The sequence below is a fragment of the Ptychodera flava genome, chromosome 1 (genome assembly GCF_041260155.1).
Source record: "Ptychodera flava strain L36383 chromosome 1, AS_Pfla_20210202, whole genome shotgun sequence".
Lineage (NCBI taxonomy): Eukaryota > Metazoa > Hemichordata > Enteropneusta > Ptychoderidae > Ptychodera > Ptychodera flava.
This window is the reverse complement of record NC_091928.1, coordinates 50,307,149-50,442,558: the sequence shown is the minus strand read 5'-3', so window position 1 is coordinate 50,442,558 and position 135,410 is coordinate 50,307,149. Positions and strand designations below refer to the sequence as shown.

The window sequence follows — 135,410 nt, the reverse complement described above, 5'->3', positions numbered from 1 at the left end:
AGTCTAATGCTGACATTACATGTTCAGTTGAAAGTCCTGTTTCTTCAATATAACTACTGATTGCCTTTCAGTGTCCACTACACAGACCACAGCAATGCTATGATGAATACAGTGTATTCTCAGATGCTGAACACAATAGGTGCCAGTTTTAAAGTATAAACTATATTATATTGCCATGCCCTGCCCGTCGCATTTTGATTGGTCGAGCTGAACCACGTGACTGACCACAAATACACAGTAATGGTTTGTTTACAGGCCCGTGAATATGAATAATAAGATTAGCAACTCAAAGTATCGTAACTTTACAGCTCAAACGTAAATCATGATCAATCACAAAATAAAATGGAGCACTTGTAGGTCAAGTTGAGATACTTTTTTCTGAAAACATCTCCGGATTTGCCAATTTTTTACAGTGCGTGACAGTGCTTCACGTATTGCTCAGTTTCTGGGGCCCAGTTGTCGTTTGCTCCTGAAATTTTAGGAACTTTTGACGGTTTAATTTTCTTTGGTTCGCTGATAATATAATGGAAATAACAGACTCCGCTCTGACCATTAACATTTATTTGTGGGCGCGGGCTCGAGGAAAGCCAAATTAACGGGCTCGGCAAGCCTCGCCCATTAATTTTTGGCTTTCCTCTCGCCCTTGCCCACAAATAAACATTAATGGTCAGCGCGTCGCCCGTTATTTCTATAATAATTTACCATGATCACTCTGGGTTGAGTTTACCATGGTCCTGAACCCAGCTACATTTTTTTCTAACTTTTCTGACAATAACTTGTTACTTTTCAAACTACAACTGTGGTATTTTTCATACACTGATCTAACCATCACCTCTTGACAACATTAGGGTGGGTCTCCTTAATGGATTAAGAAATCATCAAAACTGAAGCACAGCTAGATATGATGTGAAGTGCGCCCTCAGTGGTTTTGTCTGAAATATATAATCTCCTTGTATTGAGAAGGAATTAACTATTGGTGCCATTGATTATTTGCTTCACGTTGTCTGAAACATTGCAAAATGTTGAATAAGGATAATTTGCTCAGGAAGCCATAAAACAAGTTAATCAAGTGCATCACTTGACTTTACCTACCCCAGATATTAATGGTTTGTTCCTGATAATATGAATGCCATTGCCATTGGCTGAAATCATTGAATGCTGATCACTATGGATCAAAATTTCTGTAATTACTTCTCCTTTTGTGCAGACATTCAGCCAATTTATTTTAGCTGACTCCCTGGTGCTGTACAATATTGTCATAATCAGTTCTTCATGAAATAATGCAAATTTTAATGACTGCACTCGAAATCCTTTGTTTATATTTCAATTACAGCACTTTTTATCATTTCCAGATCTATAATTGGTAAGTGCATGAGGCTTTATGAAACCTGGACTTCAATGAAGGAATAATACCTTATGCAGACTGTTGTATGGTATGTAGAACACAATGAGAAACAAACAACATTGCAAAGATGCCAGGATGATGGGTTGGCAGGTGGTAGGGGGTGTGGTATACAACTCTCAGCCATATCGCTTGTTATAGATTGAATTGCATTTTATGAATAAAACTTAATCAATAATTAATAATCTTGTGGTTTTACATTTGCCTGAAATGGGAACTGTTTCACTAGAAACTTAGCTACATTCAATTTCCACTGAGTGCATGCAGTGATTGTAATTCAGTGTTTGAGAAATACCGTACATCATTGTTATCACGTCATCAAGGTGTAGCTTGCAGATTTCACCATCAATAATCTCAAATTTCTGAAACATTATGCTGGGCAGATAAAAGTCAGATTTACTTTAAGCCTACCTGGTCATTTCAGCAAAATTAGTATTATATTGTTCTGTAAGAATAATGTACTGAGGAAAGGTTTCTTTACCTTTGTCAGCATGTTGTACCTTCTGACTCTGAAAGCCACAATCATCAATGGAATCTAATTAGTTCCTCTTGCTACTGTCTATTTACATAGAGAGAATATTACGCTCTAAAGATGTTATCAAGATATTTAGTGTGTTTTTAGGTTATAAACAATGGGCTACTTTTATGAAATTGATAAACCACATATACTAACCTTTCTTTTATCAATAATATATTTTAAAATTCACTCTATCTATGAAAGAAAAATTACATTCAGGTCATGATAAAAAGATTAAGTTAGTGAATAAAATATTGTGGCACAATGTAACAATTGTGATAAAATGGATACACTTCTGTGATATATTGTAGTCTAACTGCCTTCAAAATATGATTTTTATGCAGACCTGCTGCCATATGGTTCATTTTCAAAATGACTTTCTCCTTTTTGATATTCACTTTTTTGTTTTCAGGTGACTTGATGCAGTCTTTCATAGGCATATCCTGTCAGTCAATGATGCAAACACATTTCTTTTCCAGTTATCATCCACGTATTTAGCATATCCTCTGACACCCAATGAACTCCAATCTTCCATGAAACACCATAAACTCATTAGCATATCCTCTGACAACCAATGAACTCCACACTTCTACAGGAGCATCATCAACTCATTAGCATATTCTATGACACAGAGTGGACTCACGTCTTCCATGAAGCACCTCTCAATTGACTCCGATTTGTTGCCAAGCAACAATTTATGTACTTATTATTACATTATAATCCCTGAAAATCTCGTCTCATATGACAGGTGAGATTTCTTCAAGATGTCTTGAGTTTGGAGTGTTTGAGTTTGTTACAACTTGTACCTGTCTCTCCCTGCGCTGCATTGTCAACTGATGTTGAAGTCTCTGAATTCGTATCAGTCTCCTCTGCTGCATGAAAACCAGGAAGGCAAAGAGAGCTCCACACAAGATCAGTATGACCACTGTCAGTATTATGATGGTGGTAGCCATTGGTGGAGCCTCGGTTGGTGGGTCTGAAGAAACAAAGGTCATAGGGTGACATGTCAAAGGTTAGAATGGCCAATGAGATTTTTGCTGACTTTATTTCATAACTCTTTCATAGGGAAATCAATATGTATTTTTTTAGTTTACTTCTGAACCAGCTGAATTTTCAGAATAACAAAAGATAACTTTGAGCATTCTGTGTCATTAAGAATCCTTTATGAGTACATGGATCATTGTTACTTAATCCTGAGCATAGTGTGTGTGCACGCATTGTGGATGATACAGTGCTACAGCACGAAAAGATTTGCATAATGAACAGGCATGAATGCATGAACCTGAAATGCACATGTTGTGAAGTTCCAAGTAATGAAGTGAAATCTCTCTCTCTCTCTCTCTCTCTCTCTCTCTCTCTCTCTCTCTCTCTCTATGACAGCACAGAGATAGTCTCTCTCTCTCTCTCCCTCTCTCTCTCTCTCTCTCTCTCTCTCTCTCTCTCTCTCTCTCTCTCTCTCTCTGACAGCACAGAGATAGTGAAGTGGTTTCCCTCTATCTATCTATGATCACAAACAACATCATTTTTTCACTTGCTTTGTGAAACCGTCAATGTCATGTTACAGTACATTGACAATAGTTTGTTAGAATCATAGATTACTGACGAAAAACAAATTTCTCAGTGTGTGTGTACAATTGTGTCATTGAAATTTAGAATTGACCTAAAAAGACTGAAAGGTCTTTCCACTTATGTAAAATGTCAAAGGTCAACTACATTTATCCCATTATTCAAATGTAATGTACCTACCATGACAACCAGCTCATGTATCTGACCTGTCCCTACTAAATCAGACTTTACCACTCAAGTATGTGACAATAAATTCACTTAATCGCTGACACGAACAGCTGTCTAATGCCAGTGAAATATTAATGCAATGGAAACATTTTAATGTCCTCTTTTTGTTAAGAGAATTGTCCAGTTTGAATGGAATATATTTTATCCAGGAGATTACATGGACATGGAATTTAGATGAACATGACACAACCAAAGCTATTAATTCAAAAAATGTGCCAAAGTGCAGCCATATAAATGTAAATAACATTAACACTGATGACCTACTAAAAATACCTATTTCTACCAGTAAACAACATACGTAAGGTTTTGACCCAATTTGTGGACCCTCCACCTCAGCCCCATATAACACTGCATCTACTAGCAACCTGTACATGACAAGACTTAAAGTAACTCTAGCAAAGAGCAGTCAGTACATTTGAATAAAAATTGCTGTGATTTTGTGAGGAATGCATGAAGTCTGACAACTACCGGTACATGAAGGTCATTTATACACTCCACATTATGTCGCCTTGGCAAAAATAATCAGATCACAGCAGCCCTTGATAAAGAATACTCCAATGTAAAACTTAAACATAATAATTATAATCTACATACATCAGTGTTACCAGATTTCTGATTGAGTGTAAGGTACTGTACTGGTAGAATGTGCCTTGTGGACAGATATTCAATCTCTCAAACTTTTACATTATTATTTTGTTCTACCACTTTTTGGCTCATTTTGAAGTTTGTGGAGTAAATAAACAATTCACAAGTTAGCTTAGTTTCATAAATTCAGGAATTGTATTTGCCCCAAAGAGATAACATAGCAATTTTGAATTTGAAATACAAGTAAATATTGAGTAATTTGTTTCTCTAGTACCCAAATTTGCATGGTTACCCACTGTTTTTATTCTTGAATTTGTGAGAGAATGGTTGAAAGTTTGCTTGAAGAAAGTTTGGGCAAAAGTTTCAGTCTTTACGTTTTTGAGGTGCATAACACCTTAAGCCTGCGGAATTTTTCTGCTACAGTGCTAGCATTCATTTTAAAAAAACCTAGAATAACTTTGTATACGTACATGAGTTGCAGTCTTCATCAATGCCATCCTCACAGTCCTTGACACCATCACAAAGTTTGTCTGTGGGAATACAACGTTGATCACTGCAGTGGAAGGGAGCATCACGGCTACATTGAGGATACTCTGGATTCACAGTTGTACCTGAAAAATGTTAAACACATGTAACGCAGCTTATCAAAATCATTGCTGAATTTAATGTTGAATTTTCTTGATCACCAACAGAAGTTTACTGTCTCAAATACAGATTTCTCTGCTCCTTGAGTTACTTTCAGAATTTCACAAAATTTCACAAAGTCTGGGTCCTGCATTTACATGTACAATATATATTTGAACTTGTACAGAGTACAAAATACTCTTGAGTGTGTGCCACATGAATTCCAAGTACACGGTTTTAGAGGCCCCCTAACTGACTGTGGTTTAATTCCTTGCTAAGTAAGAGCCATGACAGCAGAATTGATTTCTAATAATGTCCATCCATCATTAATCCACAAGGTATCTTGAAAATTATCAGAAAAGAAATGATCAAAATGGTACTCTGTTCAAATATGTCTTCTGGTCATTAATCATAACTTCATTATTCAGAACAATGGTGGCAATGGTTGGGAGATGGGTCACAGGACTAGCATAAAATCTTGCATATGAGTTAAAACTTCATTTGCTTTTGAAAAAATTGCACTCTCTAGCTCATCCATTCTTCGATGTATTAATTTGTGTTCAAGTTATCAAAAACATGCACATCCATAGGAACTAGGCATTTTTTTATCAACAAAACACTTCCAATTGTCTAAAATATTTTCATTTATTTATATTTTTTTTTGGGGGGGGGGACATGCTGGTTTTTGATGGCTATTTAGACTTTAACATAATAGCAACAGCAGCAAAAGACATTCAAAGATGATTACAAACACTAGCTGAGATCATGATTGAAACTTTGTTAAAAGTGACATGTGCAAGATTTGCTGCTGCTGATGGGAACCGGTAAATCCTGGTTGCAGTCTACACGAAACATAGGCTGAATAATTATAGTTAGTTCATACAACACAGCAGTGATAGATGTCAACGCGTTTCATGACTTTCTAACTGTATCTTTGGCTACAATGTTGCAGCTCATGATGCTGGGTCACTGTCAATGATGACAGATATACTCATTCAAATTTTGAAAGAGTATAGACAGTTTGAAATAGTAGCTACTCTAACATCTGTGATATGAATCAGTTTGAGCCCTGCAACTCATCCTCATCATTGACAATATCAAAGTCAAAATTGTATTGTACTGAAAAGTTTGCGTTTCTTTCAAATTAAAACAAAATTGATGTATACTAAACTATATATGTCATCCCTGCATTCCACTAATGTGATATTCTAAGGCTGGTGGGCCCTCCATCCAACAACATATCACTCCTTGCTTCGCTGCTTCCCTGCTTGGAGGGATACTATGGATTAAACTCAGAATGAGGATATTTGATATATGTACTTATTATCAAATTTAAACAGAAATGTCGACTTACTGCACAGCTTCTCATCAGTTTGGTCTATGCAATCTTCACGTCCATCACATATCCACTGTGGTAGTACACAAACGCCATCATCACAAAATATTTCACTTTCACACACTGGCTTTGGAATTCCTTAAGAAAGAAGAACCCCTTTGTCTTAGAAAATAATTGCCATTGTTTATGCACACTGTTCACTTCTTCAGATGCAGACAATGCTGCAACTACACTAATATTTTTACTGCAGTGCTATAAAACATGTGTAGCCTTTCTGTACGGAAACCCAAACATCTCGCTGATAAATATTCAACTCTTTTTCCTTTTAGTTGAAATATTCCCTTGTCCATGCTTTTCTGTACAACAATTGTTTTTAACCTTGACAAAATAGTGAACTCCAAAAAGAAGCTGTGTGGGCATCCAGAGAAGTCGGCCAATTGTGAGCTCGGCCAGGGCCATCTGTGATCTCAGCCACTGGGAAGTTGGTTGGTCAGGATATGATTGCATTCACCTTTGGTAAAATATAAAACTCTTTATCAGCATATGCTTTTAATTGAAGTTCGGGGTTTTTTATGGTTTACAGAAAATAGCGTGCAACGGTGCACTTTGCCATATAGACCGGTATGGAGTTGTCATCGTGTATTAAGGATTGTTAGTATGTTTCAAGGAATGTGGCAAACATTAAGCCAATGCATGATATTGAGATCGCTTTCGCATTCACGGGAACTAAAAAATCATATATTCTGATTCGTATCTCCAGCTCCTGCTACTGGCCGATCCCATAACTGGCCGGCAACTCCAACTGGCCGAGCCTGTAACTGGACTTTTCTTGTATTCGCTGTCCTCAGTCGACCCATACACACTTGCTCATCATACGAGTCACTGACCGTGACGCAAGGGCAATTCATTAGTGCTCATGCACTCACTAGCAAACGCCGATATTTTCAAGTTAAAGATCTTAGAACTGTAGATTGGAAGGGCTGGCTACATATTTCGAAGACAAAAAATACAGGTTGTAGACTAAATGCACCCATAGGTACGCCGAGAAAGAGAAAGTAAACAAACACAAACAATATGGCGCCCATTATACAACAGTACAGAGTTCGCTTTCATCAATGGCTAGCTGTCACAGCTGCTCATGGCAAGGCACGGCAGGCTTCGGTAAACTCTTTCCTTGGCACTGCTTTCTCGAAATAGAATCCTGAAAGTATGTCTTACCTGATATCAGTGGCAAAACTTGAAAAAGGATGCAATACGAGACGTATACTTCGATTTTCTCCATGGCTCATGATCAGTCATGTTCGCGTTCAGTGAAAACGCCATGTTTTGATAACATGACCTTGTGTATTGACCCATCGATACCCCCTAAGTGAATGTTTAATTGTATTTAGACTCTCTGTGCCATCCAAATTAGGCCTAATCTCAAGACGATTCGTGTGCTCATTCGCCTTTCAATGGCGAATTAACGTGAAACTGGGCTTGTAGCTGACGACTCAATAGCAGTCCGACCAAACCCGAGCGTTAGACAGCAAATTTCAGTGATTTCAAGTTCTTTTTTTTAATTTCAGTGATTTCAAGTTTGCTTTTAGTTTTTGTCGGTGCGGAGAAGCACTTCTACACTGATGACTTACAAAAATGATTTTAAATTGACATCATACATAGTCATTTATGCCTAATGAACCTGAAAAAAACTGACAAGCTTTAAGCTTTATGCGATAAAGAGAAATTATTTTACAAACTTTGGCTTTTATTGTGAATGTCGAAGAAATGGAACTTAAATGGAGTACAAACATGGGAACAGAAGAAACGTCCACCTCTACATCCATAGAGACTATGGAACAACTGCCGTTTTCATGAATGATCCAACAACGGATGTGGGGATCAATAAATGCACATTGTAATGCGACAAATATTACAAACTCGTCACTGTTTCCAAGAAAAAATGACGCACCAGAAGCAGAGCGTTAGCCTCCAAACATTTTGGAGTATCTCGAAACGTCATTTTTTGTCGCTCTGCTTTTAATCTTGAATACCAAGTACGTCCTGGTTTGCTGCTTCATCTCGTACACAGGCCATAGTCCTTTTTACGATGTCGTTTCTCTATAAAGAGGCTTTTGTAAATGTAAAATTACCACCATAAACTTTCTGGTCAGTACAAAATATGTATGTGTAGTTTGGAATGTAGATTCACTTTCAAAGCGACCCTGACGTCTTTCCTATGGCGCGCCCTCAACGGCTCAGCGACCGGTGGACCTATAATGAAACGTAATATCCGGGACTAGTATATAGGTATATTCGTCCCAGGTAATATATATAGGTGGAATGATGTCGCCTTACAATGCATATGACCCGCGCGAGCTCCCTCGATTTGTCCTGTTTGCCAAGGAAAAGAAACTGTGAAGAATTTCAATGTGGATACAATTTTGAACTGTCTTTGTGAAATGCCATTTCACTCTGCGCCAATGCATGTGCAATAGTATTGTACAGCATAACATGATAAAGATTTTAGTTTCACAGTTTTCAGCTATTTGAATCAAAACAAAGTAGTTATAACTGGTTCATTTCTTACTTGTTTGTTTGTTTATTTGCCAACTAATTATAGAAAATAATATTCGATAATAATGTCAAATTCAATTCGCTCTAGCTGCCTTAACATTATTAACATTATTACAAAAACGATTTCTTTTCGGTGTGGTAGAATGGCGACGCATTGTTTTCCTGCATGTCAATCGCAAGCAATACAGAAAAAAAGTTTGATCAGGCCCATTGCAGCACGGCACGGGAACATTCAGCCATTTGCAGGCATTACCCGGTTACAGCTAACATCTTTCGATGAAATTTAAGGCATGCAGTACGGCATCCGAGAGAGTCAGCTTCATTAGCAGTGGCTACTAGTTTTTCTTAAAACATTAAACTAAACTTATTCGATCTGCTTGACAACAGTATCCCCTGAGCATAAATGTCATAAAATGACAATAACCATAGAAAGTATGTGATTTACAAAACACACCGAACTTAACATCAATCAGAATTAGGGAGCCGTAATTATTTACGGCCTGAGAGTCAGGTCAGAGGAATTACACTAGAAACTCCTAAATATAGAGAACCGCCTGCCAACCATGATGAATTTAAGTAAGCCCCCTCTCTCGGAAATTTTGACTCACCCCCCACCACGAAAGTTTAATATTGATACATGTACTTGTAAAGTTTACAAAAATACAGCAATAGTAAAGACCTTTCAAATCCTGGTTTACCCTGCTAGATTATCATCAGTTGTCTCATGACGGTTGAAAACGGTGAAACCAATAAATGAAATTCAATCTTAAGTAAACAAAATATAGATATCAAAGCTCACGCTAAAACAGTATCAAATTGACCACACAGTATTGTTTAATTTGCATGGGTACTATGACAGGATTTTCACTAGGATATCTGACAGGGGACGGAGACTTGGAAAGTGCAGGGGAGGACAGGCGGAAGGCTTAGGGGAGCCTGCCAGAGGAGGTGTCCTCTCTCGCATGGAAATTTTTAAGGGAATTGATGTGTCCAATGGTACAATTTGATGCGATTTCGGAGGTAGTTCAATTTATGTTTCACTGGGTAAAACTGTTTGAAAATGACATAGAACACTGATATTTCTATTACACTTTTTGCTTCGTCTGTGTTTGGGTCACATACATGCAGTTTTCAACGATCAAAGAATGGCAATACATTTTGTAAAAACAGTTCTGAGTTTGCCGGACAATGAATATGAAGGAATGACAAAACCTGCAATCTTCTTGAGTCATTTGCAAAACTTATATTTCTGTAAACGATATTGGTGGACCAACAGTCAGAGTCATTTTTTTTTAATCCATGCATTATTTGTTTGCAACTCTAAGATTTTACAGCCAGGGAAATACTTTTTATTGCTTCAGCTGTTCATCGATTAATTTACTTATTTTTTTCTCATGGTAGCATGGAAATACTTTTTCCTTATCTTTTTTACGTGTAACATATTTTGTAAATTATCTTATTTTTTCATTTCTCCTGGTGACATTGTGGACTCTCTTAATGCCTCGGCCTCGATTACATTTGCTGTGACCCAACCTGAGTCCATATTTTCGCTATAGTAAAATTTTGTTGGGTTTGTTATTACATGGATTATGCTCTCGCCAATTAAGATTATCAGCCCTTCGGTAATCTGTTCAAATCGGATTGTAAAATCTGCAGGAATGAAGTCATACCAACTACTGGTGAAAAGTAGAAGACACGTTACGGGCGTTTGAACTATCAAGAAGTAGGGCCATCCTATCAATCGTGCCCTCCGCAATACATTTTGGTAATAGGTAACATATGGCTTGTGGAAGCATGCTATTCTTCCTGAGTACATCGCATAAGTCTGGGTGGTAGCATGGTGCGAGTGTTTCTGGATTCTTTTACCCTGTATAGTGCATCAAATGTGTGAAATGATACATCTCAATTTCAATATCAGTTGTAAAACGGAATTTGATATGTTACCTGCGTAAAAGGCGAACATTGGCATCAGAACACGCCATATTATTGTTATATAGAGGCATAACCCTACGGTCAATAACGAATTGTCGGAAACGTGTAATAAGTTCGAGTAGAATTCTGTGACCATTTTGCAAGAATAGCAAAACTGTTGTTCAGATCCATGATGATCACTTCCTAAGTCGTTGTTCTCGTGTGTTGCTAAATCTTAAAGTGAGTCATAGATGTCGTATCTAGATGCATAGAGCTTTGCATTGATATCACAGTGACTGCTAGGCGACCGTGAGTGAGTACAGGCACATGGATTGATAGACATGTACATGGGAATGAACGGAATCTGAGCTCTTGATTCAAACAACAGAGTAGCTTTCCATATGTTTGACCATGCATGGTAAATATTTTTATGGTAGCTTTTTTGTCTTGTTAAAAATGAGTTGTAAGGATAACATTATTTTCATACTTCTGCATTGGAAATAATTTAGTACCGCCGCTGGCGGCGCCCTACATTTCGTCGGGTTTTCGCGGACACATGGGTTTCTGAATGAGACTTCCAACATGCCAATACTTTAAGAGCCTCCTTTTGCCAAGACAAAGAATTGAGACCCAAAACATAAATTGTTGCACACAATTTTTTACGTATTTTTTGAGTAGCTTAATATCCATCTTTATCTTAGAGAACCTTTCACATTACGTCCATGGTTCTGTTTCATAGATTTTTCTTGAATAAATTTTTGAGGTGTACCAATATTGGTCTCAATACTTTGCTTTCATTTATAGTAGTTTTCAAACTGAATCCCCACAAGTTTGATATAGCAAAGAGTTGATATTTTGGTTTAACATTATGTTGAACTATCTCGGTATCTGTGGAGTGTGAACTGAGCTGATATGATTTCTCTGCAATTTTGCTATCCGTATTCATGGCGCTTGTGCTAAATTTCCCTCGAAACTTTCTAATGTCATGTAAGACACCATTAAATTGTACATTGCCCGTTCATTATTTTAGAAAGAGTAGTATTACATGAGCAATAAACAAAGTCTAATCAGCCTGACTGTATTTTTCCATAGCCCACTGTAATTCTGTTGGTCCTGTGATAAAGGTAGTCAACTATCGCTCTTTTTTTCTAAACCCACAATTTGACAGTCGGCTAGTGCTAACAAGCACAAGCTGTAGTCGATTAGAACATTGACTCATGCAAATATAAAGAGACATTCCATCATTGAATAATTGTGCTCGCAAGTCATTGAAATGAATTCATTCCACTGAATAACCATAGAAAACGGGTTTCTGAAAAACTCTTTTCTGTCCAATTCATATCAATATGATTTGCACACAGTTTTAAAAAGTTGAGAGCCCCCGGCCCTCACTGTTCCCTAAATTTTCAAGGCCCCCTTGAACACCCACATTTTTTTCGTGCCCATCCACAATTTCTCTTACGCCCCTGCCAATAATTGTGCTCCTTCCCATACTTTTGCGTAATAATTACAATACCTTTGAACTAAAGGCCAGAAAAATATAGAATACTATTTTGTGTTTCGTGCACACAAATGAACCAAGTTGTGGAACAAGGACAATTATCAAGTATAACATTGATTGACGTGTCAATAGCTGCCAATGGCAGCGCGGTGCGTATTTCTTGCACCAGAAGTGCCTTTGTGACGTTCAGGCTCCAGGAATTATCATACAGGCATCAGCGAATTCTCATTTTTTGAAACAAAGGACGGTTTTCCAGATAACAAAGTGTTTATCATTCACTCCTGAATTTCATCTCATTAAAGAAGTTCCATGACGTGTTCTTTGTATGTTTGTCTGAAACTTGTCAAAAACTTGAACATTTATAAGTCGCCATGGTGCATGGGTAAAATTCACAAAGCAGCTTTTATCAAGTTTATCCGTTGGGGCATTAATACCTTTTAATTGTTAGTCACATATTTATCTAATATTTGCATTTATGACGTAATCGTAAAATAAGTGTTTAGGGATGTTCTATATATCTTTTATCGGAAATATCTTATTTTAAAAAGGAAGCATACATTAACATTTATAGTTATACAATCTTAAAAAATAAATGAGCAAGGCAAAAGCGTGAAAACAAAAATACATAACTTTATTTCATAGTTTTACTGCATTAGCAAAATCGTTGTGTTTGTTGTGTATGTGTATATGCAGTGTGGTTGATGTCTATTATCTTGATTAAAAGTTTTCGTTTTGACGTGAGAACAATAGCATTCACTTTAGCGCTTTTGATTTAAGTAACGCCAATCACCTGGCATTATGACTTGCACATCATAGCAATTCTTAAAGTAACAGTAGGATTTTAGAATAATTTTCATACTGATTTCACATCATAATGCACTTTTTTCTTTATAAACTTTTGTCGCATTTCACAAATACGATATTTCCATTCAATATCAAGGAGTTTACTGCACTATTGTAAGGTATTAAGGGTTATTACACGTTATTACACGCGTCGTATTCGAATGATGTGTCAGTATTTTGAGGAGTTGAGCAGCAACACATAACGGGTCAAAATGTTGTCACATCACGAGAATAAGACACGGTATCGACCAAACTTCGTGTAATAAACCTTTATCAGATCATACATGCCATACTGGGGACATGATTGTTTTCCTAATGACGCTCTGACATTAACGACGAAATCGACTGAAATTTTATTTAATAACAAAGAAAACGAAAGTTTGACTTTGTTTGGAGTGTCTTACAACACTTTGTATGGAATACAATCATGAACTCGGCTGCAATAATTGTAGGCCGCGGGCTTTGCGTCGGTGTTTGGTTTTTTTTCTGTCATGACAGTGGAGCGCCTACGGGCAGGCGCTATATAGCCAACGCAACATAAAAAAACTGGTGCACGGCCCTTGGGCTACAATTATTGCAGCTATATGACCTCAGAATCGCAGTGTACAAATCGGAAACGTAACTTTTCTGTCGCGAATATTTTCAGTGTAGTCGGATTTTTGTTGTCCATTTATGGCTATACTTGATATAATTCACAATCTACATATTTAAACTTGTCAACAGAAACTTGTCACACAGCTGTTCTGTCATGATGCACTGTCGACCGGGACCTTACTCTTCAGCAGCGTAGTTGACTTGAAAACATTGGATTTGGATGACCTTGAACCAAGAAAGTTATCGGTCGCAATACGTACACATTTCCGAAGCGTTCGTTTGTTTGTTTGTTTTTTTGGTAAACTGTACTTTATGCTTGGACGGACTTGTTTTAAATTTGGTACAAGCACATGACTATTAAGTGCAATGCGTAAGAAATGAATGCAAACAACAAAATCTTGACCATAATTACAAATAACGTTTCGGAGAGTCATGTTAAACTGCGGGTTCATATCAGCACTGTCTACACAATAGAAGAATGGGGATACAGGCATCGCGTGGATGATAATATATGATATTGATAATAAATCAATTTTCCTAATTTTGCAAGCTAATTATAGAAAATTACACTCGCTTCTAGATACTTAATCTAACTAAAGTCGGCAAAAGCAACTCAAATAAATGATGGGTTTTCAGATGCTTCACTCGTCTCTTGTGGATCACTAAAGAGAGACACAAAAATGCTGCACTATGCTCTGTTGTCCTTATATTTAATAGTAACCAGGTAATTGAAGAAAGTAGACGGTGGACTAGGATGGAGCGAAGCGACCGAGCGGTGAGTGAGCGTAGCGAAAGAGGGGAAGAGTATGAGAGGGAACTGTCCCCTCTCGAAATGCGAAAAAGAAATTTTTGAGTGGAAATGGAGTTCTCTGGTGGCATCTTTTCATTGAACATTTAGCTGAAATTAAACAGTACTTTTGTTATGTGTCTTAGATGTGGCTCACACACAACAAAACAAACAAACAAACAAACATGATTTTGTTTTGTCTGGGTTATTTATGACACACTTATGGTTTATTTGCAGTAAAGATTTAAAATTTAATCTGAAGTCATCTACAGTCTGCTCATTTCATTGCTCATTTCCCATTCTTCATTGCTGATAAGTATAACCCCGTACTCACTAAAAAAATGCTAAAATTACAATAAGAAAGATATATGGGTAAGTACAATCTACGTTAAATTAATACTAGAAAGTATCACCATCTGGCAAACCTATATAACTGTTTATATTGTTTTTTTAATGACATTTTAAAAAAATGATATTCAATTCAATCAAAAAAGAGTTAATTAACTTAGGGACCAGGTAGAAAGATGGCTGTGGGATGTTTTGCCGAAATCGTTGAAACTTAATTGATGAATATTTTGAATTTCTGAATATTTGTCATGATGAATATTCATCAGATATTCCCATTATTTCTTTACTGTGATAATTCAAATCATAATTAAAATACACAATCAGGATGGAAAATGGAAAATAACGACAATATTCTTATGAAAAAAACATTTACTTTTGTTAAAAAACTTATCGCTAAGATAATTCAGTGATGTAAAGACATGCACCAATATCAAAAAATATCTATTACAGACTACTAGCAGGAAAAGAAGTTTTCCAGTTGCAATTACGGTAATGTAGGGAGCAAAATATGTGATTTCATCATCATGTTTTAAAATGCTCCACCAAGGCAAACTAGAATATCGTTTTTGTCAAATGGAAAACTTTTTAAAGAGTTTAGATTTTTGTCCGACAACGGTTGTCCTTTAGTAACATACTCTATCGACGTACCGTATTATCTAAAAATGACACCAAATAAAATAAAATATCCTGACATATACCCATAATTTTAACAGAAAGTATACACGCAGATACGTATAGCTTATCAGTAGGTAGACGAGGCTATCAAAAAGAACAGCGTAAAACTACTGCCTGTGACTGTGTATGGCTGTAACCGTTGGTCTAGTTCGTAAAAATAATCTATTAAATAAAATACCAATTCAAATAAACAGTTGGTTCTAAAAAATGTCAGTTCTGGCTCATTTCTTTAAATCTAGAAATGCGTCGGTATTGCTCTGAGAATAACTTGATTTCTTGAGAAGTTTATCACACTCTTTTGACGTTGGCAACCAGCGCGGCAGCGGAAAATTAGCTTGCCACTCTCGTGAACTCGAATCGTCGATCAAAATCACATCTTTTCGATGCTTTTCTCTCACAAATTCAGCGAAATTTAAGTTTTTCATACATAAACTAAATGTATTCAACTATACCTTTTAAACGGGCTTTATTTGGGAAAAATATTCCATCGACAAGGTGCCAGTGGCAGACACTACATTCTTTTTTGACACCATCGTTCAAGATGACCTAAGATGACCTTCATACTTGTCAAACCGATCACACTGCTCGTAACAAAGGCAACACCATAGGCACGCCCATCAGCCAATCACACCATTTAACAAGGAAAAGATCGGGCTCAAAAAGCCACAAATGGGTATTTAGAAACTGTTTTATGTTGGGGAAAGGAGTCGCGAAACTGTTAATCGTACGTGTGCCGTCTAATAGCTGGCAGTGCGATCCCATAATTAGAAAGGTCTTTAAAAATAATAATCTAATGACGTTAAAAGTAGCCGGGAAAAATGCAAAACAGCGGGTTATTTACCCGGCAGCCGGCTTCTAAGACCAACACTGCTATGAAAGTATTAAATCATTTTATGTAAACGTAAACAAACAAATGACAAAATGCAAGGGTTTGATGATTTAGGAAAGACTTTACATGATTTCCTTCTCTGATCTTAAAGAAATCAATTTCTAATGTCGGGTAAAAAGACGATAAGTGAAGCTTCATTCTCAATATTCTTGATTTGTGAATTCATCATTTTCTATGTTTGAAGGAGAAAAAACGAAACTTTCATCCCTTAAATCGTAATGATCAATGACATTTTTAAACATAAGCTGGACCAGGTGTTTATTTCTGTTATTACTTAAACGTGTTGATAGAAAGATACAGTGAAAAGAGCGTGTCGTATATTTTTTCTGAATTTTATGGAAAGATCGAAGCAATATTAAACCTTTTGTGACAGAAATTCTAACCTGTTTGCATAAGTAAAGAGGCACTTCCACTTGGTAACATTTTTAAAACACATTTTTTAATACCAACGGTCGATATTTGACGTGGCGACTGCGCGCGGATCGCGAGATATGGATAAAAATATGTCATTTTCCGAGCGTATTTTTTACATCCCGAAGTTTTACGATCGTTTCTGATTTTGACCCGAAATCCCCCAAAGGTTTGTTGTTGTACTGATCGACGATATTCTGGGGAGTTTACAATAAGTACGAACGATACAATTAATTTACTTCCACTGCAAAGACTTTATATACAGCATTATGCCTTTACCTCAGGTAAGTTTTTTAAAACTTCTCCTTAGTTTTTTGTCGTTTTCATTAATCTAAATCAGTTGTATTATATACCACATAAACATCAGTTTTTACGTGTTAAATATTAGCCGCCACTGATGACTACATTTTGTCGTCTGCCACACAGTACGTGTGGTTCGCCACGCGCGTGGTATGCGTCTATGCATACTACGCCGCGGTCGCTATGTATCAACCGCACGTAACTGTGCTAGTCACCTATGCGAATTCTGGTGGAATCCGCAAAAATGTCTTTCGTTTTTTTGCAAAGTCAGTAAGACTCAGCTTTCTCCCACAGGGCATGACCGATCACCGACACGATTGGCACTGTGGCGTTACAGCAGCGCAAGCCTAGAATCGCACTCCATAGCTTAGTTGACAATGGCCCCAGTGCCGAACGTTCGATTTTCGGAAGCTGAATTTAGGTGGGTCACCGAATTCAAACTTTTACTTTTTGAAGACATGTTTTTATAGATATCTCGCGATCCGCGCGCAGTCGCGACGTCAAATATAGACCGTTGGCATTAAAAAATGTGCTTTAAAATGTTACCAAGTGGGAGTGCCACTTTAAAATCTATGAGGATACGCATAAAAAAGTTTATGCCAACAGAATTTTAGATGTTAAGTCTTCGTTTAAAAATATTACTTTCACGGGGATTTACAACTGCGCGCATCAATTCCTGTTGCCCATCTTTGTTGTCACGTGATACTTGTGACAAATGACATACTCGGCTGGAACGACAACAACTTAAATTAAACTTGAGTTTGTCCTGTGCTTGAATCTCTCTTGCTTGCCCTATATTTGAATCTCCTGTTGCTTGTACGGCGGGTAATTCGAATATTTCATCTCATACTTTTGAATCTCCTATTGCTTTCTCGGCGCTTGGATCGTCTGTTCTGCATCCGGTATTTGCATCGCCTGTAGGACGCATGTCCTGTGGTTGGGTCGCCATTTCATTGCACTTTGGTTGCGCATTTTGTTCGCGGCCAAATAGAGAATTTAATTCATCCTCCAGCGGCTTTGATTCGCCAATGATCGTATATTGAAGAAGTGATTTCCATTTTTCCAAGGCCTGGTAGCTCATACAAAAAGCACGATTGGCATGGAACAGCTATAGAATATATAGACGGGAGGTTCTAATTTCGAGATATATGTATATTGGTAAAAGAACACGTGGACTCTTTTGCACAACGCATTCCATAGTAGATATCTGAACCTATTATGACAATTATAGAAATAATCCGTACACTGCAATAAGAGTAAAACACAGCTCTGTACAGGGCATCTAGTGGGTAGATACAATCCACATCTATACTTCCGTTTTCAGGTAAGTCATATAAACACTTATTATGTCGTATATCAGGTAGCTTTGAATATAGTATTAAAATAATGTCACCTGCTAGAACAAGTGCCCAACAAAGATAATATATTGCATGAATAATTAAGTACGTACATTTGTATTTTTCGCCCTTCGACCTAATTAAGACAGTTATATAATCATCTAGTGATTTCTTTGTTGATTGTTGTTGTTTAAATGTTTTCTTTTTGTCAAGATACTCAGTATCATTCATCGATTCTATAACCTTTCTTAATATCTCATATACTTCTGTTGTTTTCTCTGCCGACTCGGCTTCTTCTTTCAAATGTTTAGTAAAACATTTTATTCTCATCGTCAGGCTTTCAGCAATATTGTCCATCTCCATAGATAACGTTTCCAAGTCATATTTTAAATCAGCTGAATTAAGGTTTGCCCACACTATAAATGGCAAGTACATGACAAGTGCTTGAAGACATAAGAAATATGGTAAAATAACTAACGATATGCTGCCGAATGGACTGTCACTTGTACTGTTATGGTACTATTACTTGTACTGTTACTGGTATTATTACTTGTACTGTTACTTGTACCAGTACTTGTACTATTCCATTGGTCATATTTTAACCATCCTTCTTTCTCACAATATCTACTGATGTAGTCCATCTGATGACTTGTAAAGTTGTACGGTTCTGCAGAGCACACGGGATATTTGTCTTTACCTAAGGCGAGAAGAGTGAGAAAAAGAACCCCATATTTTTTATAAAGATACGATTATGTATTATCATTCAAGGTTATAAATGCTATTATAATGGTATAAAAATCGAAATTATGTAAGATTACAATATTATAGATAGCTAAGATAAAGATTTATCTTTCATATGGCAATATCAAGCTAGGTCAGAATCATAAGTCAATCAATCAATAAATCAATAAATCATAAATTAGCTTTCATTGTGGACTATGTAAAGAGTTTCATTCAACTTCATTGTGGCAATCTAGTGTATCTTAGCTTAAGGTGGATACTGAGATGTTGTTTGGGAAAATAAGCATTATTGTCAAGAAATCGTCCGAAAGCGGGGAAAGATGATAATTCCCCCAGGGTCATCTTTGCCATCAAATATTCAAAACATCGAACAAACTATGTTTAAAAGCTCCTGTGACACATATGATACTAGAAGCAGTTGTCAATTGCACAGCAACATCGGAGGCTTTAAGAAATCATCGCTTTAAGCAAATATATAATCACCGTTTCCTTAAAGGGGAAGTTCACCAAGGATGATTTTTACATATTTGCTAGCTTTGTGGTCACTTAGGGAGCCGTCATTATTTACGGCCTGGGGGGATCGGAGGAATTGCTTTCGAAACTCCAAAATTTCGAGTAACCCCCCTGCCAACCATGACGTGTTTGAGTAACCCCCCTCTCTGCTACAGAAAATTTGACTGACCCCCCTCCCCACAAAAAAATGGGAAAGTTAAATATATATACAGTAAAATGGATTGCTGCTGCGACAGGCCCTGTACAGACCCTGATTAAACCCTGTGGTATAGGTCTTTGTCGGAAGGAGGTTCCAATTGCTGTGGCAGGGGCTGATGACAGGTCTGTATCCAGTGCTCTGGTGACATGCAGTTATTCTGTAGGATTTTTTTTCTAGAGGGGGAAGATGTGGTGCGAAAGCACCACAAGAGACCGCATAAGCGGTCGCGGGGGGAGGTCAGGAGGGGTGTCCCCCCTGCCATTGGAGCTTTTGAAAAATAGAGATTAAAATGGTGTTATTTGATGGCACTTGGGGAGTATTTTTCGTATAAAAAACTCAAAGGAAAATAAATCTGAGACAGTATTCCAAAACTTATATTTCAGTTCACTGATTTCAACTATATTTTTTGAAACCGAAAAAATAGCGACAGACATACATTTATTCACATTTATTATTTATTATTATTTTCCTGCAATAAAAGATGGGTTTGTTGTCAGGGCATTCAACTGGTTTTGAACTTTATAGCATCAGAATAAGCTTGCTTTACACATTTTCCCCTATCGGTAACCTATACAATGTAGAATATAGAAAGCAGACGTTTCTCATTAATGATCAGGCAAGTATATCAATCTTTAATCAGGAAATACTGAAAAATGTACTCAGTACTAGCCTCTTTCATAAGTCTTGCCACGTCGAATAGGTGATTATTCCCGTCTGAAGATCACAAAAACGTGAAACACATTACTTGAAACCACCTGTATTATGATATATATATATATATATATATATATATATATATATATATATATATATATATATATATATATATATATATTATGTGTGTGTGTGTACACAAATACTGGGTATGAATATACATATCTTTACTATTATTGTTGTTGTATTAATTCGTAACTCCACTAAATGCTTCAATACATGTCAACAAAATTGAGTAGCCCCCCCCCTTCTTGTTCTCCACTTTTGAGCACCCCCCTTGTAGCTTTCGATTTTTTGAGTGACCCCCCTCAGATTCCTCCGACCCCCAGGCCATAAATAATGACGGCTCCCTTACCCCGGAAAAGCTAATATTTTCGCCATTTATAACTCGCAAGATTTTTTACAAAAACCGATAGAAATTGTACAGGAAGTTGCCCATGTAATTTGAATCATGGGAAAAAGCGTCAAGCTTGGAGCTTGCATAATCTGATATGGAAGGGACCATTTTCCCATAAGTATGGTATTGTCCACTTACCCATGGCTGTGCGTATTTACATAACTTTCGTTTATACTGAGAATCCTTGCATAAACGATAATTCACTTATAATAAACTGTCCACTGTCAGATTTCATGTTGCTGTTACTACTGTGTTACTGTGAGTTGACAATGTGGGGGCCATACCCGTCCAGAGATGGTCCCTTCCATATCACATTATGCAAGCGCCAAGCTTTGAGCCTTTTTCCCATGATTCAAATTACATGGGCAACTTCCTGTACTATTTTTATCGTTTTTGTAAAAACTCTTGCGAGTTATAAATGGTGAAAATAGTTTTTCCTGGGTAAACGACCACAGAGCTACCACATATGTTAAAATCATCGTTGGTGAACTTCCCCTTAATCTTTTTTCAAATTCCTCCGATTTTCAAGCCATGTAGGACCTTTCGCCTCATTCCCGATGTCTGGCGTACTCTGAGCACATATCACTTGCTATCTCAGACAACTAATGTTAACAGTCTGAAATTGGCATTGTGCACCCGCATATTATTATACAAGGCTTTCATTCAACCCATTCTTACATATGGTCTGGAAGTTGGTGGGGTAGCACCTACTCATCCTACCTTAAACCAATTTACATCACCCAAAAAATGTTTTGTACGAATCATCACATTCTCTGGTTTTCGAGAAAGTAGTTCACCTTTATTCAAAAATTAGGTTTGTTAGATATATATAAACTTCTCTCGTTACTTTAGAAAAGTTTATGTTTGATTTACATCATCATAATTTGCCACAAAGCTTGAGTAACTTCTTTGAATATGTAGACAAACACGTTTCAAGCAAGGTTCAACTTTGTATCTGCCAAAAATGCGTACGAGAACTGGTCAGTTTGCAATTTCGTATGCAGGCGCCAAACTCTGGAATAATTTACCACGTAATGTAAAAGAAAGTACTTCAAGAAATGCATTTACACATTCCCTAACAGAGCATCTTTTGAATATGTACAATATCACGTAGATATCTGTCTATTAATTTTTTGTATTAACATGTTGTATTTTCACCAGTAACTGTCTCATTTAAGCCCTCGTATTATATATTGCAATGTAATGAGAGATGGGGCCAGACTCGATTAGCTGTAAGCTATTACTTCTGGCTTCCAATATTGCCAGTGTTATTTATAAATGCATAATCGAATTTATTACATGTTTTGTAAACAATTTAAATTGGCAATAAAGTAAGTAAAGTAAAAAGTACGCCAGTACATTTAATGCATGCAAACATTGTGAACCGAAATTGTACACTTGTACTGAGCACCATGTACGCGTAGTTAAACCAGTATGTCAGGCTTTCACTATGTGCACTGTTTTCTCTGTTTTTTCTGTTTTCTCTCAAATTGGAATAACATGATCTTTATTGAATGATTAATAGTTGTTTGATCTATGCAAATGACTGCTTTTTGAATATGCATTAGCACTTACACTGCGAAGATTCCGCTGGAGCTGAATGGAATGACAATAAGTGCTTAATTCAAGTATTGTACACTTTATGTGCAACAACCATGCACATTGTTGATACTTATATGTCCTTACTTTTGTGGTTTACTTTGCTTCCATATACAATTTTATATTTTGCATTTTGTCCTTAAGAAGGTAGTACTAGCCACGGTCCCTTCACAAAAAGAGGGACTACTTACATCGGATTGGCTGTGCACCGGACTCACCTCCAAGGGTGAAGAACAAAGATTGATGCTCCGCAGTTTGAATACATTGTTATTCAATACATGACATTAGTTTTTGAATATAGTGGGAAATCTAAAAGGATGTTAAAACGTTTAAATTTACGTGTAACTTTCAACACTTATGACAGTGTTATACACTTTTTCAGTCTTTAATAGGTCTCATTTAAAGAAAAGTCTTGGAAAACTGAGGATATTTTGTGATCTTTTTATTACACATTCACAGCTATTGGGGGCTTTAAAGTCAGTTTATGATGTTGAATATAATTATAGAAGCACCGGATTGGAGTGATGCTCGCTTAGTCAAATCATTAGTAAAATACATGGTCATTGTTAACTCTCTATCTGTCTGTCTGTCTGTCTGTCTGTCTGTCTGTCTGTCTGTCTGTCTGTCTGTCTCTTTCTCTCTCTCTGTTAAGCATACAACTTTCAATGTTTTACTGTATTCACAAAGTTCAACAGGATTACAGTTAACGCTCTACGTAAGGATTACGAAATCGTCATCCACAATGATCGCAACTTTATTTATGTCCTTGCAAGTTTCGTATATGACACTGAACAATTAGACTTGCCCAAAGTCCATGGATTTTTAAAAGAGTAAAATCAAGCAATGAATTTGAGCGGACTGTCGAATTGATAGTTAGGTGATCGTCAAATTGACCTGATATACTTTTGAAAATGTCGTGTATGTGTTTGGGTCAACACAAAGCTGATATTGGCGAATAACCTGCGACTACAGTGTACACCCTAGAAATTAACTTCAAACAACAAATAGTGGAGTTGATTATTGGTGAACTCAAGATCACAGTAGCATGTAAGTTGCCTGAAAGAGTAATTCTGAGTGATCTATCTAGTTTCAACTTGAGCAAGACCGTTGTAGTGAAGTGTCCTACAGCAGGGATGCATGGTAAATGACACTTTGATATTTTGTAGAAGGTTTCGAGAGAGTTCCCACGAACGGTATTCTCTAATCATTGAACTATTTTGCTTCCAAATAGACATACAAGGTACTTGATGAGTGTGACTCACGGTGAAAAGGCATTTTTTATCATTCAAGTAGCCATTATCGTGGGCGTAAAAAAGAGAAGATGTCTTTGCACAGTATGTCTAATAAATATGATCCATTGATGATGTAACATGATTTTGTCATTGCTAGTGCTATAGAGGAGCGAGTCACAAAAACACCAGTATGCTATTTTAGATTGTGAATTGCCCTCGTGTCATTTTGAACATGAAAGGTTCGGACTTCGCTTCACAGGTTATACGCTATGCCACAACACAGGATGGGAAATTGTTACGCCATTGCTGAAGTTTACAACGCAATTATGTAAACCGGAGGCACTTTCAGAGAAACACACGCATAATTCCTAGTAAAGTGACTTTTTTTAGACAGGGTGAAATACTCTGATACATTACTAATCAATCATTGCCAAAAAGCAGGCTTTGGACCCAATGGTTATGGACATTTGCCAACAATGACACCCAATCGACGAGTCTGTTATAGAATTTTGAGGTAATTTTGAAACCTTTATAAAGCCATGACGAAGATCAATGGCCTAAGCTTTACGCATTTTTCTAAATTTCAACAAAAGTTAAAAGTAACTATTGTTAAAACATGTGGGGCAATTATAAGTAGTATTGGCGATTATAATATCGAATGCTCAAAGACCAAATATTCTTGTACTCTTTGTTCCTTAAGGCTGCAGTCACAACATGCGGCATCCAGTCACATAGTGGAGAGGCAAAAGGAAGAACCAGACAACCTACTTCCCACCCTCAAAAGGAGTGGTTAATAACCGGGCTAAGTTGTTGCATTTTTCTGAATGCGACCCCCACCACTCTATTCTTGCATACAAAATGCGAATAAATACAAACGCAAAACTTCCTTTCCTGGTTCTTTTGAAAATAAGGGAGCCTTCAATTATTACAGGGGTATGCCAGGGTGAATCCAGTCTTCACAGTACTGTAAAATGCAACCCTCCCCTACACTCGTGTCTAACGTATGACCCTCCCCTGTCCAACATTCTAAAACATGCCCCCTAACCCTACCACTGCAGTATTGTCAGTGGGAATTTCTGTAACAGTATTCGCAATTTACATAACTGTTATGTTATAATTCGGGGCAGAAAATACAGGACGAAGGGTGGTGATTTGTGAGGGAGGAGCGGAATTTATTATGCATTTACGGGAGGGTCACCATATTTGGTGCAACTATAACGCTGCGTTCAAATAAATTGGTCGGGGGATTGAGAATCGCGACTGAAATCTTATTTTTCAGATCCCCTCTCAATACCCTAAATGGTTTTCAAGTCCCCCTCGTCTATATGATCGAAAATTTTCAAGTCCCCCCACCGAATTATCATATAACCGCATATGCATTAGGAATTCACGCAGAGTAAAAATAAACATGTATTGCGTAGTTCTGCCAAGGATGTTCGACACTACCTCTTATCAGCAGGTTGTCGAGCCATATTCCTTAGGCAAGTTCTTAAATTGATCCATTTTAAATGCATCAGTGGACGTTTTGGATATATCATTCTAAGCTACCTTAAGTTTATCCAACTCTTGCCAGGTCAATGGCACCACCTGAAGAGCACATAAAATGATAATCATGCGAGAGTATGCAAATTGTAAATTTCTGGCTATAGTTTACCAAAGTGTAAAAAAACTGAGAGCAGTGTCCTATCAATAAAACTTTTTTTCAAAAGTACAAGAAATATACAACTTAGATGCTACTTATAAATGTTTTATAAAATTGACAATACTGGAAGGTTTAAATATCTCATCAATTAAATCTTTAATCTCACAAATTTTGGGTGAAATAATAATGGCAAGTTTGGAAAAAAAATAAATTTCTCCATTTAGTCACGCAGTTTTTTTCATTTAAATTAAAGTATTTACTGTTCAAAATCTTACGTTTGTGTTATTAACACGATTGGAACTAATTTTGGATAATTGGATTTTCATATTTTGCACATTTCCCAAAAGTGTTAAGTGCCATACAGCTGAATGTTGCAATATCTCAAATTACTTACAAAAAAAACAGTGTGTAATATAAAAGGAAAAGCATATGAGATAACATTTGTAGATTAAATCGACATTCCATCACCATCCAAATATCCCAAATTAGTTCCAATCGTGCTTATTTTACGACGAGATGAGAAAATTACATTGACTGCAAGTACTTAAAATGAATGGTTTCATAATATATTGATTTTAAGTGATGTAAGAAAACAGTAATTATTCATCGTAAATTTGAGTAAAATCAATCATGGTGAACCCATCTTTTTTCTCTGATATTTATTCTCTATTTCTCATATGCAAGAATTCAAAAATCCATGGTAACTTTTAATTCTCCTAGTCTTCTATGTGTTGCTCTCTGGCCTGATCTTGTGTATAAGGACATGTCTGCTTCACTGTCAATTGAGTGTCCTATGACCTAAACTCTTTTAAAACTACATCAGCGTCAGATGTGTCAATGTCGCCGCCGGCATGCGGTGACAGTGACACTGTCCGTAGGTAGTAGCAGGGAAAAATATATCAACTTTGTATTTTGACAATATTTTGTTCAGTTTATACAACTGCGTTCTTGTTCTACTCCCTACCGGTATTCAGCTTGCCAACAAAGCCAACGTGTACCGTGCATTTATATGTCTTAACTCTAATTCAATTATCACCAATATTTAGGCAAATGGGCTTTTTCAACAAAATGAATATTTGTTTTGCAGTATTCTGTAGAGAGACACAGGGAAACTGTATTTGATACATTGCATAGAGATATTGAAAAAATATCAACAGTTGCAGCTCCTTCCTCGTTACAAGGCCAACTTGTTGTTGTAACGAAAATGTTACGGCATTCATACCTTTTTTAGAATTTTTCGAGATTAATGGGGCGCTGCGCCAACAGCAGAAATCACCCGATTACCTGGCTTCTTTTTCCTCCCAATTTCAAATTTCATATAAAAATAAAAATTTCACTCCACTCTAGTTTGGAAAAAATTTTCTGAAAATTTTCACATTATGTTCTTAAAATGCTATATAACAAAACAACAGTAGGCTACTATTTGTTTGGCAATAAAGTTCTTATATTTTGAATAGCGGCATTTTAATTTCGCTAATCATGATTTCAATCACTTTTTGAATGTCAATCCTTAAACACAAACCATTTTAGAATGAGGATAGATAATGCAAAATAAAATAGTCGTTTTTTTCTACATATACTCTTCTTCCAAGTGAAATATTACATTTAAGAAAATAGTGTCAAGTTTTTGACTTAAATTAATTTTAATCTTTAATACCAAAATTGAGGTTTTTTACTCCAAATATACACCAACTTCATCCTTTGAGTAAATTACTGCTACCATACTGGACTTTGGAGTCTCTGCTGTTTGAAAATATATGGTATAGGGGGTTTCCTTGTCATCTTTGATGAGAAATATTGCTTTGAAAAAAAACTATTGGCAACATGCAGCTCCACGTTAAAGTCATCAAATGCAACAAAACGCTTCTAGATTTTGTTGAATTATTACATTATATTAGAACGATTGGACGACATCAAAATGTTTCGAACCAAAATATTTTCAGGTCCCCCTATAGGCATAGCATAGCATTTATAGACATTTGATAATTGATATATACTTTTGCCACCTGTCTCATATATTTTTGTGTCTTGTCTTTCATCAGTTTTAACTGTTCACGATGTGTAATATAGGATACCACTTCATCTTCTTTGTTTGTGATGCTTGTGGACAATGTGCATGTAGTTAAACGAATCCATGGTTTTCATCGGTGATTATATTACATTCAGGAAATATCACATGGATAATAAAGCGTTATGCTGTAAAATCAGCTTGTGTTAAAAGTGACCTTCGCCCTCTTCCCCCGGCCTACCCCTGTAATTACTGAAGGCTCCCGAAGCTAAAAAAAAGAAATGCAATGGCCTACACACTTCTTCGAAGCGTCCAATGTCCGTCCAGTTCACAAAGTTCAAAAGTTCACAGCATCGCCCGTCACCCAGGGAGTGAACCTAAACTGAAACCTAAACGTATTACCCCAACTGGATGTATTAGGGTGCTCCCGTAACCAGCTCGAAAGTATCATAATTTCTCACGGGTTGTAGCAACAAAGCAGCAGGGAGAATGAGCGCATCAAAGGAAATGTCAAAATAAGTTTTCTATCTTCTAACTGCCGTATATACACAAATTAAAAACAGAAACCACCAAACGCAGTATAATATCGCGTGTTAGACAGCCCTGTTAGACTTTCCTTTCTAATCCATTTACAAGCAACCGAACTAAAAATATAGCTGCAAAGCACCAATAATCGGGTTTCGAGACATCTGATTGCACTGGGGCAATAAAAGAATTAGGTTTGCACATAGCTATTGCCCTATTGGAATATTTGTGAAATGGGGTTCAGGGACGTCATCTACGTCACATGACATTTTATCAAAATGAAATTGTATTCCAAAGTTTCCCTGTGTGCCGAAAACAGACCTCTAGCTCTTTCGGCTGGATCAGAATTAGATATGTGCATTATCAATGGGGTACTGGATGTGGTGCCATAAAGTCTCCTACTATACAAAATGTGAAGGGTGTAGCGCCTGTGTCTTCTGAATTATGGAGATATGTTTGTTTGAGGTGAAAGGTAATCGAGGTAACGTGAAACTTTATCTAAAAATTGTATCCCATAGTTTTCCCTCTTTACAAAAAACCAGACCTCTAGCTCTATTGGCAGGCTCAAAATTAGATAAGTGCTTAATGAATAAGGTACAGGATATGGCCTCATATGGTTTTCCATCATACCAATATGGAGGATGGAGGATAAGTGGTCGCTGAGTTATCAACATTATGTATATTTCAGGTTAAAGGTCACCGAAGTCACGTGACATTTTATCAATTTTTTTTAATCCAATAATATACCTGTGCATCGAAAATCAGACCTCCAGCTGTGGTGGTCAGCCAAACTAAGATATGTGCACAATTAATTAGGTACAGGAAGTCGCTGGTCATGTGACATTATGTCAAAGTTTTGTTCCGGTACTTACTTACCCTTGAACACAAAAAGTCTGACCTCTAGCTCAATTTGCAAGCCGAGAATTAGACATGTGCATATTTCACAGCATGCCAGAAGATGCCAAGGTCAATGGGCATCCCGAAAATTCAGGTGTGAAATTTGGTTCCCCACTGGTCATTGTTCAGTAGACACTAGCCCTCACAGACTCTTACTTAGGCCAGAATAAGCCTTAGCCATAGCTTAGCTGCATAGGTATAGGGCAGGTCAAGGTCATTGAAAAATCAGAAAATAATACTTTAAACGTCTTCTTCTCAAAATCGGGAGGGCCTACGCCCTTGATATTTGGCATGAAGGAGATCAGCCCTATGGTCTACGAAATTAGAACAGAATTTCGATTGATTAATTTTTATTCATATGAGGTCAAGTTTATAGTTTAAATTCAAAGTGGCTGACAGGTCATGTGACAGGACCTATTGTTATGGTCATGCGATCAAAAACTGCTTGTGAGGAATTTTACTATGTGCTCAATTTGAAGTCTTCTGTGAAACGGTTTTGCGTAGCAGTTTTAGTTAGAGCACGGAAGAAAAATAATAATAATAATAATAATAATAATAATAATAATAATAATAATAATAATAAACAATCAGAACGACTATTAGAGAGTTTAGGACCCGTGGTTTCGAAACCCTAATTAACAGTTAAATTGGGTTTATAAGGCTTGATTTTCGATGCCGGCGCGGCCAACAATGTGATAATTTCGAGTTAAGCTTCATCAATGCATGGTCATAAAGAATTTTGACATCAGCTATGATGGCGGTTGCGTTTTATCTCACCAGACGAGTTCGACGTTCAAGCCTTTGTCATAGAAAATGTTTCAATCTCGTCCGACAAGTGATGCATTAGATCTGAGTTTTCTAGATAGTCTACTCGTGTTGAAACTTGACACAAATTCTGTGGGTTAGAGGGATAAATATGCAAGCTTGAGATATGGGTCAAAGATATCGTCTTAATTAGGCTTGTACACAGAGTGGTCTGCTCGGGCATATTATGATGTCATGTCGCCAGGCAAGTGCAGAATTAGAGAAATGTATCAATCAGCAACTAACAAGAAATGTTTAACCATGGCCAAATGGGCACTAACCTTGCACAGCTGTCACGATATTTTTTTCTCAAAGAAAACTCAGTAGATTTTCGATTGATTTCAAACTTACAGTTACCTGACAAAAATATCATAGTTAAAACTGCTAGGCCTGATCCCCACCCTTAAAAAAGGTCAATGGCCAAGCCAAGTTGTTGCAATATTTCTGACTGTTATATCACTAAATTCACTACATCGACGCCCGACGCCTCTCCATCCGATATCATGATATTTACAGCTTGAAAACTGTATTCAATATTCAACTAGTTCATTGCCATAACGGCGGGGATGATTGACATAGTTATACTCTTGATGCTTGTGAAAATTTTACTAGCACTGTAAGTGTTTTGCAATCGGTTCGTAATAGACATCCACATACATAGTATGGGATGTCATCATTGGGCCAAAGGAGAGTCGTTGCCAAATATACATTATGAAATGCTTCAATGCATCAATATATCACTAAAGGTAATATTGTTGACGACAAAGTGTGCAGTACAGAAAAACTAAGACATGGACTAACTTGATATATTCATGAAATTTTAATCTCTGCCGCAATTTATATGTCTTTGTCGAACATGGTATATATACCCTGAATAACTGATTACTACAACGGTTTCAGGGAAGTACATGCGATTCCGCTTTAAGGGGCATCGAACATAAGGTAGCTAATAACAGTGTCATGAAGTGAATACAAATTATGATGACACTTAACGAAATTGACCACCGTATCAGTACGCTGGAAGCAGACCGTATAGCACTACAAACACCAATAATTGTGGCCGGTTCATATGACTTGGACCTTATAAAACAGGATGACATAAGGTTTGGTCGTTAACATGTGAAGTGTGGTGATCAAATTCGGAGAAATTAGAAAAGAGTAGAATGCTTAAATGCAGGCAAATGCTGATTTAAGAACAATCTTCAAAGAAAAAAACGCTAACATATTTGTCATATTGGTTACTTATATATTATCATTTGACAGAAGGAACAGGGAGATTTTTGTCTGTACAACAAAATTGTCATGATATTTTGAAGATAATTCAATTTGTATTTTCTGAACATCAATTGCCAACATAGTGCAATTGGTTGAATATAGTGAATATAGTTTGTGAAATAAAGAAATGTATATAATGTAGGCAGAATATGATAACTTTACCTGTAATCTGCTCCAAAAACAGCAATGCTGCGGCCAGTAAAGGGATAAAGACAGACGTAAACATAAGAGTATTATCTACCGGTAACATGTGTATTTCTTGGTTAGCCGGTTTCATTAGCTCTGAAGACACAGATAACGGGTTGAATGCCATGGTTGATCTATATAAAAAATAATCAACAACACACAACATAATTACGTAATAATTTTGATAACTTTCAAGGTATGCCACCTTTCAGATGCGAAAAACCAAAACTTTACTAGCTATTTGAATAAACATTGTTTTCTGCAATATATGGAAAGGAACACATCCTTTTCTATATTTCATTAATGCAATCCAAACAATAATGCTGGTGCTGTTGATAATTTTGATTACTCTTCAGCCCAAATTTGTAAAATGGCAATATTTTATATCAAAATCATTAACAGAACAAGAATTGGCATGTATTAGAATTACACCGTAAAATGTTCAATAGATCGACATTGGACCACTGTCCTTGGTATAACATGTGACTTTGACAAAGTGGGAGACTGCAAATCGACGACAAGTACATTGTTTTCCCTCCATCTGCGCTGCCTGGTCAACTACATGAACATGGAGTATATCTTAGTGTTCTTGCCAGCAAAAGTAGCTTCTTTATCTAAAGAGAGATGACAACCCACAGAACACATGGTCAACATATTCTTGAAACAAAATAATATCACTGATCTGTCAGCACGAATATTTTTTCTTTTAAATACTAAAATCACGAATTGAATACTATATTATGAAAATATTTAAGCTAATGAAAGATAAAGGAGAGGGATTTTGGTGTTACTCACTCCAAGCAGCCAACTTGAGACAAAATACAAGTTTGTCATGATTTCTACTTACCCAAACCCTCTGTTGTGCACTATTATTGTTCAAAGGTATATTCCATAATGACTAAAAGTTAACTTAACCTTTCAAAAACACTTATGGAGATGATAACTTAATGACACTGTCAAGGTCAGTGTCAAACGTTCATGTCACCGTACACACATTTTTATTTTTTAGGACTTTGACAGAATGTAAACTATTTAGTGCATAGTGTCGTCACAAACAACTGGAAGATTTAGATTTTAAATATTAATTTGAAAGATGATAACCTATCAGCCGACATCCTCCCATGGACAATACCGTACTCGACTTAACAACGGTATTTTCATTTCAAGAGAACTCTAAACAAATGACATACTATTTAGAATACTACATCGTGTCATCAATAATAACTAGAAATTTCAACTCCAATAACCTTTAAATTACAATTTTGGAGATGATAACCTAATGTGTCCAAATCCTCATGAAATTGATCTGCGCTAGCAAAATGCATGACCACAGTCCGTCCATACATGACTGTGTTACATTCTGAGGATGTGTTACAATTGAGAGTACCGGCTGGGAGCTGACACCTCGTGGGATTGCTCGATTCGGACATGAACAGACATACCTATGGCATGGCACTAGTGGCAAACACATAAAATGGCAGCCATTGAAAAAGGAATTAGTAAATTGAATAATCTGAACCCTGACTATAGGGTCTTTGTTGATGAATTAAAGACTGCAAATATGCATAAAATTATCTTTACGATGAGAGAGATTCAATTCTGTAAGAAGCGGAACTCAGAACAGACTTGCCAAAACTATTAATCTAATTGAAGAGCAGCATGACCGAAATAGTAGAGTACGTGAAAGACTGATGCGGACTTAGTCTCTTCATGACATAATTTCCACTTCAGAATTGTCACTGAAACAGAAGCTAACAGTATGGCATAACTGTTTCTGCTCTTCTTACTGCTGATGGGATGAAAATATCAGCAATTGCCCTAGCTGTAAGTAAGGGAGGTGGCTAACAAATTAATGGCTCAGGTGATACCGGCTTATGTGGTAGCAGCTCACACGACGGCAGAATACACGAAGGAAAATAAAGTCATTAGGCACTTTCGTGGATGGTAACAAGCCATCGCTGTGAAAAGTGCTCCTGCAATCAATCAGTCACTAATGGCATTTATATTAAATATTCTAGGGCGCTGAACAGTTGAGAACACAAAGCTAAAAAAGCTCACTCAAAGAGATGCGATTTCAAGTGCTTTCTAAAGTTGTTCAAGGTAGACGACTGGCAACGTTCAAATAAAGACTGTTCCACAAAGTGTGAGCTTTTCTTCCGAGAGAGCGTTTTGCATACGACTGGAGGTTGCAATAAGGTACATGAAGAAGATTTTTACCATTTGATTGAAATAAGCGAGGTGAAAGTTTGATGTGAAGCAGATCTGATAAATACACAGGAGCAATGCCATTTAATGCCTTGTACGTATTAGAAGATGTTTGTATTGGATCCGTATTGTACGGGTGGCCAATGAAGTTCCTTAAGTATTGAGATGATATGGTCAGATACCGGGCCTTATTACTTCTCTTATCAGTTAACTACTCGAAAGAGCTAGGAAAGTGGTACGTTTTATTGGTGAATAGTTTTGAAATTTTCTAACTGGCCAAACATTTGTCATATTAAGTAAAATCATGCTTTGACTATGCAGGATTGTAATGATTGGTGATAATAAGAATATAGCAAAAACTCTTTTTCAAATTAAGGTGAAGTACTACGAATACGTCAAAATTAGGTTGTAGTGTCATTTTCTTGAAACTTTGCCGCAATATTCTTGGAAGTTGTGCAAGTGCAAAAATGAAATAAAAATACGGAGTCACCGCGCCCGTTTCCATGGAAACGGACGTTAAAATGGCGCCGTTAGAAATAAATAAAATGATATAATTCACTTAAACTAAAGAAAGCAGTTATAAAACGCCTAGCAAATGAGTTAATTTTAATAAATACAGGACTTAAGATCCATATCTATCGAATGTATAGTTTTTCTGATGTTTGTAAAGAAATTTTAACATAAGTATCGATTACAAAATGACGATATCGAAATTATATCACTTCAAAATTTTCGAACTTTCTTCCTGTCGCTTTGAATGGTGTCATTTTGACCAAACTTGGCGAATAAAATCCTGACATAATACCATTTAATTTACACTTTTAATAAAAGGGTGTCACCAAGCTACTTTTTACAATATATCCAGGTGAATAGGTAATATGCTCATTGTAAATGGGAGAGAAATGTTAATTTTTCGCTCATATTGAATAAAAACCAGCTTTCTAGGGGGTCAAAATATGACAAGGTTATAGGTCACATGTATTTCTAAGAGACTGGGTCAAAAAATTAGGTAAAAGCGCAATTTCAACAATGACAGGTGATGTTAAATACATGCGCTACAAAATAACCCATTTGCGGCAGGCTGGAGTTAAATCTGCGCAGAAACGTTCTAAAGCGCGTGCGCGTCCGAATTCGTCGCACTTTACCTTAAAGACGTCCTGGACTTCTTTGTCTAATTAGAAAAGGGTTTACAGTTTTAGATTGAAATGTCATACACCGGGAAAATACAGTTGAGAAGCTCAAAGTAATAATCTATATAATATCATATTAGCTTTCATCGACGAATATCAAACGACTAACTTCTTTGAGCATCTTGAATTCATTTGAATCTGTCAGAACGCTGAGGATGACAAAAAGGCACTATTTACAGAAATCGTGTGTTTTGTCTTTTTCCTGATACAGGTAATTAGTTTATATTTCAGGGATATTGAAATTTTAAAGTTAAGACATAAGTTCTTCTTGGTACATATTATACCAGTGGAATGCACATGTTAATGGGGTCATATACGGAAACACAAGTCGAAAAGGGGCAGGAGAAATATAAACTTCACTACGTTCAATCTTAACAATTGCTTAAAGCCGATACAGTCATTATCCCAAACATTATCTAGAATATATTCAAGCAGTCACTAAAAATACGAAACCAGGAAGAATTTTATCCTCTTCCTGAATAATATGGATGAGAAATTCTGGACACAATGGCTGTAAAGGAGCAGGCAAATTGGTCGACTTTCTGCCAGCCATTTGCATTCTGGATCATTGTGCGCCACCATTATTATACTATACGCCTTTTACTCCTAATCTCACATACTCTTTGTATAAACTGTACAAGACGTGCCTCCGACTCCTGACCAGTTTGAAATAGATACTTATAATATTTAAGGTTAAGGGATTTACCATAACAAACATTTTTATGTCCTTATTTTATTCATCATAGAAGATGGGCTGGAAAAACGTACGCTTTTGAATAGATGTCGATGAATTCGAGAAAAGGTATCCGATTGTTTTCGTCTTCAAATTAATATATCACCTTATTCTTAATCTTGGGAAATATTGGTTATTATTGCACTAGCATTATTATGTAGTCTTCTCGACCTATATCGTTGAAAATTTTGTCAGGGGGTGCAAACTGTAGTCTTTTTTCTTTCTGTTTCTTTGCCCACGTTTGAGGAATTACATCAATCTTTTTTTTGCAAATGTTGTTGCCTTTTACGATAGCCTCTCTCAATGTTCGGGGTCTGAATAGTAAAGCGTAGAGATGTGTTTAATTGGATAAGAAGCAAACGTTTCTCTATAATTCTTCTTCAAGAAGTTCACTGTCCTCCTGAACAAAAACAAAATTGGGAAGTTGAATGGGGTTTGTCTTGTATTATAAATTCGACTTCCGGTCAAAGAGGGGGAGTTGCAGTTTTGTTTAACAATGGTTTTGAATATACACTTCACAATACTTCCCTTGATTCTGAAGGTAAAGTAATTGCTGTCGACTTCTCTGTCAATGATAAAAGATTTACTCTTGTTAACATTTATGCTCCAAACGAAGATAGCCCTGGTTTTTTTAACGATTTACAGCGTTTTTTTCGATGGCTTTGAAAATGGTTCACTTATCTGCGGGGTGATTGGAACGTAGTTCGTGATTATCACCTTGACACAATGGGTTACAGGAGTAGAAACAATGCAAATGCCAATACAAGCTTGTTGTTGATGGTCTTATTGATGAATATTATTTAGTTGACATATTGCGCTCGCTCAATCCGGACAAGCATATCTCCACCTGGAGACAAAAACAACCGTTCAAACAGAGCCGTTTGGATTATTTTCTTATTACACCAGATGTAGAAGCACGGACGACAAAACTGCATGTTAAAACCAGGTTACCGTACCGATCACTCTTTGGTTATTTTGAATCTTAGCTTCTTCAGGTCACATAGAGGAGGGGGGGTTTTGGAAATGGAACACAAGTCTTGTTTCGGACCGTGAGTATGTTGCTTCTGTAATGGAAATTATTAAGGACACTTTGGTGGAGTATTTGAAAACCGGGAATATTGATGACATTTCTTCGGCAGAGTTTACTATTAGTGATTCACTGTTATGGGAAACCATCAAATTGAAAATACTCGGAGCCACAATTCAGTATACAGCGAGATTGAAAAAGAATCGTAATGACAGGCAAGAGAAACTTGAAAAAGAAATAAATTGTCTTGACCAGCAGTTTAAGTTAAATCCCACTGAAGAACTCGCTGCAGATTTGGATAAGAAACATCACTAATTGGAGTCAATGCGCCATTATTATATGCAAGGTGTACTTATCCGGTCGAAAGAAAATTGGGTTCAAAATGGCGAAAAACCAACAAAATATTTTTTTAACTTGGAGAAGCGGCGTTATATAATAGAATTATGGAAAAACTTATCAGAAGTGACGATTCGGTATTAACAAAGCATGAGGATGTCCTTGCTGAAGTCAGTTCTCTCTACAAAAAACTTTTTCTAGTCGCGGCTGCAAGGAAACTGTTAACTCTTTTATGTCTGATTACTGTCCTGGAGACGTGCCAAAGTTGTCAGACGAGCAACGAGACGACTTAGAAGGTCTGTTAACATTTCATGAATGTAGTTCTGCCTTAACTCATGAAGAATGAAAAAGTCCGGGTTGTAACGGTTTTCCTTCTGAGTTTTATAAACTTTTCATGGGGATATCAGCCACCTGATTGTTAGATGTCTAAATGAAGCTTTTGTGGCAGGCCAGGGGGTTATATCCCAAAATCTGGCAAAAATAAGCAGTACATCAAGAATTGGCGTCCAATCACTCTTTTGAATACGGATTATAAAATTGTACTAACCTCTTTTATCGCTGGGCGAATAAAGCGAGTACCGGATATTATAATTAGTCCAGATCAAAAAGGTTTTATTAAAGGTCGTTTTATTGGTGAAAATACCGCCCGATACATGACATATTACATCATAAAAATCTTCAACATATTCTTGGTTTACTTCTGTTAACAGATTTTGAGAAAGCATTTGATTCGATCGAGTGGGCATCTATAGATAATGCGCTGAATGTTTTCATTTTTAGCAATGGCAGTAGGAAATGGATTTCGACTCTGTACGCGAAGTCCAGCAGTTGTGTTCTTAATAATGGTCATTTTTCATCTTTTTATAAACTTAAGTAGGGGGTACGTCAAGGAGATCCCTTATCACCGTATTTAATTATCATACTCGCTGAAATATTGGCGATTTTACTTAAAAACGCTCCCGATATCCATGGTATTACTCTCTTTGATAATCATTACCTTTTAGGGCAATATACGGATGACATATTTAATGTCTCTCCTCAGAAATGGTCATTCTTGATAGGTTTACTGACGTTTCAGGGCTTAAAATAAATGTTAACAAAACAAAGGCAATTTTGATTGGGGCGCGACGACACTGTGAACAAATTATTTTGCCAAACAAGAAGCTGAATTGGACAATGACCCATTTACTGCCTTAGGTTGTGCTATTGATGTTGACTTAGATCAGATAAAGGATTTAAATTACACTCCTCTAATTACTGACATCCAGAATCTTTCGTTGGGATGGTCAAAACGACCATTAACTTTCCCTGGCAGAGTAACAGTCATAAAAACTTTGGTAATTTCAAAGCTTATTCATTGCATTTCATTCCTTCCAAACATCACCCTTCACAAATAAAGAAGTAAGATTCCTTATTTTATAATTTTATTTGGAATAGTGGGCGAGATAAAATAAACAGAAAAAGACTGTCCTTAAGTTTGAATGACGGAGGTCTTGATATGGTACACCTGCCAACGTTTCAAAAATCTTTAAAACACTCCTGGATCCAGAGATTATTTAACTCAAAGAACGAGAGGTTTATGGAATGTTTATTTTGCAGTGTTTTCGAACTTACATACGATGTTATGCGTCTTTCGGGGAAAAATCAAAAAAAAGTGTTTGATCAACTATAAATTAAAAATAATATATTCAGGAGTGAAATATTTGAAGCTTGGTCAGATATTGCTTATCATCCAAGTTGTGCAGTAGACTATGTACATCAACTGTTATGGTTAAATCCCAATATTTTAGTTAATGGAAAAGTAATTTTTACAGATCATTGGCACAAAAAGGAGTTTATTGTATCAAAAATTTCTCACGAAGACAGAAAATTTTCTTTTTCAAGTTTCTGTACTGAATGGAATATTAAGACCGATTTTCTAACATTTATTGGTATAATTGACACATTTACTTATGAGTGGAAATGGACATTTCTTTCTAATATGGAGACTCTTTATACTTTTTCCACACAACGCCATTATTAAGAATAATATTTGTAAAACCATATTTTCTATGTACCTTGACCTGAAGTTAAAGTTAAGACAAAGCCTTACCTCCCAGTAGCCGTATTATACATAGCCATGTCAGGTAGAGTGGACTGGCGCGCGTGTACTCGCCAGAGTAGTAACCAAGGTCCTTGTTTTATTGTGCATGTAGTCTTTGGTTCTGGCAAACTTTAAGGGAGTGTTCAGTTCAGTTATTATGGCTGGGGGTGGGCCGGTAAATTCTTCCTGGGCATCAGTCAAAATAAGTGAAACCCTCTACCCATTACACTAAAATATTTCATGACCACCCTCCCCACATTGCTTGAGTAAAGCTGTACACATCTGGGCGGCGATTGACTCCATCAAAAAGATTCTCAGATTTTTTTCAAATGACCCTCCTTCCAAACTAACAAAGTGTTAATATTCAAATTTCCCCTTCTGACTTGATTGGACAGAAATCACACTCAGGTGGATCGCAATATTTTGCGCAAAAGTGTTGTGTGCAAAATTTTTATATTTGAATTTAATTGATAATCAGATGTTGATAATATTCATTCACTGTACTTGGTAGTCCATGACAAACTATGTTATACTTTTTCAATACAAAACTATGTCTGTGCATTCATAGATATTTGATAATTGACATAAATAGGGTTGTTACAACTGGTATCTGGACAAAAAAAAATTGACCTTAGAATTTCTCCAAAAATGTTTATCCACTATACATGGGAGTTTATTATAAAATTTTGAATATTTTTTTTTCCAATGAAGCACTTGCTATACTTGTGCATATACAGACGTTTAATAAAAATTATCATAATTGTATTTGATGATAATATGATGGTTAAAGGCGCATATTATGTGTACAAGAAGTCTGATCTTGTAATTTTACTGAAAATGTCCATCCACTATACATGGGAGTCTATGAGGACACAATGAATAATTTTTTTCAAATACAAAAATAGGTAAATCTGTGTATTTATGTACTCTCGATTATTAATATAATGTACTTGATTAGACTAGGGTAGTTACAATTTGAGAAAGAAATTGATTTTAGAATTTCACCGAAATGTTGATTCACCTTACATGTTAGTCTATAAGGAAACTAATATTTTTTCCAATCGAAATCTGTGTATTTATGGACGTTCGATAATGCATTTTAAAGTACTTCGCTAGACTAGGATGGTTACAGGTTGATATGTGTGCAAGAAATTTGATTTGATTCACTATACATTGGAGCCTCTATGAGAAAACTGAATAAGTTTTTTACAATGCTAGACTAAATCAATTTGTACTTTTATAGGTGTTTGATAATTGATACAAATGTACTTGTTCAAATAGGGTATTTTAAAGTTCAGATGTTAACAACAATTATGATATTGGAATTTCATTAAATTATGATTTCACTTTTCATGGTACTAGTAGTCCACAGGTAACTGTTAGATAATTTCTCTGACAAAAAGTGATATATCTCTAATATGTAAGTGATAGGAATTGTTCATTGCCCTCAGTGAGCTCGATAAGACAAGCCTCAGAGTTGCCGAGTCAAAATGTTCATGTGACAGATAATTATACTTTTGTTCAGATTTACAGGTATATAAATTCAGAGATTTATTTTATTATTAGACTTTATTTACACTCGATAAACTGTTGAGCCTGAGGCTCTTCTCACACAGAGTCGAGTATAACAATATTTACAATATTTACATTAAAAAATAATTCAGGAAGAAAACTTAAAAAAAAAAAAAATGTAAAAACGCTTCAAGTAAAAAAAAATCTAAAAAAGATTAAAAAATTACATAAAAGTAAGATTATCCCATCTATTTAAAAAATGGCACTTGCAATTTCTTTTGAATGATAGAAGTGAAGAGCTAGATTTGATCTCTCCAGGCAAAGTATTCCATATTTTAACCCCGTTGTACATAAAACTGCTTTTGAAAAATTGGGTTCTATGCCCTGGAATTAGTATACAGATCTTCTCTGTTTGCAGACCTTGTGTTACGTCCGTGGATCTGCTTTTCACCTCTATTTACATCTGTTTTATGGAGCAGCGTTTTAGTCTAAATGAAGATAACTTGATTCTTCTGTATTCGTCAATAGTTGCTTATATGAACGTCCAAAACAGTTTGTGTGTGCGTGATGTCTCACATAATACTGTAGCTCATCTAAGATTGTAATCGTATTTATATTTATATTGTCTTTACTGAGGAAAGTTGTCGTTAACAGCCAATGTTTAGTCGATGAACTATAAGAGATCGTATAATTACTGTGATAGTTCGTCATACTGACATATTCTGAGAATGGTAGCCGTTCTTTCTTCTTTCAGATCAGGTAAATCTAATCAGATCCAGATTTAATTTCCAGGAAGACTTTTGCATCTGGAATTTGTTAACTAAGCCACTGATAGGAAAAGGTGGTACAAGCTGACACAACCGATTTTGGGTATAAATGGTAATCTGAAATTGCTGCAACATTTGTAGTCATGTCAAGATTTCCCTTGGAGAGAGCATATCTCGAGCACGCATATCAGGTAAAAGTCAAACGATATGCAAATAAGGGTGATAAGAATATCATTTTGGCGCCATTTTTACTGACCTATGCAAGTACACAAAGAGCTGCATAAGTATAGACTCTAAGGGGATAGAAACATTACTGTAATATCAAATTTCTGAATTGAATTACACTATGGGACTTACACACCTAGACGGAGGATATCGTAACACTCAGGCTGTCAGTGGCACGTGAAACACATATGATATTATATAAGCAAGGGCAAAATAAAAAACTTAAGTTGTTTCAGATAAGCCGTCTAACCCTTGGAAACCCACCGGCCCTAGACATTTTCGTCGCGTTTACAAACAATTTAGAGTTATTCTCTAAATTTGAGACTATTTTATTGATCTCGGGCAATAGAAAGAAAAGTAACAATCCTCCGACCTACCACCGCCTAATTTTCTCATCATCCAAAGCTGATAGATTATTTTGCATTAAAGTAAATCTACATGTCCTAATGTAAGTGCAAAAAATGACTTTATAACCCCTTCTGTCAGTGTACGGCATTTAAAGAAGATCGCAGGCTTATTGCTTGAAAAATAATACTAAAACGTATAATTTCACAAACATATAAAATGGAGAATGTTCAAGTTATGGTAGGTGGGCGGCTCTGTTTTAAAACAATTGGTAAAATTCCCTCCACCCGGGTGGTTTGCGGTTCCAAGTTTCGTGGTTGCACTGAAGGGGCTTTACTAGATACAGTGGTATTTGGATTGCGGTCTCTACGTTATAACCAATTGACATTCCACTGTGCTATGTTTTCGTTTTTAAATTACTTCCAAGATCTGGGTTTGTTTCGAACGTACCTGAACGTACCTGGAAAATGCTTTTGATATTAACTACCACAGATAGGGAGCCGGCAGTCAACCCTGCTCCGATTCTTTTTCATAATGTTTGGCTTCCTTTGAGAGGAAGGCAAAGTCTTATAATTTTTGGAGGCGCCTACAGAAAGCCGCTCCCGCATCGTTGATATCCTGTGCGTTATACATGAACATTCTAGAACGAGAGGTAGCAAATATGTGACCACATGGAATGCAGCAGCAACAATTCGTCGACTTCATGAATATCTCTTGCTTTGTGGTTTTCTTCGATCAGAATAACACTGCATTGACAACTGTCAGAACCTACTAAAATTTACTCCTAGGCCTATTTTGTGGCAGACTATCAATATGCAAGTTACCAGTATCGTAGTCCTAATTTGGCTGACTATTATGACGCTCAATCTCTCAGCTGGGTACTCCTGACACCCTTTACCAGTGAATGCCCATTCTGTTAAAATTTGACATTTACCAAACCTATGTTTTGTGGATACTCTGCTGTTGTACTTACATCTGTTTTATGGAGCAGCGTATTAGTCTCAATGAAGATAACTTGATTCTTCTGTATTCGTCAACAGTTGCTTAAAATGAACGTCCAAACAGCTTGTACGCGCGTGATGTCTGATACAATACTGTACCTAATCTAAGATTGGAATCGTATTTATATTTATATTGTAATCGTGTTTATATTGACTTTACTGAGGAAAGTCGTCGTTAGCAGCCCACGTTTCGTCGATGAAATATAAGAGATAGTTCATATATTACTGTGATAGTGTATCATACTGACACATTCTGAGAATGGTAGCCTTTCTGTCTTCTTTCAGGTAAAGTAAAAGATCCAGATTTAGTTTCCAGGAAGACGTTTGCATCTGGAATTTGTTAACTAAGCCACTGATAGGAAAAGGTGGTACAAGCTGACACAACAGATGTTGGGCATAAAAAGTAATCTGAAATTGCTGCAACGTTTGTAGTCATGTCAAGATTTCCTGGCAGATAGCATACCTCTAGTACGCATATCAGGTAAAAGTCAAACGATATTGCAAATAAGGGTGATAAGAATATCATTTTGGCGCCTTTTTCACTGACCTATGCAAGTACACAAGGAGCTACAAAAGTAAAGACTCTAAGGGGACAGAAATATTACTGAAATATCAAATTTCTGAATTGAACGACACTATTGAACAAACACACCTAGACGAAGGATATCGTAACACTCAGGCTGTCAGTGGCACGTGAAACACATATGATACGACTAGTTTTCAATCGGGTTCGAACCCACAACATACGGCATCAGTCGCCTAGCGGAGAGGCCACAGAGAGAACCGCTCGGCTAAATCTCCACTCCCAAAAAGAGTGGTTCAATAGCCGGCTAAGTTGTTACATTTTTCTGACTGAGACCGCTCCACACGTTGTAGAGTTCGTGAAGCACTCACGCACGCATGCTCACTATCATACATCGCACATACAAACTTTATCGAAGCGAAGAAACGAATTTCATCGCTTTAACTGGGCGAACGATAACCTCGGGGACAATTCTGTCCACCAGCAGAGTTACCAACCCAGGGTAGAAAATACGACTAGTTTTCAATCGGGTTCGAACCCACAACATACGGCATCAGTCGCCTAGCGGAGAGGCCACAGAGAGAACCGTTCGGCTAAATCTCCACTCCCAAAAAAGAGTGGTTCAATAGCCGGCTAAGTTGTTACATTTTTCTGACTGAGACCGCTCCACACGTTGTAGGGTTCGTGAAGCACTCACGCATGCATGCTCACTATCATACATCGCACATACAAACTTTATCGAAGCGGAGAAACGAATTTCATCGCTATGATATTATATGAGCAAGGGCAAAATAAAATCTTAAGTTTGTTTCAGATAAACTGACTAATCCTTGGAAAACCCACAAACCTTAGACGTTTCGTTGCGTTTACAAACAATTTAGAGTAAATTCTATAAAGTTAAGGCTATTTAACGGATCTCGGGCAGTAGAAAGAACAGTAACAATCCTCCGACCTAACACCGCCTAATAATCCCATCATCCAAAACTTATAACTTATAATTAACTTTAATTTACTTGGAAATAAATTGAATTTATATTAAAATAAATCTACATGTTCTTATGTAACTGAAGAAATTAAAGACTGCGAAAAACTGAATTTTATAACCTTTCTGCCTGTGTAAAGAATGCATGTAAAGCGCGTAAAGAAGATTGCAGGCTTATTGCTCGAAAAAATCATAAAACTTATGATTCACACACATATAGAAATGGAAAATGTTCAACTGGTTTTCCGAAAGGACAAACTTTTTTCTTGGTATTATTATGTAAAATACTTCACACAGAGTACTCGAATAAAAAACTAAAATATACAAAAAATTGCCAGGTAACTCTAGTTTTATCACCTACAGTGCAGACATTAGGAAGCATGTTTAACACAGTCCAATAGAACATATTTTACGAAAGTGATGGCACGTACACCCATAGTCTTGTGTTTTTTGGGCTGTTTAAGTCTCTCTATTCCTTTTCAGATATTTCTTCCGTATCATTAGAAAGAAGTTGGAAACTGACGACGAATGATCATGTAAAACTTGAACTTGTTTATTGAATACTGCACCATGGCTAGGCTTCACGGCCCAGCCACTAGTACACCTGTCTTTGAATATGCCTGTGAGTGTTTCCCTGCCTGAGTTAGTCCCCCTTTTTCTTCTGTTAGTGTTTTCTGTGTGTGTGTCCATGTATACAGTGTCTTGGCTGTGTCGCATACCGACGCCATAAAGAATATAACAAGATGAAATACAATACTTTGATTTCTACCGACGTTGGAAAATATACAAAAGTAAAACTGTGATCACTTGCCTGTGCCTGGCATGCTTAATTCTTTTGTTTCAAGCCCATGCCATAATAAATGATTATAACAGGTCAATATTACAAATGGTTGAAATACAATAGAACATGGAGGTAGTACGCAGAATACCTCCATGAGGGATAAGTTGCTTAGTGAATTTTAAAATTTTCAAACGAGTAAGACCATGACGTCGATATCATGCTGGTGTTTCCTGACGCCAGTATTGTTAGAGACTAAATCGAGAGGAATTGTATCTTGCTTAAAAAACTCTTCCAACTTAGAGGAGACAGGGCTTACCGGGACACTCACTCACGCAGCCACACTCACTCAGCACCACGGTCACTCCTTTGTGTCCTGACCGAGAGACAGGACAAAGTAACACCGACTCACGCAGCCACACACTCACACAGGCATATTCACAGACTGATTGTATCAGTGGCTGAGCCGTGAAGCGTAGCCATGGTTCAGTATTCAATAAACAAGTTAAAGTCCTACATGATCTCTCGTCAGCGGAAAATTTTCAACATATTCATGATTATCGCGATAATTTACAAGTCGACGTCAACGGTTTTCAACACTGTCAGTGATTTACAAGTGTGCATGGCAGTCTGTTGTGTTTGAATTTAAACATTTCATATATTGAATATTACGTTTCGATATCACCCTCGAAATGCTCTGGGCTATAAATTAAAGAATTGTGTCGCCTTCGGGCTTCACTTTCACTCAATTTCCTAGTGTATTTCAATGACTCGTAACTTCACTCGTCATCAGTTGATTTTGCAACTCAACTAACAAAGGCGGTGATATTTGGTTAACCCTTCGATTCGCTATCGACCGTAGCAAGGAATAGGGCTGAAACCAATGATAACAATTTTCTTCCATACAGAAGCTGATATACAGCCAGACATTAATAGGTCTTGCTAATATTTAAAAAACATATGCTGGCTTCATGAAGTTGACTGCCAGATTTCGGCCACTGCACTTTATGACATTTTTAAAGTTCTGTACTGTACCTATATTTTGAAAATGGACTGTTATACTAAATAATTTACACACTTTTGATAGCTTCAACCAAGTTTTTTATGTGAATTCAAAGAAGTTACCTGTAAAGTCATCGACTGAAAATTTACGAATATTGAAAGTCCTGGAATGAGGCTGTTTTCATCTAAATAATCATGAGAGCTACAGCATCTGGTACTTGTCTATGGTCGCCGGTCAGTTATCTTTTGCAACTGGTTTGTTATATCTACTGTAGACATAAGTAGATATGTATGTGAATAGGTCTAACTGCAAATGTGAGGTCGCGATTACCAGAGTTTTTTTTGTTTTGTCATAGTGCTTGGCCTTGCGGCAAAAATGTTCGGATTGGAGTGCAATCTGTGAATGTTTGAATTTGCCTACCATGTGCACGTGGGTTTTAATCAAAATACTTCGGTAAAGGCCGCATAATTAAGTTATTCAAATAGATGCATAAACGGGTAAACATTTACGGCATCTTCGGCGCCTTGATAGGGTCTTCTAAGAACAAGCTACTTTGGCCTTTGTGAACGTAAATACACGCCAAATACCTAATATATTCCCAACATAGACTGTGCAAAATCATCCACCGACAGTTTTTTGCTGAACAAAGGCCTAGATAACTATATCCTTGTTACTTTATAATTCAATACGTAAAGTAAAAAAAGCAAAACAGATGACGAAAAATGAAGTTTTGCTGTGTTTTGGTCGTTCAAAAAAGAAAAATGAAAAGTCGGGTAAATCATTTCATGACAAGGTGCATTATCTCTTGGCTCATAATGTAGGACATCGATATTTTATAGACAAAAAACTCGTTAAAGAAGCCAATATTGCTTATTATGCAAAGGAATGTTGTACGAGTAACTTGAATGGAGAGCTCAAGTGATTGCGCATTTGATTTGTTTTTAATGAAAAAAATATGACAGCAATTTGTGATGACTCTACGTTTTTCAAACCAATAAGTACTCGTTTCATTTTCAGTCTGTAATTGTGCGTGGTAAGTGAGAACGTAGACCCATGGGACGTCGATCGCGATTTAAATATCACTATAAAACTAACGTTGTGAAAAGTATGTCAAGAGTCAGCTGGATGTTTACTTTATGTCCATAAGCTTTCGTCTTATCTGATAATTATGCTAATAGTTACTACAGATAAATGAAATATATTGTTGCGTCTCAAAATGTGTGCAATACTTTATTCACAATTCATCGATACTCCAACATTTGTACCTGCCGACCTACCTACCTGCCATAAATCGGAGATATGGTAATCAGACTACATTCAAGTCGATAACACATCAGTACCCGCGTAGAAGAAAATGTATTAGGCCTCCTTCATGTATGTGATAGACATTTAACGTTATATAACATCAGAACTTCCTCGCATACTTTGAAAATCAAAATTAGCTGACCGCTAGAATAAAATTCCTAGAGCCAATAAAATTTGTGAAAAATGAATTTTAAAACCATGTTGAGGATGAATTCCACTTTTTACTTGTATGTCCTATGTATAATATATTGGGATCCAAATATATTTCCTATACTATTTTAACTTTAATCCACCTCTTATATATATAAGTTTGGAATCCTTCTGAATTCGTTTATGTTCATAGCTTTAAAAATTGAGTCGATATATATTCTATGCAACAAAGCTAATGGACGAAACTGTCAGAAACTTACCAGTTTGAATTTCTTTGTTTGTTTGTTTATTTATTGTAAATAGTTTCGTATTTACGTATTGATTCACTTATTAGTCAGTTCAGGATATCTATTTTTACTGCATACTACTGACCAGTTTTCCCACTGTGTAATAATGTTCTATATTTTGGCCGGAGGTCAAAAATACTGAAATAAGCAATCTAACATATGTATCTATTATACAATGCAAGATCCGAGGTACATGAATATTCCACATTGATTAAGGGTCATTAGCATAGAATTCCAATACCGAAACAATGCTCATTAGTGTAATCTGCATATTTGAATATCATTATACCTCGCATCTTGCACTAATAGCTATCTATCAAATGGAACACTCTATCACTGGGCAGCGATTACTACAAACGAGGCTAACACAAGAAGACAATGGAACCAATCACAGTGCCATGAGATGAACATTATATGGTAATGAAATCTAAGAGATAGCGTCCAGCCAATGAGTTCGCTGTAAGCGGACCTTATAGGACCGCAAACACCAATCATTGTGGCCGGTACATGTTGTGTCTAGGACACAAATCGCAGGTTATTTTGAAACACGACTATTGGTACATATGAAAACTCATACAAAGTTTTATACACTGCCGTTATATCTACTGTTATTTGCATTTTGATGTACGCTGCTGACTAATTGTATGTTGTCTTTGGCAAATAATTATTGAAAAGGGGTACGGTGGCATTTACTTTCGGGGTCCGTTTTAAATTACAACAAATATACAATGTCCGATAGGTGATTAAATTGTACCCGGAGAGACGGAGTTATTGCTTGGATGACATGATATAAATAGCGTTAACCTCGAAATGTGTGACAGTGTAGGTCTTCATTTGCTTCTTTTTGCGTCGGGTGAAGCTCGGGTTACCAAATTGTCGGAACTTCACTCGCTTCTACAATTTGCTCTTCCAATCTAAATTTCTGAACACCTCCATCCCGTTCTTAAACCGACACAAAAACTAACTACTCGGAAATTTTGAAAGTAATCAGAAGAAAATGAACATTTCCTTTTAGTTTATAATTATTAATTAGTCGATGCTGCAATTTCTAGGCATATGTGCTATGCGTATGGCGATTTCGACTTCACCAGTTATTGGCTATACCACAAACCCTTCGAAGTTTTTACTGTCTTTGATATCGAGAAAGTAAAATCTTCTGTGAAACATGACGTGTAAACCAGAGATATGGAACGATGTTGAATAGAAATGACAAAGAAAAGTTTTGGCTGATTAAAGTGAAAGTTAGGAAGGTTCTTTTCAATTATTCCCCTACTTTTCTTAACCATCGCTCATTATTCTTGTCCTACAACGATAATTTGTTCTTCCTTGAGAACAAACACACATATGACATCACGACTTCCTGGCTATGCCACTTGTAAAATGTTGCCTAGGTAAAGGCCGTTTCATTCGATACATTCTCTTCTGTGCAAATTGCCCTCTGAAAAAATATGAGCAGCTTGACATATTGATTAACTTGTTGTCTTCGTTAATAAATAATGCGGAAATATCCATGATATCAATAAACGTCTTTATGGTTACCTCCTGTGTACACAACAGATCAAATTGAACAAAAGAGTATTGCCACAATGGTTGTGAACTCGACAAGACGGAACATCTCCGAGCAATCGAATATCACGTCGCGTCCATAGTGCATGTCTAACTTTCCTGGCTTGCCTTTTGCATGCTTAGTCTTCCCCAAGAGTAAGCGTGTCTCGTGGAAAAAGGTTTGCTGCAAAATATGACTACAAATCGCTCCAGACAGAAGACATAAATCAAAACCCGGACTTCTTTGTGTAAAATAATGTTTCTTGAAACGAGGCCTCAGAATGCGTTTCTATGTACAGGATGATGGTAGGTTGACGGCTCTGCTTTAACACTTTTAGTCAAAGTCCCTCCACCCAGCAGGCGGTTGGCAATCCCAAAGTTCATGTTTGCAGAGAACGAGCATGTTACTAGGTACAGTGACTTTGGATTGTACTTCCTAAGTTATAACTAATTAACATTCCACAGTGCTATCTTTTATATTTAATTTATTTCCACGAACTTGGCTTGTATCGAACGTACCTGAAAGTACCTGGAATATGCTTTTGATACTCACTACAACGGATAGGGAAAGCGGACCTGACACCTCAGTCAAACCCTGCCTCGATTCATTTCATAATGTTTGACTTCCTTTTGCGAGGAAGACATATCAATGTTAGGTCTTATGGATTTTATCAAAGCGCTTGCAACTAGATCTGCAATTGAAGCACCCGCAGAAAGTCGCTCGCACATCGTTTATATCCTGAACGTTATACAAGAACGTGCTAATGTGTAAAGACATACAATGCAGCAGCAATAATTCGTCGACTCAATGGACGTCACTTATTGTTCTCTTCTATTAGAATAACACTACATTTACAACTCTCAAATATCTACTAAAATTTACTTCTATGCCTTTTGCGGCAGATTATCAATGTGCGAGTCATCAGAAAATTTGTTGTAGTATTAATTTCACGAACTGTTATGGTGTCAAATCTTTGAGCTGGATTCTTCTCATACCCTTTAACAGTGAGTACCGAGATTCAGTTATAATTTGACATTACCTTACCTAGATATGTTTTGTTGATAATCTATTATTGTAATTCTACTTACATATGTTGTATGGACCAGCGTATTAGCCTGTAAAAGATAACTTGACTTCCTGTATTCGTCAATAGTTGCTCAAAGATGAACGTCCCAACAGCTTGTACGCGCGTGATGTTTGATACAATACTGGATTTAATCTATGATTGTAATCGTATTTATGTTGAATTTCCTTACGAAAGTCGTCATTAGCAGTCCACGTGTCGTCGATAAATTATGAGAATTCATTGTATAAATATACGTACTGTGATAATGCAGAATACAGACATTCTGAGAAAGTTAGACGTTTTAAAAAATATTTTCTTTCAGATGAGGTAACGGCCAGTCAGATCAAGATTCTATTTCCGGGAAGACGTTTGCATGTGGCATTTGCTAACTATTTCAATATTAAATAGGACCATCTTAAACCACTGATAGGAAAGGGTTGTACAATCTGAGAACGAATGTTTAGTATAAATAGTATTCGAAATAAGTGCAACAGGTGTAGTCATGTACAAGATTTCCTGGTAGATAGCATATCGCGGGCACGCATATCAGGTAAAGTCAAATGAAATGCAAATATAAGGATATCATTTTGACGCCATGTTTACTGACGTATGCAAATACACAAGGAGCTGCAAAAGTAAAAATCTAAGGGGACAGAAACATAACTGAAATATCAAAGTTCTTAATTGAATGACGAACTCACACACACAGACGGAGGATATCCTTATACTCAGGCTGTTGGTGGCATGGGGAGAACATAATATCAGCATATATTATATATTATATATATATATATATATATATATATATATATATATATATATATATATATATATATATATATATATATATATATATATGGATGGCTGTAAAGACGATGGCTGTAAAGACGATATGCTAAATACTTCACAGAGTACTTATATAAAAAATAAAAATAAAAAAATAAAAAATGCCAGGTTACTTGTCTATCACCAACAGTGCAGACATTAGGCAGCATGTTTAACAGTAGAACATACTTTGTGACAGTGATGGCACGTACACCAATAGTCTTGTGTTTTTCTTGCTGTTTAAGTTCCTCCACTACTTTGAAATATCTCTGCTGTATCATTGGAAATAAGCTGGAATGAAAACAAGTGATTATGTAGAACTTGAACTTGTTTATTGAATACGGAACCATGGCTAGGCTTCACGGCCCAGCAACTGATGCACCTGTCTGTGAATATACCTATGAGTGTTTCCCTGCCTGAGTTAGTCCTCTTTTTTCTTCCGTAGTGTTGTGTGTGTCTGTTTCTGTGACTGTTTCTGTGTCTGTGATTGTGTCCATTTTATACAGTATCTTGGCTGTGTCGGATACCATCGCCACAAAGAATAGAGGAAGGGGGCATACAATACCTTGACTTCTACCGACGTTAGAAAAGATACAAACATAAAAATTATCACTTGCCTGTGAGTGGCATGAAAAATTCTTTTGTTTCAAGCCAACGCCATAAGAAGCGTCAATAACAACTCAATATTACAAATGGTTGAAATACAATAGAACATGGAGGTAGTAGGCAGAATACCTCCATGAGGGATAAGTTTCTGGGTGAATTTAAAACCTTTAACGTAACATTTAAAGTCTGAGAATGAGGCTGCATACATCTGAAAAGTCCTGTGCGTTACCACATCTGGTATTTGTCTATGGTTGCCGGCCAGTTATCGTTCGCAACTGATCTTGTATATCTACTGTAGGTATAAGTAGATACTGTATATTGATAGGTCTAGCTGCAAATGAGAGGTCGCGATTAGTAGAGTTTTTCTTTTATCATGGTGCTTTACCTTGCGGCAAAAAGTGTCGAATACACGTGCACGTTGTTTTTAATCAAAATACGTGAGTAAATGGCCCTTAATTAATTTATTGAAAGATATGTATAAACAGATAAACATTTGATGGAATCTTCGACACCTTGATAAGGTATTCTAAAAACGAGCTGTCCCGGCCCATCTGAACATTCGCACATGACAAATACCTGATATTCTCATGTTAATACAATTATTCCCAACATAGACTGGACAAAATCATCCACAGAGAGTATTTTGCTGAACAGCTTCCTAAGTGACTATATCCTTGTTAATCAAAAAACAAAGTAGATGATGAAAAATGATATTTTTCCTGTGTTTCGCTCGTTTAAACAGAAAATGAAAAGTAGGGTTATTCATTTGATGGCATAATGCATTATCTCTCGGCTCACAATATAGGACACCAATGTCCTATTGACAAAACTCGTGAAGGCGCCAATATTGCTCATTGTACAAAAGAACTTTCTACCAGTAACTTGGACGGCAAGCTCTAGGGAATGCGGCAATTGATGTGTTTTTATGAAAAAACTATGAAAATGCATTGCTTTGTGGCAGGGTATACGTTATGAATTTGTAATGACTCTATGCTTTTTTAAACTGATAAGTACTTGTTTTAATTGTATATATAATTGTGCGAGGCAATCGAGAAAGTCGACCCAGGGGACGTCGATGGTGATTTCAATATCACTATCAATCTAACCTAGAGAAAAGTACGGCAAGAGTCAGCTGGATGTCTACCTTATGTCCATGAGCGTGCGCCTTATCTGATATGCTAATGGTAACTACCGATAAATGAAACATATATCAAGATTTCTTGCGGCGGAAAATGTGTGCAATACTTTATTCACAATACATCAATACTTCAACACTTGTACCTACCTGTCACATATCGAATATAAAAAACCTAATCAGACTACATTCAAGTCGATAACACGTTAGTAACCGCGGAGAAGAAACTGTATTAGGCCTCCATTCATGCATGTGATAAAAATTGAATGTAATGATTCCATTCCACATTGGAATGGGTGCTAAATTGGAGTGAAACGCTTCCAAATTGGGATGGAATGGTTCCAAACTGACATGTTCGAAATAATGATCTCCAAATTAGAAAATCAAAGTTTGTCACAGTTGAACTAGGGGCTTTTCCAAATTTTCAGCATTTTTAAAAGTATATGTTGTTTTTTTTTTGCAATGTTGTATTGCTTGTTTAGCATATGCACTTAAATCGTGTTTACAGGCTTTCTAAGCGTTGGGGTAGGCGGTTCATTCGTTCTCTTCAAGTAATTATCATTTGCTTTGGGAAATGAAAATTTGTCGACAACTGAAGGAGCAAAGATAATATTACAATTGCTCTGAAATAGAAAGTTCCGACAAGTGAATGTAAAACATGTTATAAAGGTTGCTGAAATGAACTGCCTTTTACTTTATAGTAGGAAAACAAGCTAAATAACTCTTTCATCATTCCAACTTTTCCATGCACAGAAACTGGACTGACCGGAGCACTCACATCTCTCCTTATCGCACTTTTGTCAATGTTTATCTCGTCAATATATCTATCGCTTTTAATATTTTTTCCCAGTTTCTTGAACGTGGTTGGTATAAATTGGCTGTTCTTGCCACCTTGGTCACCCCTTTTAAATAGTAGATGAGTTGGAAAGCAACATTGTAATTACGGTACTCATTGGCAGTTTAGCGAAATACAGGAAAACATGACGCATTACACGTGAACAGTCGGTGCAAAATTGAGGCCGTTGATGTCTGTAACTGGTGGACAAAGAGTGCAGTCACAGGCGCTCGTTAGCTGGGTAGTCTGCTAAGTAGATCGAGTTTCGGCTGGATCTATCGATCCCGCAGATATGCCCGCCACTGCAACCTAAATAATCACAATGGTGGCAGTAGATCGAGCCGAAAATCTATCTACTTAGTAGACTACCCAGCTACCGAGCGCCTGTAGTGCAGTTTAGGAATAGTTGCAGCTGAGAATGACTGTGTAAATGTTCCGTTCACTACGATACCCTCCACCACAATGAAGGGAAACATAGTGGCTGAACACAAATCGCCGTACACAAACCTAGGTGGCTACAAATTTTGCCAGGACCAAAGACTACATATACAATAAAAGAAGGGCTTAGCTACTTCTCTGGCGTCTACACGTGCACTAGTGGCAGGGCTATAATACAGCTACGCATTTCTGTGCGGCGTAGTCATAGCCGAGCACTCTTGACTCACACCGGCCTAGGGATAACAGCGGACCATGATTAGACCATCGCCCATCGGTTGATACCGTGACAAAAATTACTTTAAGTAAATACTAGTAGTAAACTCCGTGGTTTTATTTTTCTGTCGCGCGTTCGTCAGTCCATGGAGGTAAAAAATTATCCTCTACCTCCATAGTTAGTCTTTCGCTACGATTATTGAGTCATGAGCTTAGCATGCTATATATACGGCACGAATAGTGGAATGTCTCGGTCAGTACATGCTCAGCGTATTGCGAGTGACGTTACAAACGGCTTTGCAAGGTCTGCATAGTTTTCCTGTTAGATGTTAATCAAAAGTATATATTAGAAATTAAAACAATTGACAGTTATGTTATTTACAGGAATTGTTCAATAAATTGAACTTTATATGATCGCGGCTACCCAATCCTTGACACCTGCACATTTAACATATCCTAGAAAATATTTCGCTACCAACATCATTCATTGAGTGGTTTCAATGCATATAATCTGACAGGTGCTTCACAAAAACAAAAAATATCTTGCTATATAAACTGCTGTATAAAGATGTCACTGTATCAATATAATGTGAAATATTAGCTGATGCTGCTTTCTCATACTGAGTTCCTATACAGACAGCAAGGGATCAGATTTTTGCTATTCTTGTATGTAAATTGAGGATTTCATGATGATTCGTACGCTTTACAGAACAGACTTTCGATTTTCAGACATCAGAATCTGAAATGCTAAAGTATAGAGCCTGAAGGGAACGCAAAAAAAACAGCATTGAGTGCTGTAATTTGTGGCTGGTATGATACTTTGCAAAACAGACTTTCAATTTATGATTGCAAACATCTCTCATAAATAACAGTTATGCATCCCAGGGCACGCCGAAAAACTGGAAGTAAATAATGTAATTCGTGGTTTATATGATGTTTTGCATAACACACTTTCAATCTACAAACATCCAGATATCTCTGATAGAGCTCTAACATATAAATGTTACGCGCCTAAAGAGCGACTCTAAATGTGTAACTAAATAATGCAATTCGTAACTGGTATCATGCATGTGTGAATTTACACACTGACTCACTATTGAACATTGCAAAAACTTTGTGACCCAACATCACGGAAAGTAAAAATTAAGATGGCCCCAATGGATCCACTGACCTCTCCCAGGCTGAAAATGCTAACAAATTCGTAAAGTCCAATGCATAAATCGTAGTGTCTATTTTTTTCCAAATTTTGAAACTGAATTTACAGTAATTTTAGTAGCTGATGCTCTAACAGCAATTTGGAGATAATGCACTCATCGGTTTGGAGAAGAAATCATTTTTAGTTTTCACAAATTTGAAGTTGCTGCCAAGTCACTTAGCCAGATGCAATTTTAAGTGTCAGGTGCACGAGTAGTCATTAGGTTTGTTTTAATTGTTTCTTTGAAGTGTCGTTTTAGTTCTGCCTTGAGAAATAGAAGAATTGGCTTTTCTGATCCCACATTTGAGTGGTGCATGTCAGACAGCTTTTCTGACGTGGCCTTAGGAAACAAATCTTACCAAACGGTCCTTTACTAGACCACTACATCTCCAGAAAAAGAGAACTACAATAAGATACAGGTTAAATACTTACCATATTGATTTCGCATTTAAAACATCAACCACATGCATACTGATTAATTTGTGTTTCGTGACAGTATATGGGCGGCAAAATACTGCGTCACTTGGGTCAGTGCGATTTAATATTGCAGTATGGCGCGTAATCAGGGACAAAATCAACATCCAACATTTTGAGCCAACGTCAGTGCAACTCTCGCGAACCCCGATGCATTGCAGATCAGTTGATCAAATTCCTAAACATTCCGGCAGCCAAATCCACTTTTTGTCCTGAACCTTGTGTTAGGGTCTTAAGTTTTTTTAAACCGGATTTTGCTAGTCAAGATAACCAAAGTGAAAAAAATAGTTACTGGATCTCTGTCAGTATTGAGCAATTTTAGATAATTAGCATAAACAAAATGGCCGCCAAATTATCACAAATTACCATTGGAAGCAGTAGAAGTAGGCTTTATATTGTTAACGTCTGCTAGTAAAAGCACATTTCTATTAGTGCTTCAACTAAAAAAAAGGTAAGTAATCATAGATGAATAAATTTAAATACTAATTTGCATAAATTAACACAAAATTATCACAAATTACCATTGGAAGCAGTAGAAATAGGCTTTATATTGTTATAGTCTGCTAGTAAAAGCACATTTCTATTGGTGCTTCAACTAAAAAGGTTAGTAATCATAGATGAATAAATTTAAATACTAATTTGCATAAATTAACACAAAATTATCACAAATTACCATTGGAAGCAGTAGATGTAGGCTTTATATTGTTAAAGTCTGCTAGTAAAAGCACATTGTGCTGTTTTGTGTCTATGTTTACAACTATTGTCTTACGAATTCTGACCTACTGTCATTGGATTATGGATTGGTATGATTGCGATTATTCTATTAGTGCTTCATTAAAAACAGGTTAGTAATCATAGATGAATAAATTTAAATACTAATTTGCATAAATTAACACAAAATTATCACAAATTACCATTGGAAGCAGTAGAAGTAGGCTTTATATTGTTAAAGTCTGCTAGTAAAAGCACATTTCTATTAGTGCTTCAACTAAAAAAAGGTAAGTAATCATAGATGAATAAATTTAAATACTAATTTGCATAAATTAACACATAAACCATATTTTATAGGAAAGCTTGAACTGTACCAAAGTAGATTATAAACAATGCTACAATGAATGCTAAATTAATTGGTGCGGCAAAGTGGAAGGCAGATCCACACACCATACTATTTTTGCGGATATTCTTTGTTTTCCTATGTAACTCGTAATATGTTTAATATTTTCGTCTTCTATAATTTTGGACACAGTGTTGGGATACTATGGCGAAACAAAAAGTCTACAACGAGGTAAAAGTAGGCTCCGTGTTTCATACAGCTCTCTCAACATTATACACGTGCCCGAACACAAATATAACCGGTCCAATAACTGGCTACCGAACATACCACAACAGTCTTACAAAGAATACAATCTCTAACAGAAAGAGACCAAATACAACAAGCAAAGAAACTCCTCGGACGTTTCGAAGAAGAAGTCAAATAACAACTTACACATAAACTCAAAATATAAGTTGTTACGTACAAAAAACTACTTCCCAAACCAAACCAAAGGGCTCTTTTTCAGGGCCACCAAATTTTTCAGCCAAAGAACTACCATTGAAATACGATGGCCAGGCCATCATATTCAAAATACACACAGAGAAAATTTAACAGATTGAGGAAATCTTCTCTGATAATGGAAGCAAAAGAAAAGAATTAATTAAAGAAACAAACAAACAAAAAATAAGACGCAAACAGGCGTACCAAATACAAATCCCTAAGAACTCTAAATGTATTAAAATATCTCTCGGAATATGAACAGCACGATTGGAACTAATTTGGGATAATTGGATTTTCATATTTTGCGAATTTCTGAAAAGTGTTCGGTGCCATATAGCTGAATGTTGCAGTATCGCAAATTACTCATAAAAACAAGTGTGTAATATAAAAGAAAAGCAGATTAGATTACATTTGAAGATTAAATCGACATTACGTCACCATCCAATTATCCCAAATTAGTTCCAATTGTGTTAAACTATGAACTCCTGAAATAACATTGAATATAGGCTTAAAATTTATCCCTGGAAAATTCCGAAATTCATTTCAATACAACCAAATCTAACATAACATAGGCAGAAAAAATGCCATTAAAAAACTATCAAATTGAACCATAACATTACCATTGAACCATTAGATAAAGACAGGGGAAATGGAATAGCAATATCATTGAAGAAAGTCACAGACTTTTAAGCCAAAAGACATTACGATACAAAAGTGCATGTAAATGACAGCGACAACACAGCCAGAAAACTACACGGACATGTACTAAAATAAACAAATAGACAAATGATACGTTCAAATATCATGATCCCTTGAATACACATAATATGCACACCAACGCAGTATCCAAATTCAAAAAGTCAACAGCATCAGCAAATTCATTTGTCGTCACGGTCCAAATTATTTATGGCTGCTCTAGCCCAACACACAAAATATCGGAATACATAATATAGACTATTTCTTAAAACTGATTGTACAAAACCAGCCAATGTACATTAAAGACACAACGGACTTTACCAACAAACTAAGCAAGATAACAATACAACATAATGCATTAATAGTCACTCTGGATGTAATCTCGATGTACACAAATACTCCACAAACTGAAGCAAGCTGTCACAAACGCACTTGATTCAGTATCAACTATCAATTCGGCTGTAAAATATAAAGAAAAGATCGAAGCGTTCCACTAAAGAATTACCAACAATAATTCTGCAACATAACACGGTTGAATTTAACAGAACGTCTACCAACAGATTTGTGGCTGTAGCCTGGGTTCACCAGTTTCGCCGGAAATCGCTGATACAACATTCTACAACCTTGAAACTGAGGTCATTAAACTACACAGAAGCAGACTTTCCTTTTGGAAACGATTCAGAGATGATGTTTTCATGATCTATACGGGAACAGAAACTGAGCTGAATGTGAATTTATGGCTAACATCAATAACTTATACTGAACTTTCAAATTTACAATAGAGTATTCTCCTCAAAGTGTCATTAATGATTTACAAAGTCAATGATACAATAAAGGGAGAATTCTCGACACATAAACTCACACCAAAATAACGGACCATTTCAATATCTAGCCAGAAACTTGTGCGACCAAAAAAAGTATTTTTACTGGTTTAATTAATGTAAATTGCTGAGATATGCCCGTGTAACAACATATAATAATAACCAAGACTTTGACAAGAAAGTTGAATTTTCAACCAAAAACAAAACAAAACAAAAACAAGGTTATAAGACCACAGAAATAGCCACAGAAATCACAATCAGAAAAAGGAAGTTGGACACACAAAGTGCGAATCGTACCTCAAACTAGGGAAAATCAAGAATAAAACTAATATACATACGCAACCAAATACAGTCACCAAATTAGAACAAACGATATAAAAGCACTAACAATGAAATGGAAAATAATTGAAAGCGATGAACGTCTTCAGTGTTCTGTTCCCTGAAAAACCATAATAGCATACAAGAGAAACAAAACTTAAAAGATGAATTACTTGTAGTAAGAGCCAAAATCAACGCAAAGGATCAACGAAAAAGAGAAAAAACAAACAAATAAACACATAAGTAAAGAACACGACAGATCAACAACGTCTAAAGGAAAACAGGCCATACACAGACAATACAAATATACAATCTCACAATGGGTTGGATTCAGATCCAAATATATCAATAATAGTTTCGTTACTAAATGAACAAATGTAATTCTAGAGGTCATACACGAACAAAATAATAGGATAACAATATTAAAGGACTGAAGAAGAACTCACATTTAAGAGTTTCGAAATGCACGTTACAATGGATCACAAATGATTTTGACACTACAGACCGAACGACGAATCGTCATAGTACATCCAAAAATAAATTAAACCCCCCAAAAATACACATATTAAGAGTAACATACGAAAAAACTGAACATCCTCAAAAATAGTATGGTGTGTTGAGCCGCCTTCCCCTTTTTACCTTTAGAGAACCCAAGTAACTTTGGAAATATCTTCTATAAGTCATTGTACTCCAAACTAATAGTCTTTTTCTGATACACAAAGTGTGACTAATCATGGATTCAATGTGACGTCAGCAAAATCCATATCAACCTCGAAAGTAGTGTAAATCACAACGTTTTTTTCTTAAATGTACATAAAATTCATTGATAGTTTAGCTAGGAAAAAGTTTCCACCTTACTTAATCATTGTTTCGATTAGAAAATCACAACTCAGGTTGGTTTTAGCCAAGGCATAAAAATCACTAACTTACTTAGAAACATAACAGAGGCTCTTGGCAGAGTGAAACACAATTACGAGAACACTGTCGGCATCAGTTTATATCTTTTTACAAGTAAACAGACAAGTACTCGACAATGGGCGAAGGCTAAACTAGTCGGCTGCTTACATGTCTGATTATCAACATTAAATTTGCAACAGAAAAAGAAGTTTATGTACGTGCAACTATTAAAACAGTGATGTAAAAGCTACTGTGTTAAAATAACTGCACAAAGTACAGTAAATGATAATAATGTAGAGTTACGCTTAACAAAGAATTGTTTACAGCTAGCTGCCATCTTGAAATTATGCAAATTAGCATGTCATTCAAATAATATATGCCAGCATTTATGTTCCAGTTTGCCGTTAGCAACTGCTTGGTGATTAAACGAGAAAAACAAAGTTACAGTATGTATAAAGCCATTTGAGTCTTCTTTCTCATACAAAGTGCAATAAGCTGGCAGCCATTTTGATTATGCTAATTTTCTCAAATTGCTCAATGCTGACAGAGGGCCAGTAGTTATATTTCTTTTTGTGGTGGTCTTGGCAAACGAAATCCACCAAGAAAAAAACTTCAGACACAAATCAAGTTACCCCACTGGAAGCTGGCTGCTGGACATGTTTACAGCTAGCCGCCATCTTGAAATTATGCAAATTAGCATGTCATTCAAATAATATATGCCAATATTTATGTTCTAGTTTGCCGTCAGCAACTGCTTGGTGATTAAACGAGAAAAACAAAGTTACAGTATGTATAAAGCCATTTGAGTCTTCTTTCTCATACAAAAAGCAATAAGCTGGCGGCCATTTTGATTATGCTAATTTTCTCAAATTGCTCAATGCTGACAGAGGGCCAGTAATTATATTTCTTTTTGTGGTGGTCTTGACAAACGAAATCCACCAAGAAAAAAACTTAAGACCACAAAGCAAGGTTTACCCCACTGGCTGCCGGACTAAAACATTGCTGACAGAAAAATGAAATCTTACAATCTTACGTTTTACGCATACGTTGTGTACTTTGTAATTTAGCCTGTGGAATGGTCGTTGGGAACTTGTGTGCTTTTTATGCATGTTAACAGTGCGCGTGTGGTAACGGGAATATCAAGATCAATCATCGCTGTGCTAATCCGACTATTGAAGCTGAAGGCAATGAAGGATGTGGCCGTCTTTGTTTGTCTTCTTTGTCATAGAAGTAAAAAGTCATTGTTACGAGTGAAAATTGGTGATTTGTACATCAACTAGTAAACAATCCAAAGCAAACCGATGCATATATGCATATCAATAAGCTGTTATCGGTGATCTTCACATATTAAAGGGATTTTTCGGCTGTGAGTTTATGGCGGCGGTACTGGGCAAGTGATACTTTAAAACCATTGGTCCAAGATTGAATAACTTCAAATACATATGAACTTTTTAACATGCGACTTCATCCCTCGTATTGTCCCAACCATTTCCAAATAAACTTAGTCGTCCTACATTTTACCGTGAATCATGAGGCTGTAAGTGATCCGCATTAAATCATGATGATTTCACGCCATCTTTTATCTGATTTTAACTACTTTGCCTAACAAAAACCACTACAGGCTGTGTTAACGATCACCCTTGGTCTCTATTCGACATTACTACCAAAATGTGGATTGTAATACCCGTCTTGTAGATATCGACACTGCTGAGAAATCGTGAACAACCTCTACTGTGGAATATAAATAAGCTACCTGTAATCTCTAACTCTATCAAGTCACTGTTTTCCATAAATTGGGCCCTACCCTGCCAATTTTGAGTTATGATACTATACTATGGAGGGTACGAAACGTGTTGATAGTCTCAAAAACATCTTAAAATGGGCTTGTTTTCTAAGATATTGTACAGTTAACTTTATGTTTAAAAATCATTATCATCTTCAGAGACGCAGCTGGTAAAATCACATAACCCTGCCATGCAGAACTACCACCATGGATATTTCTTGATGATTACCACATCAGTCAGGTTACCATATAGTCAGGTTTTTATGGGCGTCTCTCACCATAATGCCAGAGAAAAAATCTTGTTCATCGCATTTTTGGAGCAAAGTGCAGTAGCCGCGAGCGAATTTTTTAATTTTTTTAGGCCAAAACTTAACCGCGGTCTCTCGGATATTTTTACCGGGATGCGGACAAGACAAAATAATCGTTTTCTCTTTAGGCTAACGAGAAATATCTCAGACAAGATACACTGATACTGGTCTAATTCAATACCGTATTTCTCAACAATTATCCCGGTAAACAGATCGCCAAACGTTTTATCAGGACAAACACTGAACAGCGTCTTTAGAACCTACTGTCGGCCATTACGTCGAATGCTGGCGATCAAATCAATAGTCACAAATTTCAGCCAAAAATAGACCCAGTTTTTGTCGTGCTTTGCAAAACTCAGACGTCGTAACAACGTTTTTGACAGAGCTCAGAGCAGACCCGTCGGAAGTCTTATTCAGAATCCCACATGCTCGCGGAAACCCGACAAAGTGTAGGGCGCCGCCAGCGGCGGTACTAAAGTATTTGCAATGCAGAAGTATGAATTTGCAGAAATAATAAAAATTCCAAATTGGGCAAAGTAGAAGCAGCGATTCCGATGAACAATTTATTAAATGTAGAAATTATGATAAATTTCTTCCTTTTCAGGCATGTCATATTCGATGAAAACCATTCCCTAAATAATGTTATCCTTACAACTCATTTTTAACATGACAAAAAAAGCTTCCAAAAAAAAAATCTACCATGCATGGTCAAACATAATGAAAGATGCTCTGTTGTTCAAATCAAGAGCCCAGATACTGTTCATTCTCATGTACATGCCAATCAATTCGTGTGCCTATCCTCACTCATGGTCGCCTAGCAGTCATTGTGGTATCAAGCAAAGCTCTATGCATCTAGGTACGACATCAAATAAATCAGAGCGCACAAATTATGGATGAATACATCGTTTACTTGCCGACACGCCACCAACGTTCTACTCAATATCAATGTTTGTGCTCCTTATACAACAAAGTGTAGTGATAACAGCATGCAATGGCCCCTATTCAGTACATAGGTAAACTTTACATCAGTGATGTATTTTAATAATACATGGTTTAAAATGAAACTTGCAGAACACAGAAAACATTTTAATGCATTTGGGAACGAGCACAATTAACAGCGACGGGCTGAAGGAGAAAATATTTTGTCATTTTTTTCGTGCCTCCTCCCCGCCTCTTCGAAAAACGTTGACCAATACTTGAAGAGCCCCCTACTGCGCAGACACACTAAAAAATTGGAGCCCCTACAATATAAACTGTTGCACACAATTTTTTGATTTTTTAGTGGCTCAATGTGCATCTTTATCTCAGAGAAAGTTTAACATTATGTCCTTGGTTCTTTTCCCTTTTATATTTATGATATTTTTTGAATAAGTTTTTGAGGTGTACAGCATAGGTCTCAATACTTTGCTTTTATCTATAGTAGTTTTCAAACTGAATCCCCACAAGTTTGATATAGCAAAGAGTTTATATTGTTTGTTTAACAGTATGTTGAACTATCTTATTATCTGTGGGATGTGAACAGAGCTGACATGATTTTCTTTAAAATTTTGCTGTCCGTATTCATGGCGCTTCTGCTGAATTTCCCTCGAAACTGTCAAATATCATGTACGTTCATTATTTTAGAAAGAGTAATATTACGCGAACAGTAAACTAACTCTAATCAGCCTAACTGTATTTTTTCCACAGCCCATAATGCCTTTCTGGTGGTCCTGTGATAGAGGTTGTCAACTACCGCTCTTTTTTTCTGGTGCTTGCAATTTGACAGTCGGGGGTTAGTGCATACAAGCACAAGCTGCTGTCGATGAGAACGTTGACTCATGCAAATATGAAGGGACATTCCATCATTGAGTAATTGTGTTCGCAAGTCATTGCAATGCATTCATTCCACTGAATTACCTTAGACAACGGGTTTCTCCAAAAAAACCTGTTTTCTGCCTAGTGCATATCCATATGATTACCACAGTTCTGCGCATATTAACCACAAGAGAATTGTTAGCTTCAAAATGCCAATTTTTTGTCTTTAAACCTTAAGCGCATGGGATTTAAGTAAAGCCAATTACCTGGCATTATGACTCTTGCACATCATATCAATTTTTAAAGTACCAGTGGGATTTTAGAATAATTTTCATAATGATTTCACATCATAATGCATTGTTTTCTTTATAAACTTTTGTCACATTTCACAAATACGACATATCAAGGAGTTTATTCCACTATTGTACTGTATTGGGGGCTATTACGCGAAATTTCGGTCGATACGCACAATAATTTGCATGGAATGCAATTATGAACTTAGCTGCACAAAATTGTAGGCCGCGGGCTTTGTGCCGTTTTTTTTTTTTTGGTTTGTTTGTTTGTTTTTTTGTAGTGACGGTGGAGCGCTTACGGGCCGGCGCTATATAGCCAACGCAACATAAAAAACTGGTGCACGGCCCTTGGGCTACAATTATTACAGCTATATGACCTCACAATCGCAGTGTACAAATCGGAAACGTAACTTTTCTGTCGCAACTATTTTCAGTGAGGTCTGATTCGTGAGGCTCATTCACACAGTGGTTCTGTCGTAATAAATGGTCGACCGGAACCTTACACTTCAGCAGTGTAGTTGACTTGAAAAAATTGAATTTCAAACGTATCGGTCGTACTACGTACAAATTTCCGAAGCGTTCGTTTTTCTGTTTGTTTGTCTTTGGTAAAACTACTTCATGCCTGGATCGACTTGTTTTAAATTTGGTTCAAACACATGACTATTAAGTGCAATGCCCAAGAAATGAATGCAAACAACAAAATCTTAACCATAATTACAAGTAACGTTTCGGAGAATCATGTTATAATGTGGATTGAACAATAGAAGAATTGTGATACAGGCATCGCATGTATGATAATGTATGATATTTATTATAAATCATTTTTTCTAATTTTGCAAACTAAATCTAGAAAAATACACTCAGTTCTAGATACTTACCCAACTAAAGTTGGCAAATTAAAGGATTGAAAAGCAGCTGAAATAAGTGATGGGTTTAAGATGCATTACTTGACTCTTGTGGATCATTAACGAAGGACACAGGCCTAAGACCCGTTTTAAGTGGAAAATACAAAGCCACTGCACTATGTAACTATGAAATCAAGTCAACTATAGGATGTGAAAGAAAACGTACATATACAAACGCACTTCGTTAAAAAACTAAAAGAAAAAGAGGGAAAAAAACGCGGTACTTAGTAAACAAGTGACAAAATGCAAGGGTTTATATGTTTTATAAAACACTTCATATGATTTCCTTCTCAGATCTCAAAGAAATAAATTTGTCAACTTGGGTAAAAAGACGATAAGTGAAGCTTCCTTCTCATTATTCTTGATTTGTGAATTCATCATTTTCTGTTATTTGTACTAGAAAAACTTCCATCCCTTAAATCCTAATGTTGTATGACGTTTTAAAACGTAAGCTTGTGTTTATTTCTGTAGTTACTAAAATGTTTTGATACAAAGGTACCAGTAGAAAGACCTTGCCGTGTAGTTTTTCTTGGATTTTGCCGAGTATGGAAAGATTGAAGCTGCAGTATTAAACTTTTTACAACAGAAATGCTTATCTCTTTGCATAATTAAAAGCTATGAGGACATGCATAAAAAAGCTGATGTCAACAGAATTTTAGAAGTTAAGACTTCGTTGAAATATTACTTTCACAGACATTTGACTCTTATTTACAACTGCGCTCATCAATTCCTGTTTTCGTCTTTGTTGTTATAACGTGATACTTGTGACAAATGAAATGCACGGTTGGAACGGCAACAGCCAAATTAAATTTTACTTTGTTAGGTATCTTAATCTTATTTTTCTTGCCCTGTGTCTGAATCTCCTGATGCGGATATTTCATCCATTTCGATGCTCACATGTTTTTTCTTTGAATCTTCTGTTGTTTGCTCGATGCTTCGTTCTCCTGTTGTGCGTCCGTTATTTGAACCTCCTGTAAGTTGCTTGCTCGGTTTTCTTTGTGCTTGTTCATTTTGTTGGCGGATAAATAGAAATGCTACTTTACTCTCCAGCGTGTCTGATTCGCCAATGATCGTATATTGAAGAAGTGATTTCCATTTTTCCAAGGTTTGGTAGCTCAAACAAAAAGCACGATTGGCATGGAACAAGCTATAGAATATATAGACGGTAGGTTCCAATTTCGAGATATATGGTATATTGGAAAAAGAACACGTCGACTTCTGTATGCAACATTTGTCATACGTTGCAAGACATATCCCATAATGGATATCTGAACCTATTGCTACAAATATAGACAATATTCGTACAAAGAAATAACAGTAGAGCACAACTTTATACATGCCATCTAGTGGATAGATACAATCTATAATTATAGTACCGTGTTTCGGTGAATCATATAAACACTTGCTTTCTCGTACTTCAGGTAGATTTGAAAAAGCCATTAAAGCAATATCACCTACTAGTATAAGTGCCCAACAAAGGTAATACATTGCATGAACAATAATGTACTTACATTTGTATTTTTTGCCCCTAGACTTAATTAAGACAGCTATATTATCACATAGTGATTGCTTCGCTGACTCGGCGTCGGGTTCGACTCTGATTGAAAATCTACTTAATTCTGTATCACATTGTTTCTTTTTCTCAGAATATTCATCATCCTTCATCGATTCTATTGACGTTCTTAATTCTTCAATTACAGTAACTTCTGTTATTTTCTTTGTCGACTCGGCGTTTTTCGACTCGGCGTTTTTATTCAAATATTTAATAAAACATTTTATTCTTTCCATTAGACTATCAGCAATATTATCCATCTCCGTTGATAACATGTTCAAATCATATTTTAAATCAGCCGAATTAATGCTTGTCCAAAGCAAAAATGGCAGATACATGACAATCGCTTGAATACACAAGTAATATGGTAAAATAACTAATGAAATGCTGCCAATTGTACTGTTACTTGTACTATTACTTGTATAATTCCGTCGGTCATATTTTAACCATCCTTCTTTATCACAGTATCTACTGATGTAGTCCATCTGATGACTGGAAAAGTTGTACGGTTCTGCAGAGCACACGGGATATTTATCTTTAGCTAAGTGAGAAGAATAACAGAAGACATCATTTGTGAGTGGAATAATCTCATAATTCATAGAGATACGATCATGCAATATCACTCAAGGTCATAAATGCTATTACAGTGGTATAAAAAACGAAATTACGTAAGATTACAACAAGTGTGACCACCCATCCATTCATCATGAAATCCTCTGACAGAAGTGAAAGGAATCTAAGTTTGACACTTTTACTTATATGATTCGTATGATTGAGACGTACTTTTCAATTTGTAGTTGGTGCCAAAATTTGATAAATAATATTTGTTTTGGTGGCGACATTTTTAAACTAACTCAGCGCGTTTGTTTAACAGTGTAGACTGTCAGCTTTTCTGATATACAAAGATTACATCGCTTGCTTGGAGTAGCTCGATGCTTTGATAAGGATCGACCACGAAATGTCAAAGACTTGGTCCTTACTTTTTAAGTTCGATAACTTTGTGCTGTTTTAGTGTTTCTCGTTACAGAACGATTACATGTGGTAAGTGAAGCGCGTCCTGAAGTTTTTATCAGTGAGGCCGATTTAAACCTTCTCCGTGTAATACACCATTGATACCTTGGCCTTTTAAACCACGCCTTCGACATGACAGATACTCTTAAAGGGGCATGCGGACATGACCCGGCAATTGCAATCAGCTGGTTAATCCTTACGCTGATCACCAGTAATTACTCTCTTATTATGATGCAATTTGATTATATACTTGCCATATCTTTCATACAGCTATAACTCATTTAAATTGTGTTCCTTTTGTGTTCCTACATTAGCTCACGTGTGTGAATACGTGAGCTAAAAGGTAATAGTCAACTAAGGATAACCAATAGAAATACAGTCTTGAATAACAGCGATATAGCAGATACTTTAAGTGAAGCAATGTGGCCTTATGTTAATGTTAGAATGTTACAAGATGCCTTCAACATAATGTAATTACATTCTTCAATAACTTATCCTGAAAGATATTAAGACTTCTTCAATCTTAGCTCACACCTCAGGGATATAGCAGCATTTCTCAAATGGTTCACCTTTGCAGGGACTGAACAGAAATTATAGGGTGGTAGGGCCGGTGAACCTTCAAGAGTGTTTGCATGAAGAATATCGACCCTCACCGTTTTTCAAAATCAAAAACATTGACCCTCCCCTGAAATAGACTTTCGATCATTCAAAAATTCTTTAACCTTTGCAAATAATAACATTATGTAACTTTTCAATTTGAAGAAATAAAAATCACATGTATATATAGAGTGTGGGTCATCCAGAGTAGGATTCTCCAGTAGCGAGAATTATACGGAGCTGGTACCCAAGGAAAAGTCTCCTCTAGAACACGGTATGTCTTCATTCAACAAACGTAATACAGTCTTTCACGATGCTGTCTAAGCCCTGAGACATTCCCTGGTAAATCTAGTCTTTAACCATTTAAGCCACGAGACGGTCTAATCCATCTATCTGTCCCTGCAATCAGACGATCTCCCACGAACTAGTTTTGAATGTGAAGTCTCTTCACATTAGACCAATTTCTTGCAACATCTAACCAAACCATGAGCATACTCCATATTTAAATTTAGAGGGAAAACAAGCTTACGTGAAAGTAAACTAATCTACTGTTGCATACCTATTGCACATAAATAAAAATGCAAAACTTCCTTTCCGATGCGCACCAGTACAGTAAAATGTGACCTCTGTCTATTCTCGAGTCTGAAGAGTGACCCTCTCTTATCCATCACTCTAAACCTTGACCTTCCCTCAACCGATGCAGAATTCTTCGCAGGAATTTTTGAACCAGTATCAGCTAATTTACATAACAACAGGTTTAACTTTTATGTAATTTCGCTACAGAAAGTACAGGGGGTAGGCCGGCGATTTTAGAGGAAGGGGTGCAATTTATCAAGTAAGCATTTTCAGGGACATGATATTTTATGTATTTGCGATAGGGTCACTAAATTTTGTGCTAATATAAGTATCCAAGATGTGGCTGATATGGTGCTGCACTCAAAGATATCAAATAATAATGCATGGGTGTCTGTCAGGCAAACTATTAACCATTTCCTCTATAAAACATGCTATATCCGTATACATGTTTGATAATGCAGGTGAATGTACTTTGCCTGAAGAGGGAAGTAAAATGTGCATGTGTGTACAAGTAATTTGGTTTTGGAATTTCACTTAAATATTGATTCACTATACATGGTAGTCTATGAGGAAACTATGAATATTTTTTCAATACCAAACTTTTTTATAGTATTACGTTCTTATTTATTAGACATGAAAAAGACTTACACAAGGCAAAGAAGGTTACAAAGACAGGAAAAAAGCTACATAAGCAAACCAAAACAAGAAAACACTGGCGAAAGGGAAGCCAATAATGTTGTAACTTATTCGGTTAGTGTTTCAAGGTTCAAAATTCCCCATTTGGCTTGAAAAACAAAAAGTTGAATTTTGCGTTCACTTATTTTTTTTCTTAAAGTTCATGGCACATTTTAAAGTGTCAAGGTATATCGTGAAGGTCTGATATTAGAACGTACTGAACATAGGCGATGTTTGGCGATCAGGATTGCGTGATTTAAAGCAACAGATTTCTTTATGGGCTGAAAAACCAAAGATAAAACTATAATCATTCAAAGACAGCAGTTTAGTTCTTCTGACGCATTTTACCAAAATTTGCGAAAATCTTCCCGAAAAAGTTTGACAGCAGGAAATGAACATTTCATGTTCTCTAAAGTCTCAATATCACCACAATGTACACACTAGTCATCATCAACAACTCTCCATTTCTTTCAAAGACTCCGACAGGCCATGATTCTATGTTAAAATTTGAATTGAAAACATCTGAGTTTATCCTCAAAAGTTATTGCAAAGGGGAGGTTCCATATCTATCCCAAGAAAAGACGATATTTGGATGAAGTTTTTCGTGTGTTCGTTGTGGTGTTTGTATTGCAGTCTTATTTTGAATAAGAGCTTTATAAAGTAGCTTTGTGCTGATATTCTCTAGCACAACTGTCTGGTCATAAACTGAAAGAGAAATGCTTTCGTCTAAGTTAGTCGTTACTTCATAATTATAATGACGCAGTTTTCTTTTTTCCAAGATGTGGGTATAGCATTGATAAGACCACAATACGTTATAAAGTCTGATGTGATACTACACTTCATTTTGAAGTCGTGGAAAGACAGCGGCGATCCATTTGGATTAAACAGATCTCCTACAATGTTTACATTTTTTTCTAACCCAATCTGACTTAAAGACAGGAGAGCTTGCTACTAATGTATGTTAGTTGTTCTAGATTATTTGGTTTGCTACTTCTTGTTCATTTAGGCTACACCTTTTTTGAAACGTGAGATATCTGACCATGCTTGTAAGATGGTTCTATGGAAGGATTGAAGTGTACATTATAGAAATAACGGACGACGCGCTGGCCATTACCGTTTATTTATGGGCATGGGCGAGAGGAAAGCCAAAAATTAACGGGCGAGGCTTGCCGAGCCCGTTAATTTGGCTTTCCTCTCGCCCGCGCCCATAAATAAACGTTAATGGTCAGCGCGGAGTCTGTTATTTCAATTATATTATCAACGAACCCCGAAAAAACGTCAAAATTTACGAAAATTTCCCGTGCGAACGACAACGGGGCCCTAGAACCTGTCAGTGAGTAGTGTGCGCTGCAAAAATTTTGCAAATCCGGAGATTTTTTTGAAAAAAGCGTCTAAACTTGGCCCACAAATGCTCCATTTTATTTTGTGGTTGATTATGATCTTTGTACAAATCACAATTTTCGTTTTAGCTGTAAAGTTACTGTGTTTACGATATTATTCATATTAACGGGCATGAAAACAAACCATTACTGTATTTGTGGGCAGTCACGTGGTTCATCTCGACCAATTAAAACGTAATAGACAGGGCATGGTAATATAATTCAGTTTATCACCACTATAGTTGTACTTGAGTAAAAATTCAAGACCTCCAAATTTATTAAAATTAAAAGTAGGTATTTTACTGGTTTTGTGTTGTGAATAGAGTTATAATGAAAGCCATTTCAGTTTAAGGGCCTTGTTTAATGTGGGTAAATCAGGTATGCCCAGACCCCCTCTATTGTTATCAGCAATGAAAGTTTTATATTTGATTATATTTTTGGGCGCTTTTTGTCCCGAAGGGAATTTATTAAACTAGACTGTGCTTTATTAATAGTCTCGTCGGGTGTTGATTGAGCTGACATGTTATAAATAAACTGAGAAATACCATGTGATTTTATAAGCAAAGTTTTCCCTCGTACAGTAAGGTCACTTGATCTCCAAATATCTAGCTTATCGTTCATTTTTCTAACTCGTTGCTTTTAGATCAGATCGTAGTTGTTTACTTTATCATGATCTAAATAAGAACCAAGGAGTTTAATGGGAGACGTAGAAATGTTGAAATTGTGATGAGGACCTGGGCCTTCTGATAATTTACTTGTAAACAAAAACTCACTTTTTCTTTGTAAACACTGAAACCGGAAATTAATTTGAAACAGTCTAATAACAAAATACAATTCTTTAGAGATACTTTGTCTTGTACACACATTGTTGTGTCGTCTGCTAAAAGCGAAATGACATGTTCAACACCAAGGGGGAGTCGGAAAAACGAATGGAAAAAATAATGGAATGGTCAGATATTCTTTGCACATGGTACGAATCACAGCTGTGGCGTAGCTACTCTTATAAATCGCTAGTCCAATCTTAACATTTTCAACATTTACCAAGATGCCAAGGGAAGATTCCTAATTTGTAAACTGCATGTAAATGACAGTACCCGCCAAATATATTTTCTTTAAAACACGTATGCTAAAAATAAGACCCTTAAAGAAAGTGTTTACTTTAAAGATGTTTCCTCTTTAATCAACACAAAATTTAACCTCCCCCCTTGACGTCAACATGGATAAAAGGGGAGAGCACTTAGATTTTGAAAACAGCCAGAAAGGAACTCAAAAATATCATGCATGTTATGAAACCTGTCGATGTGTACCGCGAATTAAATCCAAACCTCAATCGTTTTACTTGGCGTAGAGGCACGAAATCCTCACGCCTGGATCATTTCCTAATCTCAGAAACAGTTTCTAATAATATTAGAGATTGCAGCATTCTGCCGAGGACAAAAATTGACCATAGCACTGTAGTGTTAAAATTTCCCCCCGCTCAAATTAATAGAGGGCCAGGTTTTTGGAAGCTTAATGTAGAGCACTTAAATGATGATGATCATTGCCTTTTAATTACGAATACCATACAAGAGACCAGAGATGATTATTCTGCCTCTGATTCTCAAAATTCTTTTACTACATTAAATCTAAAATTAAGGAACATCCACTTTCCTTCTGCAAGTCAAAACAAAAGCAAAACAAGCTTCAAGAATTTATTCTGACTGATAAGCTTCTGAACCTGGAGAAGGCAATTGACGAAAGCCTAAATGCTGGTATTCTTGGTGAGTATGAAACGACTAAAAGAGAGATTGAAAAAATTACAGACAAAAAAAATAAAAGTGGCTTATATTCACAGCCGTTGTAAATGGTACGAAGAGGGTGAAAAAGTATAAAGTATTTTTATAATCTAGAAAAACGTAACTAACAAGATTAATAACATCATTTGTAAGACCCTTAAAAATACTTAGTACTATAATATCTTTTTACATAGAAATTTATACTTCTCCCATAAAAATACTTCAGATGACCCTTTTTTGACGTCCTCCTTTTTCTCTAAACAATTTATTCCCCAACTGTCTCTAAAAGATCGTCTTTCCTGCGAAAGTCCCCTGAATAGAGGTGAACTTCTCAATGTTCTCAAATCAATGCCCCTCAACAAAATCCCAGTTACCTACAGTTACCTAGCAAAGACATCACAGTCAAAAGTGCTTTGCCAAATCCCCGCCCGTAGAAAGAGAATGGTTTAATAGCCGAGCTAAGTTGTTACAATATTTCTGATTGCAATATCACTACATCCACTGCATCCACGCCTCTCAATTCGATATCATGATATTTACAGCAATGCCTATTAGATTTTATTGGTGGTTTACATTTGACGCTTGAAAGCGGTATTCAATTTTCACTAGTCCATTGCCATAACGGCAGGGATGATTGACATAGTTATACTCTTGATGCGTCTGAAAACTTTGCTAGCACTTATAAGTGTTTTGCAATCGGTTCGTAATACACATCTACATATATTGTATGCGATGTCGACATTGGGCCAAAGGAGAGTCATTGCCAAATAAACGATAGGGCATTCTTCATTGAGTGAAGATATCAATTAAGGGTAATATTGCTGATTACCAAGTGGGCAGTATAGACAAACCACGAATATAAAGTAACTTGATATTTCCCAATGAAATTGTAATCTCTGTCTTAATGTCGTCGTCAAACAAGATGCAGATATAGTCGTGCGGCATAGCAAATCCATTGTGCATTTTGTGATAAAAGCACCAAACTTGGCTCAGATGTGTCTTAATGTGTGCTGAACAAATTCAGATACCGAGCCACTGAAAATCTACCAAAGCGTTGCCATGGCAACAATTTTTTCAAAATGGCTGTCAGCCAAGGTGTTCCTCACCTAGTAAATGTCAACTGCAGAGTATGTTGTGTATGAGAAGAGTTACCTGGAAATTTTTTGAAATTTTCTTCACCACCTGACTTGTTAAACGGGTAAATACAGACAAAAAACACGAGTCTTATGCATAAAATGCACGGTATTAGATACCCTGAATAACTGGCTACTACATCGGTTTCAGGGAAGTACATGCGATGCGCATTAAGAGGCATTTGACATAAGGTAGCCCATAGTATTACCATGAAGTGAATTACATTTTGACGAGACTTAACGGAAAGTGACTATTCAACCAGTCCGCTCGAAGCGGAGCATACAGGACTACACAGGCAAATCACGGTGTATGCCTTGGACTTTTATAAATAGGATGAATATGACTAAGTTAACATGTGAAATGTGGCGATCAAAATGTGGAAAAAACTAGAAGAGAATAAAATGCTTTCAATGCAGGGCAATCTTATCGTATTTGTTATATTAGTTACTCTGTTATTATCACTTGACAGATAGGAACAGAGAAATACCTGTCTGTGCAACAGAACTTTCATGATATTTTCAAGATAACTCGATTATATTTTCTAAAGACCAATTGCAAGCAATATGCGATCGGTTGAAGATAGTAAATATAGTTTGTGAAATAAAATGACTGATATCATTTAGGCAAAATATGCTTTCTTTACCTGTAATCTGCTCCAACAATAGAACTGCTGCTGCCAGTAAAGGGAAAAAGACCGACGAAAATATAAGAGTATTATCTACCGGTAACATTTTTATTTCTTGGTTGACCGGTTTCATAAGCTCTGTAGACACAGCCAATGGATTGAATGCCATGGTTGATCTATAATAAAGAAAAATCAACAACACACGACATAAATACATAATAATTTTGATAATTTTCCAGTGTGCCACCTTTCCGTAGTCAAAACCCAAACCTTATTTAACTGTTTGAATATTAAGCATTCTTTTCTACAATGTGTGATATGAGAACACATCCTTTTCTCATAGGGGTTGTAGAAATGTCCGTCTCCAGGGTTAGGGGCAGGGGTAGGGGTGTCTTGGTCTCAGCACATGTTTCTCCTTGATATAGTTTATTTTATTGTAATACGTTTGATATGTATTGCCAATAAACATTTAAACTGCCAACCTTTGGTGCCTTAGTCTTATGTTAGCACTAGTCTTGTAACGTTTTTTCTCCATCCGCGTTCGCTGTGCCACGTATTTGTCCTTTGACAATTTTACGTGAAGTTTTGTCACTGTGCTAGCGCTGCGCCTGATGCGTTTGATTGCCTATGCGCCAAAGCAAGCAAAGGTAAATTACTAATCCGTGGACGCTGTCACCTGATTATCACCGGATTAACTTTTACAAAGTCTTGTGATAATCTGGTGACAGCGTCCACAGATTAGTAATTTACCCTTGCTTGCTTTGGCGCATTAGGCAATCAAACGCATCAGGCGCAGCGCTAGCATAGTGACAAAACTTCGCGTAAGATTGTCAAAGGACAAATACGTGGCACAGCGAACGCGGACGGAGAGAAAAAAAAACGTTACAAAACCATAACAGACACCAAAGGTTGGCAGCATGAATGTTTACTGGCAATATATGTCATAGTCAAACGTATTAAAATAAAATAAAACTGTATCAAGAAGAAAACTGTGCGAAGACCAAGACACCCCTATCCCTGCCCCTACCCCTGGGGACGGACATTTCTACAACCCCCCCTATGCTTTTCTATTTTTCATCAATTCGGTCAGGTTCATCTCACATCTCAAACAATTATGCTGGCGTTGTTGATAATTTTGATTGGCTTTCAGCCAGCATTTGTAACATGGCAATACTTTAATCTAAATCATCACTAAAAGATGACTTGTCATGTAATTAAGTATCAGAATATACACTGTATAATGTTCAGGAGATCTACATTTGACCATTGCCCCCGGTATTACATATGACTTTGACCAAACCAGGATATTGTAAATCTACGAAAAGTATTATTTCCTCTCCAATCTGCGCTTCCCATCCTCGTCAACCGCATGTACTTGGAGTACACGTGTTGATGAAGATTCAGCTACTACCTTGTTGCCCTTGCCAACAAAAGAAGCTTCCTTCTCTGAACAGAGATGAGAACTTGCAGAGCAAATAGTCGACAAATTATTGAAACAGAAGAACATAACCGGTCCATCAGCTCGAATGTTTTTTTTTTCTTGTAAATGCCAAGATCAAGGATTGAAAGCTATATTATGAAAATATTTAAGCCATTAAAAGATAAACGAGAGGGACTTTTAGCGCCATTCACAATAACCAGATATGAACTGAATATGCTCACGTGTTTTACAACAGGTTCATTAATAGTAGTACCCTTCACAGAACAATAAGATATATGTTATCACTATATGTAGCAGGGTTTTTCAACTTCGGACAGTACTCTCAGAGGTTAATCACTAATTACAAAACTTTATTTAATACGCAAATGAGCTTTTAATTAACTTGACACTGCTCAATGCTTCATGGGACAACTAGATATCCATCAGATCAACATTTTTAGCACGTTTTATTTTTATTTAGTGCTGTAATTTTAGAGTAATGTCACTAATTACAAAGTTCCTTAAATATGCAAATAATCCCTATATTAACTTGACACTGTTCAATGATTCAAAGCACAATTAAATATTTATCAAATCAATATCTGTAGCACGTTTCACAAAATTTGGTGCCGTAATTTCAGAGTTATATACCTAATTACAAAGTTTATTCATATGCAAATGAACCCTTAATTAACTGTACACTACTAAATGCTTTACAATACGGTTAGATATCTGTCAGATCAGTATATGCAGTAGTTTTCATGACGTTTGATGCAGTTATTTCGGAGTTATATGACTAATTATAAAACTTCATGAAATATGAAAATGAGCTAATTATTAACTTGACACTGCTCAATGCTTCTGAGAACAATTGGATACTAATCAGATCAACATCTGTAGCAAGTTTCATCAAATTTAACGCTGTAATTTTAGAGTAATATCACTAATTACAAAGTTCATTGAATATGCAAATGAACCCTTAATTAATTTCACACTACTAAATGCTTTACACTACAGTTAGATATCAGTCAGATCAGTATCTGCAGCAGATTTCATCACATTTGATGGAGTTATATCGGAATTATATCACTAATTACAAAACTTCATAAAATATGCAAATGAGCTATTTTTTAACTTGACACTGCCAAATGCTCTAAGTATAATTAGATATATATCAGATCAATATGTGTTGCAAGTATCATCAAGTTTCGTGCAGGACTTTCAGAGTTATATCACTAATAACAAATGTTCATTAAATATGCAAATGAGAAGATAATTGACATGACACTCACAGTATCATCATAATGTTCTGAGACTGTCATCTGTGAAAAGTTTCATGAAATTTGGTGCCGTAGTTCTTGATATATGTCTACACTGTCATTACCGTCTCCATAGGGAAACCATTGTACGGAAAAAAACAATATTTCATAACTTCATTAATATGCAAGCCACACTATCCAAATCTAATCAGTTCTTGCAAGTAGCATATGGTACCTGTGTACCAAATCTGACATGAATCCGTGCAGGCGTTTTCGAGTTATCGTGTAAACAGACAGACAGAAAGACAGACAGACAGACAGACAGACAGACACACACACACACACACACACACACACACACACACACACACACACACACACACACACACACACTAACATACACACACGGACAGACAGACAGACATCGCTATGACATTAGCCCACGTGTTTACACACGTGAGCTAAAAACAAAAGGAGGCTCTGAATTCTGCAGTGGTGGAGGCAGTGGTCGCGGAACTGACTATTTTACTTCAAGTGGTGAAGGTCACGCGCAAAGCAGCATGGGAGTTTAACACAAGCAATCTCTTTCTTTGACTTCTGACTGGCGTTGCAGACATGTCGCCGATCACTTTAGGTTCATTTAAGTAATTGAGTAAATTGACATTTGTGCATTTTCGGCACGAGTAAACACTGCGCACGTTCTTATGATTCTTATGGCTCGTCAGACATTTTCTTTTAACTTTAATTTGAAATAAGTCCCTATGGTTGATATGTACGGAAACTCTACATGCGCCAACCCTACGCAAGTGCAAGATGGCTGCCAAGCCTTAGAGATTTGCCGTACGTACGTCAATGTATCGTTTCTGAGGTTCAATTCTGCCTAAGGCTACGTTCACAAACACTCCTGAAGAGGGGTGGAAATTTCTAGATTCCAATATATTATGATTTGATACTTTTCGGAGAAGCACTGTATCGGTAACATCTTGCCTCCTTATAGTTGCAATAGTTGCATAAAAAATGATGACCCTCCCCCAGAGGCTACGTGAAATTTCATGACCCTTCAAAAATACTTGCATGAAAAAAGCGGCCCGCTTTCAAAAAAGCCCTGGCCCAAACCCCTCTAATTTCTGTCCGGTCCCAAAACTGAACAAAAATATTGTCAAGATCGTCAAAACTAATACAGCTACTGCCCTCAGCCACTGCCACTGCAGGGTCACTGTCACTGCATACCTGAGCAGTGACAGAGATATCTCTGACTCAGATGTAGTTCAAGAAGAGTTTAGGTCAAATGATGCTCATGACAGTGAAATATACTTGTACACAAGATCAAGCCAGACTGCAACTCATGATACGGAAGACCAGAAGACTTGAAAGTTATCAGGGATTTTTGAATTCTGGCATATGAGAATAATCAAATGTCAAAGAGTAAACAAGGGGTGACCACGTTTGATTTTCTAAATTTTCACATTTTCTTCGTAAGATAACACAAAAGTAAAACTTTGAACAATAAAGACAGGTTCCATTGACCTGAAAAAGAGGCCCGCAACAGGGGGAGACCACGTTTGATTTTCTAAATTTTCACATTTTCTTCGTAAGATAACACAAAAGTAAAACTTTGAACGATAAAGACAGGTGCCGTTGACCTGAAGAAGCGGCCCGCAACAAGGGGAGACCACATTTGATTTTCTAAATTTTCACATTTTCTTCGTAAGATAACACAAAAGTAAAACTTTGAACAATGAAGACAGGTGCCATTGACCTGGCCAGAGTTGGATTAACTCAAGTTGGCTTAGACTGACAAATCCAAAGACCTTGTTTAGCAATAAGGCTATAAAAACTGCTAATTGCAGGTAGTGTTGAACATCTGCGAGCACAACTGCCCAATACATGTTTATTTTTTTCTTTGCCACCATCCCTAATAAATATGCGGCTATATGATAATTTGGGCGACCTGAAAAACTTTGATCATATTGACAGTGGGAATTTGAAAATTTTTAGGGTATTGTGGGGAGTCTGATAAAAATAAGATTTCAATCGCGATTCCTGCAGCCACCCCCACCCGTCCCCACCCCTACCCCGTTATTTGTGATCGCAGCTTTCAACAATGTTGTGTGCGCGTCCAAACTTTTAACCGCCATGCGACCCCAGTATAATGTCTTTGAATTTGTTTCTAACATATGCAGCTCTCAAGGATAATGAACAACGGACACAGAGCTACACGGAATTTGTAATCGCGAACTGTATTGCAAACCTTACTCCGTGTATATGCCGAATAGAGGCTGGATATGTGTAGAAAACACTGACAAGGACAATGCTATTTCACCAGGTCAGCGATATATGTCAGAGATATCTTGATGTTTGCAAATTACTTTGCTGATATTTATATTTTTTTCTTCTGTGGGTTGTCATATTTATGCTGTTCGGAGGCATGTTTACGCCTGGAGTTTATTGCTGTGTGAGTGAAATTCGTAACCAGTCTTTCCTTGACTTGTTCAGTATGAAACAGCTGAACAGAATTGTATGCACACATGGTACATGCACTTTGACCCAGTCCGAAAACTCGCAACGTTTATGTGAGCGTCCTAAAAAGACGTGGATTTGTATCTATGTAGAGCGGGGCAAAGTAGGCGTTCTTGAACTCTGTAGAGTAGCAACCGTTCTTTACCCTTGCAGATAAGCACCTTTTACTTAAAGTTTGTTACTGTCGAAGACCGCAGTTTCACTATGTCCCTGTCACTAGTATCAAACTGGTGCGTGATTCAGCAATCAAAAGCCCACGCCTACGGGCCAAAGGAAAAAAAGAAGGGTGCTCATCCTGGAAGAGTAGTAAAATAACTTGTCATGAGAGGTAAAATAAATACTAGTCCACTCACACACTTCTACATTGCAAAATCACTTGTCAGAATAATGTAAAACAATATTTCAAGAGAGGGTTTGTCAAGATGAGCGAGGAGGAAAAAAACGCGGGAAAAATTCGGGTAATCATTAACAATTATGATAAAACATCGATGGAGACGGACGTTAGAGGAAACCGGTCAGTAAATCGTTCACACGGACCGCTAACTCTCCGAGTTTTCCTATTCAAATCAATGCACTGATTTGCACTCCCATCGAGGCATGTAATAAATGTTTGTAGAAACGCGTCATTTGTATCCGAATTACGATGTGTTTGTACTTAACATGTTTGGTCACAGTCCTCCTATCTACGCGTTTGGCACTTCGATGGAGGCAATGTGGCAAATTCAAAATGAGGCAGATCATTACCATTGGATTGCACTCACCATTAAATAACCAATTAAGGCGCTGCCAAAATAATATTTATATTGGAGTACGCATGGGTGTTTACTTTTCTAGAATTACTAGAAACTGCCTTACCGACGGATTCTGCACCTTGGTCGAATCAAGCACCGAATTCAGTCACCATTGTTTAGCTATGACCTTTTATTTCCGATAAGGTCTGAAAGTATATATATCAGCCTGTGTTGCTGATATGTATTAGAATTGAAGTGCCGATATGAGACGGCTAATGAGTATAATGCATACAATGCAGCACCCACAGTCCTTGAACTTGTGAACTTTACCTTTCACTTAAAAAAACTACCAAGTTGACATTTCAAAATCCTAACAAAATTTAGCTGTACGCCAACATAATACTGTAAAGACTATCAAGGTTCTGTGTATTCATCGTGGTATTAATGTCTGTGGCTGTCATAGTAACGAATTCTTGCCATGCCAGATTCTTCGAGCGCGTGTCGGTGTTACGCTCTGCTGATACACTCTTCCATACAACAGTGAGTGCCGTGCGTATTCAAATTTACGTTAAATACGCAATTAACGCTCTACTGAAATGACGTTAGTGTCGGAGTACGCATTGGCGTTTACTTTTGTGGAAAAAAGTTTTTTAAAACTACCAAATATACAAGGGAAGTAGAACGCAGGATTCTGCACCTTGGTCCAGCACTGAAATCTGCCAGCTGTGTTGAGCTATATGCCCTTTCTGATATATTGTCTAAAACACATATCAACCTGTGTCGTCAGTATATCTGTAAAGAAGGTCCGCGTCGGAAGCGAATCTCGCATCGTGGAAAGCCAACCATGACGATTAAAATGTAACGTATTAAAATTAAATTGCTAAAATGAGGTCACAATTGAGTATTATGCATACAACGCAGCATCCGGAATACTTGCACTTTTGAACTCTACCCAACGCGTTGCTATGCATTGACATGCATATGGACACAAAAATAGCATTGTGGAAAGCCAACCATAACGATTAAAATGTAACGTATTAGAATTATATTGCTGATATGACTGATATGAGGTCACTGATGAGTATCATGCATACAACGCTGCATCCGGAATACTTGAACTTGTGAACTCTACCCAACGCTTTGCTAACTTTAAAAAACAAATTTACCAAAATTTAGTCGACTTAGACCTGCATTATTTGGTGCAGTATCAAGGTATTTTAAACTGGTAAGTTCATCGTGCTATAGATTTCGGTAGCAATCATACTTTCGAACTCTTGTCATGTCGGATTCTTAGAGTTCCCTGATAAGCTCTACTGATACTTACCGTAGTGAGTGCCGTATGTGTTTAAATTAGAAATTTTACGTGACCAATAGTGTGTGAAAAATCTACCGATCTTACTTACATGTTTTATGGACCAGTGTATGAATGAGAAGACAACTTCAAGATGATACTTCTGTATTCACCAAAAGTTGCTGAAACTTGTATGTCCCTCTGAGCTGGTGTGTGTGACGTCCAATACGAATCGGATCTTAGTTTCGTATTACAATCGTATGTTTATGAAGTAACTGACAGAAATCTTCGTTTTTAGTCCAGGTTTCAGCTATGAAATACAAACAATTGTGGTTTACATAAAAGTTTTGACTGTAATATTACAAAATACATAGTAACACACTCTTAGAATTTAAAACATTTTTAATTCAATATTCTTTCAGATAAAATGAGAAACGGATGAGATAATCATTATCATTCATGAAAAGATCTTCATCCGGCGCATTCGTTAATAATTTGCTATGTTTAAATAGGACCATCGTCAACCACCTGTAGTAAGGTATGGTCTGAGGTATGATTAAGCGTATCCTGCGAACTGACGAACGGCTAAGCATTAATCCAAAGTTGTTAGAATTGTGATTGCAATGAAATACAAATGATGTTATCAACTTACAGTTATGTATGCTGTCATTCAACATATGGGTGAGAGAAAGGTCGTATTTGTCCACAATGTGTTCATTTATACCATATAATTATTACATATGTACCACAGATTACCAATCTGTTGGCAGCGAAATAAAATTAGTATTTTCACAGACAGAGATAATATAGTCCCTCTATATTTTTGCATCTTCTCAAAAACTGTGAAACTTTTCTAATTATTTTAGATTTTGATTGAGCTAATTATTGCTGCTTTTAAATATAGTTTGCTTTCGTTCAGCAAAGCATTTTGAAAACATTTCACGTGCCATTAAATAATGTATACATACAAAAACCATCGTTAAGAAATTATTTCACGCTAAAATATGCAAATTAGTTATTATCCCGTACTACTTTCTATAGGTAAATATTGTCACCGGCTAGCGGGTCCTGAACAACGATAAATATTGAAGCGGATTGTATATCTCTGGAGGAAAATCATTACGATTGGCAGAACTGTATTTATTTCGAACATTTGGTATCAGAATTTTATTATCGAAGTGAAACTAATATCTCGGCACGGACGGAACAAAAAACTGACTACGATGGAAGCGGTACCGGCGAAAGCTACAATTTATTAAAGTCGTTGACATCTGCAAGATTTGCTGTGGTCTCGACCAAAAACGTCAAAGCTCTCGTCGGGTTGTAAAAAAACCAAAACACCGTTATCATGAAAAACGCATCGCGTAGTTGCTGTTTTCGACGACTAGCTTCGGACAATAACAACGGAAACTCGTAGACTCCAGAGTATTTCCATCAGTTGAGCTAGACCACCGATCGCGACCGCGACGTAAATCTTGCCAGATTTTACGTCAGCGTGTGGAAACATAGCGACGAAGAGTATAAGCAAGATTCTGATCCAGATACCATAAATCAGTCTCCAACAAAGATCAACAACGGCAAATGAGTAATATTGAGTGGGGTTGATAACAAATTCAACCCGTGACCGAGCACATTGACAAGCGATAGTGAAATGTCGGCGTGACAAAGACAAATGTCTTTGGCCATGGCCTGCAACGCGAGTGATAGATCGGCTCCTCAGAGAACGCGGCGATCGGTACTTCCCAATCCTTGCAATGGTGTAGCCAACAAGTTCAAAACCAGTTATCCCGGGTCATTCTCCAATACTCAAATCACTGGAGGAGACTTAAACTTCACATTCAACATCGCGGCCTCAGGAAACAACTCTTTACACAGCGTCTTTCTTCGCCAGATGTCCGTGTTTCATTCACAGTAGCTCTGACAGCAGTACTCGGACTCTGATTAGTTTAATATCGCGCACAATTTTGAAGTTTCAGTCATTCCAATTTTTACTACAGTTGATCTTGTTACTCTTAATACCAATTTTGTTCACATGTATTAAAATATTTAGGAATTCTGTCCTGAAACGTCGTTGAGATGCTAGATGGAAATACAGTGATAGAGTGAACTCGATGCGCAGCATCGAAATATTTGCATATGAATTGTAAAAAGTTTCCCTTAGCCAATTAGTAAGCTTACAGCTGATGAAAAGTTCATTGACAGTATATCGAATCATTATATAGAGTCTATATGCAATCAGGCCGTGTCGCGATTGGCTGGTTTTTCAACGGCGATCGACAAAATTGTGGAACATATGTAATAATAACAGAACCCCATGGCTTCGTGGGGCACTCTGTGGCGTTCCGAACGTAATCGCAATGGATACGGTGTATTCTGCCTGTACTTTTCCTCGCTTCGCTCGCAAAAGTACTACGGCAGAATACACCTATCCCTCGGAAAATACCTTCGGAACGCCACAGAGTGCCCTCCGAAGCCATGGGGTTCTGTCATATTATTCTGAAAGACCCTATTTTTACTTCCCAATGAGCTTATCCCTATTTCACCGAATTAATGCTAATTGAGCTATATGTCATCAGAAAACCATCATGTCACTGTCACAAACATTAGAGAATAATAATTAGGCCAAAAATACAAAACGTTTGACATAAGTCTGTATGACATAAGTCAACGTCCTTCTATTAAGTTTGAATAAAATCGGTTGATAAATGTCTGAGTTAAGGTTTCGGACATGAAAAAATCGTAACAAAATGGCCGCCACGCAGCCATATTCAACTTTGTCGTAAAACAAATCAACATGCATATGTATGACATTGGTCAATGTCCTTGTACCAACTTTGAATAAAATCGGTTTAGACTTACCTGAGTTATGGCTAAGAACATGGAAAAATTATAATAAAATTGCCGCCATGCGGCCATATTGGATCATATCGTGAAACAAATTGACATGCATATGTATGACATAGATCAACATCCTTATACCAACTTAGAATAAAATCGGTTGAGATGTGCCAGAGTTATGGCTCGGTACATAAAAAAAAATCGTAACAAATGGCCGCACAGGTTCGTAGCACAAAACAAATCGACGCGCATGTGCATGACATATGAAGTAATCCTTGTACCAAGGAAATTGCAAAATACTGTTACAGACGCAAAGTCGGCCACATAATATTAGCATGCTTAATTTTTCCATCAAACTAGAAGAGGGTATGACAGCCAGTATGAGTTTAAACATGGGTAGGGTTATAAAATCAAGTTCTTTAACTGACAGATGTAAACCACATCGAAAAACATTCCATGTGAAGTCCCTAAATCACACCAACATTTGTTACGCGATGCAATTTATTCAATAAGGCAAAGGTACACCCTCCAGTACAATGTTGATTTAAGCAAACAATCCTTGAGGGCTATCGTTTATAAGAATGGTGTTTAGTCATGGTTTCGTAATTCCTTCTAAAATATACTTTAGCCCATGATTTTGTTGGCCTATATAAACTTTTGTCCGTTTTCATGCATCTTTTGATCTAGGTCATCTATATTTGATCCGTTCAGTGCTTTAAACACAACAAACAAACAAACAAACAAACCATGGCCAAGCCATCGGAAAAATTATTTGGTTACGAGCGATCCTATGAGTGAAAACGTGACTTTAAACTTTTGCTCTATTTTTCATCATTGAATGCCTGGCGTGGGATGACACAAGAAGCAATTCAACGCCGACGTGACAATCCGCAACGGAGGCAGGAAGACAGAAACTTTCTTGACGTGCTCATTGATTTCTCTGCAACTGACAAACAATTGTAAAGTGAGGCTTCCCTGTACTTCTTTGCTGGTTAGCTTACTACTACGTACAGTATATTCCCCTGAATATTCGCGCAAATATATTAAGGCATGGGACACTTAAGGAAACATACCGGACCGCATTATTTTAAGTGATAGGGTCAGAATTAATTGAAATTTTGTTAACTACTTCGTTTTGTTATACTTAAACAGATATAATATAGTTAATGTTGAATGACACAGTCAGATGACTGAAAATTGACATTTTGGCGCCAAAATTTATACATTTAAAAAAAGGCAAATTTTCAACTTGTAGGCTTAAAATTTATGTCTCTTCTGCATTTTCTGAAAGAGCAATTATCGCTCAAATAAAATTATAAATTTGTCAGTGGTTGTTATATGAGCTTGCATGGTGTCCATTTGGGAGAGCGCTTGTAAATAGCGCCCTCACAGGGAGCAATTAATTATTCAGAGTTGTAACCTTACAACTTGAAACTTTGAGCTAGTTTACCGGCTGCTTGCAACTCGTCTGACTTTTTTGAAATGTCCACACAGACCCTCCCATTTAAAGCTTGTGCAGCTTGTCGGCGGGTATTTCACTTTTTCATCACTCTTATCAATGTATAATGATGTGTTCGTGGCACTTTTTGGCAGGTCACTTGTAATAAACAGGTGATAGTACAAAATTCTGCTACTTTTTATCTACAAACTATCTAGTTTGAATGATTTTTTTCCTGAAGTTGAAATATCTGATTATATTCCATGTGTGATTTTGGCGGGCAAATATAGGCTGTTAGTCACGTGATTGGTCAAAGTCCAAATATTTGCTTAAGTTTCGTTTGTATATACTGAGAAATATATTGTCAAAGTAATATGCACCTCGAAAGTGAAAGACTTAAACTTTTGCTCTAACTTTCCTCAAGGAATCTTTCAATCATTCTCTTTCAAAATCAAGAATAAAAATAGGGGGTCACCGTGCAAAATTTGGTACTAGAGAAACAAATAACCCAAGATTTACTGATATTAGAAATTCAAAATGGCCGCCATCCCTGTGTTAACTCTATGGCGAAAAATAAAAATTTTCGAATTTCAAAAACTAAGCCAATAAAAAGTTTTCTTTCACCAAGAGCTTTAAATGAACCCCCACATGTGGTATATCAGAAGAGAATTGTAAAAGTTTTAGAGTCCGAATGTCTGTGTCCGAGGTGCGTTCTACCTTAAAGTAATTTCGATGAGAACTTTCAAAAACTTCATCCTTACCTGCTCTAAAATGTTAAAAGTCTCAGACCCATTCCTTAACATGCATGCGCGTTCAACATTATTATCCTTTATAAGGTTCTTGTTACGTCGCCCTCACCTTTACAACACGTAGAAGGCGCTTCTCTCTTTTCGGGTGTATTATTTTGAAAACAAAATCTTTTTCAGCCTTTCAAGTTTTTCCATGACGAGACGGAAGACAGTGTGATTCGAACTGACTCACAATATTAAGTTTTCGCGATGACTTTGTCAGTTTCCTTGCCGGCTAGCTCATCGAATCAAAATATGTATACCTTACCATCCAAGTCATTTTAGTGAAAGCTTATAAAACTGACAAGACACTTATTGTCGGTTTTTAAACTAACCAGCTTTATGCTCCGATAAACTTATATGACACTATCGATTCACCTTCCTTTTTCCTAGTGCTTGTATGGGAGATCTACTTTTTGGCGCGAGACATGAAAATACAGGACAATCTTCATGAAGAAATAGTCGACATCCTCGAGAATGAACGAAATGTCGATTTTCAAAACCAAGGTCTTCTAAGGTAACCATTTTATTAGGTACGTTTGTCTGAACTTCCAGACAAATATTAATCCACCCATATCCAGGATTTAGAGTTTCTGTGACCAGAGTTACGCGCAATACTCAATCACCAAAGAGACGATTCGGAGAGATTATTTTCCTAGCTTTTAGCACTCCGAGAGTCTTTATTGTGTACTTTACTCCAATCTGAAGACGCGGGCTAGTTTGATGCATGTACACTCACGTAGCTGGATGCACAAGTAAAAAGGTTTGAGTTGGTCATTTATGTTATAAATTGTATCTTAAAGAAATCGTGTTGCTTTTTCACTCACCCATTCTCGTAAATTTTTACTAGCCTAGAATAGATGTACTGCTTGACTTTTCGCCCCGAGAGAACTACCTTGAATTACCTTGGTTACAATAAAACTTCCAAAACCAACCGTAAATAGAATAATTTTCCATTTCTAAATGTCATAACGGAAATGTTCCTAGGTATTACAGTATTGTGTTTAAAATGATCATCTTATCAGTAGATTTCCTTCTTTGGGGAGGCGTTAAGTTATGTTTGCTTAAACAGTTTTCAGCAGCAAACGTATGTCAGATTTGTTGCCTACCAACACTTTACTGCCTAGGCAGTAAGAAAGTTTAAGAAATTTTACCAAAAAGTGAGAAAGAGATGCCAAATGTTTTTTTTTTAATAGATACCTGAAAAGAGTTGTGGATGAAACCTTACGCTGTTCTGTATTTGCCCCATTTGCTGCAAGAGTGAATAACGAAGAGGACATGAAAGTTTTGGATTACATTATTCCAAAAGGAGAAAGAAGCAATACGCATCAGGAGCTGTAGATTTTTTACGTATTCATTTGAGGGCAACTGTATCAAATGCGTATCAAAAGTCCATCTAAATATTCGCCTCGGGGACATACATTCGAACTCTTATTCTTTCTGATCCACCACTTGTTAGGGATCATTGTTGAGACCTTGGAGTAAGAAAACTTTCGAATTCAAAAGATCGGTGAAAATTTGGTATTTGGTTTCTCTGGTGCTAAAATTTGCACGATGACACATGATTTTTATTGTTGATTTGAAAGAGAAGGAATGATGATTCCTTGAGGAAAGTTGGTGCAAACATTTATGTCTTCCACATTCGAGGCGTATGCTATTTTTAAATTAAAAAATGCACTTAAGGTAGAATGCGCCTCGAAAGCGAAAGACTCAGAACTTTGGCTCAAACTTTCCCCTAGAAATATTTCAACGATTCTTTCAACATCAAGAATGAAAATCGCGGGGCACCGTGCAAATTTTTGGTACTAGAAATACAAATTACCCAAGATTTGCCGATAGTTGAAATTCAAAGTGGCAGCCATCCCTGTATTATCTCTATAAAGAAAAGTAAAATTTTCGATTTTCGAAAAACTAAGACGGTGAAAAGTTTTCTTACACAAAGAGTGTTACTTAAAAAGAATCCCCACAAGTGGTAGATCAGAAAAGAACTGCAGACGTTTGAGAGTCAGAATATCTGTCCCCGAGGCACGTTCTACCTTAAAATCGGATGGCTCTGCAGTATAACACAGTATATTCTAATTTATCAATGAATCAATACGCAGACGCATGGCATTTCTTGTCTTTTCTCAATTTTACCGTTGCCGCTATAATGAGGATAGGTTTTGACCAAAGTCTTTATTAACTCTTGCACATCGAGTCAATCAAATTTGATTATTTTCCAATGTGAAGTCGAAAGATTTCACTCAGTCTTCGATAATATTAATATGAGGTTATTATGAAAATACCGCAAAGGATGCACGAGGACATTGGCACAGCGTATTCGCGTCGGGCGATGCGCGGCGACAATGTCCGAGTGCATCCTTTGCGGTATTTTTGTAATAACCTTATTATTATACATCTTACATTCGTGACTGGGGCATCAAATTGTCAGAGTAGTGGCCGTTTTCGTGCAATGTCAACAATTTTTCTTCCGATTTAGAGCGCAAGTGTGCGCTATCTCGGACGCGCTCCTGCAAGATCTGAATAGTGTGTGTGACTAAACACGTACGTACAGAGTGCGCGCAAGACATATTCTGGCACTCGGCCAATGAGTCCCTTGAAACCGTTCAATAGTGAATGCTCAGATACAGCTGCAGGGGATGAGGTGCCTTGAAACCGTAAGTGTTATGGAACGGGCGTTCCGTACGGCTTTTTTAGCGCACGCTAAATTCTAATGTTCTCGATGGTAGATGTATAATAATGTATAATATTATTAATGTACGATAAAATGTGTAAATACGTTAATCTTTCTTGTCTTTCTAGACTTGAGTAATACACGCTCTGAATGTTGTTTTGGCATACAAGACCATATGGCCCTACCCAGAATGGTGTATCTTGACTATAAAACATAGATTGCACTCGGGGACGGATTTTCCAACTCGAAAAATCACATTACTATTTCAAAGTCTTGATTTTGTGAGATTGTCTCCCAACTTTAAATTTTCCAAATTCAGTAAGCAAATGGTAAGCTGGTCATTCTCAATATCAATATTCCAAACTTAACAAGATACCGCACGATCGTGATTATGAAAGAAAATGGTCCAGGATTGTTAGATCTTTGCTGATTGGAAAATTGTGTGTCAAGGGTTCATGTCGTTTTTTTTACTTCAATTCGCATCGCTATGTTTGTTGCATTCAAACTGAGTCTCACTCTGATACGACACAGGAGCAAGCAATATCTGGTCAGTTTTTTGGCTCGGGAGATTGCATGATTTTTTTCTCAACATTAAAAAGTGTCAGACCCCTTCGTCGCTGAAACGAAAAAAGTGTAAAAATTCGCAGTATAGTAACGTTCGAAAGGTGACACCCCTCCCTTTCAGGGGTCAAAGATTTTAAAAAATTGAAAAATCATGTAAAATACTACAAAATTTTGTATCGATGGTTCCTTTAACCACCGTGATATACATACCCATCTAATTTTTAGAACATGTTGATGTTCATGTAGTACATTATCATCGACCTTAAGTCAATTCCAAATCAAGCCGAGGAAAAAGTTTGTAATGTCAACCAAACGACTTGGGCCCTGAACAGTGAATAATGAACAAAAACAATAGCTAAGCATGTAAAGTACTATGTCGTGGTGAAAATTTATTTGTGCATACATCTGTAAACTCTCGCTAATTTCGAAAAGCAGAAAATTCAATACTCGCTTGCTATCGATGACCTCTGATTAATAAAACTCACTTCACTCTCATACACAGGTTTGACCCGGACCGGTCAAAAAACTAAGAGTGTTGCAATTTTTCTAGTGGACATTGAGCTACGAAACATTTTGGGCAAGTTCCAAAATTAATCAGGGACTGAAACAGAAAAGCCTTGCAGTCTAAAACTTTTTTGCTCCAGTGAACATTTAACATCAATGACCTCTAGTGACCCCATGTCAATCCAAATTGTAGAAAAATAGTCTCTGTTCTTGCTTTGTTTATATGCCCTGTCTGAACTTTTTCCAATATCAGTGGATCATTTGTGAAGATGAGTTAGTTCACTCCCATGCGGTGTGCTTTGGTTAGCTACGAAGATAGTCCGTATGTAAAGAAAGTAGTCAATGATTATGAGAGTACTAACCTGAGAAATGCTTACCAAACTTGAGCTTCATATTTGAAAGGTTTGTAAGAAACCCTTTTTAGCTCCCAATATGTTATTCAATGTCGGTGGAAACTTTGTGGAGATTACAGTTTTTTTGTTTTTTTTTTAACATTTTTTTTTATTTCGAGTTCTTCCCTTTTTACAACAGATGACTTAGATGAAAAGAAAAGAAAGAGAATACATACACATACATTATGCTTCTACTTCTGACAAAGGAGTCATACTTCAAAATTCGACCATTTGTCTAAAAACTTTCTGTAGCTCTCATTTCTTTTTGCAATGTAAAGTTCAGTCTGCTTTGAAGTTCTAATATTTAACTTAACTAATCTTAAAGAAGGGATAATCTTCTTAATTTTACAGTCAAAAATTGTTTTCTTTACTATCAATAACAAATAATTTAGAAGATCGGAGAAAGAGGTGTCACCCAGCAAAATTTGTTTAGCGGATAGCTTTTGTGGGGCTTCAGTCGAGACACCCCATAACAAAACAAAACCATTCCAAATACACTGGATACTTTCACATTCAACAAAAAGATGCATCAAGGTCTCTTCTACTCGTTCACAAAATGTACAAAGACTACTCTTTGTAGGAGATTACAGTTAGTTCACTGTCACGCAGAGTATTTCAGCTGTCCATAGTTGGCAACGAATGTAGTAATTTCTTTTAGTTTTCCGGCATGCCGAAATTCTTCTTTAACTTGAGATTAACATGTGAAAGATACATGACATAAACCCTTTCATACTCTTACGGCATGAAAAGTGGGGTGAGGAGTTGGCGTCGGAAAATGTTGTCCCTCTTAAGAAAGCAGAGGCGAGTACTCGGCCGTGTGAGGGCGTTTTTGGGTAGCATCAAGAAAAGGAAGGTCCGTCGGAGCGGACAGAAAGTTCCCAAATGACCGAATTTTCCTGTTCATTCTCTCGAAATGCAAATAAATAAACTTGCTTTGCAGATGTAGCTTACATTCAAGCATACAATTGACCTCTTTCTGACATAGAACCCCTTAGCAGGTCAACTTTTGAATGAAAAGCCTCCACAGGTAGCTAAGATGCAGTAAAAAAAAACTAAGAGCGTTACAACTTTTCTAGAAGACATTTACCTTCGAAACAATTCGGGTATTTTCCCATAATTAATATGGACTAAAAAGCAAAGCCTTGCATGCCTAAAACTCTTTTACTCTAGTGAACTTGTAAGGTCAATGACCCTGAGTGACCCCATTTCAATCCATAGTGCGTGAAATTGTTAGTTTTCTTGCTTTGTTTTTGTACCCTGTCTGAACTTTTTCAAATATCAGTGGATCCTTTTTAGCTCACGTGTGTAAACACGTGGGCTAATGTCATAGCGATGTCTGTCTGTCTGTCCGTGTGTGTGTGTGTGTGTGTGTGTGTGTGTGTGTGTGTGTCTGTCTGTCTGTCTGTCTGTCTGTCTGTCTGTCTGTCTGTTTACACGATAACTCAAAAACGCCTGAACGGATTCAAGTCAGATTTGGTACACAGGTACCATATGCTACTTGCAAGAACTGATTAGATTTTGGATAGTGTGGCTTGCATATCAATGAAGTTATGCAATATTGTTTTTTTCCCTAAAATGGTTTCCCTATGGAGACGGTAATGACAATGTAGACATATATCAAGAAATACTGCACCAAATTTCATGAAACTTTTCACAGATGACAGTCTCAGAACATTATGATGATACTGTGAGTGTTATGTCAATTATCTTCTAATTTGCATATTTAATGAACTTTTGTTATTAGTGAGATAACTCTGAAATTCCTGCACCAAACTTGATGATACTTGCAACAAATATTGATCTGATATTATACTTAGAAGCATTTGGCAGTGCCAAGTTAAAAATAGCTCATTTGCACGATATTTTATGAAGTTTTGTAATAAGTGATATAACTCAGATATAACTTTACCAAATGTGATGAAATCTGCTGCAGATACTGATCCGACTGATATCTAACTGTGGTGTAAAGTATTTAGTAGTGTGAAATTAATTAAAGGCTGATTTGCATATTTAATGAACTTTGTAATTAGGTACATAACTTTGAAATTACGGCACCCAAGTCAGTGAAATTGGATCCAGATATTGTTTTGATAAATATCTAATTGTACTGAGAAGCATTTGGCAGTGTCAAGTTAACAAATAAGTCATTTGCATATTTTATGAAGTTTTGTAATTAGTGATAAAACTCCAAAATAACTGCACCAAATGTGATGAAATCTGCTGCAGATACTGATCCGACAGATATCTAATTGTGGTGTAGAGCATTTAGTTGTGTGAAGTTAATTAAGGGTTCATTTGCATATTTAATGAACTTTGTAATTAGTGATATCACTCCAAAATTACAGCGTTAAATTTGATGATACTTGCTACAGATGTTGATCTGATAAATATCCAATTGTACTGAGAAGCACTGAGCAGTGTCAAGTTAATAATTAGCTCATTTGCATATTTCATTAAGTCTTATAATTAGTCATATAAACTTGGTAATTAGGTATATAGCTCTGAAATTTCGGCACCAAAATTTTGTGAAACGTGCTGCAGATATTGATTTGATAAATATTTAATTGTGCTATGAATCATTGAACAGTGTCAAGTTAATTTAGGGTTCATTTGCATATTGAATAAACTTTGTAATTAGTGACATTATTCTAAAATTACTGCATTAAATTAAATAAAACGTGCTACAAATACTGCATTAAATTAAATAAAACGTGCTACAAATGTTGATCTGATGGATATCTAATTGTCCCATAAAGCATTGAGCAGTGTCAAGTTAATGAACAGCTTATTTGCATTTTAAATAAAGTTTTGTTATTAGTGATTAAACTCTGAGAGTACTGTGCGAAGTTGAAAAAAAACTGCTACATATAGTGATAACATATATCTCATTGTTCTGTGAAGCGCACTACTATTAATGAACCTGTTGTAAAACACGTGAGCAAATTCAATTCATATCTGGTTGATGATTAGTTAGTTCATTGTCACGCGGAGCTACGGAGACAGTCCGTAAAGAAAGTAATGCCTCATTTTTAGTTGTCTAACCTGAGCGATGCTTGCCTAAATTCAGCTTCAGATTTTAGAGGTTCTTGAAAGATCGGTTTTAGTTTCCAATATGTTATTCAATGTAGGTGGAAACTGCGGTGAAAACCTCAAGGTGACCGCTCTGTAAGGGTGACCACTAAAACAGGATTGACTGTACCCTATACGTCATAATTTACATATTAGCAGATATATCTATATATAGATCTGGGTTGACGAACTCATAAGGTCACATTATACAGTGCTGTGCCAACCAGGAATTTATGGATATGGCTGATGTTAAAACACTCGCTTCTTGTGATGATGAGCTGACTTTTTATGTGAATGGAAGGAAGGTAGGTTTTGCTACATTGTCATTTTCTCATGACGCCTACCTGAATCATAGACCCTCGAGAAAAACCGTTTCGATCGCTTGAATCGATCAGTTTCAAAAACATGAATAACATAACTCTTTAACGTATTGCCTCACCTTATGGAAAGGCATAAGAAAATGCCACTTTCGTACCGATTGTGAGACTCCGCTGCCATTCTCATTCTGGTGAGAATTTCTGGTTCTCCCCAACACAGCTGCTCGCCGTTTTGCCTTGGTAGTCGATCGAAGGCTGAAGATCGGGAGTGTGAGGCCGAACCTCGGTTTCAGCCGAAAGAATTGAAGGTCTGACAAGAAAAATCGGCGAGAAGTCCAAAACAAAAAATAACCACCCTCAAAAAATAACATCGGCAAAAATGCCTTCAAAAGTTCAAATCTTTGCTCATCGTAACTGCATTAGACTGATATATGCCAAATTTAGGCAACAATTCCCTGTCAGGTTATTCTCCTCAGTCACGTGGCCAATCCGCCATTTGGAAACGGGGGTTAAGGTTCAAAGTCAAGAAATTGAACTTTTTAAGCTAATGATTCTCTAGAGGTTAATAAGCTCAGGACCCCCGTAAACAATATATTTTCTGAAAGGCCAGATATGGAGGAACATTTTTGTTAACATAGTGTTACCATTGTTTACATAACTATCACATGACAGGTAATTTGCATAACCGTTCAAAAATCTGTTTTCCCTATGTTTTGTTTCAATACTTTGAGATACGTGGCTGAAAATTGTGTGAGTTCAAGCTGAATTTTTTTAAACCTTCTTAAACAATTTTTATGTCAGAAAAACTTCCAGAGCGGTGAATTTAACCCTAGCTAATTTCTTTAAAATTGTGCTAAAAAAAACTAAGCAAGATATAAAAAATCTGAGACACACTTTGTGACAGCTTGCATTCCAGCAAGTTTGAGTCAGATATTTGGAAGTTCTGAGACAAAACATAGGGAAAACAGATTTTTGAAAGGTTATGCAACAGGTATTTAGCGTTTCACAATGATCTTTACAGGTAGCAAATTGTAATTTTTATAAAATTTCCCTTCACAGTTTTTTTTGGCAAAATGTATAATGATAAAGCTGACCATGGAAGTTGCACACATAACTTAACATGCCATCTTCCACATAAACAAATAGTTCCACTGAGTGTGTATGTGCCCATCAAATTTGATCGAGTGTTCGTTTTACTTTGCCAAGCTCAACTAGTCTACATGTACACTTTGATTACCATTTAAAAAGTAAACAATGGAAGCAATGTTAGTCACCAACTCAGCATGCGTCATCTATCGCGCTGATAACCCTTCGCACTAGAGTGATTTAAGTTTCCAAGACAAGAAATTGATCTTTTTAATCTAACAATTCTCTGGTGGATAATAAGCTCAGAAACCCCATAAATTATGTTTTCTGAAAGCCTGGATATAGGGGAACATTTTGATAAACACAGTGTCACCATTGTTTACATAACTATCACATGACAGGTAACTTGCATCAGATGATAGATGACTTTGAAATTGACAAAAATGCAAAATTAGTTATCAGGCATTGAAATTGACTGCTGATGACTCGACATGTATTGACATTTATAAGAAACTACTGGACGCATGAAATAATACAGTGTGACATGAATTACTGCATACTTTTTGACTGTTATGACGTTGTGTAAAACAATTGTACCTTTGACCTGTCTCATGTTAAAGAGTACAAATCAACGAGCAAGGACATGTTACGCAACATAAGTTTGCAGACCTCAGGATAATCACTAACCAAGCAAACGACGCGGAGTGGAAGGCAGACTTCTGATAAGACTAGACGTGTATACGGTCTACTGCCAGAGTAACTATCTCTGACGAGGATTTATTGTATTATGTTTTTCAATATTCCTGTCAATAAACCAAATTTATACCAATTGATCGACATGTACACCCGTGTGAGGCGTGTAATAAGAACGATCAGATATCTGTTATATCATTATATGTAGCAGGTTTCAGGTGCCGCCAACTAAGCTGTTCGTGCAAAAAGGTGTTCGTGCGAAGTTTTTCAGCGGGCGGGCAAAATTCAAAACTAATCAGCGGGCGGGGAGAAAAAATCGATCTTTACTGTGGGCGGGGAAGAAATTTCACTATTTTCAGTGGGCTGGGAGAAAATTTTTAACAGTACGCACCGGACGATACATATAGGGAGGGGAAAGCGGCGTGGTTGATAGAACTTGAGGGGAGATTTAGCGCCTAACTTAGAGGGGAGAAACCTCAGGTGCCGCCAACTGGTAAATTTCATCAATTTCGCAAAATCGTCGCAAAACATGTTTTGTAGGCTGATATGCCGATTTTTTCTTATTTTTGACCTGAACCTAAAATTTGGAGGGGAAAGTAGAGCTGTTCGTAACTGCCCTCCCACTGGCATACACGGAAAATGTGCCCTCCCACTGAATTTTGATGCCCGCTGCCCTCCAGTATCTATTGTCTGCCCGCTCCCCACTCTCACAACATTTCAAGCTCCCCACTGCCCTCTCCCAACTACTGAAATTTCCCATTGCCAACTAGATGCCTACTTGGCAACCTAGATCAACACAAACCATGCGAGCAGCTAACAGTACGCACCGGATGATACATGTAGGGAGGGGAAAGCGGCGTGGTTGATAGTAGTGGGGAGAGGGCAGTGGGGAGCTTGAAATGTTGTGGGGAGTGGGGAGCGGGCAGACAATAGATACTGGAGGGCAGCGGGCATCAAAATTCAGTGGGAGGGCACATTTTCCGTGTATGCCAGTGGGAGGGCAGTTACATGACAAATTACAAAACTACATAAAATATGCAAATGAGCTATTTGTTATCTTGACACTGCCAAAAGCTTGTCAGTACAATTAGATATCTATCAGATCAATATCTGTACCAGATTTCACAGATTTGGGTGCCGTAATTTCAGAGTTGTATACCTAATTACTAAGTTCATTAAATATGCAAATGAACCCGTAATTAACTTGACACTACTCAGTGCTTTACACCACAGTTAGATATCAGTCATATCAGTATCTGCAGCAGAATTCATCAAATTTGGTGCAGTTATATCGGAGTTATATGACTAATTATAAAACTTTGTAAAATATGCAAATGAGCTATTTATTAACTTGACACTGCCAAATGCTTCTAAGTATAATTAGATATATATATCAGATCAATATTTGTTGCATGTATCATCAAGTTTGGTGCAGGAATTTCAGAGTTATCTCACTAATAATAAAAGTTCATTAAATATGCAAATGAGCAGATAATTGTCATGACAGTCATAGCATCATCAAAATGTTCTGAGATCGTCACCTGTGAAAAGTTTCATAAAATTTTGTGCAGTATTTCTTGATATATGTCTACTCTGTCATTACCGTCTCCATAGGGAAACTAGCTGCAATAATTGTAGCCTTGGTTGGTGGGGATTGGGCTTCTGTCGTGCGGCTCGCGCCTTGCCCCAACCAGGGCTACAATTTTTCCCAATACCTGCTCGTGTAAAAGCTGCAGTGCGGATCTACACTGCATGGTCCAGGCACACACGGGGCCGCATTATCAGAGAATCTCCCCTTACCGTGTGCAAATTTCACCATAATCCTGCTCCCAGATAATGTTAGAGCCCTTGTAACTCCTATCGATGGTCAACTTACTCCTTGCGGCTGAAAAATGACAGTTTAATGACTCAGGCGCGAAGTCAATTCGAACCTGACCGCCGTCGTTGAACTCTGTACCCAGCCGACTTGTACCATTACATTTTAGGGGTGGCCGACAGGTGTGAGGGAGCTGAATGAGCATGCTTACGGGTAGCCCTACGAGCCCTACACTGCCTCCGGAGCCAAAGCCGGACACTCTTGCCATACTCGTAGGACTAGCTTATGGGAGTGAAAGGATGGGTAATTTTCATGACAATATGTAACTCTTAGTGAATAAAGAGAGATACTTTTGCCGAAGTTCAACTACGCATTTTAATTAGTTCAATAAATCCTCTGCTGTATCTTCCCAACTTTCTCAAATATTAAAGTTACGTACTAGTTCAATAAATCCTACACGGGAACGGGTCATTTAAAGCAGTGAGAGCTTAGTGCCCATGCACATTGTTCAGAGCGTGCCTAAGTTAAACTCCATAACTAGTTCAACTTTCACAACTAAGTTCAACCATCCACCTTCATGGTAAACTACATGAACAAGATGCCGCTGTTGTTCAATGTGGAAAGAGTGGTTCCAAGCAAAATCTGTTCGACTAAAAAGGTCACAATGTGTGAAGTGGGGTGCCAAAACGCATTCTTGTCCATGACGGCGTGACTTTGCACAATTTTTTTTAATCGGATATTTACCATCTAGTATCAAAGTTTGACATATCGACGATTTCGGGATTACTGTGAAATCGCCGATCGACACTGGACGAGAATGACTTGCCTTGTGCCTCAGCACGCTGCGTCTGTGAAATCGCCAATACTTACCGAATATTTATCGGCGATTTCCGGACTCTAGATGATACTACAATGACTAGCCTTGTGCCACGGCACGCCGGGTCTGTGAAATTGCCGATATTTATTTATAGTTTAACTATACTTATACTTTGCCAAATACTTTGCTATTTGTATACTACACGTAGGTATTTTACTGTTTTTGTACGGTCGTAACATTTTTTATCTTAATAAACTCATTACACAAACGCGGATTACATTCCAGGTTAATTTTCTCACAGGACATTTATGTAGTCTCGCTTCGAACCATAGTGAACTTTACAGTGTGCATGATGAATTCAGTATGGAAATAGGGTCAATATAGGAACGACTTCCTCCAATCTGATTAAAATCAGATGTAGAGTACAGCGACGTCTTCTTAGGGACCGTCTCAGATTGTCGCAGAAGTTCAAGAAACGAAATTTCTTCGTTTAGATCAAAACCCCCTCCCCCTCCCCCTAAACGAAACTTCAAAAGTGCGAAATGTTCATGTCTGTCTGAGAGTGCAATGTTGCATTTTGCTATAGCTACTAAAGACGTATTCCCCTTGCCACATTACAATTAAAGTAAACGATCAGATTTGAGTACTAACAGGCATAAAAGTTTCATTTTATTTTACTTTCCCTTTTTGCATCTCTTGTGCTGTTCTTTGTCTTTGTGAACACGCAATTTGTACTTGGTAGGGGCGGTAAATAAGCGAAAAACTTTGACAAGGGGGACCAGGCATGTTCAATCATATTCAAACGACTATGACCAGGTGCATAACAAGTGAGAATAAAGACATCTAGTGGTTAGAGCAGACGCTTATAAATAGCACACTTTAAAAATATGATACTTTTTGTCTTTGTATAATTTGATGAATGAAATGTTTAGGATACAATAATGTTCCTATCGGTTAATTGTGTTTGGGGCACAAACGAGATGGAAACAGTTACAAATTTGTTGGCACGAGTGTGCAGTTTTTCTTTAATTTAAAATAAACACACGAAAACTTGTGATCACAAAATAAAAGTGCGAAAGTGAAGTTCACTAATTGAATGGAGGTCAAACCCCCTCCCCCCCCCCTAAACGAATAAATTTCGCTTTTTGAACTTCTGCGACAATCTGAGACGGTCCCTTATGCGTACGCGGTATTCTCTCGCTGTCGCGTAGTGAGAGGCGACAGCGAGAGAGTACCGCGTACGCATAAGAAGACGTCGCCGTACTCTACCTTTGATTTTAATCACATGGAATTCCTCCATCCGTTTGTTCATGACTACTTCAATAATGCAGTGTTTTATCAGTTTAAAATTTCGGCATTTTCTTGTCTGTCAACATACATCTTTATGACGTAGTAGGCCGGGTTGTATGAGGATTTCTTTACATCATTTTCACGTCTGTGCTTTTTCATGGATACATCTTTCTCTTTGTAACAAATTCCTTGTAATCAGCATGTTTTACATACCTGCTTTGATATTGAGCTCAACAGTTTTTGAATAAATCTAATAAGATTTGAAGCACCGCAACGAAGACTTGTCCCTTTATTATTATTATTATTATTATTAGTAGTAGTAGTAGTAGTAGTAGTAGTAGTAGTAGTAGTAGTAGTAGTAGTAGTAGTAGTAGTAGTAGTAGTAGTAGTAGTAGTAGTAGTAGTAGTCACAGTAGTAGTAGTATCTAAGCTTCCCATTTTTACACAAAGTTGAGAATGTTCCAGACTAATTACAGTCATGTCATGATGAGTGTGGGGTAAAATGACATACATAACATGATCAAAAACAGAAGTGGACCAAAAATGGACTCCTGAGATACACCACACCAATCGACAAAACATGAGCGTGTACACCTAAAACTAACATTGACTTCTTCCTGTAAGGTATGATCGAAACCACTTCAGTGACAAGTCAGAAAACCTGTACACAGAAAGTTCGCTCAGCAAAATGTTATGATCAACGATGAAAAAATCTTCACGTAAATCTTCATCCATATTCTGTAAAAGTATAGACCCTGGTCAGTTAACTTGACTAAAGCAATGTGACAAGAGTGATGTTAACGTTGTCTGATGATTGTGAGTTGTGACAAAAAGATTAAATGCATAAAACTGTAAAAACTAATATAAACATGTTTTTCTAGTATTTTAGGTAGAAGAACTGGTAGGAGGGAGATAGGCCTATAGTTGTTGACATCACTCTTAGAGCCTCCCTTATGAATCGGAACTATTTCAGCACATTTGAAACAGTCGGAAAATGTACCACTATAAGCTTCAAGATTAAAAAGAGTCGCGAATATATGTCAGACATTTCACCACTTTACAGCTCTGGCCAAGCGCTAGTCTGGTTCGAACTTCGCTACTAGATGATACTAGAGTTTGTTAATTAGGCGGGTAAATATCCGATATATATCGAAGATTTTATAGCCTTAGAGATCTATATCGTATAGTATAGTAGCCGTAAATATCGATTGGATATCTTATAATTATATTGCGGTGTCCTCTTGTTGTCAGAGCATCTGTATAAAATGACAAAGACCAGACGACAGACTTTGCATGGCGTGAATATCTCTTTCACTTCTTCAGAAATAAAGATGGCAAGTTCTTCAATGGTCACTGGTCTCTCTTTGCTTTCAGCGATAGTTGTATTCTTGCAGTAATTGAAAAGGAGCAAACGGTCCTATGACCTTTTTACAATCCTTCGAAAAGATAACGTTAAAATAACAACTACTGCCACTAGCGCGCTACTGCTAGTGCCACCGTTTTCATTAGTCCCTCACACCTGTCGGCCACCCCTAAAATGTAATGGTACAAGTCGGCTGGGTACAGAGTTCAACGACGGCGGTTAGGTTCGAATTGACTTCGCGCCTGAGTCATTAAACTGTCATTTTTCAGCCGCAAGGAGTAAAGTTGACCATCGATAGGAGTTACAAGGGCTCTAACATTATCTGGGAGCAGGATTATGGTGAAATTTGCACAAGGTAAGGGAGATTCTCTGATAATGCGGCCCCGTGTGTGCCTGGACCATGCAGTGTAGATCCGCACTGCAGCTTTTACACGAGCAGGTATTGGGAGAAATTGTAGCCCTGGTTGGGGCAAGGCGCGAGCCGCACGACAGAAGCCCAATCCCCACCAACCAAGGGCTACAATTATTGCAGCTATAGGGAAACCATTGTACGGAAAAAATGATATTGCGTAACTTCATTAATATGCAAGTCACACTAACAAAAATCTAATCAGTTCTTGCAAGTAGCATATGGTACCTGTGTACCAAATCTGACTTGAATCTGTTCAGGCGTTTTTGAGTTATCGTGTAAACAGACAGACACACACACATACACACTAACATACACACACACACTTACACACACGGACAGACAGACAGACATCGCTATGACATTAGCCAACGTGTAAACACGTGATCTAAAAATGAAATTTATTTCTGCAAAATTTGTTATAGTAAGTCTAGCGTCAGAGAAGTGTAAGCTTTTAGATTGGTGTGATCTTGTAGCGAGCACTGACCCTAACCAAGCGAAAGCAAACGTCGGAAACGGAGCAAAACGATAAAATATCAGTTGAGAACCTTTAATTTCACATTAAAAACGCCAAACGACTCGCGTGAGACAGTCTAGGTGACCTCGTGAGCTGGAAAGCTATTTGTCCACGGTTTTCTATCACGTTTATATTTTGATCGTCAGACACGATTTGCAACATCCTTCAGTTCACTTTGGCCCATGATTTTCCTGGAAATTTTTGTATGAAAGCCTCGACAGGTCGGTAAGCTTTCATCCACTCAAAATACTAAGAGTGTTACAATCTTTCTAAAACACATTGAGCTACGAAACAATTCGGGCAGCTTCCAAAATTAATCGGGACCAAAACAGCAAAGCCTTGCAGTCTAAAACTCTTTAACTCCAGTGAACTTTTAAGATCAATGACCCCTAGTGACCCCGTGTCAATCCAAAGTGCAGAGAAATAGTCTCTTTTCCTTCTTGCTTTTTGTGCCCTGTCTGAACTATTTCCAATATCAGTGGATCCTTTGTGAAGATGAATTAGTTCACTATTATGCGGAGTGCTTTAGTTAGCTACAAAGGTAGTCCATATGTAAAGAAAGTAGTCAATGATTATGAGAGTACTAACCTGAGAATTGCTTGCCTAACTTGAGCTTCATATTTGAAAGGCTTGTGAGAAATCCATTTTAGCTCCCAATATGTTATTCAATGTCAGTGGAAACTTTGTGGAGATTAGAGTTAGTTCACTGTCACGCACAGTACTTTGGCTATCCATAGTCGGCAACGAAAGTAGTAGCTGTTTTTTAGTTTTCCGGCACGCCGAAATTCTTCTTGAGATTAACATGTGAAAGATACGTGACAGAAACCCTTTCATACTCCTACGGTATGAAAAGTGAGCTGAGGAGTTGGCGTCAGAAAATGTTGTCCCTCTCAAGAAAGCAGAGGCGAGTACTCGGCCAAGTGAGGGCGTTTTGGGGTACAGGCAAGAAAAGGAAGGTTCGCCGGAGCAGACAAAAAGTTCCAAAATGGGCCGAATTTTCCCGTTCGTTCTCTGGAAATTCAAATAAATAAACTTGTTTTGCAGATGTAACTTACATTCAAGCATAGAATTGACCCTTTTTCCGACATAAAACCACTTAGCAGGTCAATTTTCGGATGAAAAACCGCTACAGGTAGCTACGCTTTAATGCAAACACAAAATAAGAACGTTACAACCTTTCTAGAAGACATTTAGCAACAAAAAAATTCGGGTATTTTCCCCAAATTAATCGAGACCACAAAAAGCAAAGCCTTGCTTGCCTAAAACTCTTTTACTCTAGTAAACTTGTAAGGTCAATAACCCTGAGTGACCCCATTTCAATCCATGATGCGTGAAATTGTTAGTTTTTTTGCTTTGTTTTTGTACCCTGTCTGAATTTTTTCCAATATCAGTGGATCCTTTTTGAAGATTATTTAGTTCACTGTCACGCGGAGTGCTTTGGTTAGTTACGAAGATAGTCCGTAAAGAATATGGTGCCTTATTTTGAGTTGTCTAACCTGAGCAATGCTTGCCTAAATTCAGCTTGAGCTTTCAAAGGTTCTTGGAAGATCAGTTTTAGCTCCCAATATGTTATTCGATGTCGATGGAAATTTCGGTTGAAACAGCAAGGTGACCACTGTAAAGCGGTGACTGCTCTTCAAGGGTGACCACTAAAACAGGTTTGACTGTACTTCAACCCTTTATGTCATAATTTACATACAAACAAATATATCTATATATAGATCTGCGTTGAAGAACTATAAGGTCACATTATACAGTGTTGTGTCGACCAGGAATGAGTGGATATGGCTGATGTTAAAACACACGCTTCACGTGATAATGAGCTGACTTTTTATGTGAATTGAAGGAAGGTAGGTTTTGCGAAATTGTCCTTTTCTCATGACTCTTACCAAAATGAGCCGTTTCGTTCGCTTGAATCTATCAGTTTCATAAAGTTAATAATGCCAGCACATTTCCAGACACATTCCCTTAACTCTGTACCGTATTGCTTCACATTATGGAAAAGGCATAAGAAAATGCCACTTTCTTACCGATTGTTAAACTCTGCTGTCATTTTCATTCGGTGAGAATTTCTGGTTCTCCCCAACACAGCTGCTCGCCATGTTGCCTTGATAATCGATAGATGGCGGAAGGTCGGGAGTGTGAGGCCGAACCTCGGTAGCAGCCGAAAGAAGTGAAGGTCTGACAAGAAAAATTGGCGAGAAGTCCAAAACAATCAACACCAACCTTCCAAAAATAAAATCGGCGAAAATGCCTTCAAAAGTTCAAATCTTTGCCCATGGTAACTGCATTAGACTGATATATGTCAAATTTAGGTACAGTTCACTACCAGACAATTCTCTGCAGACACGTTGCCAATCCGAAATTTGAAAACAAGGGTTCAATCATTCAAGTGCGAAGGGTTATCAACGCATGCTGAGTTGGTGACTGACATCGCTTCAAATGGCTTCAAATGGTAAGCAACGTGTACATGTAGACTAGTCGAGCTTGGCAAAGTAAAACGAACACTCAATCAAATTTGATGGGCACATACACAGACTCAGTGAAACGATTTTTCATACGCATGATGGCATGTTAAGTTATGTGTGCAACCTCCATGGTCAGCTTTATCATTATACATTTTGCCAAAAAAACTGTGAAGGGAAATTTTATAAAAATTAAAATTTGCTACCTTTAAAGATCATTGTGAAACACTAAATAAGTACGTCCTGTTTGCCAATAAAGATATCGTAATAGAACCTCAAAATAACAAAGTTGTCATCCAAGTGTAATAAATTTATCAGTTATGCTGTTTACATACTAATCTAACACTAAAGGCATATGAACGAAACATACCCAGGTTAGACGGCTAGAAATGACAATGTTAATGTTAGGTTTCGTGATAACTTCGATTGTCTCCGATCACTTGGCAAGAACTCGGAGCTTTACTAAGAAGCGGCAAAGAGACAACAGAGTTGTCGATTCAGATCTTGACACGCGTTAAGATACTTGCCCATGACTGGACAATCAAGTTGTGAATGGACTAGATGACGTTAAAAAAAGTCTTCTAGTTTGTACGTATTGCGTATGGGACGACGTCAAAAGTTTCATGTCTGATAAACAACTTTATTCTTTAAGTTTTCCTTCATGCCCATCCCCGAAACTTAATTGATGAATGTTGATCACAGGTTCCCATTATTTCCGTGCTGTGATACTTCTAATGACACTTAAACATACTCAGGATGGGAATATTGCAAATAACTACAATGTTCTATCACTTTTATATTTTGATCACCAGAGACGATTTGCAACATCCTTAAGTTCACTGTGGCCCATGATTTTCCTGGTGCTCGTTCGTATCTATATCCCGTAATTTATTCGTCAGCTTTTAGAATGTCGATTTTCAATCAGCCATACCAATGACATTGCTGCCATTTTACCTACGTAATACCAGTATAGCTTATAATGACACAGATATAGGTAATATCATTGACAGGGATTAATGTGTTAAAGTTCACGAATATCCAGGCCAAAAAAATTATTGCCTTTGACATTAGGTTGAGAGCTATTTTGATATTCTTTTTTCAAAACAGTTATATTTTAAATCGGTCTGTTGGCGAAAAATGTTGACCACTCATAAAAATTTTACATACAGAAACAGATGAATTCAAAATCAAGCTTGGATAATAATACTAGTATTGCGACGAGCAGTGACACGGGTTACAAGGGCAGCTTATCACAGTTTCATAGTCTATACTCATAGGTATATTAAAATTGCTTTCAAGGCTGTATTTGAGTATTTTAGTTTCAAGATATTTATAAAACCTATGATTGCTAGTGTGTATACCAGCAGCCCCGAGAGTCCAAACAACAGCTGATGTGTAGCGGGCTCAGAAGGTAATCAATCCAATCACAGAGTATTGAGATGCTTGTCAATTACTTTGGTCAGTAGTTTTCAATCATCAGTCTTTCCGTGCAAGTTCGGTGAGTTAGATGTTGAAAGTGAATAAAACAGGTTTTCACTGACATGTAAAGAGGACTGACTTTTAGAGTGATTCATATCCCTCTTAAATACATGTAAACTACTAATATATTGGACACGCTGTAAACGGCAATTTCAAGTATGATCCGTGCGAGTTCAGCGACAAGTACTTCAGAGCGGAAGGGAAACCCAACCTTGTTTATTTATTTACACTTTTAATGAGCGGCCGAGTTACTAAATGAGTAATTTTCATGGGGGCTCAATAAATACAACAATGTAAATAATGGCAGAAGTACACGTAAGATAACAAAGTCGTTCACAAAGGAAAATTCAGTTTGATAAACTCTTTTAGCTTCACCTTAAACTGTATAATATTAGGCGCATGTCTTATGTCGTTTGGCAGAGAATTCCACAGTTCTGTAGCACGGTAATGAAAACTCCGTTGACCAGTATTTAAAACTGACTTTGGAATACAACAGTCTTGACGAGAAACAGAACGTGTTTGATAAGGATGAACATCACTCTTAAATACAAAGAACTTACACAGATATTTTGGTGCATTTCCAGTCATACACTTAAATGTTAACACTCCCATGAAATGAACAATTCTTTGTCTAATGGACAGAACATTTAACCGAGAAAACAACTCAAGAGAGGGATAGTCGTAAGGTAATTCATACAGAATACGTAAAGCTCTCTTTTGTAAAATGAATCCCTTTAGTGATTTTTCAAGTGTTTTATTCTCATCGTGTGATTGTAAATTCATATTTCATAGTCATTAATATATTTATAAATGCTGTATCAGCCTGTATCCCACCGTAGTAGGCCGTTAGACCTTGCTCGAATTCTGCAACGGCGAGCACAGTAGTGTGCCTACGATACAGGCCCTCCTGTACATTCGTTATCGAAACTGTTCGAAGATCTTGCCAAAGCGTCGAAGGAAGATGCGTTTCGGTGATCAGTGCATCATAAGTGCGATTTATGTCACCTTCTCCCATGTGATTAACGACACCTATTGACTAGTTATGAGGGCTACAGGGCCCATAGAGGGCGTGCATTTAAATACCGGATATACATCGCTGTTTCCCGGGTCCGCTATGCCGAGCTTGGTACTATTAAACGTGTTTCTGGTAACGCAAAGCCACTGAACGGACGCTACCCGAATGAAGGACCAGGTCAAAGGTTTTGTATGAAGCCGTAGCCTGACCAAATCGCCTGGGGGCACGTAGCTAAGCTAGGAGTTGGGCAATTTACACAAATTTACTTGTCGTCAAGGTGGAAAATTCCGGGGGGGGGGGGGCATGTGCAGGGGAAGTCAGCATTAAATAATTTGTGCCTACTATTTTTTTCGAACCAAAATTCGTAAATGTACTGACAATTTGGAAAAGGCAAGGGAGAGTACAGTAACAGTAGTGATAGATTTTTAGGATTTACACTATCAGCTAATTTGTAAGTTGCATATTTAATGACCTTTACCAATTAGCGAAATACAACTGGAAGGACTTGGTCAAAGTTGAGGTAACATACCATATTATATATTGATGACACAACTGAAATAGTGAAAGACGTTTTGCAATTTCACGTGATCTAAGTCAAGTTGCATATTTAATGAGCTTTCACACTATGGCGTGTAGGACTTGAACGACTTTGGCAAAGACAGTCTAACTTACTACATAAAGTGATAATGCAATTACATGAAAGCTGTGAAAGAAATTAAACATTAAATTTAATACTAATTTGTATACTTAAACATTTCGCTATTGACGCAGTACAGAACGGATACTGCTCGTAATGTTAATTATAACAATTTAACTGAAGTCTCAAAATCATGGCAATGATGTCAGTCAAGGTGAAAAATGTCAATTTACGACAATAGCAACACATATTGACACACGAAAGCAATTTCAGTTCACGTCTGGTTTCACATCTTTTTCTTTCTCGCAGGTGAGGGACAGAAGAGTGGACCCGAAGATAACTTTACTAAGTTATCTACGAGACAAATGTATTCTTTTTAACCTAGGTGGTTTCAAATTAATTTTAATTCACCGTCCTGTAATCAATGGTAAGGAAGAGGATGGCGATATGTTTTCTTCGAATTACTACGGCCTTTGAAACACTATTACTTTTACGAACGACAGTCTCTGAATATTACACTGTTACTAACAATCCACAGTGGTTCTGCTTTAGAGCTCGTTTGCTTTACAAGGGAGGTAAAGTGATATTGATCGTATAAGGGTTTCACAACAACGAATTTCTCGTCGTTTTCCGTTTCTGTTTTGTCCATTTGTTTGCTGAATGGTTTAAACTTGACTCTGAACAGTATCCCACTTCAATGAAGAGTTGATTCATTCATTGGTGTTAAATTTTATTGGAGATTACTTTATGATGTACTCTGTGTTAGTACTCTGTTGGTAGGTTTATGCGAATTCGTAGTAAGTACATGGACAAATACCTTCACATAATGAAATTTTACCTTTTCAAAGTTTAGTAAGTGTTATGGCACACACGCGATTCATCGCTTCGGCCTTAACTCTAACAAGTAAATCTGAAAGGTGCTAAGTTGTCTTGTGGAGAGGGAGGATGCGGATCATGTACAGTGATGCTGTCAAGAGTTCATCCAGTCACTAAGGAAATAAGGTAGGTAAAAAGTTAAAGGAATTTCTTCACTTACAGTAAATTGCGTCGAAATGTTGGCGATACCGGAAGTAGACACATTGTCTAAATTGAAGAGTTGCCAACACTGTCAGGTGTATATGTCATCTAGCGGTAATATTAGTGGATCAATAGAAATCAAATCTGCGAAAGTTGAATCGCTGTCTGGAAGGAGGTCAGACGTGGCCGAAACAGCATCACCAGAACCGCACAAATAACGCTTGCAAATGATGCGTTTTGAGCGGGATGGATGTGATTTTTTGTTTCAACTTTCTTAGATTTGATTTCTTTGTTATGACTGATATTACTACCTAGACGATAATTACACTCTGCAGTGCTGGCAACTCCTCAATTCAGACACCATTGCTTGTTCCCGTATTGCCAAAGATTGAGCGCAAACCACTGTGTATCATTTCAACGACATCTTCATTCTCAATGTCTTCAAACTCTCATAGTTTTTAAAATTGGGAACAAACAACATTCTGAAATCTTAGACTATGTTAAAGGAAAGAGAGTTTGCGTGTTAGTCGTATAGAGCAGTGTGTTGTGGTGTAGTGTAGCGTAGTGTCGTGTCTTGTCGTGTCGTGTCGTGTCGTGTCGTGTCGTGTGTTGTGGTGTAGTGTCGTGTCGTATAGTGTAGTGTAGTGTAGTGTCGTGTCGTGTAGTGTAGTGTAGTGTAGTGTAGTGTAGTGTAGTGTAGTGTAGTGTAGTGTAGTGTAGTGCAGTGTGGTGTACTCCACTGCACTGCAATGCACTGCACTGCTACTGTACTGTACTGCACTGTACTGTACTGCACTGCACTGCACTGCACTGCGCTGCGCTGTGCTCTGCTCTGCTCTGCTGTGCTCTGCTCTGCTCTGCTGTACTGTGCTGTACTGTACTTTACTGTACTGTACTGTACTGTACTGTACTGTACTGTACTGTCCTGTACTGTACTGTACTGTACTGTACTGTACTGTACTGTACTGTACTGTACTGTACAGTACTGTACTGTACGGTACGGTACGGTACGGTACGGTACAGTACGGTACGGTAGTGTACTGTACATCACTCCATAGTGATGTATGAAAAAATTGATAGCAGCTTCTCCCATATTTCTACAGTCTTGAAATATTCCACAAAATTATGATTAGTATATAGGAATCTAAAACATGTTGTAACAAGTCCAAAGTTGTGAATGTTTTCCTTATACCAGTGTGTGTAAACATCAAATTAATTTGCGGGAAATGTATCTATTTGCAGTCATGACTGCGTGTACGCATGTCTGGTGCCGATATGCTCAATCCATGGCATGGCAGTAACGACTATAGAAGGACTTGGCAGTGTAAGAGGCCGACTTCATCCGATTCAGGTGAGATCGCAGAGAGCACGGGAGCTTTTCATCGTGTGATCATGCTCTGCCATCCTTAGTTTGTAGCAAAATTGTTCCTCGATACAAAACTTACATCTAGAACTCAAGTATAGGTTTAAGAGGAATCGTTATAGCCGTTACCGAGCTCAACCATGCAAGTTTAAGTTGGAGTAAAAATGAAGTAATACTAAGGTATCATCGTCCTATACACAGCGTACGTAAACTTATATATTTTCATATTACATCATTACCATCCGGATTGTCGTCTACTGTAGTTATTCATTATATTTTAACTTCTAGGAAAGCCTAATCCGTTACCATGGTACCCAGTGTGGTTTTTGCACACCAGGAATGGTGATGACAATGTACACCTTACTTCGTAACAACCCAGCACCGACGAAAGAAGAAATCGAGATGTCATTGGAGGGAATGATATGTCGTTGTACTGGATACGCACCAATTCTGAATGGATTCTACAGTTTCAGTCAGGTATAACGTCGCATACCATTTTTCTGAGGACTACCCGCCGTATTACAACGTGAATTTCCTTGCAGCTAAGGTGCATTCATAGAGCATCGGTCACAGCAAATTTCCTTGTATGCGGTGAAGGAAGAGTGTCTTCTATGTTTCCTGATGGAATGTCAGCACTCTTCAGTATTGGCGACGCACGTGTCTTGCGTTGAGTGATTAGTTACTATTGGTGACCGAATTCCTTTGATATAGGAGAAAAAGATGTAAACCACATTATGATCACATGTTTAATATCAAAGAGTAAAAAGTTAATAAAAAGGGAATAATTTCAATTTATTTTGGTGTGATGTGATCGGAGATTTTATAATGAATCTGAAGTAACAATGAATATTACAAATATTTTTAATATTATTTAATGCAGGAATTTCTCAGTGACCAATTTTTCATTCAAACAACAAAGTGACAGAAGGCATCCAAAATGATGTGATACCCAACGATCCTCTCTCTCTCTCTCTCTCTCTCTCTCTCTCTCTCTCTCTCTCTCTCTCTCTCTCTCTCTCTCTCTGTTCCTTCAACTTTACAACCAGGCAAGTGGATGTTGCGGTGGATCTGCTGACAAAGCCTGCAGACGAGGACAATGTTACGATAAGGAGAGAACTACTGAAGAGAATGTCAACACCAGTGAAATTGACGTGGATACCCCTGCAGGAGTAAACAACAAGCAGGAACTAATATTTCCTCCTGAACTTCTCGTTAGTGTCGTCTCCATGACATTGTAATTTCTAGTTCTCGCGTCCCGTACTTTTTCGATTTCTGCCCGCCAGTCTAGCTGTTTTTTTGTAGTCTATATCCATAGAACATTATGTCCGCCAAACTAAAATGGGAAGAGAAAGACTGTCTCTATGTCTCTTGACCACACAATATATCAATAAATGCAGTTTGTATCAATGCCCATTTGCATGCTATAGAGAACACAGCAATTTGTACGATTTGGGTACGGTTACAATTGTTTAGCTATGATGATCGTGGTCAAGTAAAGTCAGACTGTTTTGAATATGTAAGTTAACCCTTGAAAAAAAGTTTGTGACCAAATTGATCTTCAGTACAGAAAATGGTTATCCAGGGAAGTCAACAGCTGCATACAGTTATCATAGAATTTGGCATATGTAAATTCAAGTCATGCATAGCATCTTGTCACTTTGATTATGGCAAACATTAGTCCAAACACCGGGCCTAATATAGCACGCATTGGTACATAGAAGAGGCAGGGCGTGATTCAGATCGACGAAAATATACTTTTGCGCCTCGACTTGAATTTATAACAAATTTAAAATCAGTCAGTATTGAACAGAAAATACTTTAAAACATGAAATGTAGACTCTCCCTGGTTTGTTCAATACTTGCATGTACAGTGGATGCCGTTTGAAATTTTACTGTATCAAACATCAGATACCAGTGATATGTAAAGAATAAATGGCATTGTTAGCATACAACTACTTTACTTGAATGTCATCAGTTACTTTGTTGGGTTAAGCAACATGTCTAGGAAAATTGTGCATTTTGACATTATACAGTAGACTGTAGATTGGTCTTCAGGTTTAAATACATCAGTATTTCTGTTAGCATCATCAAAAGATAAAATGGTTACTGTCAAGTGATACATAGAATTGTTTTCTTTAATTAGGTTGACGATTCATATAATACTCACTTTTGGAAGTTTTCTGCGAATGGAATGACGTGGTTTCGACCCAGCAGTTTGGAGAAATTACTACAACTCCGACTTGAAAATCCGGATGCAGTTATCGTCGCTGGCTACAATGACATCGGTTAGTAATGATAGATCGGTAATTTCTATGAACAATAACTTTCGTGAAAATTCTGTTTAATTTCACACGTTATCATATTCATTACACTTTCAAGGTTTTGATGTCCTCCTGAACGACACCGACAATTCCAATATGATCAGTGTCTCTCACGTGCAAGAAATGAACACAATATCAGAGACAAGTCAAGGTTTAGCGATTGGTGGCGCTGTCACTTTGAGCAGGCTTATGGCATATCTGCAAAACGTACCGCAAAATGTACCTGGTTAGTAAAGATTACTTTTTATCAAAATAAATGGAGATACTTTTTTTTCACGAGTTCACTTGAACATCAATATTGCTAAATCCAGTGAACGAGATGCCCGGTGATGCATAAATGTATACGCAAAGACTTAACCCAAAATGAGACGTTTGAAGAATATATTTCCCTGGCTTATACAGAAAAATGTTGGGTTTCTTGATTAAATGACACATGTATTAAAATCACAAGACAAGATGATATCAATAATATGTTATTTTTTTCTGTGATATTATTTGAATGCAGAAGAAAACGAAAGACTGATACGAGCTCTCCTTGAAACATTGAGGACTGTAGGCGGCATTCACACAAGAAATACTGCTGTAAGTGTGAAACAACATCGAAACATGGGCAGAGAGCAAAGGGCAAAAAAGCATATACACAAATGCCAAAGACACATCCATGCAGGCAGACAGACACAAACACAGGCAGGGAGACAGAGACAGAGAGACAAACACACATACAGACACAGACACAGAGAAAGACACAGACACAGACACAGACACACATATACATACACATATATATATATATATATATATATATATATATATATATATATATATATATATATATATATATATATATATATATATATATATATATATATACACTATATATATCGCTTTGCGTTCGGCATCAAGCACCGTAATTTCCCACAAGGACATCTGCATACTTTGGTCTGTGTGTCAGTATGTCTGTCTCTGTGTAGATACTAAAATAGATTCCAGTAAATGTGGTAAATACATACTCGAGTACGTACTTACAAATATTATGCTAATTTATTTCCGCTAGCGGGTGTATAGTTGTCAGTGGTGATATTATTGATGTCATTACCATGTGCAGTCATAATGAAAAGATTTATTTTCGTGTTCTTTTCAGACTCTTTGCGGACATATCGTGTCAGCCTCAAGATTGTCTGACGTCATACCATTGCTTATCGCTGCTCGATGCCATGTGATCATTGCTGCAGCGAAAGGTTGGTTAATACTATTTGTCAAACCCGTCTTCAGGTAGCCATTTTTGATAAAATCGGATGGTATGGAGTCAGATGGTACTGCACTTTTGTTGTTTTGAAACAAACTTCTGACAATTTACATTATAAACAACGACAAACAAAACTTTCTCGTTCAAACGTAAAGTTGAAACTTCAACACATAAAGTTATAATTGCATATCCTTTAAACATTGCAGGAGAAAAGAAAGAAACATTGCTGGACTTTCTGAACTCAAGAGACACCAAAATTAAGAACAGAGAAGTATTAGTACGTGTCATGTTGCCAAAACCTGCCAAGGTATGAAAACAAAACGTTTGACTTGCCAGAAACTTTCGTTTTGACTTCTATCTTTCACCAGAACGTCCTATCTATTATTGCATTTGCACCTGTCATTATCGATTTTGCATACTTCGCACCTTCAAACATTATGTAATGACACCAGTACTTATTTGTTTATTTATATATTTATAATTTACTTATTTGTTGATAGTTCATTATCTGTTTATCTATTTTTCATATATTTTTTCATGGGTGTACTTTATGTGACTTACGACATTTATAGGGACAATACATCCATGGATACCATACAAATACCCCGCACCGTCGTGACACTAGTGATGACGTCATTAACACTGGAATTACAGTCACTTTCAAACATGGTACAAACTTCGTTCAGGATTTTGCAGTTTGTTGCGGAGGTATTATGGAAACTCCTGTCATTTGTGACAGTGTATCGACCATGGCTAAAGAAAGGTACTTAAAATGCATTCATATTTCAAACATATCGCTGTATATTATGACGCTGTATTTGGAAGGGACAACAGCAGTTATGTTATATAATATCCTCGTTACCTTTGTTCTAAGAAACAATACATTTCCTTCACCATTTCCCAAACTAAGTTAAGCAACACAGAATGAGCCGTGTGTGCATGACACAGAGTACACTTTTACTATTATCGACAAAATGAGTTTTTACCGAACGAAAATTCATTCGTCAACAATAATATTTAACATCACACACAAGTAGACTGTGTTTACAGGTTGAACACCAAGCAAGTCGACGTGATTTCGGGAGGGAATTACAAATTACATGTTACAAACAGAATGATATCTATCGAAAATTCATCAACAGTTCTAGGTAATATAGAGCTTATATTATCAAGCTAGCATACATTGCATTTTAGACTGCAACGCTTACTCGACATGTGAAAAAATGTAGTCGAGATTATACTTCTTCGAGAGGATTTTTGACAGTTTATTTGGTTTAGCTTGTGTTTTGATAACGGTATTCGGGTCGAACGAGTGATGTAATGCCATGTACGACATAAAGATGTTCATGTAATTTCATTATTATTTGCTTCAGAACATGGAACGGTGATCTTATCCAGGATATTCTTGTTGAACTTGAAACCTGGCTAGATATGTCTGCCTGCAAGATCTCTTTGTTGAAGGGCTTTCTTTGCAAATTTTATCTTGCTGTCAATGAAGAAAGAAAATGTGACATTAAAGGTTGTACGATACCTGGTAGATTCCTATCTCCTGGTTCTCAGATGTCAGGGGTACATATTTACTTATTACATTATTATGATACGTAGGCAAGAGTTTTAACCATTGGCAAAGAAGGTCATAATTATAGCAGTCGAAAGATTTTCTTTTGCCTTGAAACAAAATAACATACGAATCTCATTTAGGAATGTATGTCGTTTTTGATGTTTTTGTCACGCATTGATTCTATAGATGCTTATATTGTTACAAGATGAGAACGTTCCTTAAAACGTGTAGCGAGCCGATTACTGTATGTCAGCTCTGCAGAATATCATACAATCATGTAACAGCAATATCGAATACAGAAATGTAATTTTATTACACTATAGAAGAACACTACCTTATGTACGTTTGCTGTCTCCAACTGTCTCTAACAACAATCGGGTTCGCAGAAAAATGACTGCTCAGTTAAGGGGTATAAGAATATTAAATGTGATAAATTGTGGATTTTTGGTTTCAATACACGCAAATATGTCTAACATTTGTTATTGCCTTCAGGAAACACCATATGGACAGGTTGGCAGTCCCTTCGAACACGTTTCATCTAAGCAACAAGCTACTGGAGAAGCAGTTTTTATCGATGATATTCCTCCAAGATCAGGTAACCTAAGGCTGTTTAACCAATTCTCCTCGCATTCAATGTTAATTAGCATGAGAAGTTCTTCCGTGCCACCTCTGATGAACTGGTTATGATGCTACGTGAATTTCCGGAGATATAAAACCTATCGATTGTGTAGTCTTTGCATTTATTCAAAGTTCTACTCTTCACACGATCCGTAACATACCTGGTACTTTAACTGTGGAATTTCTTGTATTTTCTCTAGTATGTATCATGCCATGTAATCATTCTGTGTTTCCTTTACAGATGAGCTTGCCGTGTGCCTTGTAACCAGCAAGAAAGCTCATGCCAGGATCATGTAATCTCTCCACATGCATTTTCTAACCTTTGTCAGTCATACTCTACTTTTTCTAGTGATGGAAATTTATTCCTTGATAGGTGTTAGCGAAAACAACATTAACAGTTCATTAGCACTGTTGTCGGCGACCGATCCATATCTGAAAAGTTATTTTTCGCCATTACACGTGGTCGTTTTGGAAACGTTTTTCAACAGACTGTTTTGATATTTGTTTTGCAAATGTATTTTTGTAATCTGGATATATTCAAATTATAGTGAAAATTTAATATTTGGAATTTTGGAGATCCCCCTTCATGCATTGGCCGACATTCTTTACCCGTATTAGTGATCATCAGATAAATTGTCACTTCTGTTTGTAATTTCAATACATGTTATTAAAATTGCTCCGAATTTGAAAACATATTTCCGCTTGTACTTCCACAATTATACTTCAAGGGCTAATGTCTAAAATTTATCTAAAGCTGTAGGTTTGCAATCTGCCAAACATTTCAATGTGTTTACAGTCATTTTAATGTATGATTCATTTTATCTATGTCTTCTCAACATATAGCTTTCAAATTATTTATCACTTTCAACAAATGATCAATATAACTTTTGTTTCAATCTTAGTAAAAGACCTTTTGTTTATTTTGTCGTTATTTTTGACCAAAATATACAAACTAATACAAACTCAAGGGGCGATTCTGAGATGTAATTAGTTCATAAGCATTTGCTGCTCAAAAGTTCACTTGACAATTGAAAACCGGAGTAAGTTTACCAAATAACATTTTTCTTTCGCATTCATAGATCCATTGACGCAACAGAAGCATTGGCACTCGAAGGTGTCGTGTGTCTGGTGGACGCCAGGGATATCCCTGGACAAAACAGGTTATCGTGTTTATATCAAGATGAAGAAATTTTTGCTGCAAATGAGGTAATACTCTAACAAACACAGACCACTGTCTTCCCCAAATTTGAGAAAAATAAAGAGTGGACATGATCAAAAGATAAAAAATATCTGTAGATGTTGGAAAAGACTGACAGTGCAATGTACAGAGAGTATAGAAAATGATCAAATGCAACCTTCCATCTTGTAATTGAAGTGAGACTCTAAGGTGAAATGTCGGTGACCTCTGCGATTTGAAAACCATCATTCGAAACTTAGATATTTCTTGTTACCTGCTGACACATTTACAGCACATTGCTTGCTAAATCTAGCATCGCCAGAATCTGGAGCATCAGGTTTCCAATATTGCGGAGTAATGGTCCCATGAATAAAACAAAGACATTCTACATTTACATCTGCGCAGAGGCAGTACACGTGTGCCAGTTTATTCCAGCCTTGTGTTCATTATTTGAACCAAAACCTACCACTTTTCGGGGCTTATAAAATAAAAAGTCAAAGGACGTTCATATAAAGGCTCCAAAACTTTATGATCGTAACTGAGGACTCGAATAACCGCTTGAATCAAAACCTACCACTTTTCGGGGCTTATAAAATAAAAAGTCAAAGGACGTTCATATAAAGGCTCCAAAACTTTATGATCGTAAATGAGGACTCGAATTAACCGCTTGAATCAAAACCTACCAGTTTTCTGAGGGATATAAAATAAAGTCCAGGGACATTTATATAGAGGATCCAAAACTTTATCATCGCAACTGAGGACTCGAATTAACAGCTAGATTACCTCCTCCCGCCCACCCCAGTGTAATTGGTCGATTGCAATATTTTAGTCTCATCGTAAGAGTTACACATTACGTAGGTGCAGTTGCACGGTCTACCATATTAGTTTATGTGCTGTTGACGTTATATGGAACAAACAAATACTTCCTTTTGGTCGTGCCACCGATGACTCAAATAATTGCTGCTATCACTGAAGGGCAATGGTAGGTTTGAATGTATACCTCACGAGTTTATCTCTGACGATTTCATTACATCTTCCATCAACATGTTGTTTGGTCAGGTATACTGTGTTGGTCAGGTCATCGCTGCTGTTGTCGCAGAGACCAAAGAAATAGCAAGTCGAGCTGTAAAACTTGTCAAGATAGACTATGAAGAACTTGTTGCCATCTTCACAGTAGAGGTATGATTTCAACATTTTCATAACATATCCTTAACGACAAATAACATTTGAATTGGGTTTCTGTGTTATAGTGATATAATTGTGATATAATTATTTATCTGACTGTTTTCTATATACTATGTAGGAGGCAATCGAAAATGATTCCTTCATCAGGCCATTACATGAAATGCATCATGGTCCTAGCCTTGAGGAGGGTTTTGCGTCATCTGAAATGTCATCGAGGGAGAAGTGAGACTTGGTGGACAGGAGCATTTCTACATGGAAACACATCGTTGCATCGTCATTCCTGACTTGGGAGATCAAAGTATTCACGTGATCGCTTCAACGCAGAACCAGTCGGAGGATCAAGTATGTAGAATAATATACTCAGTTACAATTTTGATAAAATTTTGTGTGCCTCTCAAGTTTAGGTGCTCCGCCCTACCCTTCCGCACCGCCTTTGCGTAACTGTCAAATAAGCTACTTTCCTCTTTTCCTTTATGCTTTCTATGATTTTTTTCGCCACACGCAGATGACAGTTATCTACTATGAATCAACAAGGTTATGCAATATGAACTTCTACGCTCTCTCTCTCTCTCTCTCTCTCTCTCTCTCTCTCTCTCTCTCTCTCTCTCTCTCTCTCTCTCTCTCTCTCTCTCTCTCTCTCTCTCTCTCTCTCAATAGATGTGATCGAGATAAGGCACACCAGGCCAGGGATAGAATGGAGATTTAACAAAGTTGACACTATTTTGGCTGGTTACAGGGAGATTCTTTAACTGAACTTGTAAAATCTCTTTTCGTTAAAACATGGTTTGGAAACAATGGCATGTATGTCACTATGCATACTACTCTAACTTCACAATAGATGCATTACACAATGTGTTGTACAAGTCTTCTTCACGACTTCTACTCGCTATAAATAGGACACGTCGATGGATTTAGAGTTTCTCAAACACATTTCGCTTATTTGTGGCATTACAAGCTCCCTCCTAAATGTAATGCCAGATCTTTATCCACCTATGCAGGCAACGATATCAAATGCACTCGGCTATCCAGCCAATAAAATAAGGTTTCAGACGACACGTATCGGTGGGGTTTTGGAGGAAAGGAGACCCGAGCTGCCCTCACGTCTGCCATCTGTGCTGTTGCTGCACACAAGTGAGTGTTGTTTCCCATGCATCAGGCAAGCATTCTCCCTCAACACTTCATCGTCTGTATTGTCTGGCAAAGGAATAATTCGATAGTTCACCCGCACCCAGCTCAAGGGGAAGGCACGAATGAATGGCAAAGGGAAAAGGAGGAACGAACAATGGTTAAGTTTACAGTGCGAATACGTTACCTGCTAGTGACAGGTCCAGCATTAGTAGAGAGACTATTTTGCGAAGATGAAATAGGTCCTTCTATATTAAGGCAGGTAGCACTTCAAATTTGAAAGATTTAAACTTTTGCCCAAACCAGCTTCGAGGAAACTTACAACCATTTTATTTTAAAATCAAGAATGAAAACCATGGGTCACAATGCAAATTTTACTATAAGAGAGACTTCACATTGCCGAACATATACCAACACTTGAAATTCAAAATGGCACCATTCCTGAGGCAACTCTATGGAAGAAAATAATGCTGTCGATTTTCATAAAAAAAGCCGATGAAAACTTCATTCCCTGAACTTCAGAATGAGTCATCACGATTTGTAGACCAAAATGTATTGTAAAAGTTAGTTGTGAAATAGTAACTGACAAGTAGTCCCTAAATACCCAATGTGCTTCAGATTCCGCTGTGTAACTGATACCTTTTCGGTGCATGACTGGTTTAAATGTCAAATAGAAAGATGGGACAAATATTTTCGCCATCGAATTAAACATTTCGAGGGAACGAAATAATTAGATAATTATGCAGCTTCAGTTTTTGAAGCAACTGTGCCTAGTTGCACTTTTTAACCGCTTAACATTCTGTTACGTTTGAGGTCATTTGTATTAACTTTTGTGTTTGCCACCATCAATTCGTGATGTCACCATTCTATGATTAAAACCAACCTCTAGAACATCTACTATTAGTATCATTGTTCTTTCTCTGCAATAATGCAGGACAAGGAAACCAGTTAGGTGCGTGTTGGACCGTGAGGTTGATATGAGAATAAGCGGAGGAAGACATCCTGTATTGTGCAAATACAGGGTTGGGTTCTCTTCTCGTGGTCATCTAGTGGCGCTCGATATCAATATCTATTTCAATGCCGGACATTCTTCGGACCGATCACCACTGGCAAGTATAAAGCCCTTTGACCAAGATATTTTACATAAAGATTTATTCAAACTGCTCTTTAACTCTCAATGAAACATAATAGAACTTGTGTAGTGAGTACTCCCTTTGATGATGAATGGTATCACTGTTGTACTTTTCTGTCCTATACAAACAACAGGTTATTAATGACAGTATGATTGGGGTAACAAATGCTTACAGCATCCCTAACGTTAGGGTCAAAGGCTATGTCTGCAAAACAAACTTGCCCTCAAATACGGCTATGAGAGGATTTGGTAAGCCACAGGGGATGATGATTGCGGAAAGTATAATCAGCAAGGTTGCTGCCAACTGTGGATTACCGGATTTCAAGGTATGTTGGTTTTTGGCAAAACAGTTCTTTTCCATAAAGCATTCTTCTACTATATGAATCTTTCGGTCATAGATGATAACCATGGTTATATTGAAGCGCGACTTCGAGATTTGCGTATTCCCAAAATTGTAAGGTCTCCTGCCAAGATATCTAAAAATTAAAAATGACGTTGGTATTCTAACTTTACGTTTAAACTTGTCAGTCCCACCCACAGCAAATGCAATGAATTCCGTCCTATGCCGACAATGAAACTATGTGCATTGTTCTCTGCTAAGGTACGAGAAATCAACTTCTTGTCCGAGAACGAGATCACACTAAGCGGACAAAAGCTTAAGTGTAGCAAGATCCAAGAATGTTGGGAAGAATGTATAGAAAAAAGTTGTTTCCATAACAGACTCCAAGACGTTGCCGACTTCAATAGGTAAACGAATTATCGTAATTTTTTTCCTTATTCAAAGTAGTGGAAGTTTGCTCATTCCAACTTTTCCCCACACAGAAACTGGGCAGTTTGGATTATTCATACCTATCTTAATCCTACTGTTCGTAATGTTTATGTCGTAAACACATCTATCGCACACTTTAAACACCTTTCCCGGGTTCTTGAACCCGGTTGGTCAAAATTGGCTGTTCTGGCCTTTTTGATCACCCCTCTCAAAATGCTTGGATAGTTGACTTGGAAAACAATTAACATTAAAAGTTTCATTAGCAATTAAGCCAAACACCGGAGACATCATGAGACACGAACAATCGCAACAACACCAATTCAAAGAAAAGTCAAATTGGACTCCACGAACAGCAAAAAATACAAAACCTGAAAGCTATCTGAAGCTGCTAAACTCGCACTTCTAGAGATACCCTTTCAAACAAGGAAACAAAACATGTCGCGTGCCCAAAGAATCGCGATAAACCAGCTTGCAAACAGTAGACAAATTACCGTAAAAAACCTTTGACAAGGGTCGGGTTTTGTCTTTGTCAACACAAAAGATTACGTACACGAATGCGAAAGGCAATTACGCAACACTAAGTATTATACACAACTAGCCAGTGACGACACAGAACAAATAGTAAACAAAGTACACGAACTATTAAACAAAATGTACGGAAACAAACACATCGATCATGATACTTGTAAGTATCTTGATCAAGAAAATATAAAATCCGTACCCCGCAGTGGTAATTATTGCCTAAAAATTCACAAACCTCGGCAAAATTCTAAAAGACACACTATTCAAAACAAAATTTACTGAAGTAAAGAAACATAGAACAAACAAACTGAACCACCAAACGGACTCACAACGTGACCAAAATTAATATACTTGCCTCGCTACTCGAAGAGCAAGACCACTAAAATGCATTAAAATAATTTTTCACAAACACAAACTAGGAAAGAATCTACACTGCGACTGATGAGAAACCACACTCGGGTTTCGAAACGCAAGCGTCAAAGGGCCACTCTATCAACTCTGTAACACAATAGGTCCGGCTGCGTCTCGCCATAAGCTTTCCCCACACAAACAAAACATTACCGTACACACTGATCCAAACTTCCCTACAAATATCCGAGGCGAAACAAACATTTTTGTTAACACAAACAATCGGATAAGAATGTAGGAACACATTTTTGAAACGAATCAAACACAAACTCGACACAAAAACATTTTGGATAGTTAGGTGGGAGCGTCTTTCACACTTTTTACATTCATTGCTCTCGTGTGGGGGTTGTCAACCTGATGTAATCGCAAATCCTCAGATTTCCATCTGATATAGGTATGTACGTAAACAAGAAAAGTAAACTCATGAATTCTAATAGACGGGGTGGCTGAGACCAATTTCAATAGAGATTGGTCTCAGCCACCCCGTCTAAGTCTGTGTGGGGAAAAGTTGTCATGCTCTCAAAATGAGATGCAATGCTTTTCCGCAAATGTCCCAACGAAGTTTTCAGTGAAAAGCATGATTTTTTCCTTATTGCACTGACTTAGATAATTGTACGTATATAAAGTCTCTGTAATCTGTGATAAGGGCTTTTATAGATAAAGTAGAAATATATGTTAAGTTTTCTGGTCATAACATACTTAGCAAAGTTAAGGTAGAACGCACCTCGGGGACAGATATTCGGACTCTCAAATTTTTACAATCCTTTTCTGATATACCACTTGCGGGGGTTCATTTTAAAGCCCTTGGTATACTTTTCACCTGCTTACTTTTTCGAAATTCGAAAATTTAATTTTTCCTTCATAGATTTACATGTAACACAGGAATGGTGGCCATTTTGAATTTTAAATGTCGGTAATCTTGGGTTTTTGTTTCTCTAGTACAAACGTTTGCACGGTGACCAACATTTTTTATTCTTGACTTTGAAAGGGAATGGTTGAAAGATTCTTAAAGGAAAGTTTGAGCAAAAGTTTAAGTCTTTCACTTTCGAGGCGCATACTACCCTAAACCCATTTTGAAATCGTTCGGTTACTGACAGACGTTCAGTCTACCCTGATGTTTCTGTTGAATGTTCGACTCGATTGTCGGAGGCAAATACTTTGTTGACTCATTTTGTCAATCACATGATCTTTACACAGAACCATTAAGTGGAGGAAGAGGGGCATTTCAGTCGTTCCAGTCAAATTTGGCATTGGAATCCCTGCCGCGAAGTTGAACCAGGTAATGAGGGTGTGATTATAAATAAGATTGAATGATATTCCTAAGGACTAGTCAAGCAAACCGGCGATCGAGTCTTCTATATTACAGAGGGTGTCGTATCATTGCACTTAATGTTACAGCCACTAGAAGTTCCCTTGACTAGACATATTAATAGGTATTTGCCCGACTTTCTGCTACTTAATCTCCTATTTTTTACTATGTTTTCATGACATTGTATACAAAATTATTATAAATCATGTTGTTGTACTTACTGACCGATGTGTGTATGGTTTTGTAGTAAACTTGTCAAAGCTGAATTTTGACGTATAAATAATATCTTCGGCTTCGCCCAGAGTATGACCACCTACATGGCCGCCTATAAACAGCATCATGTAAAATCAGGACATTATATTATAATTCGATTAAATACAACCATTTGCAGTAATAGAGCGCGAAGCCACTGCAGTGAACGGCAATAAAACTGCTTACACTAATTAGTTTCAGCTGTAGCAGTGGCCACTTTGGTGTTGAACAAGGCTACTTGATAAAGACCACAAAGTCTGCTTGTACAAAGGCAAAACTGGCTCTGTCTGAGGCTCGAGTTGTAAATGAGAGTTTACGATTGGCACCCTGTGTTCATGATTAAGATACAATGTAACATTACCATGCACTGGTCCATGTACAAATCTTTTCTATTTCAACTTCCCCAGACAAACTGTCTGCATGGGACATACAATATTGTCGACTTTGCCAGCTGGCTACAGCTGAAACTAATTAGTGTGAGCAGTTTTATTGCAGTTCACTGCAGTGGCTCCGCGCTCTATTACTGAAAAGGGTAATAATATAACAGCTCTCCGATAAGCTGTTTACCCACAGCTATACGATACAAATAATATGCCTTCTAGTTTGCTAAGATTTCTTTAATGTCTTTGGCCAACATCCGAAAACACTAAATTGGCGTATTTTTTAACTTATGTATCATTAATTTTCTTCTTATTGTTATTTCAATGTCACACTTGTTTGGTCACTTTTTCGGTTTAAAAAATGCCGCTATTCATGTTATCGGTCCTTTAAATTTGTTAAGGTAAAATGCGCCCCAGGAATAGATATTCGAGGTCTCGATTTTTTACAATACTTCTCCTCTACTGGTTGTGGGAGGAAGAACATTTGAAAACTCTGAAGTAAACAAATTTTTCATCAGCTTATTGTTGTGAACAATGTATTTTCACCTATTTCAATAAGACCAATACATGGATTGCGGCCATTTTGAATTTCAAGCGTACTAGGTAGTAGATGATTTGGTACCAAATTTTGCACATTGACCCCTGATTTTTATTCGAAAGCCAATGGCTTACAGTTTCCTTGTGGAAAGTTTTGGAAAAGTATAAGTCCTCTTTTTCGCAAGACGCACACTAGCTTAATCCAGACGATCTTACGTTGACAAAGAATTTGTAAAAAACAGCAAAGAGTGTAATCAATCTTGAGATGAACGCACTGGAATTGCCATCTGTATAACATTATGTTTAACACGCTGTTCATGTTGTAGGCAGGTGCCTTGGTCAACGTGTACACCGATGGTTCAGTTCTACTCAGTCATGGTGGTATTGAAATGGGTCAAGGTTTATACACTAAGATGATACAGATCGCCAGCACTGTCTTGGACATCCCGGTAGATCGTATTCACATCTCGGATACATGCACAGCATCAGTGCCCAACGCAACATTCACCGGGGCAAGCACAGGAACCGATTTGAATGGCATGGCCGTAAAAGTAAGAACATTTTACAATCTAATTTTAGTATATTTTATTGTAAATCAACTTTACATTTTTCACAACTTTACCGGATACAAGCTGGTTCTCCCTATCTTACTCGCATTTTTCTGTACCTTGTCGATTAAAATCAAGACTCTGCGCATGATTGTGCGCATCGCTCCACCTTAATGGCAGAACTTTCAATTGAAGCGTACAAGTTTGGTTATTTGGCAGCCTGGTTATCCTAAGTAACTAACATAAAATGTCACTAATTTATTTAAACAACAAGTCGTTTAAGCTATCTTTTTCTCGGGCGTTAAGAAAGATAAATAAAGAGCAAGAGTAAAATATGTAGACGAAACAAGTTGAAAATAGATGCTGTCAGAATCGTAAAAAAAAATGCAAAGCTTGAGGTTCCGTGACAAGTAGCCTTTCCAAACCATGAATTTTCTGCAAAAAATCTAAACTTGAAACCCCATTATAGCATATATTTTCTAAATGCATACGTGTAGGTATAGGCAAATGATGAGGTTTATATAACGTAATAGCTGTTGACACAAGCGTCAAATGCCAGTAAATTTTGATGACCTCTCATAAATTTCCTCCCCTGTACAAACGTTGCAGTGTTTCCAGTTGAAAATTGCTTGATCAGAGGCTATTATTACATCAGTCTTGCAAAGTGTGTCTCGATTGTTGCTTGCAGCTATAGATCGTTTTCTAATTATCGTTTTCGTTATAAGTAAAATTGACTTATAGTCTAAAGCCTTTGCGAGTCCGTAAGAAAAATGGGGTCATGGAAGAAATCCGATGCACTCTTTTAGACTTCATTTTGTACATTCTGTTACATTCGTGCAAATTTCGAAAAGAAACACCGCAGCGTTTGTACAGGGGGGGGGGGGGGTTAAAACAAATTTTCAGAGGTTTTTAAATTGACTGTCGCATAATCCGCCATGCAAACAATCGTTACAAATACAAAGCACTGCATTTGGCAATATCAAGGCTTTAAGCAAATATAAACTTTTATGGGGTTATGAGCTCAGTTTTTGCAAACAATACTTTTTAGGAAGGTCCCCGATTTTTGCACCGTCCATAATTTTTTTCTTTTTAGTAATATATAAACTCGGAACGTCACCTTCCATCCTAACAAAAACGACTTATTTGTTCTAGTTACTACCGTAACCGTACTTTTTATAAAATTCCGATTTTATCCCCTGCATCGTCACGCTGTACAGACTTTGAAAATACACACAAAGCTTTCTAATTTATATTCATACAAGATTTCAGTGTCGACAGGATATGAGGTTATTCGCAAGGAAAAGTGATTTTAATTATCAATGGTTATTTCGGTTGATTTAGAGTGCTTGCGAGAAAATCAAAAGAAGACTGCAACCATATATGGAAACAAACCCCAATGGTACATGGGAGGATTGGGTACGTTTAACCTCTGTTTTTTCTCTCGAAAATTGCTCTCGTACGTATAATTCGACGAGAAGCATCCATTTTACATTGGACATGGGCAAAAATGGAATGCTAAGTAAGCATTAAGGCATTCGATAATGTCGGATATTCATTGCGATTGAGATATCCCTTTGCCGACGTACGTTTGAGAAAGCAGTGCACTTTTCGTCGATATCTGGTTCAGTGAAAGTAGCCCATGAACATTACACGTCGGACACTTACCCTATCCTTATCCCATCCTAAGTGGTTAACTAGTAAAATGCTGAACCATGAAGGTCAAAAGATAAACCCTTCACAATCAACGGGTGGATGGAAAATGTATGAGTTGTGCCTATCCATCCCACTGTATTTTCTCCGCGAAAATGTCTTGCTACGGTTTCGTGCATTTTTTGTTACACCTTGCATCGAAATATAACACATCACATGTTCATTCTGTGCCTTGATTCGCCAGAGCTTGTCAGGTGACAAGAAACTGTGTATTTGAAATGCAATCCTACTCGGAAAAATGTGGCGTCATATGATATTTGTTCAGACTCCATTTTATTGATTGTTGGCCGTTCATATAACAAGGCGCTGAGTATCGTCCCGAGCTTTGAAGCGATGGCGGTTGTTCAGACCGACGAGCCTTTGACAGGAAGAGCGATATTTACATTAGTATGTGAAGTGACATCAAACACCTATTTTAAGTCCTTATCTCGTTATCGGTTGTAGCAACTTTTTATTACCGCTCCTGGCCGTCCGCATGCTTCACGGTAAGGCTATTGTCATTTTGATCGGACCAAGGGCTCATGAAATAGTAACTGGTTTCTGTTAACGCATCAGCTCTCGGGGTAATAAAACAAATGCCACAGCCTTCGTGACCAGGTGATATGTCGTTGTGTTCACTGTACAGCTTGAATGAAATGTGATCCTTCTCAATTCAGGTGATGTCAGCATATTCAGATTTTGTGAGTCTCTCAGCCGTTGGTTACTACGGGTAAGGTGTATAATCTATTTTGGTTACTTAATGATAACAAAAATAAATTTGAAGAATGTATAAAACGTTGTGCACTTTACGTTTGAGAAGTGAGCCAGAGGATTACTATGAAGAACTATGAACATTGACATGAAAGCCACATATTCAAAACAAAAATCACGATTCTTGCTTTTAAAATTTCCTGGTTTCGTCGTTTCTGATTTTTTGTCTGACTCAATGAATGTCTAATTCAGTCATCACAATGATTTTCAAAGTGCTTTATGATAACCTCAGTTATGTTTTGTCGCCCATAACGGCAATCATATATCTACTATTCAAATTGGTTGTGTCTTATCAATAGCAGAGTATTGAATAAAAAAATCATTATTTCTGCCTGCTCGGTTCCTCTTCAAGTAAATTCCATTTTTTTCGGTACAGCCACCTTGTCACTTTATTAGCTCTACTTTTCTTACACCATTATTCTATTTGATTCCCCCTCCAAGCGACAACAACGACATTCATTTTGATCCGAAGACCAAAAAGGGGAAGCCTCACAAATACTTCTCGTTCGGTGCTGCTTGTTCTGAAGTGGAAATTGACTGTTTGACAGGCGAGCATCAGCTGATACGCACGGACATTGTTATGGATGTAGGACGGTCTATTAATCCGGCTATCGATAGTGGACAGGTAAACCATTGCATCGGCAAAGTATAGTTTCTTTAGCAATATACATATAATTGCACAGTTCTTATTATATCTCCACCAATCCAGCTTGTCACTTCAGTAGCATTACATTTCTTGCACAGTATTCTATTTGACCCCCCCCCCCCCCCAAAGTGACAACAACGACATTCATTTTGATACGAAGACCAAAGAGGGAACGTCTCACAAATATTTCTCGTTTGGTGCCTCTTGTTCTGAAGTGGAAATTGACTGTTTGACAGGCGAGCATCAGCTGATACGCACGGACATTGTTATGGATGTAGGACGGTCTATTAATCCGGCTATCGATAGTGGACAGGTAAACCATTGCATCGGCAAAGTATAGTTTCTTTAGCAATGTACATTTAATTTCAGAGTTGTTATAATATCTCCACCTATCCGGCTCAGGAGTACACATTAGGTAGGGCAGATCTGTGCAATACCAAGGAGAAAACTACATATACTCCAATGATCCTAAAAACGTTAGGTGTATTATGTCAATAATAATACCCTAGGGAGCCAAGGTCATCTCTTGTGAGGATATGCTAGATCAGTGTCTCTCAAATCATGTGCTAAAGCTTGAGCGTAGATGGCAACATACGACACGATATCTTGAAGGGTAATATATTTTGAAAAGTTGCAGCGTGTTATCAAATATTATATTACCATGCCCTGTCGGTCGCATTTTACTTGGTCGAGCTGAATCACGTGACTGACCACAAATACACAATAATGGTTTATTCACATTAAAATGGAGCATTTGTGGGCCAAGTTTAGACACATTTTACCAAAAAAATCTCCGGGTTTCCAAAATTTTTACAGCGCGCAAACAGTGCGTCGCGCTCACTGACAAGTTATTGGACACCGTTGTCTTTCGCATGGGAACTTTTCGTTAATTTTGACGGTTTGCATTGGTTCGTTGATAATATAATGGAATATCAGACTCTTCCCTGGCCATTTAAGTTTATTTAAGGGCGCGGGCGAGAGGAAAGCCAAAATAAACGGTCTCGGCAAGCCTCGCCCGTTAATTTTTTGGCTTTCCTCTAGCACTTGCCCATAAATAATCGTTAATGGTCAAGGGTCGCCCGTTATTTCTATAATATGGCCATTTAGATTACTGCTGCATATTATTAATATTAATCATGAGGGCGCAGTTATTTGACAGGGTACCTCTTAACAACACACGGAAAATGCCTGACCTTTATCATCAATAGATCAAATTTTAGTCTTCGAGTGCAATTTGCCGTTTTTGCTGAAGTCTATTGACTACGCATACTTGTGAACGCAAACTTTACCAAATCAACATTTTAGTATAGCTATAGCCCCTATTTCAGTGTAGGAGCAGCTGTAGTTGATGGCGCACATCTCTTGCTGCTGTTTATAGGTCCAAGGAGCTTTCTTGCAAGGCTATGGTCTGTTCATGAGAGAAGAACTCATTTGGTCTGACAAAGGCGAATTGCTGACCTGTGGTCCTGGCATGTACGACATACCGCGCGTACAACACATTCCAAGAGAGTTCAACATTCATCTCTTGGAAAATTCGGAGAATCCAAAGGCGGTGTTCTCCTCCAAGGTAATTTTGTAAATTCTGCTTGTTTGTTTGTTCCTTGTTTTGTGTGTATATTGTTAACTTGTTGTTTTGTTTTGTTTTGTTTTTTTATTTCATCGGATTTAATGATGTTTATACATAATTAGCTAAACCAGTCACCAAACTTCGAAAACTTGTTTTAGGTTAACAAACAGAAAGTAAAATGTCAGAATATGATTAAGAAATATAACCGTACCGGCATGAGTTACTATCGAGAATCATAGGTTTTTGCATTCGGTAAAAGAAAATGAACAGGAGTTGTGTAACATCTACTACTTCCAGGCGGTTCAAGCGCAGCGGATTTCGCAAATGCCTCTGCGCTTTCACTTTTGAATAGTTTCAAGGGATCCATTTTACGATTGTCGGAATGCAGGTCTTGCGTTCTGTAAATGTAATCGCACTAAGTGTCATAAGCACTCAATACCTAGGCATCAAATGGCAGACATTGCAAGAAAAACGTATCAACTAATCGGCACATTTGACGTCCAAAAATGTCTAACAATAAAGTTATTACGAAAATACCGCAAAGGATGCACTTGGTCACTGGCGTCGCACATCACCCGACGCTATATGCGCTGTCTTCGTGCATCCTTTATATTTGAATAATAACCTCCTATTACACATGTATAAAGTCATGAATAGAATATTTCCAAGACCTTGAAAGCTGAAAATGAAATGAAACTTGTACACAAACTAATTTCCTAGGAAAAGTCAAAGTCCTCGATTCGTTAATCGATATGTCCCGCCGTTCAACATGTTTTTCCAGATGATCAATTTACTTGCTGTGTAATTTTACTGCATGATGTAATATATATTAAGTAAATGCGTACTTGGAATGATCTATTTCACAGGGCATCGGGGAACCGCCACTACTACTAGCAGCATCTGTATACTTTGCCACAAAGGAAGCCATCCGTTCAGCTCGGAAAGACTCTGGACTTGCAGTTGATGCTTTTCAGTTGGACTGTCCTGCAACAGCCAAGAGAATTAGAATGGCTTGTGGAAATCAATTTAAATTGTCCGACTGACGACTTGAACTTATGGACCCGCATCAACCCAATTTATCGCCAATTTGTCATCACCAAATATTAGCACATCACAAATAGTATATATCAAATTTTGATCTGCACATGAAAGATGGGAATGTAATTGTTGTTGTTGTTGTTGTTGTTGTTGTTGTTGTTGTTGTTGTTGTTGTTGTTAATGTAGCGCTCTCTTGAACTTTTATTAATTTAATACCCTGATGTGAGACTTTATTCGGAAAGGTTAACATACTAACTGTGCCGTGTTGAAATTTTATCCTAGGATGATCGTGAACTATGTAGTCAAATAATTGAAAGGCAGGATTGAGGTTAGTGGATGTCACAGCTGCTTGAATGTAACTAAAAGGGTTTTCCTTGGATATATCTAGATGACGTACTCCATTCTTAATTACAGGGTTATCGTCAACCTGGCTTACCATTATTATGCGAAATACTTTATGTATCCGCTTATCCACCCATTTGCCAGTTCAAATAGCTTGAGTATGAAATAGCTAATTACAAGAACATAAAAATGACTGATATATTGACTAGGTTTTTTTGTTGAGGTGAAGGTATAAGGACTAAAACAAACAAAGAAGCTAACAAACAATTAATCAAGTAGTTATTGAAGTAGAAAACTTCCCCGTGATTAATCAGTCTCATATGAAATTGTCTTCGTCCTAAACTGACCGACCAGCAAAATTTTCAGGTATGTACATGACGTCAATGAGGATAAAAGCACAGTGCGTTATCAAATTTGAAGGGAGCAAACAATCCACATTCCTTGTGGCATCCTACTCGTTGAAAATAAGACGCGAGAGACATTTAAACAGTGTATTACAAACACTTTTTTCCGAAATGGTGAAAAGAACGATGGTGCAGGGTTAGGCCAGCTGGCAGTTTTCATGAAATGTAATGAAGCGTCAAGAAAATTTGTTGGTATTGTCACAGACAAATAGAGAAACAGACTAGCAACGCGGAATACCTTTTGTTCCAGGATCGTCTCGGTAGACTATGGCCTTATCATATTAAAATGAGCTTCAAAGGTGTTAAACTTTTTGGAGACTTTGTTTGTGGTTGATAATTGCACGAGATTATGCGAAAAATACGACGAGATGGTATCGTGCTGCCAGTCGCGTAGCAACCATAGTTACTTTGTGAGCTCTCAGGCCAGAAACACTGCTTCATGCCAATCAAAACCTAACACGCCAGCAGTTTCGTCAATTCATAAACATGTCCTTTCCTTGATGTACGTGTAAAAGATGGTATGACTGACCGTAAACCATTGAGTAAAACAGGACAGTAAAAGACTTTCCAATTTGGTTCAAACACACTCATTATATATTCATAAGAATATGAGAGGAATTTTTAAAATGGTAAAACTCACTTTCCTGAAGCTCAAAACACTCCCGTTTTCGCCAGCACGCCAATTCCGCTCAGCACCACACGACAACAACAACACAAACTTTGCCGAACATACTTTCGCTTAACAATTGGCGAAAATCCGAAAATTACAGAAGGATGCATGATCGGCACTCTTCGGAAAAGATGGCGAGAGCTACCTGAGGCGAGGCGAACATGGATGGGTTACGTCACAGCTTCACGCCTTGAACAATACCCGTTGCTAGTCTCTCTATTTGTCTGTGGTATTGTTGAGATGAAATGGTAGAGTTCGGATTCTCGATATTTCTCGGAGATTTTATTTGATTTTTTATCAAATATTGTGCTTTATTCGATATTATCGAGATTATGAAACCATCATTTTATCGTATCACTTTGATTTCTAACAATATTGACTTAGTTAGGTAATGTTGTATGTACGTTCTGTATTTCCATCTTCAATACTGGGCAACTGAAAGGTTTCATATTGCAATGCGTGCCTTGATCGTAAAGTGAAAGATTCTAAACTATTGCAAAGTTTCCGCTTTGCTGAAACTGTTAATTTTCCAGTTCTTCTTAATAAAATTCAAATATTGAAAAATCAATTCAAGTGACCTGCTGATCGATTAACAGTGTATCAGGGCATTATGGCTATATGTGCATTCTTGAAAGCTGGAAATGAAATGAAAGTTGTATACAAACTAATTTCTAGGAACAGTCAAAGTCCTCGATTCGTTAATCGATATATCCCGCCGTTCAACATGTATTTCCAGATGATCAATTTACTTGCTGTGTAATTTTACTGCATGATGTAATATATATTAAGTAAATGCGTACTTGGAATGATCTGTTTCACAGGGCATCGGGGAACCACCACTACTACTAGCAGCATCTGTGTACTTTGCCACGAAGGAAGCCATCCGATCACCTCGGAAAGACTGACTTGCAGAGGATGATTTTCAGTTGGACTGTCCTGCAACGGCCAAGCGAATTAGAATGGCTTGTGGAAATCAATTTGAATTGCCCGACTGATGGCCGCAGAGCGTGTGGACGTAGAATTTTACGAATTTTCAATATCTCCGGGAGGTTTTTGTTATTAGTAAAATTAGGGACTTTAATATCACATGTCAATTGTTTGAGCTATTAAGCTTTACATTGTAAACTTGGTTGCATACTTTTTATTTGCCTTTTCGAATCTCGATCCCGGTCACTGGACTACTGATAGGTTTCGTATGTCACAGAGCCTAGTGATTCACAAATAAAAAATCAAACTAATGCAAGATTCTCCATGCCGAAAACATTGTTTTCCTGTTCTTCTTTATACAAGTGACTAGCTCGACAATATATGTCGTATCAATGGCAATACATGTTAATAAACAGGTTAATATTGGGGTTGCTGTGATTAAAGTCAAAGGCATGACTAAACACCTTCCCGGGTAATTCTCTCTCTCTCTCTCTCTCTCTCTCTCTCTCTCTCTCTCTCTCTCTCTCTCTATCTCGCTCAACCCTGGCGGTCTTGTTTGAATATTTTTTTATTTTTTTCTTATATAGTGACCAATTCCCCTTTTGAAATTGTATTAGCTGCAACTTTTCATTTTTTACAGTATTTTCCCGCTAATAGGAAAATGACTGCTCCTTTTCACATTTCAACTTGTCAACACAGCACATGTTATGCGTAATTTCCAATTTTATCTGTGGCAACTGAATGTTTGCCCAGACTAGAATTCAATCGTCAATAATGAGTATGCACAGTGTACACCATACGTTCGGTAGACATGGCTGATATTTGTACCACCCAAATTAATTATCTTAATCATCAAAAGGTTCTTCAAGTGTCGTTCTACGTTAAGACTCCCCTGTCAAATTTCATATGTCGCAACTTTCTGGCTTGATAGTCTCTATTGGTGTGAACTGACACCATGTCAACGGTTATTTCGCCCGCGTTTGAGTCTGACGTGAACATTTCCTTATAAGTTAGTCTGTTCGCCTTATGAAGTGATCGTACCCGGCAAAGTATGCGTCCTTGTTACGTGAACTTCGAATGCCAAACCCTGACTACATGCACGTACACTACCCACAGCACATACAACACCAGATAGCGTATCAGAAGTTAGGGTGATCTTACTGTGTCGAGAAATGAATGTTTTCACAGATTACTACGAAACAGGGAGGACATGCCAACATTCATAAGCCTTGCATTGCTATATCGATGTATTTCAACAGAAAGTGTGGGTGAGGTCGGACGATGTCTTTATAGTTGTTAAGTACACAAAAGATCCTTCCATTCTTACGAGTGCTTCTAAATCATCAATTTTGTTTCGAAAAGAATACTTACACCAGACAAAATGACAGTATGAATCAGACATTAGCAGACACTTTATGTTATTGTTGTTGTTGTTGATGTTGTTAATGTTGTTGTTGAAGTCTTGGTTATTTTCTCCACCATGGCCTCTCCCACTCTCCTTTCGACGTAGTATGTCTCTGTAGTTTTAACATGATATATCTGAATCAATATTCATGCTCAGGTTCGACGTAGTATGCTGGAATGCGAGCAGAAAGTATGAGAAAAATTATATTATTTATTTATTTATTATTTATTTGTTTATTTATTTATTTATTTATTTTCACTTATCAATCAAAATTTTATTTCTTCCTCCAGACATCGAAACTGAATATTTTCTCTCATATTTTGAGGAATTATCTTTGGCATTGTGACAAGTTTGGTCATTGTTTATATCAGTGCCCTCTGAAATTCCCTAGTGAACCAAGTCAAGACTTTTATTTTATCTTCCTTCCGAAGCTCGTACTATAGTTTATATATTTCAACGATTGGCTTCCATCACAACGCCTCTACATTC

General features: G+C 37.2%; 3 protein-coding genes and 1 long non-coding RNA gene across 5 annotated transcripts; 2 read left to right on the top strand and 2 right to left on the bottom strand.

The window, feature by feature from the left end:
• Positions 1-1,441: 1,441 nt before the first annotated feature.
• On the bottom strand, positions 1,442-7,616 carry LOC139140429 (low-density lipoprotein receptor class A domain-containing protein 3-like). Its single transcript, XM_070709709.1, has 4 exons — positions 7,477-7,616; positions 6,277-6,396; positions 4,769-4,909; positions 1,442-2,895 (listed from the first exon to the last, which is right to left on the bottom strand). The coding sequence occupies exons 1-4, from the start codon at positions 7,538-7,540 to the stop codon at positions 2,657-2,659; spliced, it is 564 nt and encodes a 187-aa protein (XP_070565810.1). The 5' UTR covers positions 7,541-7,616; the 3' UTR covers positions 1,442-2,656.
• A 57,544-nt stretch (positions 7,617-65,160) lies between these two features.
• On the bottom strand, positions 65,161-82,073 carry LOC139142390 (uncharacterized). The gene is made up of 3 exons (XR_011554396.1): positions 81,934-82,073; positions 74,619-74,776; positions 65,161-67,369 (listed from the first exon to the last, which is right to left on the bottom strand). It is a non-coding gene; the product is annotated as an uncharacterized lncRNA (long non-coding RNA).
• Positions 82,074-94,069: 11,996 nt separating this feature from the next.
• LOC139140457 (xanthine dehydrogenase/oxidase-like) lies at positions 94,070-127,086 on the top strand. 2 transcript variants are annotated; one of them, XM_070709748.1, is made up of 25 exons: positions 94,070-94,393; positions 108,302-108,359; positions 108,898-108,994; positions 110,252-110,360; positions 110,661-110,849; positions 111,419-111,583; positions 112,516-112,657; positions 112,752-112,919; positions 113,199-113,275; positions 113,835-113,931; positions 114,146-114,246; positions 114,512-114,702; positions 115,313-115,508; positions 115,993-116,095; positions 116,360-116,411; positions 117,198-117,324; positions 118,355-118,474; positions 118,599-118,822; positions 119,479-119,611; positions 120,540-120,714; positions 120,872-121,063; positions 121,339-121,484; positions 123,634-123,715; positions 125,241-125,465; positions 126,804-127,085. In XM_070709748.1, the coding sequence occupies exons 1-18, from the start codon at positions 94,322-94,324 to the stop codon at positions 118,704-118,706; spliced, it is 2,172 nt and encodes a 723-aa protein (XP_070565849.1). In that variant the 5' UTR covers positions 94,070-94,321; the 3' UTR covers positions 118,707-118,822; positions 119,479-119,611; positions 120,540-120,714; positions 120,872-121,063; positions 121,339-121,484; positions 123,634-123,715; positions 125,241-125,465; positions 126,804-127,085. The 2 variants fall into 2 exon arrangements, with proteins under 2 accessions (XP_070565849.1, XP_070565858.1); XM_070709757.1 differs by lacking the exon at positions 121,339-121,484 and having other exon boundaries at positions 126,804-127,086.
• A 1,664-nt stretch (positions 127,087-128,750) lies between these two features.
• On the top strand, positions 128,751-133,842 carry LOC139140471 (xanthine dehydrogenase-like). Its single transcript, XM_070709769.1, has 3 exons — positions 128,751-128,881; positions 129,947-130,135; positions 131,002-133,842. The coding sequence occupies exons 1-3, from the start codon at positions 128,837-128,839 to the stop codon at positions 131,176-131,178; spliced, it is 411 nt and encodes a 136-aa protein (XP_070565870.1). The 5' UTR covers positions 128,751-128,836; the 3' UTR covers positions 131,179-133,842.
• The last annotated feature ends 1,568 nt before the right edge of the window (positions 133,843-135,410 follow it).

Excerpts from the sequence above, each read along its gene's own strand:
- LOC139140429 (XM_070709709.1), bottom strand. The coding sequence starts at position 7,540 with ATGGAGAAAATCGAAGTATACGTCTCGTATTGCATCCTTTTTCAAGTT. Across the intron at positions 6,397-7,476 it reads AGTTTTGCCACTGATATCAG|GAATTCCAAAGCCAGTGTGT; the intron begins GTAAGACATACT and ends TTCTTTCTTAAG. Across the intron at positions 2,896-4,768 it reads TGATGAAGACTGCAACTCAT|ACCCACCAACCGAGGCTCCA; the intron begins GTACGTATACAA and ends TTGTTTCTTCAG.
- LOC139140457 (XM_070709757.1), top strand. The coding sequence starts at position 94,322 with ATGGATATGGCTGATGTTAAAACACTCGCTTCTTGTGATGATGAGCTG. Across the intron at positions 112,658-112,751 it reads CGCTGGCTACAATGACATCG|GTTTTGATGTCCTCCTGAAC; the intron begins GTTAGTAATGAT and ends TACACTTTCAAG. Across the intron at positions 116,412-117,197 it reads AAAGCTCATGCCAGGATCAT|ATCCATTGACGCAACAGAAG; the intron begins GTAATCTCTCCA and ends TCGCATTCATAG.
- LOC139140471 (XM_070709769.1), top strand. The coding sequence starts at position 128,837 with ATGGATGTAGGACGGTCTATTAATCCGGCTATCGATAGTGGACAG. Across the intron at positions 128,882-129,946 it reads CGGCTATCGATAGTGGACAG|GTCCAAGGAGCTTTCTTGCA; the intron begins GTAAACCATTGC and ends TGCTGTTTATAG. Across the intron at positions 130,136-131,001 it reads AGGCGGTGTTCTCCTCCAAG|GGCATCGGGGAACCGCCACT; the intron begins GTAATTTTGTAA and ends TCTATTTCACAG.